This window comes from Venturia canescens, chromosome 6, assembly GCF_019457755.1.
Source record: "Venturia canescens isolate UGA chromosome 6, ASM1945775v1, whole genome shotgun sequence".
NCBI lineage: Eukaryota > Metazoa > Arthropoda > Insecta > Hymenoptera > Ichneumonidae > Venturia > Venturia canescens.
The window spans coordinates 7,353,860-7,455,006 of NC_057426.1; the positions used below are offsets into that span (position 1 = coordinate 7,353,860).

The 101,147-nt window shown below is 42.4% G+C and overlaps 1 protein-coding gene across 3 annotated transcripts; it reads right to left on the reverse strand.

Annotated features, from left to right (window-relative positions):
• Positions 1 to 13,998: 13,998 nt before the first annotated feature.
• On the reverse strand, positions 13,999 to 84,808 carry LOC122412085 (nucleolar protein 4-like). Of its 3 annotated transcripts, none has more exons than XM_043421373.1 (9): positions 83,414 to 84,808; positions 39,512 to 39,566; positions 36,737 to 36,964; positions 28,797 to 29,125; positions 27,788 to 27,991; positions 27,380 to 27,526; positions 20,718 to 20,938; positions 20,369 to 20,550; positions 13,999 to 20,054 (listed from the first exon to the last, which is right to left on the reverse strand). In XM_043421373.1, the coding sequence occupies exons 1-9, from the start codon at positions 83,456 to 83,458 to the stop codon at positions 19,888 to 19,890; spliced, it is 1,578 nt and encodes a 525-aa protein (XP_043277308.1). In that variant the 5' UTR covers positions 83,459 to 84,808; the 3' UTR covers positions 13,999 to 19,887. The 3 variants fall into 3 exon arrangements, with proteins under 3 accessions (XP_043277308.1, XP_043277307.1, XP_043277309.1); XM_043421372.1 differs by having other exon boundaries at positions 20,360 to 20,550; XM_043421374.1 differs by lacking the exon at positions 36,737 to 36,964 and having other exon boundaries at positions 20,360 to 20,550.
• Positions 84,809 to 101,147: the final 16,339 nt, after the last annotated feature.

Below are 101,147 nucleotides of genomic sequence, written 5' to 3' on the forward strand. Positions count from 1 at the left end.
TCTTACGGGCTGATCCAACTAGGTGAAGGCTGATCATAAAAGAATATTTTTCGTCTTGACACTCGTCATTGAACGCCATTTCACATTCAATTCCCCGGCTAGGATAAAGAAAATAATGGCTCTTGGAAAAAATACAGTGGAAAAATTACAGTGGGTTAATGCAGCGAATCTCTCTAAACTGCAAATTTCCAAAGTGCACATAGTTTTTATCACTTCGCCAACGAGTAGGTCGAAGTTCCACAGCTCTGAGAAGTACTCTTTCGACTATCCCGCCAGCAATCATAAAACTGCTCCACGTAGTTTATAATTTATGGATCGCTAGAAAAAATTATTCAATCGTTCGGCCCGGGAGATTTTAACCACCTACTTGAAATGGGACCATTGCATTATTCTTCGCAACTAATGAATTCGCCACTACGGTCATTGGAAGCTCGCTCTTCATATGCGGTATTTATTAGAAAAAATGAGGAGGTGAAATTCCCATGGTCGAAGAGGTTACGTTGATGCATAATTGCAGAACATCGCTTTCTCTCCCCCGCTCTCTCTCTCTCTCTCTCTTCCCATCTCTTTCCATTTATTCTCGTGGTCCATTGGTTTAAGATGCCAGTGAGCTTACTGACCAGGACTGCCTTGCGGTGAATAACCACGTGTATCCACTCCTTCGCACTGGCGAGCACGGGCCAAGCCTTTATGCTCCGAGTATGCCACTGTTACGTAAAAAATGGGGAGTGTACTGTTACAGCCTCGCGTGCCGACGCCAGCAGCTGAATAGCTTATACAGCCTGTTGTTAATACCAGCACGTAAACGAAGCGGTGTATATGCATCGATGTGTATAATATCTATATAATAATAAAGTATATGTGTGCGCGTGTGTGTGTGTGAAGGAGACTGCGTGTAACGTAGAACGTTAATAAACGTTAGTATCCGCCTCGAATCAACCTGAGAGTTGCTCCTTCACCTCAATCGTTTTTCGCGACTCTTCTCTCTGTGCCCCGAGACCGCGAGCCTTTCGCATCTCTTCCGCGTGCGTTACTCTGCGATCTGTCTCTATACATTCGTACGCGCGTTCTCATCGGAGGAATCCCGCGACTCCCTCCTCTCTATTTTCCTCTTTTTATTCAGTTTTCAATGTTGCCCTGTATCTCTCTCACTCTCTCCAAGAGATTCGCCCTCTAACGACGACTATGATTGGTCTCTCGCAGCAGCACACATGGAGAAAAATCCTCATCGCGCTTACCGCGTGTGTGTATACACGCTATAAGTGCTCGTTACCGGAACGAGAGCTATACATACCATCAGAGCCGACAATTATCTACGGGCATGTATCGGAGAAAGAAGTGCTCGCCGTATAGGTTCGCGTGACTTTTTCCTTACCTGGCGCATACTCGCCTGTATAACCAACTCTCTCGTTAAGCTATGGGAATCCTTATAAATCCACGGTAGCACTAACCGGAGACGCGCCCGCCAAGTCTCCGGACTGGAGTTACTTCGGTACGGGAAATTCTTCATTTTCATCAACGACGACGGATACGAATGGCTTTAATTAATTGCCTCATAAATGCTTTCTTTCGGTCTTTCTTTTTATTCAAGAGCGTTACAATGTTTCGTTGGATTGTTCGTTTATTGCAGTTTAGGCTATAATCACGCTCGCACTTTTTTTCTATCGAACAAATCAATTTGGGGCTCGCACTCTGTTTTAAGGATTCGGATGACTGGATTGCTGAGTATCGGCGTGATTCATCCAGCATCCGGATAATTTTTCTTAAACATATTGCATAACAGTAAGCACATTTTTCAATTTCCATCAAAGGTTCAACGCTCAGTTGCGAAGTCGATAGAATTACGCCTGGTCAATTTGCACTTTGATACAAAAACATTTTAATGCTTAATAGCTCTCATAAAGTACTGCTCGAATAATGAGAGTTTAGCTCATTAGGAAAGCCGGTTAAATGCTTTAATAATATTCTAATCGCTCGAAAAGATCGAAGATAAAACACTGTGTGAGCTATCGAGTAAAGCTCAATACATGGTCAAATAATTCGGCATGTTTTTTTCATTCAATAAAAACTTAATCATCACATTAAGATCCTGATCTGCTGACTGTGTTCGAGGTTGATTCAAAAAGATTTCGCGAGTTAAACTTTTTGTATTTTCCATCGAAAGTTACGGTTAAACGCACGACTCACTCCACCAGTGTCTTTCCATATCGAATGAAGTCTTTTGCCGTCGAGCCGAGACACTCTAATCGCAGCAGGAAAACTCAAACGACCGGTACAAGAGACACGAACACACTTGGATATTTGCGTACATTCAAAGGCTGAAATGCATACGTACAGAAAGATATTTTCATGCATAGAACTCAGTAAGTCTTTGGTCCAGGCCATTCTGTACCAAGAGCGCAGTTAGAACATGCGTGTGTACGTTTGTACTGGCGCATATCGAGTATCGGGTATTTATTTAGTACGACGCTATCGTACGTTCAAGTCCAAGGCACACTTATGCATAGCCTTTAAATCTTACAACGCAATGTACACACGTCTCCACCACACATACAAACGAACGTGATGTCTCTTTGAGATTGGGCGAGGCTCTTAAATTTACAGGAACGAGGCTTAAATCAATCACCGTAATTAACGCTTGCCTTTGTACTTCTATAGAATGGAGATTAGAACGTTCTTGTTGGCAGCTCTTGCTCTCTCTCTCTCTCTCTCTCTCTCTCTCTCTCTCTCTCTCTCTCTCTCTCTCTCTCTCTCTCTCTCTACTTCTGACTCCTTCGTTTTCTCTCTTTCTCCCTCCTCTTGGTTATTCTCTTTGTATAGATACTCGACAAACTAAATACACGTACCAGACTTACCGGTATGTCCTCTGTTGCTTATTCACTCCTTCGCATGCGAAGTGAGCACGTTGCGTTCCTGTATAACGAGTGATTGATTCCAGAAAGGCGTAACTCGGCTTACTCAAGGAGGAGAATGACGCTTGTTACGCTTTCTCGACCGTACAGCTCACCGCGAGTAAATAAATGTGGTGTTAAAGTTGACACACTTTGGCTGATGCTTCGTGCGGAAGGATGTGTATATGTACTTTGGCTGCGTCTTATCACTGCTCGTCTTCAAGTCGCTACTGCGCGTGGACCTCTTCAAATAATCCTCTCGACACACTTGCTCACTCATTGGATAAATATGGGGGGATCGTGCGATCCTTCGTTTAGTTATCGAATTCTCGGTCCGTTACGTACCCACTTTTTTGCCGAAAGCTTCAAAAAATCGCTGCAACTCGATCGATATTTGGGAATTATTTAGCTTTGAGAACACGTCAGTTACTGTGACTTCAGTCGTTGTAAGCGAGCGTTTGAAATTTCGATATTTCGCGGGTCTTTCGATACGCACAAAATGGCGACCTATAGCTGATCTACATTTCGTATTACATATGAGAAGAGTAGGGAAGCAGAGGATCTCACGAAAGCATAGACCATCTCGATCGTCGTCGAATTACCATCGAGAAATCCTCGCCACGAGTAAAGCCTGGAAACCTCGCCAAGATACTCAACATCGTCGGTATAAATCTCTCTCTCTCTCTCGTTATTTCTCCATGTCAAAATCGTAAGTCGATAACAAAATTCAAATTTTTCTTCGTTGTACGTCTGTTTATGTGTGCGCCTGTGTATGCATTGCGCGGATGCGTGAAACTTAGTGAAAGCAGATTAGACGAATTTATACTCAATTTAATGAACATTCCTCCATCGTTTTTAATACTCTCGTAATACTAGATCGTTTTTGTAACTCCTTGAATACTTGGTTCCGGTTCAAAGTAGTAATTTTTTTAGTACGATTTTACTCCATTTTGTGTTGAGCATAAGAATACTTTGAAGATTATTTATTTAGTAACTTTTAAACTGCACTTACATTGTATTTTGTTGCTATTAAAATGACAATAGTGGTTCATTTGTATCGGCTAATAGTCAATAACGGTTCAGTGCACCTTTTCGTGCATACGCAAGGATAAATGTTTCTGCGGAAATGTATGAGTATTCATTTGTATGCAGGAATATATGTGATGCTGGGAGATAACTGTAATCTTTCTATTCTCTGAGGGCACGAGCCGTGAAGCCCGTTGACAAGCCTATCAAATTGCTCGGCCATTTGCGATCAGGCTCGTTACACGCGTTACAATGATACCGCACGATATCCCGTCATATCTGTCACTTGTACAAATGTTATGCGTGCTTTTCAGACTCAACGTTGCACGATCTTCGCTCGCACGCGGATGGCACATTTGACGTTTTAGAGAAATCGTCCCATAAGTATATTGAGCCCACGCTAATCGCTTTTCTGTTTATCGGATTCCATTGAAATCGAAAACTTTGTAAGGAAAATCAATAAAATAGGATTGTAATCAAACCCTATCTCGTTGGCTCGCAGTCTTATGTATCTGGCTAGAGTACAAAATATGCAGTTTTGTTCGAAACTGCCCGATCGCTTTTCAGTGTCTGGCCTCATTGGATCCACCAATCCGATTTTCAATGTCGTTTGCATCTAAAATTTATGCAGTCAAGTCCAACGTAGTTGCTTGCGAAAAAATGTCAGGTTTTTATATTGAATTCGCGGGCCATTATAGGTCTCAAACGAATCGATTATTTCGAGGCCAGTTCTTTTTAAAGGATACTTCGAATTGCTAACATTTTTTGCGTAGAGATAAGAACTTTTGTCATCATTCTTGACTTTGAGTGCAACAATGGTGCCAACATTCCTTGGCTCGTTTCAAGGCGAATGCTCCAGCAGAGGGTAGAAGCAGTACCCAAACGGGAAAACAACACGCTGCGGGCTTTTTCCAAAATAATCGTATCTCTAGGCGACATGAATTGATAACGTTACGAGCTGAGGTATCAAAAGAGTGATTCACACTGTCTCGTGCTGAAGTATGCGTAAAGAATAGTAGTTCAATAAAATTACCAATACTTCACCGCGGTAGGATGGATGCACAAATGCATTTCTATTTCTATGACAACTGCTGCAAGTATGCGAAGGCCAACTGATATTTCTCCACTCGATCGGGACCAGGAGAACGATGCGAAATGCTGAGAAAGCGAAAATGACCGGAAAGCATCATCGTTTGCCTACTTGCATGTGGCACTTTACCTCGAACAGAGTACCAAGTACGCCGTTCCTTTTGACCGAGAAACTAAATGCAGAAATGTGTAGCTTTAAACTAGGATGCATCGTTTAGTATTATAATGAATGGTCAGGGCTCGAGGTGTGGAAGGGAAAAAAATGGGAAAAAATCATTTTCACTCGTTTTTGAGTCAACGGTTCTTCTCCAACTTTCTCCTCAAACGTAAAAATTTAACGTGCACATCGTTTTCCAGAGACTCGTTGAATACCGTGAAATAATCGCAGAACATGCGCCACCATTTGACTTTTCTACGAATTTTGAATCAACCCGGTGCACGTGGAAATAAATTTACGTAGTGGATCGTCTCAGTTTTATATTCATTTCCCACGATATCGATCGATCCCAACGACGAGATGCTTGTACACGGACGTGTATGCACGTGAATGTATAAAATTGTTAGGGCTGTGTAGAACGAGCGATTTACATCGCTCAGATAAGCATTCTCTTGCTCCGTTCGATCTCTCCACTTCGTAGCGATCCCGAGGGAGGTCAAGGAGAAAACTCATGCGATCTGAACCAGATTACACCGTAGAAACATCGCATCGTAGTTGGCTTGATCGCAGAGAGTACACATCACGACATTCACAAACAGAGCACTGATAAGGATTCAAATCTATCTCGAAACATAAATGGGGAAGCACGATGCATAAAATGGTCCTTGTCGATGTATTGAAAAACGTTTGGAATGATTTTACTGCTGGTGATAGTAAAGATCTAATCATTAATTTGATTTATTTGCCCATTGGTTGTTTTTCCATTTGGAAAGTGGAGTCGCTAAGATTGATGATGTACTTGAACTTGTGGATTTTGTATAGGAAATATTTCAAGGCTGATCCTCACTGTATGATTACAACTGGCATCGGTTCCTGCTTCTGAGAAGGCGAATACAAAATGAGTTCAATTTTAATAGAGTTGCTCGAGCAATTAATCACGATTAACCATCAAAAGAATCGAGAAAAACTTTTCATCGTTTTTTCTCTCGTTGTTTCTTGACGTCTCCTTGTTTGTTCATGGAAACTGGATGGATTTACTACGTAAATGGAATCCCAGGGTACTCTCGTGGATGATCGAGAAAAAGGTTGTTCATGGGCAAAGGTCACCAACCGCGAGATTCTCGCGTAAGACAGTGGTACAGGCGATCTGTGCTTCTTGCCATTGGTGAGGTGCTTACTCGTGGTTTTGTGCAGCATCATCTTGTCACGAGAGGAAGAGAGAAAGCGATAAAAATAGAGAGATAGAGCAGCGCGAGAGAGGACTTTCATGAAGGGGCCTAGGTCGTTGACGGTGCGGTCGTTACACGAGGTAAGTGCTGAGTCGTTACTCCGATCAGTGCAACGGAGAAGGGGGATTATGTGCTCCATATATTTCACGGATTGTACCTTTGGAATATGCTGTCTGTGCGGATATTCACGTTGCTTTAAGTATCGTAAACGGTATCTTGGTCACGTGCTCAAATAGGCGAAATATTCGAACATTAGACGAGAAAAACGGTCTCCATTATCGATTCCTAAATCGACTGCAGTGAAATTCCCAATGGAAAACGTCGCCATTATGCCATTTGCCATTTTCTTACCTACCCTTCATACGTATTTCGTAATATTACAAATCTAATCCGAATACTAAACCTACAAACATCCGGCTGGGGACGTGAACGTCCTTGAGGGCCAGGATCTCACTCCGATTTTCGGAGCTTAAAAATTGAGTGGAAATGTATAACAATACGCATAGTAATTAAAGTACATTACTAAGAAGAGGCTACGACAGCTTTCGAACCTATTGGAATGCATTTGACGAGCTTGAATTCTCGGAGGTGTCCAGACAATCGGACGGAGCTCAGTGCTTCGGTATCGCATTGTTGCAGCCACCGAAATAACTAAAATTTGGTTCGGACTGCATTAATTAAACATTAATGACAGAGGCAGAGCGAGTGTCAGGTACGAATGACAGTCACGTCAGAACCTCGTTCCTCGACTCAGCGACGAGTGTTTCGAGAAGATGTGGGAAATTTTCGAAAGTATTTCACGCGGAAGCCAGTCGTAGTTGTGATCTGAGAAAAGGCATCAAGCACTGAAATCGTAGTGAGAGCGTCTCATTGAAAATCCGCAGAAAGATTTAATCTACAAATTCTTTCAAACGTTGTTTATGCGATTGAGAAAAGTTCATAAATGCACACAGCGAGAGGCATACTTCCAAGAAATGTATATTCTTCGACGTTAAATAAATTTTTGTTGCAAATAAAAAGACGTGCTTTCGAAAAAAATTTCAAATTATGGGCCCGATCTACCGTGATTTGCAATTCCAGCAGAAATTCCTCATCATCACGAATAATCTGCACATCGAAAAATGACCCCCAGAGAGCGATATTATCACAGTACACCATCGACATTCGTCAGTGAGCTTATTTACTTCTGAATCAGGGCAGATCTGTTGGGACACCAATTTTTCTCGCAATGCGTCAGAATTTTTATTGAGCCTTGTTTTCATTGTAGTAGCCATTCCGCTGGTTAAGAACTGGTTGCCGCGTCGAAACAATAATCGCCGTTGCGTTGTCTGGAGTTGAGGAATTTCATAATTGTCGTACGCGTTGTAAAACCCGCTACTATTTTAACTGACGTGGTAGTTTTTACGAGTACATTGTCATGGTGGAGAGAATAGAGAAGAATTAGTATACAATAGCGTTCATAATGGTACAATAGTAGCAGTCGCTCACAAGTCAGTCAGTAAGGGAGTCGGTCATTGAGCCGTGGGATTAACTTTCGTCCTCGGTTATATGGTGGCACTCGACACTCGACACAAAACATCCACGCAGCCATGTATTTATATATAAATGAAACATATGATTGTAATGTAGTATTACGCGTGCTTGTGAGACCGTTTTCAGCGCATCCTTTTGCCTTCTCCGCCCGTCATTACGTACCTCCTTATCTTAAGCCTAGATTTACGACGACGAGAATAGTAAGACTTTAGCGCGCTATGCTCTGGCAAAACTTTCGCAATCTCGAGCTACTCACTCATGCTCATTCTCAAAGTTTCGAACAAGAATCTTTCGCCTCCTTAACTGGGACTCGCATGAAGAATTTTTCTTCGTCTCATTTACCATTACAAAAATGATCACGTAACTCGCAATATGAAATATTTATTTCGTTTTTTTCGTTAATATTATCGATCGCACCGTCTCGACAGATATCGAGATTGGGAAATGCAAAATTACAATTTTCGCTGAATGAAGATAAACGATGCACCATCATCCTCCCCAACTTTCCGTCCTACTTGCCGCTTGAACTGAACCCTAAAAACGATTCCACACGAATATAACGTTTAGAGAAAATTGTTATCTCAATCAGGAATAAAGAACAAAACTGTGTTGCTGCCCGCGTGCATTTCTGACAGCTGCATATAAAAAAGATCGACGCTATGATTGGCAGTCAGATTGCAACAAAGTTTTGAGATATCTCGTTGCCTGTACATGATGTTGCATCAGTGCGCGGTGTTCACTGCAGGGATATTCTCAAAGGGTATATATTCTCTGTGAGAGACACATGGAGAAAAGACCTCGAGCCCCCACCAGTGCAGATTGAAGGCCAGAGGCCAGCACGTTCCTCTCATTATGCTCTTCGCCTTTTCTCTTTGGAAATTCTAACTGTACAATGCCTGGTGAGCTTGGATCACCCCGCCCAAGGGTCCACGTTTAGCTTCTTCATGTACGCGCTCATCTCTGTACATACACGTATATAAATACGAATATATGTATAGTGGGGTACTGACTGTAACACTCCGCGAGCTTAACATCGTGCCCCAACATTCTGTACACCATATTCCATACGAGAAAGAGTCTCTCGGAGTGCCCGAGAAAATAAAAGACACGATGACAAGCTCTTGTACAGGCATCTCGCGGTTATTTTGTTGCGTCTAGTCTGTTGAGCTCCTTGCGGTCAGAAACATGCTCGAACTTATTCGAGAAGGTCGAGAGACCGACATCGCAGGTGAGGAATCCCTAGGTTTAGCCTTCGGTACACGTTTCGTGTTACTGAGAGTACACAGTATAAATATATAAAGTTGGGTAAACGAGAGAGTTTGCCACTTTTTATTCACCTGATCCGGTCGGTGCACCGATTTTATATCGTGGAGCAAAGATACAGGGGATCCCGGGTAATGAGGCTCGATTTAACAACGAATATACGCTCAGCATTGCGCACTATTTTATTCGAGATCATTTGACCCTGAAAGCAAGTGAGAATTGTTGCTCGAACATGGAAGGACGAAGGCTTCGTTTGCGTGGCAAATTATGAGTTTTTTAAAATGGTGATATTCAAGCGTGAAATGGGAAAGGATTATTCGAGTTTTTTTTCGAAATTGGCCCCGTCCGAGGACCAAAGTGCTTGCTACACATCGACGCTCTTCTAGAACGAGTGAAGCAGCCCGGTTCGCATGGGCTCCGGAGGATGCGCGTGTCCCCTGGATGCGATTGCAAAAGTGTCCGTGGCTCGTGCTCACACATTCGATGTACATTTATTTGTGCCTGTGTGTCCGAGGATGAGCCAAGGAACACGAGAGCGAGAAGGGTCTGGGGGGAAATAAGATACTGCAACGGATGGAGACCATCGGTCCCGTGGCCGGCGCACTCGGACTGAAGAGCGCACGATCCACGAATGCTCCAGCGTCGAGATGCACTCCAGAGTGCAGATGTATAGAAGCAGAGGGTATAAAATGAAAAAGAGAAAAGAAAGAGAAAGAGAGAGAGAGAGAGGGAGAGAAAAGAGTATAAGTACATAACCCCGAGGTCCTTTCCTAGAACGTAGGGCTTAATAAGCGACGATAATTCACCCGGAGGTGGCACGCCGATAGGAGGAACGTCACGCCATGGCTTAAGAGGTCTTGTGCTCTTTTTATTATATATATACCTATAAGAGCCTGCCTTTTCCCCTCTCTTTTATCTTATTTTTTTTTTTTTATTGCATGCTCCAGACCGTTCGTCGCCCGCAGGGTCAAACTTCTCGCATGGCTGACCAAGCTCAACTTTTTCTACTGAAAATTCACGTCATACGTTACAAAATTCGCTTCCTACTATTACGACTCTGTCAAGTTTGACGTTGACGCGTGCTATCTTGAGTTTTTAAATTGCCCACTCACTCACCATAATCGCAATCGCTGGGATTGATGGGGAACGATGCGATCTCAACGCTTAAGAAATTAGACGAATGTCGTTTTATGAACGAACGGGACTCGTTCATCGTACAACGTATCGATGATTTACAATCAGCGTCGTCTTAATTGAGACAAACTTTGAAGTCACAGATTCAACGGAAAGCTACGAAACATTATTTCTTCGTGACTTTGTCAATGACCCTCACGTTTTTAACAAATGGAATAACAGTTGCAAACGCTCATTACCCCGACACTTACTCGATGAACTGCAACTTATTTTCGAAACTTTATTTTCTCGTATCTCACAAGTTTTTACGATCGCGTTCTTGCCGATTTTTTTCATTTTTTTTGGCTTGGAAATTCTCTCTTTTATCGCTCGAAAATCGCAGTTATTTTTGCCATCATCCATCCCTTAACCGCGTTTGCGGAAATTCTCGAAATTTCATGTGATTGCTTTTCTCGTTAAAACAAACATAGCTACACCTCCGGTATAGCTGCTGCGTTCTGTAATAACGGATTGATATATAGCTTCGTGTCTTCCCAGATGCTCTCTTGTGAAAAACGCACCGAAACCGCTTGAGTAATTTTCGAGTTTATCGCAGTCTAACAAACGTAGATAAGACTCTTACGTTGCACTCGTATGCTAAGAAATTCGGAGTTTGTGTGTGTAATATGCTAAGTAGCGGTGGAACATTGACAAAGAATTGAGTAACGAGCGAGCACGATCTTTCGGAGGTAAAAATCCATCCCCGATAAAATACACAAATCGCAGCGGTCTTGCAATTTTTTCACGAAAGTATAGTCGCCACAATGATTTCTCAATTCTTTACCAACCGCGTTCCTTTTTCCACCTTTGCTGCTATACGATTTTCTTGCGTGAGCGCCAGCACCACGCTGTTCTACATTCGCTTCTGGTTTCGGATTCAGTTTATCAGCGTTTGTGTTTTTCTTGTTTTTTCTCGTTTTATCAACGCCGTGCAGTCACGTCCAAGCGAAACGCGGCACTTCAAACCGACCTCGGGTGCGGTGTGACTGATTCGGGTACAGCAGAACAGTGATTTTTAGTAAATTTTGTCAAGTTTTTAATGAGCCCAGTCTCGTTCGGAGGAAAAATGAGCTCAACGATTCGAAGCAGTGTTTTTGAAAAGGTGCAAAACTTTGTTTAAACGCTTTTTTTGCCAAGTGCTGTTTTCCAATCGGACCGTTCACGTTTAGCTACCAATCAGAAAACAGTGTTTCGCGTTGCACTCCGATGAAGTCTGATAGCAGAAGCTGAACCCGTTGAAAACACTCCGACCGAAGCTTTTCCGACTCACCGAAGTTTTGTTTTTCCTTCTAAAGAGATTCATCGAACTTTTCCATATTCGTTCGTTGAAAAATAGCGTTGCACGAAGAATTTGGTGATTCAATGTTTTTCTAACAACTTTTCGAATTATCCGAGAGAATCGAATTTCGTGTCACGGCTCAGTTTGACACGCAACGTTTTTATTGACCGCTTAGAATGAAAGAAAAATGATCGGTGTCACGGAAATGCGGAAATACTTAAGAAAAAAGTTAGCGCGAGAATTGCAAACTCGTTCGGTCGTTATCGTGTGTTCGCAACTTCCATCTTTTCACAGTTTATTATACGAACACGTATACTTACACTTCCTGTATCGGATATCATCCACCCATCGCGAGGATCGTTCGACCACAGAAAAGTATATAGATATATATCTATATGGCTTCGGGAAAATAAATCACTTTGCTTTTCACTTGGCAATAATCATTCGATCGCTCGAAGATTCCACAGCGCGCATTGCTGCGGCATCAGATCTCGTCATGGTACCCTCATTTGTGGTCTCTTCCCCCATCGGCCGCTCTCTAACGAGATCTCTTCTCCGCCTGTACAGATTTAATACAAGTGATAGAAAAGTATCGACTTTATCAATGTTCAATCGAGCCCATGATGCACATTACGGAGTGAGCGATCCCATCGCGAAGTGCATATCCACGTCTATATTAAGTCCGAGGCAACATTTTATTTCGTGGTTACAAATCTTTTGTCTTGCATCATAGTCATCGAAATAGGAGCTTCGCTCTTTTTAATTTAACTGGAAAAACACGATTCTTTGCTCGTTTCCTTCTTCTGCTTCAGCATTATAAAAAATGTCTCTTTCTCTTGCTTTCTCTTCTGCATCTGTGTACTCTGTTTTGCCTTTTCTCTCTCTGACTCTGTCTCGTCTGTCCCTGCATCTGTCTTTGGCTCTACCTCGACTTCCCTCCCACGTTTTGATCTCTTGCGCTCCTATCAATTGTGCCCGGGGCCATTCGTCCTGCACCTGTTCTTCCTTCACTGTTTTTTTAAATCTTTACATTTTTCGCTCTGGCTCCTTCTACATCTGACTCTGCTTCTGCTTCCTGTTTCTCTATTTCCGTCTATTTTGTTTCTGCTTCTAAAGAAGCCGAGTTATTAGCAATCGACGTTCATCGAAAATCGCAAACCACTTTGATAGGCTTGGGAATTTGGAGTATAATTTAAAAAACGTCCAATTGACTCACCATTCTAAACTTTTTTCGATGTTACTCATTGACTATTGAAGAAACGCGGGTGACAGTTAGCCTCGCGTGTAGAGCCCCGATAGCTCGCAAGAGCTTTCGCAATCGCAGCAAGATCGTGATCTCCCGCCAGAACACTCGAACTTTCCTTTTCGTTCGGTACGATTACTGATTTATACACGAAATACGAACACCGCGTTTTGTTTGATTTTCTTTCCGGTCGCCAAGTAACTTTTAAAAATAGACAATGATAATACCGTTGGCATTTGAAAACATATTACAAAGAAAATATCAATTCTGTTCTTCACAGATTTTCAAATAACGCCGAACGCGATGGTCAAGACGAAATCTATCTCGACTATCTCATCACGTTCGTACAGCCTCACAGAAATGAATGTTAAGAGTATGGGTCAGTCAGCTAACCTTACTTGGAATTTTCAAAATCGAAATTTTTTGACGCAGTTTGACCGATTAAAAAAAGGCTCTGCCAGCCCACGCAGAACCATAGCAAAAATGGACTGACATTTTTATTATTTTTATCGGGCAAACGTGTGTGGAAAAATTTCACTTTCAAAATTTGCTGCTATTTCTCTACACTCACGGTTGCGATATACCGACTGATCTGTGCTCTTAAGATCGACGAAATTGGAAGTACACACATGCGTCGTGATAAATGAAAATTATTATTTTTACGGAGTTCCAACAGAAATGATGGTTTGTCTTCCCCCTCGTCGATTGTTGGTCGGTTATGTCATTTGTCAACTGATTGAATGATCGGGCCCATCAAATTTCATATTCACAGAATAATTATTTAGAATTGAAAACTTTATTTTATTTTCACAAAAATTTAAAAATTCCACGATCTTGCATATTGCATTATTAACTAGGTCTCAATCTGTAATATCGACTATAGAACAATTGAAAATATGGAAGTTACCAATGAAACCAATAAAGTGGACTGCAGTATCGATCCATGAAAGGGAAATCTGCCGGATCGATCAGGCAAATCTGTAATCTTCGGAAAAACTGAATGAGATGAGTAAAGTGAAACACGAATGAAAACGGCACTGCGAAATAAATTAATGAAAAGCCCCAGTTGAATAAGGATCAGGAAAGTGTGTATTCAGAAAGGACTTCTAATGAGATTCAAATGAGACTCATTTTTTTTTATTAAGTTGAATAATCGATTATATTTGGTAAAACATTTACAAGGTAATAAGATTTGTTTGTTTGTTTGTTTCATTCAACGCGTGTTACATTTACAGGCAAGGCATCCTCATAGACTGTACCAACTCTACGATAATCGTCGTAAATAATGTGTAGTGTTTACTTATAAGAAAGTATTTACCATCGATTGATCGTTATTATCAATGTCTCAATAAACATTTTTTCTTCCTGTTATTATTATTATTTATTTTTTTCGTTTCTTTTCATTTTTTTCCCACTACGAACATTTTTTTTTCTCAGGAACAAATACATATTCATCAATATTATTAGTATTATTATAATTGATTTACCTTTTTTTTCCTTCGTTTATTAATATACATCAATTCGCGATTATATGAACTGTAGAACTGTAACCCGTATGGATTAAGGAACGGACACTTTCATGAGGTCTAAAATTTGTTCAGGATACCTAGAAGTTCGCCGATTTGACTCTCTCGCACGTAATTGTTTTTTTTTTTTTTTTCCTTTTTTTCGTTCATTCTTTCTTGTCTCACAGATTTTTCTTCCCTATACCGTAAAGTCACTTTTATTTGTTTCTTTTAATTTATTACAATCTCTTCGTAATGGAAAGTTGACGTGATTTTCATTCTCGAACGTCGAGTGCACTGGCACATTTTCGTGTACGTAAGACCGATATATATATATATCTATATATTATTAAATTTGTATACATATGTATACATATCCGTCGCAGTTTTCAAAAGGGTATACCTACCTCGGTTTCATAAAAGAAAAGAAAATGAAAAATCGAGGAACTTGAAGGTAGTTTGTTCGAGGCTAAATTTCTTTTCAATATGGCACAGTGTGTGCGCGCGCGCCCGTGTGTGTGTGTGTGTGTGTGTGTGTGTGTGTGTGTGTGTGTGTGTGTGTGTGTGTGTGTGTGTGTGTGTGCGTGTGATATCATCGAATCGTAGGCCACGATTCGGGTATACGTGACAATTCATTTGTCCACTCTCCAAAATGCCTAGAGTCTTTTTTGCATTTTCATTATTTTTCTTTTAAAGACTTTGAGCTAGATATACCCCTTCAATTCATCGGTTATATCACAGAGAAAATCTCCAGCAGCCAGTGACGAACAATGTCCAATTGTTTTTCTAATTAATGTGACTGAATACCATCAAATGAATTTTCGAATAACTTCAAAATTAAGTTGAAAAAAAGAATTGTTGATCGATGGTGAAAGCTGTTTCGATAAGCTGATATTCTCGATGATTAATTAGAAAAAAAATTCGATGCTGCTCATCAATGTCATCGGCTGGCCACTAATGGCCTCGTTATTATTATTATTATTATTGTTTTTTTCAATAACACTTATACGTCGAAACTCGAGTCCGTGAGAATTAAATCTCTTCCTCATCGGTTACGACTTATGAGAGTTTTCGTTTGTCTTTTTCTTTTTTTATTTTTTTTTTAATTTTATTTTTATTTTCAAATTTATTTTTCTTGTAAATTCGTCCGTGTCGCTAATCCGTACTCACTATTGGCTGTTTCTATCAGCAGAGATCGTTAAACGGGGGGCGGGGGAACGGAGGGGGGAGCGGAAGGAATTGAAGCTTTGTGGCTGTTGTGTGTGTTGCGCGAAAAATTGCAATGACTTTTATTATTCGTTATGTTTATTCGGATTAAAAAGTATCGACTATAGAGGCTGTTGTTGGATAATATCGATGGACCGGTCAATCAATCTGAGACGATAATAATTGGGATTGTTCTTTTTTCTTTCGCCTTTTCTCCTATCTTTTCATCCTTGTTTACACAAATTATCGTTTCATCGATACAATTGACTAGCTCGGTATTTTTTTCTCTTTTTTTATTAATTTACCTATTAAGCCTGGAAGCTGTTCGGTTATTGGAAACGTAAGCGGAGTTTTCGGTTATATTGATCGTTGCATTTGACGTACGAGACGATGAAAAACATTTGAGAATGAAAAATGTTCGACGTGCTCGCAGCATCGGAGAGTCTCTCTCGTGTTTATCTTGTTCGCGTTCGTCTCAGTGTGTTCTGTGTGTATATGTGTGTGGGTGTGCGTGTTCCTTTCGAATTTTCTTATCTTTTAAAATCGTTATATACGAATTTTTTATAACAAAGAGGTACGGAAATAGAAAAAAAAAAAAATAACCATCCACGAAATTTTTCTGATCGTGAATTAATCTTTTGTTTAATTATATCATACAGAAAGAAAAGTAATCGTAAATGACTTAAATAAATGGCTAGATCGGATGGACGCGTTAAAAATAATATAATTATAATCTTTTTAACACGGTTTTTTGCTTTTATTCGCGTTGCACCCTGTGCGAATGCGATAATATTAGTAGCTTTTCTTTTTTTTTTTTTTTATTTTACGTTTTTTTACGTATGTCAGTAAACAATACGGAGCTTTCGTGCCCATTGTAAAAAAAAAGAAACAAGAGTTGACGATTTTTCGAATTCATTACAAAATAACGAAGTACAGTCGCGTTTTAAGTTGCGTCTTAACAGAAGAAAGATAATTAATTTAAAAAAAAAAAATTTTTTTAAAAAAACACAAAACATGGAAACAATCGTTCTCATAATTTTCCAAATGGTGGAATGTGTGCCAACTGCATTCAGAGTCTGAAATATAATTATTACCATCATTTTCGTAAATATACACTTTACAATATACTCTCTCTTCATGTGCCTCGCAAAGAGCAACAATAATCATATCGAATGTAACATATACTTATATATATATAACATATATTTTATTATTCATATATACGTCGAATTCCAAGTAAACTCATTCGCTGAATTGTGAAAAAATTATTTTTTGTGAAAGTTGTTCGATCTGTTCCAACATAAGAGTAAGTCCATTCTCTATTTTCCAAGGGTTTGCAACGCGATTAGTTTATTTAATATTATTAAAGTCATTGGCATAACAAAAAACGCACTCACAAATTATCGACTGTACGATGCTTTTGTACTTTTTGTTGGATTCGTCATAGAAATAAGAGATGTAAACCTGAATTTTTCATATCATCTCATCGGATTGTATTATACAGCGTTGTTGATGGGAAAAATTTGATACAGGGAAAACCAAATTTCACGAACTTTAGAAAGTTTATCAAAGTTTTGATAAAAAGCAACGATCAGATGTTTGAATTGACATGGAATATCTCATATATACACATTATATATTTATATATATATACCTATAATTATTATATGCACTCCTCCGACGAAAGAACTATTTACAAAAAAAATAAACGAACTAAAGAATAAAATCAACATGTGAATCAGTGTACAATACTCGTTCGACGATACCTCGAAAATTTTGGCGGGTTCGACATCGAGCGACGAAATAATAATGAAATAAAATCAATTAAAATGAAAAATTTTCCACACTGTACATCACGTCATCGCTCGTTTCCGTGTCACATCGAATGAAAATTGTGAAACACTTCGACATTGCATCAATAATATTTTAAAAAATAATGAAATTAAAAAAAGAAATATTTGAAAAAGATAATATTTTCAATTCGACCATTCAATCTACCAACTACGCTTTTTCATATCTTTCTCCTTCGTTTTTTTGTTTTTATTCATTTAGTATTTTGTGTTCTTTGGTAGCACGGTGTATCTGTGTATGTGTCATATACGCGAATCCATACGAGCATGTATAAATTCGCGTACGTATTGTCCGATCGTGACAGATGGTCCCAATCGCCCAAAAATTAATTCGTTTTGTTTTTAAACTTTTATCGATTAATATTTTCCGTCATCGACTCGTTGACGTTTTCTTTCAATTATTATTATTATTATTCTTAAACAACTCTCGCCCCTTTTTTCCGCGATGTTGCAGTCGTTTATTCACTTTTTTCACTTTATTTATAATATATTCTCGTATTTATAGATGTGGCTGTATGTACATATCGTGAGTTGAAAATAAAAGATACTTTTAGCATGCAGTCCCGCACAGAGACTGGAGTGGGATCCCGCGAGAATTTTATTGATTCTCAACGTTCAGACACGACCCCGGTGAAGATGCTAAGGAAATTCAAAGTCAATAGTAACGTTTAATGAAACGACGATTGTAAAAAAATAAAGTTGCTTAGGAAAGACTTCTGAATCATCGGAAACTTTAGATTTTTACTACACGTGAGTCGAATTCGTTGTTTTATTTTTACATTTATTTATCCTTAGCATCTGCAGCATGGCTGACGTTTTTTTCATTATTGCCCTCATACGAGGATATATTCTGATCGAATCGAACTTTTCGTTAGGTATTTGCACCTGAAGCATCCTTACAGAGTCATTTTATGTTGAAGTTACGAAAATGGAACTGAGGTATAGATCACAATGAGGAATTTCTTCTCCTCGTTGAATCTTAAGGTCGATACTGATCGAGAAACAGTGACGGAACGGTAAATATTCGTTATTGAAATAAAGTTTTCAGCACCTCAGTTCGTCAGAACTAATACCGTTCATTTTTTCTACTGTTAGAGTTTTATCAAGTACCTTCATCAATGTTGGCTCCCAACACGGATGCAGGTCACGAATAAACGGGACATTTTATTTAACGAACATGGAAAATGTTTTTCCAAAAAGATTGATTTTTAATCAGATGATTTAAAAGGGTCAAATATTTACAGGAATAAGTTAAAAAGCGATGAAGAAAAAATAGAAAAGATATTCGATTTTTCCAATTTTCTTTGAGCAGTTCTCAGGAAACGGGAATTCCTAATAACAATTTACCTCTCAGTTTCATTTTCGTATTTTGCAAGTGAGTCTATCGCCTTTCGGCGATAGAAAATTTGAAGGGAGAGATGAGGAGAGAACGAGAGAGAGAGAAAGAGAGAGAAAAAATCTCCACGCTGTACGAGCGATCGATATAAACATTATCAGAGTGGTCCGTCATGTACATATCGGTATATTACAACACATTACGCACGGAATACGCTTATTACACATACGCATATGACATATTTCAATATTATATTATAGATATATACACACGGAAATTTAACAGCAATTTAATTATATATATATATATTTTTTTTTAAATATTCATTCTTGTGCACTGAATTACCGATCGAGCACGGAGCTGCAAATAGGTTGTAACATCAAAGAAAAACAAAAACATAATGAACCAGAAAACATTTTGTAAAAGTCTGAATATTCATATAAAATAAAAAACTCGAGGTTATCTCAAATAAAATGAATTCCTTCTATGTAAGATTTGTGTGTTTTCAGTCGTCGAGGCATTCGTACTTTTGCAAAAATTCTCGTCAACACACGTTCAACTCGTTGAAACATTTAAAAACGTATTCATTTCGCTCATTTATCTCGTCTGCGTGTGTCTTAACGATAATTAAGTAAATATTTGTAATTCCTCTCTATGTACACCCTGTTACAATATTTTTTTCTTCTTTTTCGTTTTTCTTTTCTCGCTTCTTTTCTCTTAAATCGAAATTCGCTTATAAGTAAATTATAATCGCGCTGCGTAAAGCGAGGTCGCACCATTTTATTTTCTTTATTCAATATTTTACGTCGCTGACTACACGCGATCTTTTTTTCTCCAAATTGTTTATGTTTTTCCGTAAATTTTTCTCGGCTCTTCGGCGACGTTTATATTCATTTTGAGATTCGTATAATATTTGTCCTTCTCCGATGAATATTTACGACGTTTCTCACGCTCAAATACGTTTTTTTTTCCTCGTTTGAAACTCGCCTCCAGTTTTCTACTCGTTTCGTTAACTTTTATCTTCGTGTTGTCGAGAACGCGAATTTACTGATGCTCCGACAGGAACGAGCCCGATGGGGATTCCATCGGTAGGGCGTAACAATTGGTCTATGGCTGCTGAAGCAACAGTTGCTCAAGCTCATCGGCTGACCTCAGCAGAAAAGCCGCAGATTCCCGATATCCGGTTATAAGTTGCCTAACCGCTGTCATTTCCGTCGCGTTTAACTTGTGGCTCAACAACGGCTTCGTATTTTTCATGCTGAGATCTGTCGGTCCTGCAATCAATTGTATACATTTTTAAAATACCTTTTCAACTAAAAAATGTCAATTTTACGTTTCCAACAAAGAATGCATGCGTTCAGAAAATTTGATCGGAGGAACGGTCGGATAAAAAATTAAAAAAGGCAAAAAAATGAAATTTTCTCCAAATATTTGACTCAAAGATTTCTACAATTTGTGATTTTTCGTGAGCGTATCGTTGAACGTACCAAAATGACAAGTTTAAAGAAAAAATGATAGGAATTGAAGTGAAAATAACAGGAATAAAAATAAAATAAAAAACACCAATAATCAGTATTACTTTGTGTACCGTTGCTCAGAAGTCCTGAGGTGAAACTTTGGGTCGGATAAAGCCCGGCTGATAAAGTCGGTGGTACCGTCGTTGGTCCAGCGCGCTGAAAAGCTTGACTGAAATTCGGTCGGTACATCGCGGTTGGCGCGCCGCCACTTGCAACTCCGTTTACCGCAGATGAGCTGACTATCGTTGCTTGGCTACGATCATTCCAAAATTTACAATTATTTTTCTGCTCCTCGGTCGTTCTCCCTTCGTGTTTATTGGCATTGTTTCAAATATTGCGCGTTCAGATTTTTTATTGAAGCATTCGGTAGTTAACGAACTTTGAAAAAGAGCCGAAATCCGGCATTTTTTTTCAACTCACCTCATAAGATTTTTATTGTCTGAAGGTGAGTGGGCCATCAATTTCGATGACGGTGCGAGCGACAGAGGCGTCGAGGTAAGTGTGCTGCTCGGCAAACTAGCCAAACTCGTCAACGGTGTCATCGACGTTAGCGACGTTGGTGGTGTGTCTTCTCTCTTTCCCGGAAGTGATTTTACCGGTGTACTGGAGAAATGGTCCAAACTCGATCGTACGTCTGTTTGCTGTAAGAAGAAAAACCGATAAAAAATTAAACCAAATAAAATTAACCTCGAGCAGTGTCAACCGTTGCATTTTATATTCGAATCCATAATTTTCCTCCTTTAAGTTTGAAACAATTGTGACAAATCATTATTGTGACGATTACCAAAAACGAAATATTTTCGTTTAGTTGCTTCCCTTCAAAGTATTTTCATTTACTTGACAAGTTCGAGGAAGTAAGTTCGCTTTTAAATGTGAAAATAACGAACATTTACGCATCGCTGAAAGGACTATTCTTCATTAGAATTTGCGAAACTCATCGAAATAATCTTTCACTAATAGTGTTCTGCGACTACTGATATATTAAGGAGTGACACTGTCGCAATTATTCATCCTACATTTATACTCGTGCTTTATATCGTTACGAACGTGACGATGACCGAGAATATTATCTGTTATTCCCAATTTTTTTATGGCCCGCTCTAGTTTACGACAGCATTGGCTGTACGTATGCCCAACGACTCTGAAACCATGAACGATAGAAACGTAGTTCCAGCACAGTTTTTGTGCTTTTGAATGGAAGATCGATTCTCGAAAAACTTATCCGGCAAGAAAATTGAGAATCGAAAGGGTACTTTATGAATCTTCCACTCAAATTTAAATCAAAGCTCGCGCATCGAATTTCATGAGGAAATAAAGAATTCGATATACCGAATTCATTCATTTCCATTCCAATATTCAGTTCATTCAATTAAAATATTCGAGGACTTTCATTCAAAATTCCAGTGTCTGTCAAAAACATTCTCTCGCACCAGGAAAGTTTCTACCGTTCAGTACTTTCTTTGTTTTTGTTATTTAAGTGAAGAATATTCGCGCATCATTCAGGAAGCACGTGTTGAAGAAAATACCTGTCGATTAGTGGGGCATTCGTACACCTGTTGTTTATGGACAACCCTCAAATTTTTCTTCCTCATGATTGAACTCGTATTTACTGGCTCGCACGCACATATATCCGGTGTAAAATCAGTGAAGAAAAAACACTCAGACTCGAAACCCTTTCGTTTCAACACTCAATTTCCTGACGCCAAAATGTCTGAATCTTTACATCCTTTTTCCACACATTGACTCAGTACACGCGGAAGCAAGTGCGAAAAAGAGATCTCAGACCACAAAAATGGAGCGATGAAAAATATTGAGGCGCGGACGCAGTCTCGCCGAGCTTTTCGAAACATCCGCAAACACGCGCGTCTCGCTGCGTACTCCTACTAGTATTTCTCACGCCGTTTCATACTATAGATCGTTTTCTTTATCGCTCACACTCACGTCCATTTCTCCTCGATGTTATACTCCCAGTAATGTAAGTTTCCCCCCGTTCGACACTCGCGCACATAAATGCAATATATATTTATAAATCGTTGTGTATTTTTTTGCCAGCGTGCTCGTTTCGCCTCTCTTGACAAATTCTCCTCAGCTCTCATTTATTATTCACTCTTCCAACGGTCCTGCTCGTGTCGACGACTCGCAAAATCCAGTGACAGTGTGTGTTTTTCCGCTCGCTATTTAGGGGATGAAAAATTCTTGCGGGAAGAGGTTTTAGTTATAACGCGAGAAGTACAAAGATGCGATTAGGCTCGTGAAATCGATCTGGCAGATGCGGAGGATCGTGTACCGGACGATGTGCATCGTACAGTGTCTTGTAGAACGGGGATGAGTGAATAAGTTCTCGAGGAATTTGGAAAAAAACGAAAGCATCTCGCGTCGGGTAACGCGAGGAGCTTTATCCTCGTTTTTCTGCCGTTCTCTTCTTCGTGTTTCCTTTATTTTATTTCTTTCTCTGAGTAACTCGAGGCCAGAATAAAATGTGGAGGCTGCACCGTGAAAGAGCATTTAATTGCTCGCGAGCCGCTCCTTCAAATGGGCCGGAGAGGTGAAAGAATTATGCGTGACAGTTGCCGATTTTTTCGTAAAGAAAATCTATTGAGAGGGAGCGCGAGCTCCGGGTATCTTGTGCGAACAGAATAGTGTTTAATATTTTAACAATAATTCCAGAAAATTCGAGAAATTTTTAAAAAAGATTTTAGACCAGGAAAGGCCAACTAGGTTCATGAGAAAGTGAAAGAGTTCAGTCGCTTTTCAAACTCAATGAAATTTTCGGTACCGGTGAGCGAGGCAATTTTATTATCTATAAATTAATAAAATAACGATCGAACTGATCGTTTAACAGAAAGAATTGACCCGAGCAGAAAACTCTTGACCAAAAACTTGAGCTGCGATGCTAATTACAGACACATAAAAATGTTAACCGTTAACCGTTAACACCACACTCCCCTCGAGGTCACATACTCACCACACTGGTGCAAATTAACACTTTTCAAAACTTTTCATTTCATCCATGAATGTATGAAATTAATCTTAGGAACTTCTTAGGAGTAACAATACCTCAGTAATCGAATACAATCATTACAAAAAAATTGAAAAACAAAGTTTTATTGTAGAAAAATGGCCAAATTGATGAAAACAATTGTAAAACCTGTTATTTATGATTATTTTCGTGGGTGCAAATTTACACCAGTGTGGCGTCTACGGGGGTCAATATTAATTATATTAAGTTATACGAATAATTTCGATCATTAGTCACACGCGCACGTGTCCCTAGTAGTTTATATCGTGATGATCTCATCATTATTCTCCTCCTCCTCCTCCTCATCATCACCATCATCATCATTATCATCTAAAGATGGTAGTATCAGACACGTGAGACCCAGAAAATGCGAGGAAAAAAGAGCGAGAGATTAAGAGAGACGAGAAGCAAGAAAAAAAGGAGAGAGAAAGAGAGAGAAAAAGAGTGAAATCTTGGGGCGGATGTAGGGAGGTGTTTTTATGAAAGGCGAGCACACATAGCGTGTGTAGCGTTGACGTCAAGTATACAGAGGTGGCACGGGAGATAGCCACAATGGACGACCAACAGTTCTTGGTGTACAGACACGGACGTTACACAAAGTCCATATAGCTATATGTGGAAATACACATGTGTGCTTTATAAATGAATATATTTCTGTATACATGCATAGCATATATATGTAACGAGCATCGTGAGGTTTAATGGGTTAGGCTTTAGGTCGCCAAGGGGTTATCGTCTCCCAGAGGGATTTTCAGTAGAGATAGCGAGCACGGTCCGACGTGAACGGCGCAGCGATGCCACTGCTAGTGTTTTTCTGTCTCGTTCACCAGCGTGTGTCGCGTAACATCGAGCCTATGTACCCTCATATCTGTATAACGTGCCACGTGTATGCAAATTAACGAGCCGTAAACAAAATGCATTTTTCCTGCGATGGATAAATTTCAGGCTGGAATCTAGTCTCGGTACTCATTTGAGGCCCTTAAACCTTTCGATAGAAGATGAGTTTATTGAATTACGAGAACATTGGGACTGGAAGCGGTGACAGGCTTAAACCGAGGGCTCCCGACAGCTTTGCTTCGTTGTCACTGTTTTGAATTAGAAACGCAGATGAACCGTTGGTGTTGGGCTTTTCTATTCTTCAGGGTTTTTGCAACGAGAGTACGACTTTGAGTCGAGGGTTTATTTTGAACAATCAGCGATTCGCAACAATTGATCTTCAACATTGTAACTGCGGACAATGAGAAATGATTTGTGTCGAAAGTTCATTTTTCGTTTTCGTCGATAAAACGTTTGAGAGAATTTGTAGCTTCTGAGATAAAGGAATTCTTGTGGCACGTTGAATTCATAGCCCAAACCATCGTAACGTTCACGTCCTTGGTTGGTCGAGAGCGCTAAAGACGGTGAAATAACCAAGACGTCGCGAGTAAAGGCCAAAGGTTTGGTCTACACGTCGAATGGACGCTTGAACACTCGCGTTTTGTACCATAAATACAGTGGAATATAATTCTCATTTAGCCACGACTAGCGACGGCTCGGACAAGTAGTAATCGCCTCTTGTCTGCATCGCGGCGAGCGGCCAGACAACCCACGCCGAATAATAAACCAGATTGTGTAGTTATTGACCGTTGGATGCCCCGACGTACACATTTCTCGTGAATCTTTTACTTTTTCTCATTTACTTATGACGCAAGATGATAACCATGACGATTCAACATTTCCGATATTCTTTTCGCATATGCGCAGGGGTGAAGTAATCATTCCTTTCACCTCAAACACCTTCGGGACTGGAGAAGCTCGCATAGGCGATAAATAGTTAAATTATTCGTCATCGTCATTTACTTAATGCGGCATAATGGTTTTCTTCGCACGCTGCTATAAGAACAGGCGTCACGATGTGTCTTCACGGCTCACCGTTTCATTGTCTTTTTAATCTGCTTCAATAATTAAACACATTTCACCGAAATGTCTTTTCAATAAGAACCGCGTGTCCTGTCACAGATTACCCCCAAATTCCTCGAAAATCTTTCAATTTTAAGGTAGGGATTTCAGCAATCATGTTTTCAAATTCCGCATCCAACGTTCTCTGATTTGTATATGTAACGGACAACAAAATATCATTTGGATGGATGAAAATAAATTTTGAATGTTTCTTCGTCAGATTACACGAAAAAACGTCAAGATTGTTCGCTATAAGCGAATGTGGGGCATCGAGAAGCGTGCTTAAATTCTGAACGGTTGATGGCTCTAGAGGGATCAAAAAACTTGGCAATTATTATTTCTCTGCACGAAAAGGTATCTAACCGAGCCGGAAGTCACGTGCTGAGTTATCTGCAAGGTTTGAATGTCCAGCGAATCAAACCCCCGTGCCATGTGCCCTTCGAAGGAATAAAATATTGCGTCATACCTGTGAGTTACCAAAACGGTAAATCGAATTTAAAAATTAGTTTTGTATGCAAAAGAAGTTTTGCAATGGTGGAAAATGTCAGAAGAAATTGAATTTATAATAATTTCATCGGTTTTCCCTGGTCTCAGACGGCTTGAAAAATTCCGATCGATTTTCAACCGTCGCATTCCGGTTCGATAAAATTGTAACGAGTACCTCGACGTTCTGTACACGATCACAACTGATGTCGGATCGTTTTTTAAATGCTGGCGTGAATTTCAAATCGTAAACGTACTTTCATGTTATAAACAGGGTAGAGTGCAGTCTCTGTTTACTTTGTGCGTGTGCGAGCATTCTGGCGCTGCTGCCATTTAGTCGCACGATAGTGGGAGAGGTGCGTGACCCATGGGTTATCATCACTAGTGCGATGGAGCATTCGAACCGTGCGTTTTCCTCTTTCTTGCATGCACGAGTCTTCGGCTCTTTCAAACTTATTTCCTTTTCTTCGCGATTCATTCTTTCCGTTAAAAGATATCGAACGATCTTTAGTTCACCAAAAAGCCAGGTCGCAGTCTACTGGTTTAAAAACCGTTGGGAGTCGATGAAATCTGCTCGAAAATTATGGTAAATATGGTAGTTAAGAACGATCCTCGTTAAATTTACTCCTGCACATCCAAATTTGTAAACTCATTTCTCTCGTAATAGAATTTTTATCAAACGTGGTTATTGCCAATAAAAAGGTGTTTCATTCGCTGTACAAATTCAATGTAACAAAATTTCATGAGAATATCTTCGTTCCCAGGTACAAAAATTTGCCCCACCTTCCAGTCGCCCCAGTCCCAAATTCTCCTTTAATTGAATAAAAACTTTTTCAACTCTGATTTAAATGAACCGGGGAAGCTAAACGACCGAGACATTCGTTCGTTGATGGACTCTGTTTTGTTAACACAAAAAAAGTAGAAACGTCGATTTGAAGGTAAAAACGTTTAATCGGCTGTAAGGGTAGGGAATTTTTCATCCCTCTTCATTGATCGCATCATTTTCTGCTGATGATGTTCAGCTAACACTGTAAACCGTGATGAAGCGTTCTCATAGAATCGTTAAAATATCAGGAGATGACAGTGCACGAAAGGAGAAGTTTTGACAGAAAAATACAAAGGGAGACTTTGATACACGTACACCCACATACAAAGAGGGTCGTCCGATTATTCGGGGGCTGTGGTTGCTCGACAGAAGACGAGTCGCGTCGCGAGTGTCTAGCCGCAGCAATTTTTCATCAGACGAAATTAGAACGAGACGCTCGTGTCCGTTTGTGCATTTCTCTCACACTCTCACACGGCAAAATATCTGTGAGGGTGGTACGTGAAGAACCGAAAACGCGTCAGCCCTTTCTCCTCATCGTAAAATTATTATTAGCTTATGGAGGAAATGTTAAATCGAAAATTCACGAGGACACTCATCTTGCGAAGCTTAGAGTGTGCGAGCTTTTTCAACTTCTTTTAACACAATTTCTGCCTTACGTTTCTGACCACCACTATTGATAATTGAAAAACAAAAAACGCGACGGCCACATTTCCAAATGAAAATCTGCCTCGGTCCCCCCATTCGGTTCCCATTTTATTGCATCTCCCCTCTGCATACATCGAGAGTGTATTTCAACTTATTTTCAGGATTACTCACCGTCGCTGCCGGGAGTGTGGGCATAGGCTGTGAAACTGGCTCCAGTCCGAGCCTCATGCGTTTCGCATTGTCGCTCTCGTTCTCGCAGGCAGTTGCCAAAATCTGTTCTGCCTGTACCGAGGTCAAGTGGGCTGGTGTTGGTCTCGCCTTTAGAAACAACAAAAAAATAATGTCGCACACACAATTATACCCTGAAAATCATAGGAAACTATTTATTTTAAAACCATTGCAGAGTTATTTTCAAACATTATTTCGGCGCTCAGGACATTTTTAGAAACATCAACAAAATGATTGCCGAATCGAGCTTCGCAAATGGCTTGCGGGAAAAACAGTTGCAAACTTGAAATATTGACTTTGGGGTTTAAACATGGAATTGGGAAGTTGAGAAGTGTAAAAATGAATATTTACCGCGTCCCAAGGTGCGCCCTCTCGGCCACGCTTGTTCCTTCTGCAGCTCTTGAGATACGTCCTGATCCGTTTTCTCGCTCTTTCAGCGAATTCCGGAAATTGTCTTGTACAGCTGTCGATTATTGCTTGTATCTTTTCCTTAGGTTGTTTGGAGATTGGTACGATGCGGTCTAGGTTCTCGTCGACGAAGAGTCTCACGAACATCTGCCGGTTGGAGTAACGGGGCACGTTAGAAAAAAAAGCCGTCAGAACAGATAAGAAGGGGAAAAGATTTTTGTCATAATTGCTAACTGGGAAGGGAGATCCAGCATGGTCTTGCAATAGATTAATTAAGAATTCAGCTCGGTAGATAAAGGGTAAAGAAAAAGTGAGAGCGGGGGAAAGGCGGCGAGGGATTATTTGTGTCGTGGCTTCTTTTCGTTCGTAGTCCTCATCGCGTCTTCTTCCATTAAACTAATTGTAATTAATTAAGAAGCCACGGCCACTGCCGGCAGTACCAAAGCAACAAAGGAAACGAAACCAGTTGAGCCAAGCGCTCTCGCGCTTTCGTCAAATAGATGCGAATAAAAAAGAAACCAACGCACGTTGAAAGGAATAACGCGAATTTATGGTCCGGGGCGCATCAACTCTCCCTCAAATTCGATCATTCGATGAAGAATTTTGTCTCAAAAAACGCCAAGTATTCGTGACAGTTTTTATCGGAGCTTGCAACGTTGGGGTCCGACGAAATGATCAAAAATTTCCAAAAATTGCAGTAATTCTCTAATTCTGTTACCTGCCGCATTTGCAATTCGTTGTTTTTCAGTCTGCATCAGTGATCCGTGAAATAAAGAAATGGTGAATTACAAATTTCGTTAATTTCGTTGGACTCCAACGTTGCAGACATAAACGTCGTTGGAAAATCATGTTTTGATTTTGAGTTTGAATTTAGCAGCACTTTGGAATGAGTTCTTATCAGTCGAAGCTTCGGATACGCGGAAGAAACTTCGATAAACAAATTCTGACTCACGTTGAATGCTTTTAGACGTTCAGGATCGTGGTGTCTTGGATCTAGTCTCTCGTCAGCATCCTCGTCATCGTCATCCTCGTCCTCTTTGTTACCGCTGCTGCTCGTTTCGTCATGAGCACTTCCGGTGCCTTCGCCGCCCGTGGGACTCGATTCTCTGTCGCGATCGGAACGCGACGGTGTGCACGATGATGGCGGTGGGGGTGTCTTTTTCAGTCCCATTGCATAAGATGCCCAAAGTGTTGCCATGTCCTCGCTGCCAGCGACTGAAGCCAAACTTTGTACTCCACTCGTCGAAAGGTCCGCCATGTCTGATGTTCCGTTTCGGGAATCTGTCAAGAAAATTCATTCAAAATCAATAAGCGTCGCACAACTTTTTCATTCAGAGCTTTCACTGAGATTCGTTCCAACGGGATCGTGTACGAAAACGCGATAAATAACGTGCGCGTTGAAAATTCATTTAATTTTTATTTATTTTTTTATTAATCTCGTTTATCCTAATCAACTTTTTATTCACCAATCGATCGGTGAATTTTATATTTGTTTAAATACTCTGAACAATTAGCAATTTTATGGACATAATATTCCGGAGTGGCATGCTGAAGTGACTCGAAAATTTATAATGCAACAGCACCCCAATGCTAGCACGATATAATACCAAATATGGAGGGAATGAAAGTCGAGGACAAAGATGAAAAATCGAACAAAAAAAAATTCTTCATCTCCCACGACTTGAAATTTTTCGGCTGAGTACTCGAGAGGCTCGTGAATCCTGCAATATCGTCGTTCTCGTTTGGCTACAATTAGTTAAGTGGGAATAAATAAGGGGGCGACCCAAAAAAAATACGTCTGTTTCACTAGACTAATTAATCCATGAGAAAATTATGGATATACGATTGCATAATTATGTTTACTCGTCGACCGTACGAATACTGAGTAAATTATATTTTCGACGGATCGAGTATATACAGTGGAGTATAAAAGGTTCAATAAGCTGCAATAAAGGGATGAGGGTCAGATAAGCTCCGGTGTAGAGTAAACGTACGTGGTATATTTATTGTCAAATGAATAATGAATAAGGGATGAGGGCGAGCAACGAGTGCCAGGAGGCTCACGCGCGGAGGGATCTCGCGTGACGAGTGACTCTTTTGCGAGAGCTGATTAAGGGGATGAAAAGTGGTCAAGCATTCGCGTATTATTATATTAATTTTGTACATTTGTATTAATTTCAACTTCCGGTTTCATTGTAATTCCCTTAAGAAGTGAGCCCACTTCTAATCCCCGTGTAATTTAAAAAAGTTTGAAAATTGGCATGAAAAAGCTCGAGACGAGTCGTTTAGTTGAAAACTGATGTAGGAACGTTTGATTTTGCTGCGTTTTCTCAGAATCTTCAATCGAATTGGATAAACGAAACTTTGGATTGGAGTCCGTGCCCAGTGACAATTCTTATCGAAGATGAACCCAAATTCAGGGCTCGCTCGCCGACGTTCAATACTTTTATTTATACCCACCGAAAGATTGCGTGATGAGCACTACATTCGCTCACTTATTTTCACATGCAATGCATAGTTCTCGTATACATGCTTGTATACAAGGAGCTTTCGTATACGAACTTTAAAAAAGTGCTTTCTCTGTCAGCACAGAAACGGAAGTACTGCGTACCAAGACGGTTCGAGAATTGAGAGCTTACGATTTCAAAAATGGATGGAAGCTCCTCGAAGGTGCACGTGCGGAACGTGCCAGCACATCCGATATAGCATATCATGCTCTTTGCATTGATACACATGTGAATGCCCAAGTGCAAAAGCTACTGCCTAAAGAGATTCAGCTACTGTAGTACATGGAGAGTGGATTTTTAGAGAAATAAACGAATTCGATGAGAGCGAAGAGTAAAAACTGCAAATAAAAGGATGAACGAATCTCAGAATATTTCATCGATCTTAGGCACTGATTTGCTGCCAAACGTTTCATATTTTCTCACCAAACTTTTGTGCCGGTGGATGCTCGAACGGAAGTATAAAATAAATGTTAAGCCCTCTGGTCTGATCGATTTTTTCTTCATAACGATTTTCTAAAGCCCCCTGCGACGTTTGCGTAATTGAGAGGTCCTCAAGTCTGAGCTAATGAGCGCCTGAAATTTGTCGGTTGCTCATCCCTCAATTTTCTGTGTATCCTGTACCGCGGGAACGTGCACTCGAATTCCCCTTCCGAGGCTCTTTCAACTTAATGCTCGCTTCCAAGGAGAACGTTATTTCGCGATTTTTTTGCGACTGCGAGCGATGCTTTCACGGAGGAGGGAATAAATCGTCGACGACCAGCACGTCGACCATGGACCTAGGTGTGCGGTCGTGGTTCTCGATGGGCTAGATCTCGCAGCAGCTCTCAACGTATACTCTGCGTAGCCTTTAATTACGTATATGTATGTATATAAAGAGGGACGCTCTATTCGCGATTCGGTATCCTCGACACGAGAGAGAGAGAAGAGAAAGATAGTAAAACAGGCTTGCGACGTGGCGAAACCATAAAGGGGGTCTCTCCACGTACATCCCAGCCTCTGAAGAAACGACGCTCCTTTTTCTAGGTCGTGTACCTGACGAGGCTGTGTATCGTTCCACCGGCATTCGCAGCGAAAGAAAATCTAAGCGCAGTTTTCTTTTATTTTGTTATATTGAAAGTCTCGATGATTTTTTTTCTCGCTCGATTATTCTCCGATCTTGAACGTGAGTGTATGGATGGAAGGAGAAGAAGCCACGGGATGCTGGTTGGAATCTGTGCGGGGCCGTTGACAATTTAACCATCCTTTGAATCTCGTCGTCGCGAATGAGCGTCTTTCTGCGATGTGGTCCAACTGACGGTATATTTTGAGCTGGAGGTAACTGGAGGACTCGCAAAAACCGAATTCCTCGGCTCGTTTTATCAGCTTCGATGCCCCGTACGCGCATGGAGAAACAGGATATTTATATATTTCTATGAATAAGCATTTTCGGAGTGGATTCTCCAAGTCGCGAGAGAAGTTGGCGATCCAAGAGAGAAGTCAGTGAACCCTTGGCAAGAGTCCTGCCTGCGTTGCTGGTTTCAATGATCCTGCAAGCTAGACCGGACAGGGCTCGATCTGCCGAGGCAAGTTCTGCATGAAGAGGCGCGTCCAGTTTCCTCGTGGTCACCATGAGGTCCACCGAAGGTTGTTCGCGCCCGACGATATGCGACTTCTTTATTTCTTTCGTAGAGAGCCGCAGTCTCGGTACGATCGTAGCTGCTTTTGCACGCACGCAACGGACTGAGTTACCCGATGGCTCTGTGCATGCGGGCATACAGGGTGGGGCAAAAATTTTGGACAAACCCCGCGAGGTGAAATGCACGCTCTCAAGATTTTTATTCTCCCAGGACTTTGCTGACGAGGTTTTTCAGCGGGGGGCAGCCAACGGGTTGATCCTCCAGGAAATTATGGTCCGGGCGTGCTCCAAGCAGCTCTCTTCGCCCTCCAGATCTCAAGTTTTTCCATCAGTGAATCAGATTCGTGGATTCAAATAGTCGAGCTTTCATCGAGGGTCGTTCGTTGGAGTGAGATGACCAATTTTCTCGTTTAAATTTGACGGACTGCGTCACAGCCAGGACTTTTGGGTCACCCGGTATGTTCAATACTCGAACGTGTACCACCCGGGGCAACCGGCTTCACGATATGCGCTCGGACGAAACCGAGAGATAGAGAGAAGGCGAACGAGCGTATCTTGTCGTTCTCCTCGTCGATGTCTCGCTCAAACGGGGTCCGGGAGCGGAGGAGGACGAGCACACGCACCAGTACGTATAAGTATGCGTGCACACGCGTGCAAAAAACGCACGATTCGTGTACGTGTAGAGACAGAGAGAATCCTACAGTACACCACGTCGAATCGAGCGAGTACAAGGAGCCTGAATAGTTGTGGCTAGAAAGCCAGCTACCAAGCTCGACGAGTTAAGGAAGCCACAACCTTTACAGTTGGGTCACTGTTCAATCAGGCAATTACTTTCCGAACGTTGAAAATTACCGGTAAAAATGAGTCTATCGTAGTGATTGAGGCAAGTTAAGCTCGGCGAGTTCCGATATGTAGGGCGGAGATAAGAATGCAAAAACGGAAGTAGCATTTTGGATTCTCACCAATGTCTTCTGTGCAATTTGAAAAATTTTTTTAAAACCGACACGAATATCTGGGCATGGGGACGGATACATATGCTGAGATCAAGGACCTTGAGCTCTGGTATTTCTGCAGCAAGAAATATTTCTATAATTCTCGCAGCAAAATAAAATAATCTTTGGACTCGCGTCCTCTCGGTCCCTTATTGTAGCTTGGAATAGTTGCAGCACCCAGGTTCAATACCAAGAAAAATTAAGACCGTTGATTTCACGCGATTTCTGAAGCCTAATCACATCATGAGCAAGGAGAGCGATGGTTCGATAAATGAATTCGATTTCCCATAGGGTCGTGACGCTGATGGAACTTAGAGTGGGCAGCAGCAACTAGAAATAACAGGTGCCGAGTTTGAGGATCCGAAGGAGAGCGAGAAGGCGTAAAACCACTTTGAGAGCTGGAGATCATTGAGGACCTGAGGAGTTTTTCTCGTCGTGGAAAAGAGGTAACAAGAACAACAAAAAAGAAGGTTCGGAAAGGGATAGGTGTCGATGAAGCGAAACTCGCGAGTCTTCGAGAGGCTCTCGGTGCAGAAAAGTGCATTCCCTTCTGCCAACGGTGTCCTCCATACGAGATTACTTCTCTCTCCGTCTCTCTTGCTCGCTCGCTCGTGCTTCGGCTCGCCCTTAGAAGGTTCAATCGATTCCCGAGACGTTCCGGAACGGGTCCTGGCACAAAAGTGTTCGAGCTTGTGCTCTGCGCTTCTCCTCTTTCTCGCCCTCTCTTTATACGACTACCAGCAGTGGGAGCCGGGTTGTACGTGGATGGGCAGTGCGAGAGTACGCAGGAGGACGTTAAGAGTGCTCATGGACGAAGGGTGCGGCGCAAAAGAAGTGCACCACCACATCAAAAAAGGAAGAAAATGGAGATGATGAAGAACGAGGAGAAGAAGAAGAAGAAGAAGAAGAAGGCGAAGCAGCAGCAGCAGCTTCGGCGGAAGAGAAATCTAGCGAAGCCGAAGTACCCGAGTAAAAAAAAAAAGTATGAAAAACCCGACAAAAGAGAAGACGATGAAGAGATATGAGGAAAGCGAATGAAAGAAAAAAATGTTGAAATAAAAACAGTTTATAAAAACAAAACCAACTTGCAGAGAGGACGATGAAGAGTAATGAAAAAAAAAAAAAAAAAATAATGAAAAAATGAAAAAATAAAAAAAACATAGTTGCAGACTGGACGAGGAAGAAAAAGAACGCAAAAGGACGGGAGTGGATGGAGCTGAAGAAGACAAAAAAAATGGCATCGAGTTCGACGAGTCTCATCTTTTACCCTCTGTCACCCTCTCTTCCCCACGATACGACACCAAAAGCTGGTTATATAGTTACGCAATCTTGCTTTAGCCTGCTTCTTGCTTTCTCTCTCCACTTTGCTCTTTTTTTCTCTCGGTCTTTCTCGCGCGTAAATATCCACCAGGACGTATGCGTCGTGTACGTCCAAAGAGATAAAGACAGGGAAAGAGAGTGAGACAGATGGAGAAGTGACCCACGGAACCAGTTTAACTCGCACCGTAGCCGCACGAGGATCGAGGAAAAGGAAGGCCGATCCGCGGTTTTGCGATGTGCGAGCCATCAGGGCAAGTTCGGGGGGAAAGCGAGAGGGAAGAGTCTCGCGAGCGCAGAAACGCCGACGCCGCACCGCACTCCGCGACGAGAGTTAGTGAATTATCCTTCCGCAACCTCGTTCTCGAGACTCGCCAGAATTTATATACATATATAATGCACGGGGCGATACTAGAGAAAGAAAATCAGGGAGAAAGAGAGCCAGAGAGAGAAAGACGTAGAAACGAGACAAACACACAAAACACCGATGCTAATGACGCTACAGAGTCCGCACTCATCCGCCACTGTCTCGTCTCACCGCGCGTAGACGGTCCAAAGCTCTAAAACGCCTATCTCCTTTTTCATCCATTCCAGAAATCGTATTAAACGCTCCGAACGAAATACTACGAGGTTTGCTCAATCTTTGGGATTAAATAAATATTAATATTATTTTTATTTTTTCTTTTTTTCGAGTTCAAGTGGTCGTCTCAATTTGGTCTTGGGGAATGAGACTTCAGGATTGCGCCAATGAAGATTCACTAAGATTTCTATCTCTTCCTATTGCGGAAATCGCATTCCTTGTTGCAATACATTTTTTTTTTTTGGTTTAACACATTTCTCGAAATTCTAGCATCCAATGTTTTAATCCATTGGAAAAAGTGATTTTCAGGCCATAAGGGAAATCATTCCATAACTACTCAGCGGTTTTTTTCAATTATGTGGCCTCGAGAACGAATTTAATTGTAGATTATGTTTCATTCTGTAACGCTCAGGAAATGTAATTGCTCGCATACGCATGATAGCGATGAGGAATTTATTTTGACGAAGCGGAAAAATGTGCTCGCTCAGTATCGCACGTCAACGTACAAACGTATTTTTGTGATCGTAGAAACTTACATCGAGTTAAAGGCAGTTTGAAAAATTCTAAAAAATGCGTGGTTATCTTCGAGGCAAACTGGCTGAGCGATTATTATCGGATAAGACGTACTCGAGCGATGTATGCAGTCGAGAAAGCGTTGTCAAACTAATCGATGAAGCCGTGCACCCGTCACCCCTCAGTAAGCATCGATTCGATCGAATAAAGTATTTTCTAACGATCGAGATATGAGGGAGAAGGAAAAGAAACAACATGAAATTAAGCGAGTTGGGAAAGGAGGTTGAGAAAAGATCGTAGCAGAAAGAAGAAATGGAGATGGAGCTTCGAGATTACGAAAATGGTCAGGGTGACCAACTCGAGGTCGTGGGACCGAGGGGAGCAAGAAAATATTCGAGGTGCGTGCCGCAGGACACGCTCCCGGTGTCCCCTTATTTTCGTTTCGTCGGGGAAAAAAGTTACCAGGTGTAAAATCTCGAACCTGTTGGATGGCCGTCGTGTTCAACCGCCTGTTTTCTCTCGAGTTTTTTCAACGCGAATACAAACTTAGGTAACTTGACGGTGAATGACGTCGAGCAGGGTGGAAAAGAAAACGAAAAAGCTGATGCTTAGGCACGAAAGGTGCGAGAGAAAAGGATCACAAAAACGGTTGAGTAACCACCGAGCGTATGACGAGTCTCATCGCAAAGTAATAAACCAATTTTTTCAAAGTCCAATCGATAAAATATCCGAAATAAATCACTCTCCTATCAACGATATTTCCCATCCGAGATATCGATATTGCGGACTACCTGAACACACCGCCGACTGTGATAATTGAAATGTTCAGTATGACCACCCATCGACCCCATGCATTCTATTATAAAGTATACAAAAAATTTGTAACGCGATTTTCAATCGAATGCTGCAAAAGAACTACTAAATTTTCTCTTTCGGCATGCCCCGGACTCTTAATACCTTAAACCCTAATTCCCACTTGAGAATTCGTGGTTCCATACCACGAAAATTCACGACAATATGTTACAACTAATGATAATAAATAAAATTTCGACAATGGATTATTCGATCAGTCAAAAAAAACTTGACAAATTCGATCACTCACGAGAGTACTCTGAAGCTCCAGTGGCAATGAAAGTTTTTCAAGCCTAAAACCGAAAGTCTAGCGATAGGACCAGGCAGCTTTTGTCATGCTAAGTTAATTAAGGTATTGGTGGGATTTTCATAGTCGAATGAAGTTACGTTGGCAATTTTTCCCCACTACTGGCACTCGGATTCGGGTTATACATTCCGGGAAAAAAGGGAGTAAGAAAGCAGTAAATGATAATCTGGTGCATGAGCAATACATCCCGTGCAAATAAAATGTGTTACCTGTAAGTGTGGAGTTGTTAATGGTGTTGTTTGCCGTAGAAGTAACACATTGGCTGGTGACAGTTGTGCCAATTGTGGTTGCCGTGGTCGATGTAGACGAATTATTGGGCGATAGCGCAGCCGTGGCAGCCTGCGCCTGTGCTTGTTGTGCTTGTGCCTGCTGCTGAAGATTATAATTCCACGCTAGCAGCATCAGCTTCAGTTTATCCGCGTCTTTCATGAGCGCGCCTGCCGAAATTAAAACGTGCCAATTCATTTTTCTTTCCTCATTTCAATTTTCTACTGCATAATGCCTTTCTTAAAATCATTAAGTCCATTATGGATTACAGGGAATGTCGTTGGAGTGATTAACGAATAACAAACAAAATTGAGCGAATTTTTTTTCCCCAATTATATTGGTATCAACAAACATTTGTTTGTTGATTCATTTCGCCAACGTTTGCTAATTTACGAGAGAGCTTCAATGAAATAATATTTTTCGAGATATAACGGAAGAAAGGAATAAAAAAAAGGGTTAATGCAATGAGATCTCATCGGACTACGAAACACACGAAAAAAAAGAGGGAAGAAGAATAAAACCGTGTGACACCCAATAAATTTACATTTCACAAAGTTCTGTACAAAATATTCGAAATGAATTTCGTTGTAAATAAATAATCATCGTAAAAAGAAAAATTTATTCTTTTTCTCCTCTTTTACTTTATTGAGGTACATCGTCGAGCTGTGAACGATATTAATACGGAAAATCTATCGAATTTCGATGCAGGCAAGCTCATTGAGATTCGGCACTCGGTGCTGAAGGCTTTTCGAGCGAGAGGCTGATGTGCACAGGCCGCCATTCGTACGTGTTTTACGCAATGGTGTGTGTATATGTGTGGACCAGATTACGATTTTTGAGAGCGTTAGTATGCGAACGGCAGAGACAGAAAAAATAGCTACATGAAGAGAAAGAGAGAAAGAGAGAGAGAGAGAGAAAGATCGAGAGTAGAACGTTCAAATTAATTCGGCTCGCGATATCGTCCAACTGCGTGAGCTTTGCCAACGATACATTTTCACATTTGGAGAATGAAATTGCGTATTGCTAACTGATTAAAATTGAATTAACTGAAATTATAGTTCCTCCGTAGAATGCACGGCCATGCCATTTTGCGTCTCCGAGCTGTGACGTGATGATAATTAATTACTAACAATTAATTACCCTGTCCCATTTGCAGCCACAGAACTACGCTGCCGAGCGGGGACAGCTATTTATTTTCTTTTATTCTCCCACGTTATTGAAAATAAATCGAATTTATTGAAAATAAACACTGCATTATTATCCTACTTTTAAAGCATTGCGACAAATAATGTTTACACATTCAAAAGAGCATTTAATATTATTTCAGTATTTACATTAACAGCGCAGTACTCTCAAAAAGAGTTCGTCTCGTTTGTAAGATTGGGCTCATCCCTAAAGTGGTCCTTGGAAAATTGATTATCGATTTCCATTCATACTTCGAAAATCCTCATCACGATAATCGAGCTTCAAAACCTTTTATGTGATCATAATAACTAGTCCCGATTCCTTACAGATTGTAGAACACTGTCGAATATTTTTGCTCGTTTAAATAAATCTCGTCAATGTTGAGATTTGAAGATTTTCAGAAATTCTACAGCTCGACCGCGAAGCAGAAAAAATAGACCGTCCGCGCGACCGAAGGCTGAATGATAAATTGGTTCATTTCTAAAGGGCTGAAAATGCGTTATCCGAGAATCGACTGCACAGACTACTTTTGAATGATTGAGGATACGCTCGATAATACTCCCCCAGTGACGGCCCCGCGTTTTAGTAATGGACAATCACGAATCCGCGTTACAATTGAATTTGGGTCATCCCAGAAAATGGAATAGAAAAGAAAAAATGATGATTTTATAATTATTGGAAATTCTTGGTTCATGTATGGTTCCGCTTGGTGAACTCCGTTTCAATCCTCATTCTGACACAGATTCCTGAGACTATATTTTCTATCAACGAACAGCCAGAATTATTGGTTTAAAGCGATAAAATTTGTGAACAATTAGGACTCGTTAGCGATGAATTCCTTCGGTGATCATCTCGTACTAAAAACAAGTTTTTCCAAATCCTTTACTCGATTCTCATATTCAGCAATGCATTCGAAGGAAATTAAAAAAAGTTACGAGTGAAACTTTATCGTGGATATCACAATGTAAAATTCCAACTTCACGAATAATATGAATTTCAACGCACACCCAATTTTTATTAAACCAAAACTAACGATTGCTGCGCGATGGGAACCACGCCGCAGCTATTCACCAGCAACCTTCGAATATTTCTCATTGTTCATAAACTATCGAGTGCTTTGAGGTTCTAAAAAATCATAATCCCAAAAAACAAAATAATTCTCGTCTCCCACACCTTTCAGTGTGTCCCGGTAATTTCCCATCACGGATTTGTATTTATTGCTCCGGTTAGAAATGCTAAAATTCCCCTCGAAATAGATCGATCCCACAGTTCCCGAAAGAACTGTTTGAAAATAATCCTCGCGAATGAGAGGCGGTAAAAAACGCCATTCCCCCATGAACGCAAAAGTCTCTGGTAAAAAAGTGGATAAAAATTGGACGAAATAAAAGAAAAATGTGTTCAAATGGCAAAGCAGTAGCCCGATGAAACGAACAAGAGTAACTCAGTGCCGCACGGGTAGCGTTTTTTCTCTTTTGAATATGTAAAACACAGGGGAGATTAGGTGTACGCCTTTTGATGATTTTTTTGCTCACTCGAGTAGTGGTCGTCCTCTGAAATGTCGGCGGGCTCCGGGGTCGAAATGTTCTCCTGCAACAGATCCAAGAAGCAAAACCGTTATCCAATGGTACGATGGCAAAGAGCGCGCGCGGCGGGCGAGCAGCGCGAGCCCGTTCGACATTCAGTTTAAGTTTCTCATCTCTACGTACACATACCGTAGTATATAGTAGGTACGAGATAAGCGAGACCAAAGCACGCGTCCCGACCGTGACGATCTCGAGCTATTCACATGCAAATCCCTAGTCCTCGGCTTTAAGCATCCGCCTCTTTGCTTATACAGATATGTAACGTGTATGCACACACTTTTGTCAACGTCCTCGCAATGTATCCATACATATTTACGTTTAAGAATACAGGGAGTCGCAGAAATGGGGATCAGTAGCGTGGCGGACTGTTCGAAACAGAAATCAGTCGAAAGTTTCTTCAAACTTTCCTGACCGATAGAAAATTAGCTGGGTTTAAATCGTTAGGAAATCCCTCAGGATTCAGGATTTCAAATTTTTCAATACTTTTCTCAGAGTTTCGTCCTGTACGTAGAGCGGAGTGTAGATTTTTTATTGCTCTCCGATTCCATGTCCAATAAATACAGCAACGAGGATCGCAGTACACACGAGTCGCGTCCGCAGGTCGATGGACCCACCACGTGAATTTTTACACTTGCATCCGCCGATGCCCTTTTTGCAGTGGAGCAAAAAGTCTGTCAAGAAGTTTCTCTTATTCTGGCTTACCGAAAATCGAATATGTTGAGTGTACAACGCGAAATGTGCATTGACAAAAAATCATGCCGAGTTCAATGTATAAGAATCGTTGATTATCAAAGTAAGATATTCGATTACTAATTGATCGGTTTAACCGATACCAGATGGAGAAAATTAAATTTGAAAAATTATGGTGAGCAACGACAGTGCAGTGACGAGCTGCAATTCATGATATTGAATTTTCCTATAAATTAATCTATCTGAAATATTTACTGCGTCATAAAACTGAAGATTCTGCAAAATCTTCGAAACTTAACAGTGCGTTACAGGAATGAATACTTTCCCTTAATTTGTCCCTGCATTAAAATATATCGCGGTAAATTTAACAGTGAATTTCACGCTAAATTTTACCGTTTTATTTTCTGCGTGCATGAGAGTGTGAGTTTGATTGAAATAATAAAGAATTATGGGATCGTGGCATGCAGTAAGATTCAGTGAGGTAATAAACTTTCGAAGCACAAATCGAATAAGAAAAACTTCTGTGTTGACGTTAAGGTAGAACGAAGAGTTCGAAATTGAAGCAAAAACAGCAAAACAACGGCGATGGACCAGTTTTTGGAAGATGCGCCGAGAGAACAAGTCATAAATCTGAAGAGTTGCACGTGGTTATATAGTATTACACAACGATGGGGTTTGGAGGTATGTTGATACCGCGAGACGGAGGATGGGATCATTTTTCAAGCTAACGGGGCCGAGCAGCTAACATCCCTGAGGGGACTTTACGTTCTCGCACTCTATGTTCGCCAAATATACATGTATCTACAGCAAGAAAAAAGGGAGATAGAAAGAGAGAGAGAGAGAACGAAAAGATAAAACAGAGTCGCGCGACCTCACGGCGCGTGATTCTCTCGTGTGATAATCGATTCCGAACGAGCGAGGTCTCTCCCTGAACGACGCTGATTGATTCCGCGCGCTATAAAATTAACGGGTCTCTCTCTCTCTCTTTTTCTCTTTTTTATCTTCCCGTCCTCCTCCTCCTGTCCGTCCCCGAGCGGCGTTCTCTTTCTACCGCATTAAAAAACTACGAGCGCGATCTCAAGCCCGCGGCTTTGCTTCGCGTTTTGTTCATGCCGCAGGGACGCGCGCATGCCGGTTTCGTAAGCTCCTCTACTCTATCGTGGCCTGCAGCATGTGTTCGTTGGCAAAATCCATGACAAGAGGAGGGAACGAAGCAAGTTTCCAACGTGTACGTATACTTTTGAGAATCGGCGTACGAGGCGAGAAGGGGGCGGGGGAGGGGGAGAGTCTCTTGCGCTCTTGCACGTGTATATAAATATAGAAGATACGGAGCCCAGCCTCTCTCGTTTTATCTGTGCCAGGTCTCTCTCCGAGAGTTGCAACATCCAGAAGGTCGACCGGTATCCCCGTCGCGCTGCGCGATTCGCGCCCGTTCTCGTGCAAGAACCTCCGCGAGGAGGAGGAGGGAGACGCAGGAGGGGGCTTTTATATGCATTTCGCTCTGGCCCCGCGGCCTTATACACCGCAACCCGTTGTCCAATCTGGGATATCCCGCAACTTTACCTCCCCGTTCAAAGGCTCGCGTCAACCGGCAATATTCGAGCAGCGCCGCTCTCGCCCAGCATCGGCTCTAATAAGTAGCGTGTCTGTTCAAATTTTTAGAGGAAAAACAACGAAACAGAGAATCGCGCTGGTTCTAGCTCTGGAGAACATTCTTGCTCGCGTCTCGAACGACCCAAAAAACGGACTGGAGAGGCACGCTGCGAACAACCAAGTCCGGCTTTCCTACCGTGACCCCCTTCTCTCCTTTTTATTCTCCCTCTCTCGAGTTTTCGGCTCATGCCATTTTCTCTTTCTTCTTTCATCTCTACCACTTCTGTCATGATTCTTTTCCGATACTTATTGACCTAGGATAGCTCCTAATTCGCAGGCTACTTTTTCAGCACCGACATTCTTCATGAGGACACTTGTTCCTTGGTCCTCTACATAAACCCGGATTTTACTTGTTGAAGTTTGTAATGTGTAGAATCGCTGGAAATTCACTCGCGTAAAGCCACTCTGCGAATTACATTGGATACTTTGACCAAGATTATTGAGATTATTGAGATTCAATTTGAATATCTTTCTCGTAAAATTTTTGTGACGAAATCAAGGATCTTAAGTTTCCCAAAATGCAGAACAAAATCGATTTTGCTGTGAATGAAATTCATCGAACCCGGCGACCTCTCAATTCATGCGACAATCGGCCACTTCCGTTTCCAAAGAAAGTATCGCCCCAACGCACGGGGCTCGTCGCGAAACACATCATTTTTCTGATCATTTGGAAAAATCAGTTTTTTGGGAATCGACGAATAGTGGATTCCACAACCAAATCGATCAACAATAGTCGATTTTTTTTCCACACAATAAACACGTTTATGCATTACGTCATTGAATGACTAAAGCATTTTTTCGTTGGGGTCCAATAACTTCAGAGTATAAATATCCCCAAGCAATATTCCCAACTGGACAATCAATTGCACAGGAAATTTAAAGATAGGTGTCGAACTTTAATCTCCCCTTTCTTCCGGTATTATCTCCCGGAGCTCTTTACGCATAAAGAATTTCTCCGACGTTCCTATGCAAGAGAATTTCCCAATATAGCTTCGGTAAAAAATGATTTAAGCCCATTCTTACAATGATTTAATAACGGTGTATATATCTATAAATAAAATGGACGAGCATTCGACTGCAAGAAAACTTGATTATTCAATAACGGAAAAGTTGTATAGAAGGGTCGCCCTCGAGGCAGACAACAAGTAAGAAAACCGAGAGGTAAGTATTTTGTATGTACGCGTACAACGGGGATGTAGTCGATGGGAGATCTTTTCTCTCTGCTTAATAAACGTTAGAATTTATTGGCTAAATTCTCTGCAAAGCCGCGTACGATGGAAGTGAGCCTCGAATGGAGTGATCCGTCAGTGAACTGAGGGAAGGAGGAGAAAAGGCGAAAGAACGTGGGAGAAGGAGAGAGAGAGAGAGGAGAAAGCAAAGCGACTATACACGGCAAAGATTCGAAGCAAAACCTCCGCAGAAGGTTATTTTAAGAATCTTTCATTAAGAATTCAATATAACCCGATTTGCCTTCATTTTACTCGTACCTGCCCTAGCACCTCTTTCGATGTTTCCGCAAAGATTTCCACCGAGGAATGAGACGGGATGGAGCGAAAAAACGAAGGCAGATAATTTCACGTGACCTCTTGCCGTGGCAAGTATAGTAGCTCCGATATTGCAGAATTTAGTAGAACAGAAGTAAAAATAAAGAGGGTATTGCCAGAGGAGAAGACCCATGCTTGCATTCAAACCTTAAAACTCCATGACGATCTTTACACTGACAAACCCAATTTAATGGAAGTATCAAAATATTTATTCGGACGTATGCGCACCAATAAAGTTCAATTTTCAGGATACTCAAGGACTTTGATCATTGATCTAATTACTCGATCGTTTCAACCATTTTGTAAAAAGATAAAAATTTACGATTTGGCCATTCGAGAAATAGAATTTTCCCTCGAATTTTCCAGGAAAAATTCCATTGATTCTCTTCCATAAATAGAGAATTCGATAACTTTGATTACGTAAGCTCCAATTTCTTTTTTAGTATCAATTTCTAAAAAAAAACTTCTGTGAATACGATCTGTAAATTCCAAATGTCCTCGATGAGAGAAAAATTCATCGTCGGTCACGCTTTTCATGATTCTTTTTTAAAACTGATTATACACGGCGAACCTGCCGGGCGAATATTCACCTACTCGTCTCAATCCGTCGCTCTGTCTCTTTCCTGTAGCAGCGTTAACACGCGAAGGGTCAGAGAGTTTCTGTTTATAGATCCGGCGTTAAATGTTAAACGTTTGCTCGAGACTGCTGTGTGTCCTACCGTTTTATGCAGTAGCAACGCTATATACAAGCTTGGCGATTCTCTCACCTACGCGGACGCGCGGGGGCCGCCCCACTTCCGCCGGATGCGCCCTCATATTAATGAGAATCCCAGTCGGAGCCGGACTGGACGATCCGGGGTCACACTCCTACGGAGCGAAACCTTGCCGGCAAATAAAACATTTATAATTCTAATTGATTATCTGATATGAAGACGGTGAAAAAAATTGCGAGAGTTTACCCATTGGCCGCTCTCGTTGTTGCTTGTATTAGCTTCAAATTCAGGCGATTTTTTCTACGCTGCGCGATCACACGAATCGGACGCATAATCAGGCTCCGGCCTCCGTATTAATTGGGAGTATCATACAAGAAAAGAATCAAGTGGCTCGGAGAGCAGACATGCATAGAGTTTGTGGGAACGGTTGTATCGATCAGAAGCAACGAGTGTGCCAAGTTCAAAAGCAAAAGCGTCTCGGGAATCCTTTGACGCGAAACTAAATAATCGATATATAAATGTCCACGTGCGTGATACAAATATAGATACATAGATCTGCATACGTGGGCCGTCACGGCGCGTTGGCGAGTGAAGAAGCTTGGTTTTCTTGGCAGACTAGCTTCGGAGGAGGCGCGCATGCACAAACACATCGAAGCCACATATTTTTCTACGGATAAGTGAGAGACAGAGATCTAAAAGATCCCATTGCCAGAAGGGAATCCCATGATGGCGTGGAGCCAACGTACTTATCCGAGTCGTGTATAGCGTTGCTTATACATAGATGTGCGGGTAATACGTACACGTATGTATATCTCGAACCGAGTGAAAAGGAACATCTTCCATGTGACTCTCAAGCTCGACGAGGGACCAAGAGATTCTCTCGGAACCTTTCAATGTGCTATCCAAAAGAAGAAGAAGAAGAAGAAGAAGAAGAAGAAGAGGAGGAGGAGGAGGAGGCGAGGAGGAGGAGCAAAAGGGGTGTTGGGGAAGAAACTCACGCGGAGAAGCTATCCCAAGAGGAGAAGTCACGTGGTTTTTTCACACGAGAGCTTATATGTGCCGTTGAGAGAAGCCCAAGAGAGAAGTGACAAGAGGGGCCAAGGGGGAGGGGGAGAGGGATGGAGAGTGAGTTTATGCGGTGTGTGTGGGAACCGGGCGGTAGAGAAGAGTGGCCGACTCTCGCGCTCTCTGCTTTTTTTTTTCTTCGGGACCAGAGCATCGGCATCAGGAGCTGCGGAGCATATAGACTCGCTCGCATACTCACACTGTTGCAGTATATGATCGTGGTCTAAAGGGGACACGAGAAGACATACGTTCGAGAGAAGTTCTCTCGTGGCAAAATATATGGAGAAGAAGAGAAAAAGCGAGAGAGACGGGGCGAGAGAAAAAAGTAGGATCGGCGAGTGCGACACTGCGCGCGAGTGAAGAGAGCGCGGCGAGGGGCGGGGAACGGGCGAGGGGGATTGAACGAGGTTCGCGAGGAGCCACAGCCAGGGCCACGGGAATGATAATGACGATGACGATATTCGCTGGCGTGGACCTGTCCAACCGGGGCTCTCCCATTCCTCCCCTCAACCTTCCACCCCTCCCCTCTCTCTCTCCCCTCCTCCAGATACTCTCTGACAGATACGTAGCGGGACGACAGTTTGTCCTGCAATGGAGAGAGAAGAAGAAAGATAATGGTGAAGAGGAGTGAAAAGAGAAGCTTCAAAAGGGAAGACGCGAAGAATGAGGAAGATGAAACAAGGAAGAAACGAAACAGGGAGCGGGGGGGTCGGTGGGCATGAGGCTCGACAGTTTATTACCGTATACTCAGTTTCATACTTGAACATATCAATATCCACGCACACACATATCGTACCTCTACATACAGTCATATGAAGTGAGAAAGAGAGCGAGAAAATGTGTGGAGAACATTTGTTTAGTTGGCTGTAATTAAGCCACTTGGCGGCAATTGTTTGTCGCTCAGCACAGAATTCCGCTCCCATCGCTTTGTCGTCGTCGTCGTCGCCGATGTCCACGACGACGACGACGACGGTGGGCATCGTGTGTCGTTGGCACGATTCTCTCTCAAGGGGCACGAAGAGGGCTTGCCGAGGACACGTAGCCTCGCTCCGGACAAGGGTATATAAGAGCGCCTCTGTAGAGGGGAATTTCATAAGCGTCGAAGCTGCTTACCCGCCGCGCGCGATCCATACATGCACGCTAACGCGACGCAAACTAAAATGCGTTTTACACGCGCTCGCTCTCGTACACAGATTGCCCCTATAGCCATGTTATATTACGAGGAAAAGAGGGAGGTTTACATGTATATGCGCATATATACGTTAAGAGCAACGTACCAGAGCGATAAAGGCGAACGAGTTGGCGAGGGGTCAACGGGTCAAGCGGCTCCAGGAGCCGCGGGTGCTTATGCCCAGCCTCTTCTACACGTATATAAAACCGTAACGTACCGCGAAAGCCTCCATTACTATATTCGTACTCGTACGTATCTCTGCGTGTAGGGTGAACTATATTTCATCCGTGTACGTTATGCAGATGCGTGTATACAGCGACAACGTCACCGCACGAATCACCACTAGTTTCAGTGTTTTGCAACCGACCGTGATGATACGATGGTGCGATGGAACCAGACGGAAGAGCGGATCGATGACATCAGTAATCTATGATTGTACTTTCTCATGAGGATAATCGAGGCGCTTTTTTACGATTTACTTTGGATCGATGAACATTTGGGGCTTGAGTTGGGAGTTCTGTTATTTGTAAAGTCTCAAGTATTTATGCCATTTCTGTGAGTTTGTGGCAGTCATCGAGCGTGCGTGACATCGCGAAAATGAGGCATCGTTTGATCGATTTAATCATGATGGGCGATGGTGTGAAAAACGTTTATTCGAGAGGATTTAATTCGTTACGATTTCCACTAAATTTAGTCAAGTTTTGGGAAATAATTTGTTAGTAGTTTCATTAGATGAGTCGTTGAAGGGGAGCCTCGTGCTATACCTTCTGACGGAGTGTCTACGAAATGAGTTTTCAGTAACGCAGAGATAAATTGAGTGTGATATATCAATCCAGATGATTTACGATGATTGTGATAAAAATTTAAGACTCCGGTATCTCTCGCCCAGTGAATCGAATGCTACAGAGGACAGTTCGCCCGATCTTTTTGGTCTACGTTCGAGAAGGATAAAAAAAGAGCTGCTCCGAGGAGGAAAAAAAATAGGAATTATCGCTCGAGCCTAACGCCGTCGAAGAGGGGCGACGCTATGGGTGATCCGAGATGGGAAAACGGGAGAAAGAGCTCTTGGATACTGTGGGATACGGGTCTGTGTCCCAGTCCTCTATCTTCGAAGTGAGAGGCGTATTACAGTGACGTGCAAAGGCAAAAGGGGAGAGAAACGCGTAGAGAGAACGAAGGCGGCGGCGGTTTCTCGACGGAGGGATAAAAAAAAAGAAAAAAAAACGAAGCAGCAGGGGGAGGAGGAGGAGGAGGAGGATGATGGGGTCACCGTCAGCGGGATAACCTCACACGTGTGCGGCCAAAAAAAAAAGCAGTGGCGTCGGTGGTTCGCTCGGCTCTTCTTTTCCTCCTTCTCCTCCTCCTCCTTCTTCTTCTTCTTCTTCTTCTTCTTCTTTCTCGTATGTGCGACAGGGGAGAGATACACAGAAGAAGAGCGTAAACTACGGACGTTCAGGCTCTCTCTCCCCTTTTTTCTCTCCTCTTTCCTCTGGCGGTTCTCCCCTCGTCAGTCTCGGGACAAGCGTCGCATATCGACCTCGGACCCGCTTATTTTGCCCCTCGCCAAGACGTGTATCATTCCAATTCTCTCTACCACCCCGAATTAGAACGATGAAGCATCGTTTAATAAAAAACCGAAGGAGAAAAACCTTTCTTTCAGGAAAGGTCAACACACACGCGCGCGTGCATGCAGATACAGATTATACGAGCCATATTTTTACAACTCGCTGAGGAGTACGGAATACCACGAGTTCGGAGCATATCCGGTCGCTGAAACGTCGATGCAGCGCGGTCAAAGATTCAGCAAAAGTTTCCACGAATCACGTATGAAGACTGGACGAAGCCAACAAACTACGGGTAGGAAAAAACATCTCTTAATGAAGACGGAAGACAATTTTGAATATCAATCACTCTATCGATGACTTATAGTCGCATCCTTTGCTCGATATCGAAGGGGATCAGAATGCTATGGCACAGAATATGATAATACTCGATTGACGACCACGATACTCATCCGATTTAGCGTGTACACATTCGTATCTATATCTAGGCGAAGTAACTATATAAATTTGTGCTTCAAAATAACAATCATATCATGAGCGTGAAACTCTTCTCACGCATTTTGGAGCAGGCGAGTCCGTACAACGTTCGCTGTCTCTACTCGCTCATTATTTATATGTATATGTGTATAAACGAGTCGTTACATTGAATGCGGTGGCTTGGGGCACGAGGTACGAGTGACGGTGTCTGCCGTGCTTGCCTCGGCTATCCGCTCCTGCTCCCCCTCTCTCTCAGGCTCTCGCGCTACCTTACTTGACCCCTGAGCAACGAGGGACAATTGGGTGTAACAGTCTCCCATTCGTCTGTCCATTCTGTCTCTCCCTCTCCGCGTTCCTCTGCTGAATCTCCGGTTATACGTCACTCGCTGTGTCGCGATTCGAAAAAGGAATAAATCCTCGCGGAAAAATCTCTCGTGTTACCGGATACACTCGATTTTTATGGGAAATTCGTCGCTGATCATAAATACGTCAACGCACAAGAAGTTTGAGTATAAAATGAGGTTTGAGAATAGGTGCGACGCGTTCGCAACTCGTGCCGCATATCCCGAGATATTTTCATACAAAGTTTCATTCGAACGTAATAAAAAGTCGCCTCGTTTTCATACCGGTCAGTCTTGTATGGGTGTACGTGCGTTTTTTTCTTTCCTCATAACGTCCAAAGTTTTTTTTTTTTTTGCGACTGTTTCTTATCGGGGGCTCTTATGATGTTCTTTATCAGGCCACCAAAGGGGAATCATTTCCAGAGACGATGCGTAACATTATTTCTCGTCCTCTCTTCCTCTGTCTTCCCTTTGCTCTTTCTTTTCCTTCTCCACTTTAACTAATACCTCTCGAAGACCGTTTCGTTCGTTATGCCTTCCTGGAAATGAAAGGAGGCCTCAGATGAGAGAGGAGAGATCGCGCTTCAGAAATGCCCGGCAAGGAGGAACAGGGGGGTTCTCTCAACGGCTTGGCCTCGCCGACCAAGAGGCTAGTTTATACTATACGTATATACAATAAACAGCGACGTGAACAGTATATTCTCTCCCTCCCCCTTCACCGCCCTCTCTCTTCTTCCTTTATCTTTCTCTCTCTCTCTCTCTCTCTCTCTATTCGTCTCGGTGGTTACAGCCCCGCACGTTTTACATCGATCAACCAGTAATTGACGAGATACGCGGTGCGAGGTCGCTGAAGGGAATTCTTTCGTGAGTCACACACTCGCCCGCTGAGAAGAAAGAGTGGAAACGAAAGACGAGAGGGAGGGCTCAAGTGTTGTTGAAATTCGAAGGAGAGACGAAGAGTAAGAGCGATAAAGTAAAGGATAAAAAAGCCCGATATATGCGGAGAGGAAATAAAAAATAAAAATAAAAAGAGTGCTATTGATATGGGGCACTCATCTCTACAGACGCACCGGCAGCTTTTTTTCGTCCTCATGTTTCTTCTTCATCTCTCTCTCTCATCTTCTCAGTCCTCTCACTCTTTCGCGCCACGGGTCCTTTCGGTCTCCGTTTTCATATGATTTTCTCTCCTCTGCTTTAATTTTTCACAATCGTTTTGTTTCTTTTGCGCATCTTCTTTCGTAGCAACTCTCCCTCTGGAGGTCGAGAGGATGAGAGCGAGGCTCGCTCTGGTCTTAGATCTGTCGCTCTCAACGTTACTCATATTTTCCGTTCGTCCGTCTCGCCTCCTTCTATCTTCCTACGAATCTTTCTTTCCTTCTGTATCAAGCAAGATTGAGCGCATACGAACGAGCAGATCTACAGCAGAGAGCTCTTCACGTAGAGTTGTGCCAGCAGGGAATATTATACTTGGCGATGACGCGGGCGCGTAATACAACGGGGGGCGGCGTCCGGGCGCAAGAACAAGGAGAGCGAAAGAGACGAAGGAAAAAGGAGCTTGTGGTACGCCGCTGCTGCTGGTGCTGCTCTGGCTGTTAGTCTCGTCGAGAACTCACGGATATCCCGAGCTCCCGGAGAGACTCTGCACTCTCTTGTACAAGAGAGAGAGAGGCAACGAACGTATCGAGAAAAAGAGAGGCAGCGTGGCAGAAAACCCTGGGAGCTCTAAAAGAGCACACGCAGAGACGCGCGAGAGCAACGAGAGAGAAAAGAAAGAAAAAAATCGTGAGTGCCTGAAGAGCGCAGCAACGCCAAATACGTAACCGTCGAGTGAGAGAAAATAAGCCATGGAGGAGAAAATGAGAATAAACAAAAAAAACAGAAACTTGGAAAGATCGGGGGGATCGAAAAGAGCATTGGCGTCGAAGGCTTAATCAGCTTCGATCATCTGGCTTTGAACTTTTGTGTAGACCGTTATATATACGTGCTCACTCTTTGCAATATCGACTCATGAAATCATCTATGAATTCTTCCTCTTTTTTTCCACGACGAAACAAAACTCACGCTCGTTTCCATTCGAAGAAATCTCTTCGTCAAATATCTGTACGCGTATTTCGGCAGCACGATTATTTGAACTGAAAAAAAAATCGACGCGAATCGACACAACAGCTTGATTCTAGGGGCGAGAAATTCTCGAGGGTATTTCAGAATGTTCAGGCGAAAATACCTCATCGAATGAAGCACTTGCATTCTCCGTTCAATCTCATGCACCACCAAATCGTTACGAGCTCCTCAATATAATAGATTGGCCATTGATAACGCCTTTTTCAACACAATGACCAGACACAAAGAGTTACAACGCGTTTATCGCGAAGAACCTGTTGATGAGCTCAGACGGAGTTAAGGAACGTGCGCGTCCTTCGAAAAATGATTACTCCGGGAGATTCGAACGGTACTGCTTGGGCATTTCTACAGACAAGGCCGCGTGCGCGAGAGTCCCGCGATCCGCTATATTCCGATGCAACATGACGATCAAGATGATGATGATGATGATGATGATGCCGATGATGATGATACTCGTAATGCTAGCTGGACTTCTATCCCCGCTGACTCTCCTCCTTTCTCATTTCGTTGCACAGCACATTGGCAAAGTTCACCAATGTCGCCTTATATACAAGAGATCTCGTCTTGGGACCTCGACGCAAAATATCCTGCGGAATTTCACAGTACCAGCGCGTCCACAGAGCTTTTACCGTTAGCCGCGATACATAGCGGTTTCGAATGTACGTGTGTACGAGCATTTATATTTATCTACATTCACAGCTTTATCTTCCTCGATTGTGTATACACATGCAGCCGGCCTTGACTACAGTTAACAAAAATAATGAAGCGATTTTGTAACAAGAATATCCGGAGTGCATATTCGTTTCGAAAATATCTCAGCTCCGTGAGGATTCCAAAAAACAAAAAGTTCCAGGTGATTGGAAATATGTACTGAGAAAATTCACATTTTTAGATTTTCCCGCACTCGTTATCCCTGGAGTTCGTACATGGCCGATGAAAATGTTGCTAAAAGTCTATTCCCAAAAGAATTCCAGCAACGTAACATTTTTCGAGATCGAGAAAGTCGAGAGGGTTCGGATGTATGGTAGGAAACGAGCCCACCTTCCCGGACTATTCCGGTGCTTCATCAGAATCTTTTCTTTTTTGTAACACCCTCGCGTACGCACAAGAACGTATACGAATCGAAGGAGAGAAAGAGGAAGAGTGGAAGATTTCCTCATCGTCCTACTTTCCGTGTCCTCCTAATTGCTCCCGGGGGATATCGGTTTCGCAGAGGGTCTAACGAAGCCTCTCAGCGGTCCACTGCATACACACACAAGCCATGTATGTACAGCGGTATATAGGGATTTTATATAGACAGTACCGTGAGTTTTCGTTTTCGTTTTTTCGTATTTCTCTCTCTTTTTTTTTTTCTTCTTCTTTTTTTTCGTCCAAGTTTCTTTTTATCTGCCAGTTCCTCGGAGCCTGCTCTCCTCGTATCCTTTTTCCCCAATGGCAAGTGTACACGGTGCTAGAGGGTATGGAATTGGAGGACAAGGACGAGGGAGCACGTAGGACCGTTTTACGTTGAGAAGGACTCGAGAAAAGAAGCAAGAAAGCAACCGTTTTTCCATTTCCCTCATTCTCATGGGTTTTCCTCGAGGCTCGTTTCCCCTTGCTGGTCGTTCGAACGAATATATATATTCTCCATGGGATATTCGTGCTGATGCTGGTACGTACGTACGTACACTCGTACGCGCGTATATAGATTCGCATATACGTGTGCCCCACGGTTCCTGGGGGCCTGAAGGACGCAACCCACATCAAGTGCGATGTGTTGAATTCGGAGGGTTACGCCTTTTTCTCTAGTAGCGATCGATATGTTCCAGGAATAGAGAATTTATATATAGGAAAGTTAGAGGTGCTCTGAGAAAACGGCAGCCAACGGGCACGGAGCTATATGGGCCAGACAGGCAAGCCGAAGTACCGCCGTGGGCGAAAAGGAAGAACAGTTCTGGCTATAGAGTGAGGAGAGTCGTTGATGTTGGTGAGCTGCTAGCCAGAAGGAGAAATTCACCGGAGTGCAGCCATCCGCAGGGAGAAAAGAGAGAGAGAGAGAGAGAGAGAGAGAGAGAGAGAGAGAGAAAGAAAAAGTCGGAGGTAGAAAAGAGGGCACCAGAAAAACGAAGCAGCATAGAGGGAAAAAGAAGAAGAAGAAGAAGAAGAAGAAGATGAAGAAGAAGAAGACGAAGAAGAAGAAAGGTGGGATAAAGAAGAAGGCGAAAAAAGAGGGTCGGAGAGGTAAATGTGTATAAAAGTGTATATAATACGTATACATATATACATATCAATCGCTATGTAGAGAAAGGAAAACCTGAGGGTGGATGTAGGAGCAAAAAAACGTCGACAAGTGTGGGTGAAGTATAAGAGATGGGCGGTGGATGCTGTGGGGCTTACTTCTTTCCCCTTTTATATTTTTCTTCTCTTTTCCCTTCTCTTTCTGCTCGTACTCTTTTGCCGTTTTTTTTTTTTTGTTTTTTTTTTCTTCCGTCCCAGGGTGAAGGCGAGAGACCCTTTTTCTCACTTTTCTCGGGCTTCAAGCTTCTCTCTCATCATCCGTAGGAGAGAGGAGTCACAGCGCCATTTCTGGCCCCGTTTTCTCTGACATTGGTAGAGGGATCTCAACGGTAGCGCGCTCTCTCTTTATGCTCTTTTTCTTTCCCTTTTTTTTGAACGCTCGAAGCTCCACCAGAGGCGGCTCGACGACGCCAGCAAAGAGGGACGCTTGGGGTAGAAACGTCGACGCTCACTATTTTCATCCCCTGCCCCCCCCCCCCCCCCCCCCACCCACCGAGCGCTCATCAAATATACCCATATCTCACTGTTGCCGCTTTTGACCAACGCCAACTCTAACTCGAACCCAACCGGCCTCTTGGAATTCGTCTGCTCGTTTATTCTTCTCTTTATCTCTCTCGTATCCTCATACTTCCCCCCCCCCCCTCCCCGCCCCTCCTGCATACAACACTCTTCCATTCAGATGAATATAGAACTATTATATTCTGAGTCTTCGACCCACACGTCTTGCATTGAAATTCTTACATCCAACGACATTCCAATTTCATCTACTGTCGTCATATTGGACAAAAGGAAGCGCTACCTTAATTCGGATTGCGATCTTTCTATAAATGTATGCTTCGTTTCACATATTTAATCGAATACGGACCTAGAAAAAGAGAAATCGGCCATGGCTGATGTGTATATAAATGGTCGAAGAGGAAGAATAAGAAAAAACGTTTTATCATGCAAGTAATGTCAGTGCATGTCGAGGATAAGAGCTAGAAGCTCTGGAAAGAATTTTAAGATTATTCGGTTTGGTACAAAAAGTAGAATATTTTTCAGCAGCATTTTTCCAGTGCTAAGAATAACGTGAAACTCTCGTCACATTTCGAGGACTTATTATTTACTTTGTAGATTATTATTTCCTCTCCCCCACTTGTATTTCTCTCACTCCGATTATATACACGTTTTCTAACCCCCTTTGTAGCAGACTTTCGTGTCTCCGTGTCTCAGACGTCCGACTGAGGACACCCCGGGGAATCTTTGGAATACCAATCAAGCGGACTAATTCGCTGTGGCCATGCGGGTACCAAATTACCTCGACGGATGACGGGATGTCACACTCATCAGGGTTCTCATTTTACCGATCATTTGGGATTATTTATTGTCACGAATTATACGATATTTTTGTATTTATAAAAATATCCTCTGATAGTATTCTCCCTGGAAAAATATTTTTTGGGTGAATAATTTCTAGTGGTGTTTTTTCGTAATAATTCTCATCATACAATTGCAAAATCTCCATCGCTTGCTGCACGTTTTCAATATGGGAGATTCGAAATGTGAGAAGCATTCGTAAAGCGTGTTGACAGACCGAATGAACTTTTCAATCACACAATCAAAAGGTCATTGTATAAATTTTTAACGCACCCTGCGAAGACCATTTTGTTTCCATACGGCTGACATCGTTTCTGATGAGAGACGCCGGAAGAGAGAGAGAGTTACACTCAGAAGTAGTGTGCGAGCTCTAGTGAACGAGAAAACTACCAGGGGACCCTTCAACCCTGTTCACGAGAGAGTATCTTTGGAGGACCGGAGTACAAGCAAGGTTTTCCATATCCGAAGCTCTCACAGAACCTTGACAAGGCCGAGAGAGGGCTGCCCAAAGTAACTGACGCATAAAGACGCGAGCTCCGACAGTTTGCGAGAGGGATGATCAGTGTCGCGGAAGTATAACAGCGAGAGGCTGGGGAGGAGGACGGGGGATGGGAAAGGGGGAGTAAAAGGGAGACGAGAAGAGTAGAGAATTGGTTAGAGAAGTGAGAGAAAGAGAGGAGTTACGACAGAGGCTTAAACTTTTACTGGTTCAGGAGCGCGTCAGCGTCTGGCTCGTTTTTGCCTTGGCCGTAGCCAAAGAGCAACCTTCCAACTCTCATCCGCTCTCGTCCAACAAACTCATCCCCCAGCTTCATTTTCCCTCTTCTTCTCCTCCTCTATGGCCCCCAACGACCTCCTCGTCGTTTCAGCTTGCAAGGATCCATCCTATACATAACGAACCAACCTCGTTTCCCAGCACACTACCATACCCTCGGACGAGGAGGTTCTCTCTCGCCCAACCACCCTTATTCGTCTTTCCCTCTTTTTCTTGCCAGAGACCAGATTCCAACCTCTCGGCACATATATATATAGAACAACCTCTTTCTCATCTGCCTCACCCTCTTTCTATCTCTCTTTTAGTCCTCCCCTTCATTCCCTTTTCTCTTCCCTTCTCTATCCGCCTCGTTCTTCTCTTTGGCTGGTCCCGACTCAGGTCTGGGGTTGGCTGCACAGCCGTAATCTTTCCACAGGATATATCTCTCTATAGCACACAGCTCCGAGAAAACCTAGTCGTGACGGCGATGGAGATAGGAGGAGCGTTTAGATGAGGAAACAGGACGACGGACAAAGGGTTGGGGTGGCTTTTCGGGTTCGAGTCTTCCTCCTGAAACTACCGACCTGTGCTTCCTCCCCTTTCAGCCCCTTTTCCTAAAAGGGATTGTATACTACGCTGTATACGTACTGTATAGTTTAGTACTTTTGACGTTGACCGGGCTGAAGCTGAAAGACGATGTTCCGAAGAGGGCTCTTAAAACCGTCCAGAACACCCAGATTTTATAGGAGTTCATCTCCCAGCGATGGGAAACTCTACACTCGATGGATCAACGGGTATGTTCAGGAAGGTTAAAATACTCTCTCTTCTTTCCGGGAGAAAAAGCGTCGGAACATCCGGCTGATGAATATTCAAGCTTAGAGGAAAAGATACAGAAATTCACTCTTATCCGAAAATGAAATTATCGATTATTCCGTAGCTACGAGCAATGTTTTTTTAAATAATATTTCAAAAAGAAAAAAGGTCTACTGTCGACCGCAATAATTATTGAACCAGCAATAAATTCGTGTTCTTTGCACTTCTCTTTGTCAAGATTTGTGGTAACCTGTTGAACAGCATTATATTTTATGAGACGCATTGCATCGTAAACTTCAATGACTGAAACGTTGAAAAGTAACAGTTCGAAAATGAATCATGGATGTAAAATATTTTTGGTTATGTCTGAGCAACTCCACGAGTGAAGTGAACAAATTAGTCTCAATGATGAATTTTGTAAAGAACTGACAACTCATTTTGGATGATGTTAGTTGTGAAATTCGAGTGAGTTCGTAACGTAGGGTCGCCAAACAAAAAATTCTCAATTTCGCAAGAGTTTCTCGCAGCCGGATCGACTGGATTGCGAATCCTTTTTTCCCCTCTGCTTTGATTCTTCAGTAATGATATTGCCAAAGCACACATCGAAGCTTTGAAGAATAAAGCATATTTCGGTAACTAGATAATAATATAATATCGAATTTGCGAGAAAGGGGTTAGGAAAAAAAAAGAAATTAAAACACAGTGAAAAATGAACGCAACTTGTGGTCGGTCCGACGAAAACTGGAACGGAAACGACAGGGCTCAGTGAGCCCGTAAAATAAACTACGTATCGATCGTAATATTCAATAACGCGGCGACCCCTTTCACCAACCTTCCTAGCACTATGTATCTTTCTTTGCTGTCTAGCTCTCACAGCTACTGGATTTTAGAGCTCATTAACGGTTCACGAACCTCGTAGCCTGGTCGCTTATATGGATTGAGCTCGACGACAACGTCGGGATCGACGACGTGCATTGTTTAGCCCTATACATCCGACGCGTCTGCCTCCTGAATCGCGTCACGATATTGGACAGTCATATTCTAACTCTCAGAGCTACCACAAAACCCAAATACAAATTATACATGCTTCCATACGTATCGAAAACAGATACTTGCATACAAAAAGTTCATCCCACAAAATGAACAGCTGCCTCCTCCGATGAAATTAAACTTTTTGCATAAATTTTCTCCATAAAAATTCGCACGTTTTCGCTTTTCGTGAGCTTTTTTACCATCATTTTGACAGCCAAGAATTTCATCGAGTTTTTTCAGTGATACACCACACGATCTTGGGATATGTTTTTGTTTGAAAAATCTTGATCATCGTCAATGTTCATTAGCCTGTTCCCTAGTCGACCTACGTCATCCTGATCCACCATTTCAGGTTGGCTTGAAATCGTTCGATTATTTATACACACAATATCGTGTTACGCTTAAGGCTGCTCGGACGTGCCGCTATGACGCGATTACGTGTCATGCAGTACGTCTCGGTATAATGTGAAACATTTAGCAGTTCACGGGTAGGATGCGCACGTGTGTCAAGCTCTGGTCTCGTACGTACATCCACGAAGGTTGGCTAACTCCCGTGTTCGTAGTTGGCGTCGTTTTTCGAGCATTTGACACTACAACGTCACAGACGTCATCCTTGTAACGTAGGAAAATCTGACGTTGGCGCGACGAACGAGAAGATCGAGACGAAGATGATCACTCGGTACGCGCGTACTTCAACGTGGGTCGTCAGAAAAAAGCTCAGGGAAAACGACAAAGTCGTCCACGATCACGATCGACCGAAATGCCATTTTGAGAAAATTCTTCAAGATCGAGTTCGATCAAGCGAATGCTAAATTCCTCTAGGACTTCAGTGCTGCAGTGTTTGGTATCGATTATGACACGAAAATTTCTACATTTTGGATGACGTGCCAGGAGCGCCGAGCCGGTACTCGCACGTTCGAATGTACCCGGAAATCGATCAGTTTCCATTAACCGCCGTTAATTTATTTTCGTTATCAAAAGCAAACGATAAAATTTGAATGATGAAAGCATACACGTGCAATGGAGAGCCTGGATGGTGAGTGGATGGCGAAATTCCGATGAGATGTTTCATCGTTGTTGGCTATTTATCAAGGGCGAGGGTTAGTAACTCACTTTTGTAAGGCGCCTTATTATATTCACCTGTTGAATATGTGGCCAACGATGCACACTCGGACGAACACGTGCATCGGTAGATTCGTTGCGAAAATCCGTGCACCCAATGAACACGAATTCCTTATGAGACTAATTTTCAAATTAGCCGAGCCTAAACTGACGACGACATGCGAAAAGTTGATCGAAAAAAATCGATTTTCTTACGCGAGACGAGAAGCAGCGAGTGCCAGGGCGCTTAATTAACTGCCTTCATTTCCTCGTTTGCCTTGCGATTCCCGCGAAATCTATTCGATCACACAGTTAAATGGAGCGCTACTAACACGCACTAGTTTATTTGCTTTAATTCGATAAAAACAGTGTCAGATTGAAACCCACATTTTTTGTTTTTCCCTTTTTTTCTTCTCTTTTTCATCGCAACGAGCGACTCGTACTGGGTGAGTCGAATAAATCAATTCTGCTCCGCGGGTATACGAGAACCAGAACCCAAACCTCACTCAATTCTGGATGATATCGATTAGCTCGGTTTATTCGCACAAGCTGCACGTGCTCAACGGGGCTATTCAGCTCCGTCGTTTATTCTCGCATTCACCCTCGTCGCGCGCTCTTTCCACCCGCATCCCTCTTTACTCGTTTCTATACGCGCAAATATATGTATGGATTTTTGTTTCCCTGTTTGGTCGGGCACTCGCTCGCCAATTTTTCTACGCATTCATGAGAGAGACCGCGAGACTCCCTCTCTCCCTCGTCACGGATAAATCCCTGAAGTGATGAAAAGTTGTCCATTTACTCGCCGCCGCACATGTATTTTTTAGTACATAGCCATTACTTTATATTTCTACACGCATGCGTGTACAGTGGAACGGTCTCTTGGTCACAGGAGTACTGGGTCAGTCGTGAGAATTTGTCATGCATACGAGCCAAGAAAATAAAAAGAGAGAATCGTCGGAAGATGCTTTGCGGGGGGGAGGCTCGGGAGGAATCGTGTGAGCCTTGAGAATGACCATCGCGTATATAATAAAACCGCGTTAAATCGTTTCTCGTAAGAAGAATAGGCGAGACGGCCTCAGCCGCGCGAAGGAATTCACTCACCGACGCGATAATCTCTCGACGCGGCGCGCAACATGGGAACTTACTTTATTTTGGGATCTCTTCATTGCGCGGTCAAATAACGAACGTGCGAAAACTCCTGCAACGATCGCGAAAGCTTGACTCTGCCGAGACTGAGGAATTCCAGGGGCGTTCGTCGAGAGCCTTCGCAAAGCCCTAAATTACTGTAAATCTTTCGAAAAAAGAGGCTACGAGGAAGATTAAAAGAACGATGCCTTTATTAAAATTTTTTTCGCAAGTGCTGTCAGATTGGACGGAAAATCAAATTAACACCGACACCTTCCGGACCACCGAGTTGAGAAAATCTACGAACGCTCGTGCCTCGTGACACGTGTATACGCGTGACAAAAAGGGCGCGCATCAGAAGGGGATTTCCCTAATTCAATGCTCGATTTAACGAACAGTTTGTCGATTTGGCAGGGTGCCAATAATTCTCAAGCTCTTAAGACACGTTGAAATCGTAGACACGTATGCATACGTACACGCTCTACCATTCCAATTCGTAATGCTTCCTCGACAAAAGAATTTTCGCAGGTAGCACAAATTAGCGGGGATAAAAAAAAAATTATTTAATCTCAGATTACAAAAAATTTTGTTTTTTTTCTCCAACATTTTTTTTCCATATGCAAAAGACTTTGAAGTTCTTATAAATTTGTATCGACGTACGTACCCGCGCGCAGGCTATAACACGAGAGGGTAATCCGCGAACGACAGGTGGAGCAGGAGTTTTTAGACTCTCGAGTTCAGCGATGGCGATGAAGAAAAAGCAAGAGTTGACTTTAGCCCCGTTTGGAGCGCGTCGAAAGGTACGTTGTACTCAAACAAAGTAAGATATAATTAGAAAGGCACGAAGAACTTGTGTGGGTATTTGCGCGTGTGTTGCTTACAGAGGGGTCGAGAGAGAAAACTTCTCCTGGCACTCTGCTTCGAAATTTCAAAACGCCTCTGCCGAAAAAAACGAAGACGTGTGTGCGAAAATTTCCTCGTGCACGACTCCGTTATCTTCTCCGGTTTCAATTGTTTTTTACGCTCGAATCTCATTTTATTTTTGTTTCATTACGAATGAGAAAATTTTGGAATGAACATCGAGACGCGAGCGGAAGTCGAGAATGTCCGCGATCGAAAGTCGACGATCATTCGAGAATGGAATAGAAATAATCCGTTCTCTGGCTCAACATGAATGTTCCTACAACACTGACGAAAAAGAGAGAATTTTATTCCAAGCGAATTAGTACTCGGATCTCTCCGAAGCTCAATATAAAAGCGTTCAAGTCCATGAAAAATAAAGGACCGCATCCGCGTGATGAATTTGACGAAAAAATCAAAGACTCGATGTAATTACCGGCGAGCAGGATGCGCCAATAAAAATCGGAAGGATTCCCGTCATACCTTAAACTACGCGATAAGAATCGACAAAATCATAACAACTACAAGCTTTAATCAAACGATCTGATTATCAACGAGAGACCCATTACGCACGTGCTTCGAAATTACTGAAGATCTTTTCCTTCAGTCTGGCCGGATAAAGACAGAATCGCGAGAGAAAGAGAGACAGAAAAAGAGAGAGAAGGAGAGGGAGAAATCGTGTCACCTCGATCGGACTCTCGTTCGCGATCTTATCGTCTGGAGCGTTTATCACATATATAATACACGTAGAGAAACTCGACGTCGAGAGGGCCAAACGAGGCTTTTGCGCCAGAGCAAGTATTATATATCACGCGACAGGCTCGTGTGTTGAACGCGGGAACGTCATGTATGCGATACAGAAAGATGAACGGGCATCGAGAGAGTCTCGCGAGAATCTCGCGTAGATACATGAAATTACAACGCGGAAGCGAGGACACATGTGTAAGTACATTGTGATGTTGCACGACTTTTACCTATTCTTATGCGTGTACTTTGGTGTAATTTGGCAAAAATCCCGATTCCCACTTTATACCGTATTTCTTTGTTTTCTTTTCGTTTTTATCTTCGCCTTTACCCTTTTCGTATTCGGAGTTGAGAACCCTCGCTTATTCGCGAAGAGACTCATTGTCAGTCGCGAGTTTTGGCAATCTCGGTGCAAGAGTGGGCGTTTCACTGGCACCAGAATATGTACTTGCGTGCGTGTATTTTCTTCGGTATTACAAGACGCGAAGAGAGGACTCCCGCGTACTCAACGAATTTATATCGCTCACGAACAAAACCTACGCCTCTTTGTACGCGAATTTTATGACGGGAGCCTATCCGAATGGGGACAGGAGTGAATGGAAGTCATCCAAGGGAAACCTCGTGTATTTTCGTCACGAGCTACGCTTTATCAGAGGGACGAAAAGAACCGAGCTCACTTATTTTTTTCTTACTAGTGACAATGTTTTATCGATATTGAATTCAAATCGAGCTGGGAGGGTAGTTTCTCTCTCTGCATGCTTTTCTCGTAATTTCTGGTATACTTCGTGCATAGAACTTCACCTCGAAATCTACCAAATTTGTTTCAGTATATCATCGTCTAATGAAGTCGATTAACAATTCAGAAGCTCCAATTTTGGGCTTCAATCATAAAATTTCTTAATCAGGTGATTGGTGTTGAATCCGTCAAATCGACCGTGCTCTTCGATTTTCTGAGAAAGACCAATCGTAATGACGCCGCTCACTCCTTCATGACGAATCTCAGTCTCCGAGCCGGAATTTGCTGCAAAGATGCCTTGAGCGACGCTTTAAAATACTGTAAATCGAGGACGAAATTAGATTATCCTCGGTATCGTAATAAAAATACGCCACATTGAGAAAATGTCGGAATTGCGGGGAATTGACGGAATGGACGTCGTCGTCGTTGTTACGCGTGTGTGTCACGTCGACCAGGCGTCGACTCTCCTCTGTTTGGCTTCCCTCGCTCACTCTCCGTGTCATTTCGCCGCATCGCTCTTCCTTGCTCGTACCACCTCAACCTCGATCGTTCACGTATATGCTCCTTGGCCAGACATTCACTCATACATACATTCAAACGCTTGCACATACATTCAATACGAATGTTTTTCTCTAAATACATGTTCAAAGAGCGGAGTTGTTATCGAGTAGAGCTCTGATGAGCATAGTCATACGTAGCTGCTAGTTAACGACCCTATCGGTAGCCATTATCGATAACAATTCCGCTCCTTAATATCTGCGGACCTACGTAGAGAACGTCTACCCTCCTTAACATATCTACTCCGGTGAGATATTGAAGATCATGGATTACGCATGAGCAGACGTCGAGTTGTTATGAATTTCGGAGTAAAGATTTTAGAAGCAGAGTTATTTTCGAGAGGAGGCCTAAAGAGGATGGTTGCTATTCTGCCCCATCAACGATCCCCATTTGTTCTTTCATTTTTCTAGTTAATTATTGCATCGTTAAGTATCGCATCGAACTTCGAAGGCGATAAATTTGGAAGCAAAGGAGACCTGACCCTCGACATGGACGAATCAGAGTATTTTTCATTGGATGATAACGAAAGTACGGTAAACTCATGTACGAATGTGTCGATAGTCGTTTTTAAAAATCGCAGTAGGTCGAAGGAACTTTGGAATAAGAAGTTCTAGGGTAGAGTTCGTTTAAACTTTCGAAGATCAATTTCATGAGGTCATAACTGTAAAAGTGCTATTTTGCGGAGGGATCCAAGAAGATGGCGTGTGGTGGTCAGGCGTACCTCGACACGAACGTGTATTATTGGAGGTGTAGTATATATCCACGTGTGAATAAGTGGTATGTCGTGTCTTCTGTCATAGCATCGTTTTATATACAGTATATTTAAAGGTTATACATGTAGATATGGAATATGCATAAAATATTGAAGGCACTGGAACGCCAATTTAGTCGTAACATAAAAATATTTCGCTAAAAATGTTCAACAAAATGACTTCGTCCTATGCGAAGTTTTCGTTATTCCAGCTAAGTTTCGTTGCGATAAAAGAAAAAGTTTAGTGGCCAAATGTTTCAAATAGTGGCCGCGAATAATGTCGTATGCATAACTTCAAGGTTTTTATGATTCGAGGAAGAGGCTTGCGAGAGTACAAAATTGAGGAAATGCGCCGTTTTTAATGTTAGCTAAGACGAACAAATGTGTGCGCACGTATGCCATTTTGAAGAGCGATGATGGTTTGGCTTTCGGCTTCTTGCAGCGGCCGATATGAGCCCCCCACCCCCCGTATATCGATCCCTCCCTCTCTTGGTCTGTTCCTCTCCCCAACATATTCTGTCTTGCTCTTTTTCCTCTCCCTTTTTCACTGTGGCACGTGTGCTTTCGAGTATTATAATGCCAACACACATCGTCACGTATTCTCGCTTCTCCCTCGGGCTCACATGTGGTCGGGAAAGCTTGATGAAAAAATCATGTACAGGTTGTTTCACGCAGAGTAAAAGGTAAAGTTGAATCCGTGTATAGCTCCGAGAGAGAAAAAAGGGAGCACAGGAAAGGGGCAAAGTCGAGACTCCTGGCAGTCATAAAAAAGGATGAAAAAGGGAATTCTCATCCATCCGGTGGACGTGACACACCGGTGTTTCGCAAAATTCATATGCTCGCGAGCTCTTTCTCCCTCTCTCGCTCTCTCTTTTGTATATCTCCTGTCCACATATAATGTCTCTTCTCTCGAGTGCCTCGACGTTCTCCGCTTACAACAGCACCCACGCCCAATCCAAACCCCAACACGAGGAGAGAATCAACGCTGAATGATGACAGGCAGCCATTGCTGTGTGTTGCACCCACTGACTACCCACACCGTGTATCGGTGCTATGGGCACTCGCGAGACATTTTACGAGAGAGCGAGAAAGAGAGGAAGGAAAAGGGGAAAAGAGAGAAGGGCTGGACGGGCAAGGTACCGTCGACACAAAAATTTTGCTAAATCTCGTATCTGGCGATGACAGTTTTGGGGTCTCATGGCACACACGATGAATTCCATCCGATCGAAACTTTTCGACTTTGCACTTCTAACGTTTTTTCATCAAAACACTGGTGCCCCTCTATCAAGAGTTGCACGCTGCTGCCTCGCGATATTCCCCATGAAATCGATCGCTACCATTTCTCCCCGCATGAATTATTTGCTCCCCTAAACCGAACCATGTCGCCGAACTACGAGCACTCAACTTCCATGGATTCATTGAGTTTTGAGTCCTCATATTATCGAACGAGATCAGAAATTCCCCGCATCTCAGAGCGCGTATCAATGAGTATTTGAATTTCACGACTAATAAAGTCATTCGCGCGAGCCGTAAAATATGCGTTAAGAAAACAAAATGGATGCGGGGTTATCGAGCGAACGATCGCGATGGGGTTATGCGCGGATCGACAGAGCCAAATCAGCACCTCAATCTCCCGAGTGTATGCGTATTCGTGTGTTTTAATGAAAAGTGCGTGCGCGCGCGATCATTCGCGCAGAGGCATATACGCCACGCACTTTATTTCTCTCGTTTATTCCTCTCTTTCTTTCCCTTCCACTCTCCCAATGCATCAGCTCGCGCTCGAAATCGTAGATTTCAATTAGGCGATTCTCGCGTTGTAGACACACGAGCGATCCACACTCGACGTCCGTGGATGCACACTGGCTTGTACATACCAACATTTGTACACATATAAACGTGCATTTTTACGGTGATGAGCGCGACCGCCGGCGGCGTAGAGTGCAACGCACACGCGAGTGCATCTGCAATGTGCATCAACAAGAGAGGCGAGCCTGCGGCTTGTATGGAAGTATCGCGGATGCATTTGCGATCTCGCACCAACGTATTTGACCATACGGACTCTGCGATAACGCTTTAACGCGCCAGCACACTTTTCAGAATTCACCACGATATTATAACCCTCTCTTCCCCTTTCTCACTCACTTTTTCTCTTTAACGAGCATCAAGCATTGCGCTCCCGGTTTTTAAAGTTTCAGCCATCGCGTATCGAGTACGTGGGTGGAACTTCTGAAAGCCCAAAGCTCTTTCAGCCTTTGCAAACAATACAAAAAAAAAAAGAAGAAGAAAAAGAACAATAAAAAATTAATGTGGACTTGAAAACGTTGAGTTTAATGATCAATTCTTCGCAGCTCATCAAGCTTTACTATCGCATTTTTTTTTATAATGAATTACGATAATTTGATAAGAAAATCTACAGCAAAAATATCTACAGAATATCGTCAATGAAACTTCCTGTTCCCGGTTCTTTTATGGGCACTTCGAATCCGGAGTGTATTATTAGAAGGATTTGGAGGATTTTTCAGTGCCCACGTTTGTAGCACGATCGATGAAAAACATTGGAAATGTCGGTGTGGTTGAACCCGTCTCTCTTCAACACAGGCCAAGTGTGGAGAACTCGAGTACGGTTGAGTACGCAGTTGTAACTCGATAACGCCGAGAGATACGAGAAGAACGACGACAGCAGAGCGGCAGCGACGAGAGGGCCTTCGAGTTAAGAGCCCCGACGAGAGAGAGAGAGAAGCGGCTTCACAGGCACAAAGATTCCACTGTGCTCGCGCGACACGAACGCCACGAGAGAGTTGGAGCAAGAGGAAAACGCACGAAGAAATAACACGGCAGTGAAGGTGTTTGTTGGAACGAGACGCACGTATTTCGGAGCAGTTGTAAACTTAAATTATATTTATCGATGAATAATATTGATAAGCAGTTTGAAACGAGAGAGAAATCATTCCAGTAAGTTTCTCATTCTTTTGTGAAAATGTGCATATTTATTTTTCAAGAAACTGAAATGAAACTCGCGTGTAAAAAAGTCTCGCGTGACCGAGGCGAAACGCGGATGGAAGTCCTCAAAAAATCGATGCAACGTGATTTTGTCCTCGTGCATATTTACCAACGATAATTTTGCAACTACAGGATGGAAAAATGACTTTGAACGAAGAGGTCAAAAGGGCTCGAGCTTTAGCAACTTTCGAGAGATCGATATTGTTTTTCGTCAAGTTATTTTGTGGGTAAATATGCGTGCAAATGCGTGGGAAATAGGTCGGTGCGTCCAGCAACCGAAACGAGGAGAGAATCTTGCTCGTTCTTACAAACTATCACAGTTTTCCACATCTGTGATTATGCCGAAGCTTTTGATAATTGAGCCATTTGTCTATACCGCGTGTGCCCACATATTTATCTATTAAGGAAGTTTCGAGCCCCAAGTGCCATCGCGGTAGTAGCAGAATCCTCACTTGGACGAGTGCCACTAAGAATTTCAATTAACCGTAATTACGTTGCGAGAGGCCACGCAATGTCTATACACTTTTTCTAGACAATAAGAGGGAGGAAGAAAAGACGAAGAGTGAGACTAAGATTCCTTGGGGGCGCTGGCTGTGATCGCGCGAGCGAGACTACGAAATTCAGGGGAAGATCCTGGTATCCTTCGTCGCAGCTGCAGAGCTTTTCTCATCTGTACGCTTCCGCTCGCTTCGCCTTTCTGTTCGACTCCCCCCCTTTTCCGAACTCCCTCGTTCCTTCTCATTCTTGTCCCAGGTACTTCGCAGGACTTCTGAGACTTTGGCTCAAAGTAAGAAGCTACACGTACACGTGCAAGGCTTTGGACGTTATATACACCTTCAATTTTCTCGAAGAAGCACAGACACATGGCGAAAGGTCTTGTTCTTCTCGTGGTGGAAGTACCTCAACTTCTCAATCTCCCGAAAACAGTTTCTCGAAACCTTTCTCTCCCTCAAGCTCGCGCGAGCAGAGGAGAAAAAGCTTTGGAAGACACGGTATAGGACAGCTCGAGCTTCCAGAAAAGTACACCGTAAGACGCAGGCTCGCGTCGCGACATCGTTCCAGAGACGCCGTGTAGATGAGTGTGCCAGAAAGTTTCGACAAAGTCCCATTTGGAAGCTAAAACCGACGAACCTCGGACTTTCGTCTTTTTGTACCGAGAACCTGGGTGAAACCGCTTTCAAAAATGTCCGCGGGGAGATGCCGCGTGGCGGATGGGGATTGCCGATGTATTTTAGCGTCAAACAACCTTCTGACGAAAGAAAGATGGTGCAAGGTATCTACTTAGGAAATTTTTCAAGACTAATTTTAAAATCGATAGGATTCAGTCTGCGCTCGGGATTTTTGATAAAGAAGTTTAAACCTTTGTGGGCTTGTGGAATTTGTCGATTTATTCCATGGGATCGACTACCTTTCGACAACACTTTTCATAACTTTTCACATTAATCCTGGGTTGTAGAATGCGTCTGGATCACAACTTGAACGTTTTTATTGAAACGAATTTTGCTTGAGGTTTAAATGAATCTGATTCACTTCAAAGGAAATATGTCTGAAAGGAGGTGCGAACCCTTCTTTTCAAAAACAGTATAACCAAGCCTTTTGGTCAAATAGTTTAGCAGTGGCGGGCCGAAAAAAAAAGCAAGGCCAAAAAAGCCATAAAGCGAGGAAGGAAAATTTTGTTTTATGATAGGGGCGTGCGTAGAAGCGTACCTCACTCGAAGCATGTGGCTGCTCCCAAAAATTAAAAGTGTCTCCGCTGTTAGATCGTTAAGAATAAAAAGATATTTTTCGAGGTAAGCCGCTTATGGGAACGTTCCGGATTGAGAGGAGCTCGAGATACTATAAAATTGGAAGAATTTTTTTTTCCACGAAAATCCTTAAAGCGCTGAATATCCCACTGCACTATGACCGAAAATTGCGATAAAATGATTCAAGAAATGATTGAGGCGTGTTGTAACACACTGCCTTTATCCTTTCCCCGCGGTAAATGAGCGTTGAACGTCCAGCGAGAATGAGGCTTTCGCGTTTCTTCAGTTCATTCGTGAGTTTAACTTTAGTTTTTTAAGGTATTGAGGTCAAAAATCAGCTAGGAATTGCCAGAACTGTTGTGAGTCCATTATGTCGAGCTGTATTTAAATTACGGTTATCAACTTTAGCACTGAAAATCCTGTGTTCGTATCAAGTATTTGAGAGCCCATTCTGGAGGAGTCGCGTTTACTACCGAAACCGGAAACTTCTTAAGAATTGGCAGACTCTTCTGGCTGGTGGCGCAGGCCTCTTGTAATACTCCGAGATTTTTCTCTCCCCCTTTCCCCGCTCGTATGCCATTTCTCGCACGAAAATGTGGTGCGAGGGTTTTTTTTTTTTCATTCTGGTACGGTCCAACTCTGGGATTCCTGCCAAATCTGGGGTTAAGATGCTTCTAGAAATCGAGCTAGCTGCGAGTTTTTCGTCAGGATTTAGCGGGAAAGATGGTGACCGCTTGTTCGAGGGAGACAGTTGGGGAAAGAGCAGGCATATGAAAAAAAAATCGAACTAATTAATATAAAAAAACCGATGAAAAAAGCAAATTTCGAATTCCAGTAAACTATTTCCGTAAATTTCATGAAATCGTTTCCATTTTCATTCTGTCAAAAGCTCTCCTCAAGCTTGGAAGCTTTCTCGCGATTTTTTCATTCCCTTTGTATTAAGACCATGAGAAGTAGCCTTGGTGAAAGCAAACACGTGTTATAAGATGCCGAGTGACTTAGAACAGGGTACAAAAACCGGTTGGTTACTGCAACAATCCTGATGAGATTGATTGCGATGAGAAGTAATTGATTAAAGCAATTTAGACGAACGAAAAGAAGAAAAAGCAAAGCACTTGCGCTCGAGGCTTGAAACAATTATTATTCTGACGACAAAGGTCACGTGCAGGGAATCAACTGGTTGACGAAGGGGCGGAATTTTCGTGAGTGTAATAGCGAATAAAAGTCGATGTTGAATAATTTTGTCGAATGGTTAGGAAAGAGTATAATCGACGAGGGGGATCTCTGCCTCTGGGTGTGTGTGTGTGTGCGAGCGTCTGTTACGAATATATAGCCGTATAGCATAAATGAAATCACATTATATACGTGTATACAAATGTATGCATCATCTATATTATGTTTGTGTATATAGTTGTTTGGCTCTCAGTTGTGCGGAAAGTGAAGAGAGAGAGAGAGAACGAAAGAGAAGAAGGACAGAAAGCGTTTCATGGCCCGTGGCGAATCGTCCCGTTTAAAGCTCAACGGTGGCAACGTCGTAGATAAGTGTTAGGTATCAACTTGTTGCATTAATTACAGCAGGGAGGCTATTAGCCATCGATTTGCTTCTATGTGCTTGCGCCTCACTCCCCTTTTTCGCTTTCTCGCTTCTCGCTCTCTCCGTCTTTCACTCTTTCCACTCCTCCTATTCCTATCTTCTTTCTCCACATTCTATCTCGTATTCCGGATACATATATTTCAGCTGTTTCTTTTTCTCTACGATTCTTCGTCGCGTATCGAGACATTTCGAGCTACTTGTCGCTCTATAGCATTAAATGCTGAGCCGAATGAGTTTATCTCATCGCAATAAAAATTCGTGGACACATACACGGAATACGATGATGAGCTCGAGTAATTTTGGGAACGTCCATCGATTTTGTGCGAGAAGCATTCGCAGCAAACTCACGAGCTATACGAATGCTCCGATTTTTTTTTCATTTCCTTCCCTTGATGTTTTCCTAAAATAAAATTACTGGTGACCCTCGAACGATAAAATCATGCCTAAGTATATTTTTCAAACGCCATAAGACGGAGTTTGAACTTCCGAAAAAGATTTCGGAGCGTCCCATTTGAAACGTATCTTATGAAGCAGGTTACATTGGAGTAACGAAAAATGGAAATCATACGAACTACCCAAATGCTGTAAATTGTCGAGGTGTCGTGAAAATTTATTAGATGAGAGTTAATGCTGCATTTGTTCTCGCTTTATTTTAACTCGGATCCAGCATATGCACCGAAGAGTGTTAAATACACGGAGGGCGGAGCATGTAAATTAAGCGTTCTAGCGGGTACTTATGTTTCTTGCACGTTAGCTAATTGGAATTTAACGAGTAACCACGTATTTTTTACTCTCGTTTTCTGTGTACCAAAATGCTAGGGATTTTATGCACGCGGGCGGTGACCCACACCAGCCGAACCGGCGAGTGTGCGAGTTTTTTTCATCCCTCTCTCATATTCCACTCGTTCGCACGGCATTCGCTATCCTCGTTTGCCGAACGAGCTTGCAAAACGCATTCACGAATCCCATCATAATTTATAACAGAGAGGGAAGAATCGTTGGGATGAGATGGAAAACGGAAAGAGGGAGGAAAAAGAGAGGAAAAAAGGGACAAATATTTTTCGACAACGCCTGAATAAAATGTCACAAATAAAACACGTCGTTAGAGCTTGTCCCATGAGCAAGTCTGCAACCGCGTAGATAATTCATTATTATCTCCCACTTATCTTTAAGCAAGACAATTTCTATACACTCGTAAATATGTACAAGCTCATTATTTGATATAGCAATCGAAATTCTACTGAATTTTTTTCTTCTTTAGCTACGTGAGACATCGACTGTAAACGATCGCCATGTATTAATAAATAATGAGCAAAGTATTTTAGGAAAAAAACGTCACGCGAAACGGTTTTTCACTCTCGCGGGTGAAGTTTCGCGACACCGAAGCGTTAAAGCTTTTAAAATCGTTTCTCGATGTTTCCGCAAACGGTAGAAACTTTTCAACATACGACATGCACTCGTGCAAAATTTTGAGCTTTCGCAGCTTCTGCTTTAATTCAACGAGGAATAAGAAGCTCCATTATCAACGAATCCGTGTCGTTTTGTCGATTTTCCATGCGCCCGTCTACTCCGACATTTCTAAAATGGGGTTTCCGATATCGTGGAATCGATCAAGAAGGAAAAATACCTGCCAGAGAAAGAGAATACAATGGAGGAAGAAAAATCGTGAGACACAAGTGAAGGATTGTTTTGCAATGTAGAAATTCGAGAATGTATCCGAGTTAGTTATGTCGCACTCGTGTTATTCCCACTCCCAAATACTGAACCGCGATTTTCCAGTTGATTTTGAAGACTTACAATTTTTATAAAACCCCCATAGCTGTTAATCGCTTCTCACGTCAATACTTTTTCGTAGTTCATCGCTCAAAGCAAATGGTAAAAAAACGTTTGCGTGCATGCCTATGTTCAGTGTCTGTATATGCATGGCTGTGTGTATACGTGGTTGAACGTTATACGGCAAGCGCGCAGGATGCGGATACGCGAACCGGAAGCGGTCGTCTGTACTGGCTCTGACTTGGCGCGCGGGTACACCGCACCTCTTTGCTGCCAGCAATTACGCTTCGTATGTATATGTATATATATGGCAAACGCCCGCGATGTTGGAACTGCGGCTGCCGCACCATTGCGGCTCGTTCCACTATCAACTTGGAAGGAATCTTTTGCTGCTCTGTTGGAACACTGTATGCGGGACTTTTGTGTACAGGAAAACCTAAACTCAAGTTTGGATTTGATTTTACAAGTCAATTTACATATCTTGGAGATGAGAAGAGGGAAAATTATTCCAACGGAATTCCGAGTGGAGCTTGATGAAAAATGCATCATATGAAAAGGATTAGTTTGTGGGATAATTTGTCTTCATCATGAATACGCGAATCACGTGGTACGAAAGAGGAGCGGAGCGGGGGGACTTGGAGCACAATTAAAACAATGCTTGAAAGAAATAACAAAAATACAGGATTAAAAAATCCGCTGGAAATAACGGTTATGCCAAAACTTCAAATGAAATTCTGTATTTGAAAACTTCTCATTTGCTCAACATTTTAGTTTTTTTATACTAAGATTAATGAAAATGCTCGTCACGACATGTTCGAGATTGACGAGTAAAAAGTGGGGAATTCGTTCAGCTTGGTGTCTGCGGTTCTGCTATTTTTTATCTTTAGTTACAAAGTCCTCAGGGCAGGGACTTTAATCCTCGATCGGAGAAAGTTTTTTAAGAACCCTAATTCCGTAAGCGGAGTCTTCGCGCTAGGACACCAGTAACTATCGATGAAAAAATATGAAAAAATTCATGATCAGTCTTCAGACTCTACTTTCGAAGGGAGAATAGAAATTTTTTATTTTTCCTTATATTTAATAATGTTTCTTTTCATCAAATATCGAGCAATGTGCCACACTTGCCGGATCAGGAGGAGTCAAGAAAAGTGATTGTGACAGACGCACAGTCGATGGGAGTGAGCCTGCTCTAACAAATTCGGATTAATCACTATCCGGATAACACAAAATCATGAATACAGAGCCCACGTGAATAGAGAGAAAACCGCAGAAGGGAATGCGAATAGGATAAACCAGAGACTATCGAATTTCCCGAAAACATGCAGCCGCTCGCTTCATATGTATTTCGAAAGCAAAAGCTCTGTTGGTTTAGAATGTATGCGCTACGGACGTCGTGGTTGAAAAAAAAGTCCTGAATTTTCGAGGCACAGTATTCAGGGCATATGTATTATACGTTCTGTAAAAAGCACATGGATGTGTACGGGGTGTCTCAGTCGTTGCATTTTCCCCATGGGAGGAGTGACATTGTTATCGATTTTCCTTCTTTATTTCCCGAATCGAACAATTGAGCGTATTCAAGAGCTTCCCACAAACCCTTCCACATTAGCATTCGGCTGTTTCTTTATCAAAGGTTGAAAAAAATCTTGAACCGAAGCGTAGTCGTTTTGGCGAAAGTGAAATCCTCGCGAGTGCAGTGGATCGTGATGAATTTTCAAAGCCCCGGAATTCAGAATCAACTGGACGTTAGATTTGGTTTCGAGCTTGCGAAGGTTGCATGATTCATGCCAGACTAAAAAAAAAGACTGGACATTTTTACGATATTTTTGAGATACTTCGTTCAAACGACAATGGAAGCACGAATACGAGGGACGATCGCCAGAACGAGCAACACCATCAACTATTTTGGGTACACGCTTGCCCTGCACTTCAAAAGCTCCAGGTGCAAAAGAAAAAGATAGCACGAGAGGATATCGGAATACACGCCACTCGTCAATAATCCACTGAATAAACAATCGCTCAGGAACCACCCACGCAGCCACCCACTCTCCGTCCACTGAGACACTACTTCACCCCTTGATTCTCCACGCTCTTTCGCCGCCAGCACAAAATATAGGATGTATGTGAATGGTATTGATGCGCACAGGAGAACGAATGCATTCGGTAATTTCGTGTCCACGCTTTTCCCCAAAGCTTTTTCGTCATTTTTAGCACACAAAAATTTTTATCATTTCTGAGGCAAATGCAAGGATTTTTTCTGATGTACGTAAAATTATTGGATATGGTATTCAAAGAATTTTGTTAATGAGTTATCAGTCATCGAAGGGCAATATATTTTCTTTGTAAATTTGAGCTTTAATTTGGAAAAAAACGAGGTTGTAAAAACTTCGAAATCTCACTATTTGTCAATGCAACTACTGAAAAAATATGATTGTGTTTCTCGAAATATGGACTACGAAAAAAAGCATGTAGACACTGAGAAAAAAAAATTATTGATTTAGTAGTAATTGATGTTGTTGGAAGAGTTTTCTTCATTGAACTGCAACATTTTCGGAGAGAATGGATCTGCAGTTTGATCTAAAAACTATTTTATTCGTTTAATCACGTTTAACCTCGTGATGATCATATATTTCATTGACACCTCGCAATGCCTCATTTCGTTTTTCCCATGACTTTATTTTCTCAGTGCTCAGGTACGTCGAATATAAATGGAAAGGTTGTGCAACAAATGTGAATTTTTCGAACGAATCTCAATATAACACACCACGAGAAACCAGCAACATATGCGAAGCACAATGTTTTTGTGCATCGAGTACTTTTCACCGTTGCACACAAAGCATTGGTCGTTGATGGGAGCAGACCGAGTGGCACGCCAAAACTATACGTATCGCGCGCTTCTTCACCGTCGTCGTCGTCGTTTGCTTTTCTTTTACAAACATTCCCGCCACGGAGGCAACCCATCTTGCTTGGAAAATCCAACAACATTTTTCCACATTCATTTTTCATTCTTCGTCCTAACTTCTCCTTTGCTTTCTCCATTTGGCTCCGGTGAAATGATGCTTCAACCCCTTTGGCGAACTCTTCGTTTCAATCCCCAATGCTCTCACTCACTCTTCCCTCCCCACTTTTGCCAGAGCTCTTGCTCCTTCCTCGGTGCTCGTTCTCTCTCACTCTTCCGATCTCCGCGGATCTCCACAGATCTGTACATCTTTTTCCCTCTTTATTATCGTCCTTTTTTCGATTCCTCTTCGCACTCTCATAGAAACCACCCTTCCGCAACGACCCTATATTCCCACAAGTATCGTGAGCTCGTGGGCGATTACGTCCATCGGGGAAAGAGTGAACGCGAACGCGGGCACGAGAACGAAAGGAATTTCAGGTGCATAACGACCAATAAAAGCGAAATTGCAGACGGCGCCCCTGATGCCCAGCACGACCCCCGTCCCTTTTCTTCCCATACTTTTCTTCCTCGAACTCATATCTCTGTGTACGCGAGAATATACCTCTCCGATACTTCTTCTTGGCTCTACTTCTTCGTCTTATTCCATGATTCTCTCGGCCGCGTCTTATTTTTCTTTCCATCTATCGGGCGAATGCATCGCTGTCTTTCTCTCTCTGCCGTCGTTCCTTCGTTCAACCCACGTTCGGCCTTGCAGTTTCACGAGCAATTCAGCGCCTTCGGGCGTCGCGACGACCGACCATTTCCATCCAACGTACTTACGCTCTTGTATACACACGATCCATACATATGTATAAAGAGACATGAATGTAAGCTCGCGAGGATAGAGCGCGAGTGAGCTAGAAAGCCCGAAGGAAAGAAAAGGAGTGAAAGAGGAGAAAAGTAATCGAGAGTACGCTGAGCGAGAGAGACCACGCTGTTAATTCTTAAGGTGCGACTGACCTCGGCTTCGTACTTACGCATATATCCATATACACACACATATATATATTCCTACGTAATTAAGTTCCACGGTCTCGTATAATTACCCACCTACCGAGCGTTGCATCCGGCCTCACCGCGCGGTGTAGCCCCTACTCTCATTGTCTCGTGCCCTCTTATTTTTATTTCGTTTTTTTCGCCTTAGACCCTCCAATGAAGAGCCTCAATTTTCGCGTGCACCAGCGTCACACGTCGGCCAATGTTGTCTCGAAAAAATGAGTCTCTTTTAATCATACATGGATTCGAATCGAGTTAAATTTCTCTTTAAGAGGCGGAAAACGCGAAACTAACAGAAGTCATGAAGGCAAATTCAAAAGAATCAATTATCAGTGTAGCCAAATTTGTGTTGGTGTTGAGCGCGACGTCTTGATTGAAAAAACCACGTCGATGGTCGTTACGTTGATGAAAAAAATGAAAGATGTTCGAATAAGATTTTTTTGCCTCTCATCTGACATTTCTCGATATAAATGTTCATGGAAAATTGACTCATGGGGAGAGGTTGCAGGGAACAATTCGATCAAGGAAATGTAATGTATGCGATCGAGTCGCAGGAGGAGCAAGGGAGCAATAGCGAAAAGGGTATCAGTGACTATGGAACGAGTATCTAGTGGCTCTACGTTTAGAGCCAGTTGTTCGGTCGGAAGGTGGTGCACGCAGAAAGCGACGAGGGAGTCTGCCTAATTGTGGATTCATCCCGAGAGAGCTTCTATGTCGATTAGGCTGAATTAAGGAACGCGAGAAGGAGACACGAGAGGGAGAGGGAGATTGGCCGAGGGAGAGCGAGCACACAAAGACTGAGCTTTAGAGATAGTGAAGCGAAGCGAAAGAGAGATATGCGTAGGCGGATTAGTCGGTAGAAGAAGCGCTGAGATCGACGTAGTCGTAGGTCCGGGTTGACGTCACATGTACCGTTGCTGAGAATTTGAAAATAATTTGATTACCAGGTTTGAAGTATTAAGCCAATCGATCATCCTACCATTTCACAAAATTAACTTACATCCCGGTCATACATCCACAGACACAGAGGAAAATCAATTTGAAGCAAGACCCCCCGAATGATCGGCTAATGCGATTTATCAACTGGGTAAATTCCTCGGTTTCCAAGACATTTCTCTCGAAATTTCGGAAATCTTGATAATCACGTGGTCACATCGACGGGGGAATTGATACGGGGGCGAGAGAACGAAGAAAATTCGGTCGCTTGACGTAGGTCGGGTGTCGTTATTCTTGCATAGTTATATCCGAGCGCACATGTATAAAGTTGAAGACTACTCAGCAATGCACGTCTCTTTATAATTCGATTATTCTCGAGCGTGAATTACTCCGTGGTTTATAATTCCCGGTGAAATTTGACGGCACCCTCAAATCATTCATGGCTCGAGGGATTGTTCCTCCGAAAATGTGCTTGTTCGGTATTCCCAAGAATTTCTGTTTGCGCACACTACGACCGAGGTCGATAGCGCTAATGCAAATATCGTGGACGAACATATTGAAAAAGCCTCAAGTTCAACGATCGAATGGCATCGCGACATCGATTGCGCCCTTTTGTCATTCAATCCTATTTTTTTGCAGAAACAAAATTTTAAGCATAAATCTTCCTGGTACCGCATACGATGCATTTATCGACGCATCTGTACTCTCAACTCTTACTAATAATAAAATAAAATCCCATTATTATTATTACCAACGAGACCGAGCACACCCATTGAGAAATTATAATAATTTCATAGGAGCACGAACAAAATACTGACGCGTTATTCCCGAGCCCCCTTAATCGTTAATTCGTGACGAATCTTTGAAAACTCTAACATTAAGTTCCGCTCGGACCAGGCTAAGATCTCGCAATAAGCGACGCTGAACTTTGCAACGTTGGAGTCCAAGGAAAAGAGCGAAAAAACATTTGTAATCGACCAATTTTTTATTTCACATTGGCGTATAGGTTGAAAAACTACGAATTGCAAATTCGACAGGGAACAGAATTGGAGATTTGCTCCAATTATTCCATTTTTTATATCATTTCGTTGGACCCCAACGTTGCAAACTTCAGCATCCAGCATTGATGCCGAGTCTATATTCCATACAACTTCACCGAGCTCCCACAGAGGTGTTTTCTTGCGGTTATATTATTTCCTCCAAAAACTTGAGAGAGTCGTTTTCCGGAGTGTAAGCATTGAGCGAAAAAGAAAGCTTAACTGGAACTGTGGGAGTGCATAAGTAACGAAAACGCGAGGTAAGGGGCGTTGAATGGATGATGGAAGTAGCTACATATATATCTTGTATGTAGTATGGTTGCAGACGCGAGTGTCAAGTCTCCCGATGCGGTGTACCTTGACACGGATGGCTCCCTGAATCACCCGGGACAGGCTAGTAACTAACGTACACATATGAGCGCATATATGCGTATGTGAGCCATGCAGAATATACAATATGATCGTCTCGCTATCAACACACGCCTACTCCGGACAAATACGCGAGTGCGTTTCGCGTGTTGGACATCGGACGGTCGAGAGAGTGCGTCACATCTATACGTTCTCGTATCTCCGTGGTACATAAGGGGTGTCCGAGCATCGTAGGTTATCACGGTAAATTTGTATTCGGTATCGAATCGGTGGTCGAAATTTTCGATGCCGTTTGTCCGTATGTAATTTGAGCTATTCGGTACACTGATAGAAACAATTGTCGATCCAACAGCAAAATTGATGTTATTGAAAGAGTTTTCTTCATTCAACTGTGACGATTTCGGAGAGAAAGAATCTGCAGTTTTATCTAAAACTATTTATTCGTTCAATTATGTTTAACCTTGTGATCGTCGTATATTTCATTGGCATCCCTCAATGCCACATATTGTTGTTCCAATGACTTTTTTTCCCAGCGTATCGGAATGAATGTAAGCACTGATTAGCTCGCTGAAAACTGACATTGCGTGATTTCACGAGTTTTTCCAATCGAACGAGATTTCTGAGGAAAGGCAGAAAAGTGCTTGTGTAGGAGAAATATACCAAGTCGGAGTTAGACCGTTTTCGCGATATCTTGAATCGTATAGCTACTGTGGGCGTGGGTAAGAGTCATCAGCGATGACGGATAAGGTTCAAAGACGGTACGAAACGTTTAGGCTCGGAAGTCAGACGGAAAGGCGGCTGGGCGTTGGTAGCGATTGGTGGCAGACACCCTGTATGTGCACACATAGGTGCTGGGTGCTATCGGGTGCATGATGACTCGGGGGATCGGTGTGCGATGCACGATTCGTCGTCGTGGCATCGCACGGTTGTCGACCGTCCAGGCACTCTCTCGCAGACATACGGACAAAGCAGCTAGATATAGGCAGGCATACAGAGGGTGTGTATAGTGTAGGTTTGAATAGTCATGTGTGTACGTATGTAAAGGAGAGGAATGAAGCACAAGCGTGTCGATAAGCCGAGCCGAATCAGAGAGTCATAGTCAGAGAGTGGCATTGGGATCGTGGCAAAAGCCTCTTTCTTTGGGGGCTGTGCACATACATATTTTATAGGTATTTGTATCTTCATACGTTTTGTAACATCACGTTTCTCTCAGTATACGAGAGACGAGGGTATGCGATACGAAACATTTGCAGAAAATTTCCGTACCGTGTGTTTTCAATCCTCCGACCGTTGCCGAGTTTTTCGTACAGGGATAGAGGTTACATCAAATGGAAAAGATAACATTGTCTTTTTGAAATGATGCGCGTGATTTGATGGGAAGTGTAAAAAGGCGGCGAGGAAACAATCGATATTTGTTGTACAGTTCATATTGACGAGACATATTTTAAGGTCTCCGATTCGTCATTCGGGGACTTTACAAAGTTTCAATATGTTGGACAAATAACCGTTGGAAGTCCATCGAAGAAAGATTAGCTGGGAAAAGAAAAATTTCATTGGTCCAAAATGAGAATTGAGATTGGTTTGAAATGGCAGAGGGTGAAACGTTAATTTTGAAAGAGGGGGATGCGGAACGCCGGAACACCAGGTGCACAGAGAGGTGAAGAAAGGGTGCTTCACTCCCGTTACCTCCACCAGTCCACCCTCGTTCCCCGAGAGGGTGGTCGACACGCTACGTTATATATTTAGGTACATTTATATACGCGTACACAATACCTGTATATGTACGTTAAGCTTTCAACCAGCTTTCCATTTCGTGCTCTCCATCCTGTTCGTAACTCTCTACCTACACAGGGATTGTACGCTCGCAGCCCCTTTCCACTCCCCAGTTCTATGCCTGCGATCCTCTCCTCCCCCGCATCCACCTCCCTAATGGCTGTTTCTCCCCCTAGTACGCGCGCAGGGGTAGCGCGTATGCTGTGCGGTTGCGAAATGTCGACCCTTCGCACAGACATACACAGGCGTACACAATTTTGCAAAAACACACATGGACGTGTACGCAGGATGAAATAATATGGTGCAGTCATTGGCTGCTCGTCGTGGCAGTTGTTGTCATGGCTTCGCCGCTCTCTGTTGCAGCCAATGTCCTATGCGGAGGGTGTCAAACGCTGGGGAATGAGCCAATGACTGCGTTCTTTATCGTTTATTCTGAGGGCGCAGATTTATTTGGCGCGCTTCAACCGAACACACGTACGCATCCACTCGCGTTTCCATTTCTATATGTAATATGTGTGTGTAGTCCCTGGTTGTGTGAGAGTACATCGCGGTCAAACGCGCTTGGAACGATCGCCGGTGGGTAGTTTGCACATCCATAGAACTACACTTTCATCCCTCGCACTGTCCTTATTCATTGCTGCGTACACGTTGCACCGCATCTCTCTGCGTATTGATTGCTATCGCGAGAACCAAAAACCTTATTCGCCTATTGGCTTCTACAGAGATTCAAACCCTTCTCCCTCCTGCAACAATGGACAGAGAGAAGCCTCCGAAACGAGAGTGCGATTGCCGATCAAAGCTGACAAAGAAAACAGCCATTGGCATTACTTTGTCTCTTTAGATTCGAGAGGAATTACCTGCTTGCATTCCACTCACCACGAGGCAGACAATATAGTTCAGCCCCGCTTGTAGATGCTGGCATTGTGAAACTGTGGGGACTAAATAGAGAAAAATCAAGAAACGAAAGAGAGAGAGAGAGAGAGAGAGAGAGAGAGAGAGAGAGAGAGAGATTGATTGATTCATTGATATTTTATTTTTGTCCTGGGAAAGATTCATGGAGCATTCATTACAAAATCTTGTCATTATCAGTGATAAGAAGTATGAAAACAAAGACAGATAAAAATAATAAAATAAAGTGGTGTATAAATATATGAAGTGTACTAGCTTAAGACTTAAATTAACTAAAAAGTAATGCGGTAACAAAAAAATTAGATTGAGCATATTTAATAGTAATTAACACAATAGCATGGGCCATTTATTTGGATCCTCACACTCAAGAGAGAGAGAGAGAGAGAGAGAGTCAATGATAGTTTTCCTTGACTTTATCCGGTACTTCCAGAGATTCTATGCATTACACTCGTTTTGTTAAAAACCCGTACTTCATATTCTCTCTATGTTCCTGATCAAGGAGATGTTTGGATGGCGAAGTGCGCTCGGGAAATATCAGCGTAAGAACCCTCTCCACGTACATCTACGTTGGTTCGTATAATTGTGTACGTGTGTGCGTGCGTCTCTGTGCGGGCACAAAGTCGGGGCGCACCCTTATTACGATGAGGGTTTCCATGCAGTCCCCGATGCCTACCTGATCTTATGGGAAATCCATACTGAAGAGGTAATTCTGTGTTATATATGTATATACAAATGAATGGTGTTAAGACTCTCCCTTTATTGCGTTCCATTCAGTCCTGGGAGAAACAGCTTTTCATATTCAGCATTTCAACACAAATTATTATAATTAATTGTGCACTTAGCAATAAATTTTCGTCGGCTGTTTGTACCTATTTTCTAAATATGAATGTCTACGAAACCGATCGACTAATGGAATAAATAAAATTTGATTTTTGTTCGCTATTTTATTATGTGAAGCCATTTTTTTCATCACTTTAAATTCGAATTTAAGTGACGTTCATTATATTTTTCAATATGTAGGAACCAATTATAAATTTTTAAGCAGTGACATTGACCCACAATTGTAAAAATAACGTCCAATGGTCGGGACATTGACCTCTGTGTAAATGAGTACGAGCGGAAGCGAATAAAGTATAAAAGCTGGTGGAGGAAAATGAGAAAGAGAAAAGAAGGTGAGGGGAAGAGAGATGGTGAAGAAGAGAAAGAGGAAGAGAAACCGGGCGAATGAGAATGGCGAACGAGGAGGAGGCTGAAGGGGAGAAGAGGGAGAAACTCGTTGGAAAAATATAACCTGTTGGACCGCCAAAGAGGCAAGTACCACGAGCGCAGCCGAGAGATTTTGTATGATAGAGGAAGAATGAAAGAAAGATAGAAGGGGCGAGCGCGCGGATGCACGAAAGAGGAAGGAAAAGAGATGAGCCGAGAAAAGGGGAAAAAGCGAGAGCGAGAGGGAGCCCGAGAGATCGACAAAGATGGACGACGGAGATGCGAAAGAGCCAGGAAAAGAGAAAGAACTAGCCGGAGAGAGAAAGAGAACAAGAGACGAGGCCAGATTACCCCGAGCCACGAGGATCGACGCGAACGCGCGCGCGTGTGCATGGAGAAAGAAGAGAAGAGAGAGAAAGAGGAAGAGCGAGAGAGAACGATGCAGACGACCAGAACCTACCTCAACTCTAACTCAACTTCCGCGGTTCAATTCTGATGTGATCGATTTAAACGGCCACACCAACGCACCCGAGACTCCATCTAATACTTATAACATGATATCCGTACATGTTATGTGTTCCGTCAATAAAAACGGAATGCTCACGTAAGTGTATTTACTAAAACGGATCGAGCATCGAATGCACTCCGCAGATTTTCATAATCGAGCGATTCTTTCAGTTCTGATAATTTCGATATCACTAGAACTGCAGTGAACGTGCTTCTATGAAAATCGATCTCATAAAACGATGGACCGATGATCGTGATCCTTTTTTCTAAACGGCTTCACACTCCGTCATTATTGTCAAGGAGCAGTCGCGCACCCTTCCAGCTAAGAGACAGGAAATAAAAATAATTTCGACTCCGAGATAAAAAAGTTGTTTACTCTTACTTTTTATAACCTTTTTCGTTTGAGAAAATTGAGAAAACTCAAACTTCTGGATTCCGATTCGGGCTCACGATGTTCTAAAAATAATTTCATTTTCATCCCCATTTAAATTTAACGTAGAATGACAAATATTATTTTATGCAGTGGCCGTAGCGCCCACTGCAAACCGCTCGATTCTTTCTCGTTTTATTACACAAATTTCTATTACTTTGTTTTCGATTGATGATATCGAGAACGTTCCGATTCCCCCCGGTTTTTCTCTCTCTCTCTCTATGCATCCAATTTTTTTTCGAGTTATCTTCCCACGGATGTTATAACTTTTTTTCCATGCCCAGCATCCCCTATTAAAGAGGGAAAGTGTCGAAAAAAAAAAAAAAAAAAAAAAAAACAATTAACAAACGCGTCACCTACTCCGGGTTAATGTCGATCTGTATACACGTATACGCGCCAGGAGGGTATGGAATAAAAAAAATAAAAACCTCCCTCCTGGGGCATGTGCTCTCGTAGGGCGGGTGGGAGGCAGTTGCGCGTGCGATTCGTGGGCAGGAAAAAATAGGGTCGACAACAGCGCAGCACGTGCCGACAATATTGGGCCAATGGACGCTACACGTATATTTATACAAAGTTTTCCTCTGTCACGCCACAGACAAAGGAGATAATGTTGGACAAAAAAGATTAATTGTTATCAAATTATTATCGGAATTCAAATTCCAGTGAATTTGAAAAGCCAATAATGCTAAACTGCTGCTCGCCGATCGATGAGTTTATTCGTAATTGCATTTTTATATTGATCAATTATATATAAAAAAAAATTAAAAAAAAAAAACATGTAGTGAAATTATATTTTTTTACACATTTCATTGTCGTGCCAAAAAATTGACTGAATAATATTTCATATTGGAAGTAACTCGTTGATTCAACCGTCTTGTTTTCGTTTAAAATCATTAAGGGATTAGATCCAAAATTGGTGTGTCTTTCGAATGCTTCGTAGTATCTCTCGATGACAGTAAATTTTCATAGATTCGAGCGTTTTTTTAAATGGGAAATTGTCGAACTTTTTTGGCCAAATGCAAGACGAACGCAGCGAGTTGCAAAATTCGGAGTAAAATGGACGAATTTTTTGAGCGAACAATGAGAAAGAGTTGACTGTTATTTTATAAATTACGAGAAAAAAATCGACGCAATGGTCTTTCAAAGAGACTCACCTTGTGGTGCTGCATGATGGCAGTGGCCTTTCGCTTTCCAGACATATTTGCCTTTAGTGTGTTTGGTCCCTCGTGGAAAACGCTTCTTCTTCAGCCCTCGACGTTTCTTTCTCGAAAATGTTTGTAACGCTTAGATGAGCGCTGGCTTATCTTTTCACTGATGAAAAGTCCAAACGGTATAGTTCGAAAAGCAGTAAATATCGTTATACACAGAGGTATTTCAAATGATTTATAAATGTACGAGGAAGATGAATATATATTGGATGAATTCTGTCAGCGTCAATGAAGGACCAGGGAAACGGATGACAGCGGGCTCTTCGGAGTTTCCGGAGCTTAATACATGGCGCAAGGATGATAACGAGATCCTCCTGCTCTATATATATTTTTCAAGATTTTCATAGAGATATATATACACCAAGTTCGAACGTCAGTTGAATTCGTACAGCACGTTGTCGTGCAAAGTTTCTCAGACTTTGGCGAGCACCGGCTTGAGCGTTCGGCGGTTTTGCTCACTCTCTCTCTCTCTCTCTCTTTCTCTCCCGCACTGACTTCCGGTTCACGCTCTGTCCCACTTCCGTTCTCCAGCGACTCGAGTAAGTCTCGTCGCGGCAAACTTCGATGCCTACACGCGGTGTGGCCAACTTTTCGGTTCTAACAACGAAATTTCTTAGTCTATTGCGTTTATCTGTGTGTATTTCGCTCGATTATTTTGAAGATATTGTCATTGGTTCGATGAAACTTTTTCGCACTCGGGAAAATCCGGTTAACCGGTAAATCACGAACTTAAATGTGAGAGCGAAGAAGCCACTTTTAAAAAGTATCTCTCTCAGAGTTCCGCACGTATTCGAAACTGACACACGCGCAATTCTCGATGACGATCGTAGTAGTGGTATCTCAGATGGTGGGGAGGTCAAAGATCAAGGTAGATCGTCGTCGCCGCAGGTTGGCGTATTTAAAAATACGTCGGGCACGACGATATTCGATCACTCGAATGTTTTTGCACAATATTCCTGCAAAGTATCGTGTTCTCCTCGCAAAGAAAACTCGACGACCCTCGATGCGTCTGTGGGAGTTGAAATTCGCGCGGGATTCGTCAATCTCTGTACAGAAGACAAAAAGAGATCGCGAAAAATTCGGAAGAAAACTGACAGTTGTTCGGTGAAGATTTACTTTTAGGCTGCAGGGTGTTGAGTGACGATTTTATTTATTTCCTCTCCGAAAGAATCGCGCGGCTTCGTTATTCCGTATTATACTCAGTCGCGATAAGTACGTACGTAAATAAGTATGAGAAATGATGGGAATATAGAAAAAAAATTCAAGTGTTTATGCCCCTTTATTCGCAATTGAAAGAGCAAGATTCTACTCGCCGCGACTAAAGCAGAGTGTCCTCGCGTCACGAGCGCTCACGGCGAACTGGCGACTGGCGACGCAAAGGCGAAAGCCCCCCTCCCTTTGGCGCGATCCTCCTCCTCCTCTTCTTCTGCCTCTCGCCCCTTTGTCCCTCGTCGCACTCCCCCAACCCATCGGGTGTATGTACAAGCGCGTTCCACTTCCCCTCTCGGCCTCCACACCGCTGCGCGTCCTGTGGTGCACCCCGTTCCCCCTCCGCCGATGCCCCTCGCCAGTAGTAGTCATCGTCGTTCACCAAGAGCGAGAGAACGAGGGAGAGACCGATACAGAAAAGAGAGAAGGAGAGAGAGAGAGAAGAGGCAAGGTAGGGTCTGTCACCGTCAGAACGGAACGAGGCAGAGGGGTCGTGTGTGGGGTGAGTTAACCCAGCATAGGAACGAGATAGAAGGGAGAAGGGAATCGTTGGGACAGAGAAAGAGACGGAAAGCGGTAAAGATAGAACGAGCATGAGAGAGAAAGAGGGAGAGCCGAACGCACGAAACGAGAACGACAGGGAGACGTGAAAAGGGATCGGGTAAAGCGACGTTGGTGTGAGAGTAAGGATGACAGAGTTACACACTCAAGTGCGCGCACACACGCACACACACACACACACACATTTATAGGTATATAGCTATAATAGCTCGTGAAGTGCTAGGAGCGTAGAGAGATAGAGAGAAAGAGGCAGAGAGCACCCGCAACGACGACAACGACGACGACGACGTCGAGGGCGACGAGGGTCTGAAAAGGGGAGTGGAAGAAGAAGGGGGCACGTCTCCTTGTACCACGGCATACACTCTAAGGACGGTATTTCAAAGGGGCTGAGGCAGAAGGGCGGGATTCCTCGGTGGAACCTCGCAAGGGGGCCAAGGGGCGCCTAGAAGCACTCATCGGCCAAAGGGGGACTACTCTTGCACACCAGCGTGTCTGCTCTTTGGTAACTTACTGCTCGGAGGACTTGCGTTCATACGTATACGTGCGGCGGTACGAAAGTGTGTAGGTGGACGACTGCCTCTCGCGCGCGCTCAACGAGTCCGAGAGTTAGGCTTGCTTAGAGCAAGTACTCTCTATGCGTTTAAAACGAGCAGCAAGTATAATGCGATACGGGAATGCGATCGCGGAAACTTCTCTGGTGCTTTCTTTATTACACATTCTTCGTACGACGCTCCGTCGTCTCCTCCTCCACCACATCCATTTACTCTTATTTTCTCCAACGTTGACTTAACACCCAACACGTATACACCAAAGATTATCCATGCTCCCGGACGATCTTTCGCTCTCGCTTTGCTTTCGGGATACCAATTTGGGAGTGCTGATTCACCAGGAGCTAAATTTAATGACGCCTCGAGCAATAAACTTGATACGTTACTCCCGAAAAACCCCTTGGGATATGGCGACACTTCAGGTGGCCACCACCGCGCTCGTAACGTCAAGTATTTATGTAAGAAATTCGGGTACACCTTCGATGTACCCGATGAGATCATCTCGACAAAAGATTCATAAACTCACCGCGGTCGTCACACTCCTTGATGCGCGAGCTTCTTCGAAATCCTTCAACGACGAGCTGATCTCTGGAAAATTGTTGAATTTCGAGTTAAACGTCCCGAAACCGATCGATCGGGATTTTATGACGTAAACACAACGGGGTCAAGTCACCGGCTGTCGACGTTCGGGTTATACCTGCGCTATTTCGGTGCTTGAAGAATGATCAATGACTCTCCTGCACATAGTCATTCTCAACTCTGAATCCTCGACACTTCAATCGTCCTTCACTGGGTACAATTCTGTCGAGAGAATCTGGCAGAACTAGAATAGTTTGTAACGAAAGAATCAATCAATTCATCATTTTTGCGATACTTCAATTGAGGTTGTCGCTTTACATTTTCGAGGTTAATAGACGTCTATAAAAATGTTTCTACACGCGAACGAATATCTTCTGAATGTACTGTTTCAAGGAAAGCTGAGATTACCGAACTTATTTTGAAAAAATTAAATGTCGAAGTTGAGTAAAAATATCATTTCATTGCATCGCTTGAACGGGACGAAGTCGTTACCGTCGTCGAATTCAACGCTTCTAACCATTCAGGAGACTCGATACCTTTTTTTGTCCTCTTGAAGCGTGTTTCATCGCATATCCGAGGGGTTACGTATTGGTTATTTGTATTGTGGGGTGTTGGCTCAGGTATAATCTCTCCGTAGTTCTGCAACTGATTGATATCGCACAAAAGTCAAATTCGACGATTGAAAAACACAGGAACGACGTTGCTAATTGGCTGAATCGGCAAAACGAATGAATAGCACGGCAGTCCGTACAACAAGAGCGGGGAGAAAATCGACAAATACAATGAATTGTATAACAGAGCGCAACCGCACGCGAAGGGATTGAATGAAATATGTTGCGTAATTCGGTAATGGAGCGAGAGATAAAGAGAGGGAGAGATAAAAGGAAAGAGAAATGGGAGCGCGAGAGAACGAGAATTCTGCAAATGGCGGGAGATATTCCAAACCCCAGCTCCAATTTGCCCCTTCATTTCAGTTCTGTCAACAATAGTAAACACAAAACAACTGCGAGTGGGATGAGAATTTGAGTGACCCGAAAGTTTTAGCTTTGTTACCTTCAACAAAATTGCGCCTATTGTGTGCAGATGTCGATGCCAAAAAATCTAACTATTTCGAGAATGAATGAGTATCATGGCTCTTTGAACGTGTGAAAATAAACATAAAAAAAGTGAGCAACCTTGTGCTTGATCGACGGTCTTATGATTATAATCGAGTTCGTGATAAAATTTTTTTTGTACATTTTTGCAGAATTTACCGAAGATACAAATTTCTCGTAACTGAAGAAAAGTGTTATATATCTTACAATTGGACGCGAAAAGCGTTCAACGGATTTTGAACTCTATTGAACTCTGGTCAAGAGTTCAAGAATGAAATTATTTTGGCATACGCCAGAATTTCTATTGCGGAGTCGAACTTTTCCTTCCGTAAGTTTATTTTTTTATACTCACAGTAGTACGGGAATAATTGCGTGACTTGGGGAAAAGAAAGGAAGAATAAGGAAGTCTCAGATGGTTTACGTGATATAGCAATGAAGGGGGGGGGGGGGGTAGGGAGAAAATTATTTCTACCGCCCTCCTCCCCTTCATCTCTCGCGACTTTGTGTGGGGGGAGGGGGTTCGCGCGAACTTTATCGCGCTCTCGACTTAACGCGACAACGATCTGAGCAACAGTTTGCTACCGCGTGTTCTCCGCCGTTGTATGCACGTTTTAATCAATATATATACGAGTCTACGAGAGAATGGTGTATAAGAAATAGTAATTAGGTTTGGCCGCAATGCCTTGTCATTAAATCGAGCATGTAGAACGATGAAAAGAGGATAAATAGTATGATCATTGACGCTCCATTAGGTAATAAGTCAATTACCGCAATGCTGAATAAATTGAGGCTCGAAAAGATTGGAGCTGCCAGAGGCACGATTCTTTTTTGTCACCCGGCCCACATTATGCATTTATTCCGCCCCTCGCAAAGAAATATATTTGCTCGATACACATGGCACCTACTAAGCCTGAAGTTGGCCACGATTGTGGCTGAGAACCGGCTACCAACGAGCAGCTACTTGACGATTTTACTATAACAATGAAAATCGATTACTTTGTCCTAATTGAAGATCCAATTATAATTGTTGTGTATATCATACCGACTGTATTTATAGTTAATGATTGAGCATGAGTTGGATTTCCACGCTTACAATGATTTAGATTATTACTGAAAATAAAGCTTGCAGTGTTTCGGTGCTACAGTTAAACCTTCCATTGATAAATTTTGAAATTCATTATGCCGACTCATGTCGAATAAAAAACGTGGTTATCAGGTTCAATGAAATTTTGTTGCATTAAGGAAGATCACGGGAATCTAATGGAAATCAAAAATTCCAATATTAAGAGTTGAAATTTGGAAATATGCTAGAAATATACAGCGTGCATCTATTCCCGGAATTATGATAGGATCTAGCGTCCAGTTGTCGAGAAAATCATTATCGAAAATCAAATTTTTTGAAGGGTTATACATGGGCTCTTATGGCAGGCACACTTCCTGTGCGACGATTTGGATTTAATGAAATAGAATCCTGCCAACTTTAAAGAGCCGAAAATGAGAATAAGAAAATAGAATGTTTTTAGATGTCAATGATGTCTTGAGAAAGCATTGTTACCGGTGAAAACGACTTGGGAATGGAAAAAGAAAAACACTTATTTGAGGTTATCGAGTAATAACGACATGAAAGGTGAAAGGTTTGACAACACCAGAGCCAGCTGGCTTAAAATATAGATATGCATACGCATATAAATAGAAAATGGCTGTTGTTATATTCTGCTTGACGATTTTACTAAAGGACGATTGTATTAAAAATGTATTAAAAATCTCAACAACCAAGTTACACATAATTTTAATAATTGCGAGAATAAATTGTAATCGTTTCTTTGATCATCAGAAGAGCAGAAAAGTTCAGTTGTTTTTTTGAATTACAAGTAAAGCATGATCTTCGTTAACGAGTAGTACAAAAAAAAGGTGTGTGTATGAAGCAAAATGTTAGAAGATTCTATACCGAGTGTGTCATCTCTGGTTACTGGAACGAAGTCCACTCTCTCCCAGCACATTAGAAAACCCCTGGGCTTTTCCAAAGGTTCTTTTCTCTATACGGTGTTCTCGTATCTCTTTTGCTCTCTCCTCGTTCTTTGTCCCTCTTTCTGCTGCTGCTAGCTGGGTGATGGTGCGTCGTTTTGCCCTCCCCTATATCCTTTGCCCGTTGGCACCCCTATATATACGGATCTCTCCGCACCGTGGCACCGGAGCTCTTCTCCCTCGGCCCGCGTTTCCCTCTCCGCGTCGGCCCATGTTCCAACCCTTCACTCCTTCGACCCCCCTGACTTGCGTCTCTCCTCTCGCCGCTCTATGTTTCTCTCGTCGTTCCACACGGAACACACCATCCAAGCACAGCAAAACCGCCCCCTTGTGCCACCCTATTCCCTTTTCTACCACCCTATCCTCGTCTATCTCTGAGGCTCACAAAAAAAAGTCAAGTCCAGTGCGGACGAAAAGGGGTGGCGAAGCGGGGGTGCGGGCTGCTCTCTCTCTCCCTTGCTTTCCTTCCACCCTCTTTTCCTCCCTGCGTCCACTCGTTCTCTCCCTTTTTCTTTTTCCCTCACTCGCCTTCTCTCTTTTCCTTTTGCCCTCTCCCCTCTTTCTCATTCTCTCTTCCTCTCATCCGAGTCTGTACGATGCCAAGAGAACTCCAACGCTTTCTCTTGCCTTACCACCCCCATCCCCCAACTCTGCTGCTATCCCGTCTTTTCCTACCCTCTATGTGCCGGTCGTCTCTCGTCTCATCGCGATGAGGAGCTCTATAGCCCCCGTATATACCTTTGCTCGAGACCGTTCGTTCGCTCGCTCGTTCGTTCCTTCCATCGTTCCCCTTAGCTCCGGTTTCTCAGCACAGTGAAGCTCAACCTCCACTCTCAGATACCAACCAACCAACATTTTCCTCGGGGTGGATCTCGTGCTGGGCTACCGATCGATTATTTCAACGAAATTGCGATTGCGCGATCTACTAAAATCCTAATACGTTACATCGGGCACTTCAAAAGCGCACTGAATTTATTATGTTTATAAATGCACATTCGAATACCGAGGAATAGCATGCGCGATAGAATCACGTGTTCATGAGGTTTACAGTTACCAGAGGGCGCCGCGGATTCTTCATCCAATTTCTCGTTGCTTGTAATTTTTCGGTGGTGTTTGGTGCAATCATTGTATATCCTGGATTTCGTTTTTTCAATCCACTATTCTCTCTAATTCACTATGAAGGATACTAACAACCTTTGCCTTTCGACAGCCAGGGTGGTTTTGAGCTGTCACTCCGGCACGTGATATGATACTCGAATTTTGGCATGTGTCTGTCACTCAGTCATGAATATCAACCGATAGGCTGCTCTCATTCGTAAAAGCCATGGGAAGCTGTGCACGAACTGAAACTCACCTGCATGAGAAGTGAATCACTGCCGCGAAGAAAAGACGAAAATCAAAATCTCGAAATTTGATATTCCGCACGATCATTTTTTGAGTTAGGACAATCGAAATCTTGTTTTTCAGTACGGGAGATAAAATGAAGGCGTTAATTGGTAAGATTATCCGTAAGGTTTCGATTTAATTCACGAAACGTTGTGGGACAAGAAATGTTGAATTTGAAACGCTCTGTTTTGAGAGCGTAAGAAAAAGACACACGAAACAATTTGCCTCAAGAATTTTCAATTTTCATTTTTTTAAAGATTACTTTTTTATGACGATTAAAAAGAAGCGATGAAAAGCAGGAGCGATTTTGAAGACCTTTAATTCCTCGAGAAGCATTATGAGCTATTGTAAGTTTTACTGGGACAACGTAGATGAAACTTCTGAATGTAACACTCAAAAACAATGCACTGATAAACTTTTATTTCCTGAAAAAAAACTAGTGCACAAAACACACTTTCGGGACGTGCTTTTGCACGGTTGTTCGTCATCTTTTTTGTCAAAAAAAAGCTCTTTGAATAACCAGCTACATAACAGGAATCATCGTAATTAGCATAGAAAAACGTGCAAAGCGGTACTTCAATATTGTAAATCGTAAAAACAAAAGATTTCTGGTTTAATCTAGAAAATTTCTACCAATTTCAAATGACCTCTGAACTTTACAGAAAGTAAATGATGGTTAAATAATTTCTGACATCGTAACGGTTCTCTGGACCTGCAGCATCAATATTTCAGAGAGATGATTCTAGCCATTTCTCTTGTATACAAACATACACCTCTGACCTGTAGTTATCAAGCATAGAGGAAGGGGGATATGATTTTTGCAGTAAAAAAATAAATAATCTGTTAATAAATAATCTTAACTAACACCACTACAAATTCTTACCTTGATATCATGAGTATTACTCCTCGAGGTCGTATGCAATGCATCAAAATTGAATTCGTCGAAACGCAACTCGCCAACCCCCCTGGAACGCGATATGACTTCTTGCTGTCTGTGAGTATGGAAAAAGTAAACGCCTAATATACGTTTTGGCTTGAAATACGAGTCTATTTTTAGAACAAATACGTCCTTGCAGTCCCAGGTAAAGAGCTAACGGTAACTGAGAAATGCGCACGAGATGTGTTCTCGAATTTTCTGTCACTGCCTTCTAAAGTTTTCTTCATAAAAATTGAATCCTGAATCGGATAATTAACCCGTAGACACCACACTTCCTTTGAGGTCACACACTCACCACACCGGTACAAATTTGCACTTGGACTTTCCAAAACTTTTTATTTCATCCATGAGTGTATGGAATTAATCTTACAACGAGACTTTTTAGGAGTAAAAATTCCTCAGTAATCGATTACGATCATTTAAAAAATTAAAAAATCAAGTTTTATTAGAGAAAGTTGGTCAAATTGAAGAAAGGAATCCCGAAGTTCTCTAAGTTTTCTCTAAATTTTTAGTCAGTCCACATAAATAATGATTTATTCTACAGATTAGAAAATTTAACCTCAAAATACAAATATCCATTCGAGCCCCCAGAGTCCTTCAACTTTTGCAAACTAACTTTTGTCTCAGTTTGCACAGAATTCGTTGTGGATGAATTTCTTAGCGTCTGAATGTACGGTTGTCCAGTACCAATGGTCTTTTCTTCATTTCCTACCTCTCTGCTACCGTTGTCACTGAACTACGAAGAAAACGCCAGAAAACAGACGTCTACGTGTATATATATTAATGCTCTTTATAGCTATATACTTACACAGATACATAGTATATAAGCAAAGAAGCGTAAGACACAAACACAGAGATCACGTTTTCTCTCACAGCTTACACCCTTCCTGTCCTTTCTACGACGAATTGGCGCTAAGTCCTTTTCCTTTGTCGTTTTCTAATAAACCCTCCGTTTCCTTCACCCCATTCCTCTTCAGCCTCCTAGTCTTTTCGCTTAATCTTTTATGTGTCCGAGACAACAGAGTGAAGCTTTACAAACCAACGGTCGACTGACTCAAACCTTAAATTTCTTCATCACGATATTGCACAAATAGCGCGTATAATTTTATTATTTTTCTTTCAATATTTTTTCTACAATAGTCGAATTATTGGCTTCTAATTAACGATCATTTGGTACTTCGTACAGCAAGACGAGATCGGAAGTCTTTAAAAAAATTTTGTACGTCGTTTTTGGATACAATTATTTCTGACCTAAATGTCACAGTGATAACGTTTTGTCAAAAAAAATGCAACTAAGCTTTGATAATTTTACGTACTTGCTCCATAATTTGAAACTGATGATTTCTCGTATGATCTAAACATAAAGTTGAAAACACCAATTGATCGAATCACAGAGTCCGATTCCGAACTACCTCAAACATAGAAAATTCAGAAAAAATCTTAGTGACCGAAGGAGACTGGCATCCAAAATTTCCATCTCTCCCTTGGTCTCGTCGTTGATGCCCGAGTTCTCTTGTCTTTTTCACTGTCATAAAATTTCTCCGAGCGCCCCCCTGTCCAATAGCCACACATGGTGGCCACGTTGCCACCTCCTCTTTCATCTGTCACGCTACCTCAACGTCTCGTGCATTCCCATCCTCGCTTCTGGCTAATACGAGCATGGAAAAGGTTCCATTGGAGCCTGTACCCGTGGAGCTAGTCTGGGATTCGAGAGGTGTATTATAAGAACACGAAGAAAAAAAAGTGCGGAGAGCACGGAAAGAGACGAAATCTCCCCCGCGACGTTCTTCATCTTACGTTTCTCTTTTGCATAGCATCGTTTCACGAGCACATACATACAACGCCATCACGACTATTCCTACATATATATTCCCTGTATTCTGACGTATATGCATATAAATGTTTTATTTTATCCTATATTGTACCGTGTATAGATAGAATGTAAAGGCTTTCCCAGTCTTCATGGCTACGATGGCCTCAGGGGTGGCAACTGCATGCAGTGGATCTTCCTCTGGCTCGTAGCACGCAGCGATAGAACTTCTCAACTCACGCTTATCCCAAGTTCCCAGTGTGTGCGTTGATCTTTCTTTCTCTCTTCGTTCGTCGCTCCGCCTGTGTTATTTCCCTATCTATTTCTTTGTGGTATGACTAGCGACTCGTACGAGCGCCGAGGTCAGTCTTCGGTTAGACGCTTTGTGATTTTTCGTCCCCTCCGCAGCTTTTGATGAAGAGTGCCTCTGCCGAATTCACTAGACCTCAATTCGTATTACCGAGACATTAATATTTTGCTGAATTTTAGATATATTTAGACACGTCCTTGGCTGGCTAAAAGACTCATCTCCGTACAAACAGTGACAAAATATCTAGCGGCTCCCAGGATCGGGAGAAAACCGTACTCGAACATGATCGTTTTCATGCCTTCTAAATGATTACCGCAATCATAGAAATCCTCCCACTTCAACGTAACTGCCAAGCGGTTGACAATAAACGCCAAAATTTAAACGTGTCATTTGCATGTGCGTATTTTCCGTACGTGGGCCCTGCACCAGCGATAATATAAGTACGTATTTCCGGACATGTTCCCGTTTAATTAACAGCCAAGAGCTGATTGGAGCCAGTTTCTGGAAGGGGAAGTCGGAATAGCCTTGATACGTTGAATTCGTTGAGGACTGGAGAAACTTGGATGTGGCATTACATATGTACGCATATATACAATTGTATGTATATCCACCTATATATCGAGCATACACATTCGATACTTGAAATGAGAACGCGCGCGAGTCCTTTGGTAAACGGCCAAACTCTCGTACCGTTTCTATATCGGTGGTGTAATAGACCCAAGAGATCCCAAGTTTCTCAACCAAACTCCGTAGCCAACGTCGTCGGTTTGCCTCGGCGCTTCGCACCTCGAGGACGATTTTACGTACATCCGACTCTGGGATGCGACACTGGTATGGATCAGTTTTTCAACGTAATACACAACTTAACAATATGCGTTTACCTGCACATGCGAAAGATGACGAATAGCGAAGTTGTTCGCTCGGAAACGTGGCTAGTAAGAGACCCTAGAAACTGTGCGTCTTGAACACTGCTGTACGACCGGTCAATACAGCTTCTCAGTCTTGCGAATGCGGAGCTCGGTACAGAAGCTACGTCGCGTTACCGGATCGATCCAGATCAATCTCAGATCTTTTGCGCATTTCAATGAATTTCTTTCCTACGTAATGCTAATGCAATTGAGCGTGGGTGAAAAAAATGTCGTCCGGATAAAAGGAAAGTTACGGTGCACCAGTTTAGAGATTTTTAGAGCAATCGCATGGTCCAATTTATTATCTCGGTTGCTCCGTGTTTGGTAGTCGAGGGACAGTATCGTCAGGCATAATGAAGTTCAAGAAAGTCGATTGTTAAACGATTTACTTTCAAAAATTGAAAAATGAGCTCCCTGATTTTTATTGTTTCAGGGATTTTTTCAAATCACCACAAAAAACTCCATCAACAGAATTTCCTGACACTATTAATTTCTTAGCAAATATCATTCACCCGTTTAGACTCACTTTAGATTGGAAGTCGAATGTTCAAGCCCAAGGATTATCCAATTGGAGCATCGTCAATTTTATATGACAAAAAATGTTTAGAATCATCCAAAAATTACGTGTGATTCTTTTCAAAATAACTTTCTAGTTTCTTCTCGAAAATTTGTAGGTTAAGGGAAATCCTGAAGTGGGCTGCTCATTAATTTTTTATTGAGCCAAAAAAAATAGTTGAAATTATTTTTCTACGAATATTGAATAAGCATACCGGATTGGTACTTTTGGTATGAATTTGCACATGCCATGACTCCGATGCGACCTCTCCCAAGTTAACACGCTCCACTGTAATGACGATTTCTCTATCCTCTTACGTTTCGCTCGTTCTTATCTTTTTTGCTATTTTCAGAGCCTCACTCTCGTCGTCGCTCCACTGATGTGGCTCTCGGTCCACGGGGAATCCTGCTTATCGCACGCTATCCTTGTTACGCATATTTATATATGTATCAATGTATGTGTATGAACATGGAAGATTGCTTCCTTTGTACGACCAGTGAGAGCAGAATTGTTTAAGCGACGAATTGTACTATATTCGCTTTTCCAATGTCACAGTTTTTCATAAAACCGTTACATTCGAAATTTATAAATTCAATTGTTTGAAAGCTGATACTTTGGAACCTGCGCTTAGAAACAAATGATTTTCTGAATTTAAAGAAGATCAAAGAAATGTGATCATACACTGACTATACATTCATTGTAGTGAAAAAGACATTTTTGTCTTGAGGTACCATTTACTTGGCAAAAACTCTTAAATTCCAAGACCCTGAAAGCAACGATTTTCATCTACACTCATTAATTCAACAAGCAACTGTTTCTGTTGCCAGCAGCACCTGCTGCATTTGACACTCGGCAGCATCGAGAGGGAGCGTGAACACTTTATCCAATCTCGAGGTAATCCGGACGATATGAAAGACCGATGGCTTTTCATGGATATTTCCCATGGGAGAGTGTGCATTAATCGACATTTCATTTGAATTCTAATCTTTGGAGTTCTTCAAATTAAATACTTGCTAAGGGAAGTATGAGGTCAATCCTAATGGAAAAAGTTAATTTTTTTCATGAGCTGTGAGGATGGAACTTGAATTTGTTGTTTTTCGTTCATATTTTGAGAATCAGTGGATGCTACTTATGTTCATGGTCCCAAGTCTTCTGAATATTCTATCGATAACTTTGTGAATTTCACACTCCATAAATAGTGACATTGCAAACTTTTGCTTGTGATTTCTCCTACGTGATTTCTTTGGATATCGAGTTCTTGGCAGTTTTATTCAGAATTGGAAATAAATGAGTGATAAAATTCCGTCTTTAAATATTATTTCAAGTGAATATTTTGTTTTCTATCCAGTAACCTTCAGCTGTAACGACCATTAAATTTGACAGAGCAAGTTTCATCGATGAAGAGGTCAAAATGGATGACACTTCCATTATTTGAATATTCCAGTAAGAAAAATGTACTAACCCAGAATGCATACATCGCACGTATGTGGGTAACAATGTTCCTCAAAACGATTCACCCCTTGTTTCGTATCTCAGGTGCGTTTCGTGTTTCCAGCACGAGAAAAACAAGTGTGCCAAAGGTTTGCACACGAAGTACAGAGCACACGTATTTCGAGACCAGCGAGAGTGTACCGTAGCCTCCAGCTACGTATCTCATAGAGAACTCTCGTTGCTATTAGATCCTCGTTGGCCTGGCTTCTCTGCTATATACGCGACAGACTCACCTTTTGTTGAGAACACCTCGCATTTCCACCCCTGCATCAGCCCCTTTTGCCTCCCACACGATGAACCTTCTCGACGCGAAACTTGTACTTTCCTTTCAAAATAGAGGAATCGGTACGAGTGCAGTTTCCCTCTCGTATTTGGTTCGTTCAACGGAGTTAACACTCTCGCCCTCTTCATCCCACGTTTCTTGTTACTTTTCCTCTCTTTCTCCACCCCCCTATTCCATCACTTTTTTCCTGCTTTATGTCCCCCTTTCTAGTTTTCTCTGCTTCTATTTCTCGTTCTTTATATCTCTATCACCTGTTTACTCCGAAAGAATCGAATGTACCATGCGACGTGTTATTTTAACGTGCGTCACAAAATGCCTTTTGCAGTAGCACAGCGCAGTCAATGCATCTCTCGTCGCCTTGGAATCTCTCTTGAGTCATTTAACAGGACTAATATTTACCGGATTTCTAAAACATCTTATTTCATTTGAATTAGTCATCCTCACGATTTCGTTTGTAACAGTTTCGTTTGTAACGGTTGCCTAGAAAGCTCACTTTAGTGACGTGATTTTCAATCTCTTTGTAAACCATTCTCGGCTCAGAAACACGAAACCCCAAGGACTTTGGCTCTCGCGTCGTCAATGCGGATATGGAAACACCGGGTAAGAATAGTCGGCATTTGAAGCATAATATTAGGGGACCCATGAAGAAAAATTTGCTCATACGAAAATGAGTTTTTTAGCCACTGGAAATCGCGTTTTTCCTATCATCCTATTATGCATTGATGGAGAAATGGAAAAATGAAACGAAAAGAAAACGTAAAAAGACTGAAATAAAAAAAGGTTGGAAAACACAAATATTTGTTTCACAAAGTTCGCGTGTCTGCGCAAATAAAAGGATATGAACAATGATTCAGAGGAACGTTCTTGAAAGCATTATTTTTTGAAAGTTTTGTAATCGCAACCAGAAAAAGTAGCGATGGTGCGACTTGTTTTTCGAACAAATAATTCAATAATCAGACTGTTTCGTTTTCCTACATTTTATCTCTATTAGCCATTGTTTCTTTTCCAATACCACATAAGAAAGATTCACGATAGGTTTTAAGGTGATTAGATTGTACCGAATGGAACAGAAAATGTACGAGATTTCGAGTTCGTCCATTACTTTACCAAACAAACATACTTTTTTAATCTCTTGTATTTTAGCAAGTTTTTCATCGATCTCGGCGAGAATAATCCCACTCTGCGGAAGCACCCCAAGTCAAGTGAACTATCACAAACATTCCTAAATTGTTATTGGTTTAAGTGAAATGCCGGAAAACTATGCCGATTACAGGTGGTCATTTCAAGTCACAATATAACCTGCAAATACGTACAAAGAACACGAACAAGAGCGAACGATAACTCCATGTTGTATGCCTTGCCGCACATCTTGTCGGATCCACGAGTACGGTCCAGGTCACGCACCGTTGCCAGCGCGATAAAACCAATCACCAAAATAACCGCAGACCACCTCAGCCAGCTTCCCGTCATGAATAGCACGTGGCCTCGACTCCACCGCATACACCCACGTTCGTATGAGCTCCGAGCATAGTACATTTCAAACCCGTGCTTATATCTTTGCGTTTGCGTGTGGTTATCGTTTGTATATACGAGTCCTATATACCGAGGTGTAATTGATAAAATAGATGTACGACTGAGAACATGCGAGCCTTGAAGGCTCCGAAATATGGTAAAAATTGGTCGTAAAGTGAAGAACAATTATTTACTATGAGCGATGATTAAGTTTGGTATGTTGCTTTGGAAGATCAAAGGTAAACGCAAATAATTCATTTTCTATAAGCGATAAGATCGATTGATAAGCAGATGTCGTCGAACGGCCATTTTGCACAGATTTTTAACGAAAGGTGAATGTGCTCTAAACTTTTGAATGGGAATCGCAACAATTTTTATTTCCTGATCCCGATTATTCCTGATGGAATATTATTATTTTCTGTTGGGAATTTCACATTGGGTCAGACGACTACTGCATGATTTTAGGGTTCACAAATACTTTAGCGAGTAATAGTGTGAGTCACCGTTTTGCCCTTTTGCCCGTATCGTTATCAGCTGCAGGATATCGACAGAGCTCCATTGTTTTGAGAAATCCCCTCCGAGCAAGGTCATGGCGTAACGTGTTCCACTCGTTTGGACGTCAACTCTCTCTCTCTCTCTCTCTCTGCGACATCCGTCGCTTCTTATTGTAATTAAATTGATTTTCCCGAAATTAAAAAAATCAAGTTCACAAATAACACATGAAATAAGGTTCTAAAAGTTCGAAAGATTTTCACTGTCTATTGACAAGTTTCCATATGTCTTTAGGGCTCAAAAAATTTGGCACTTCACTTTCTAAATTGATGTACTTTCATTCAGAAAAAAACTATCAGGAAAATCGTATCTCAATTCAAGATTCTAAAGTAATACAAAGTTTATTGGATTCTAACTTCTTTGGAAAAAGGAACGAAGAAGAGTGAGCTATGAAGATTTTGAAATATCCATGTTAACAGTGACCTAAAAATATAACCGGAAATCGACATGAAGAAATCGATTCAATATTGTGTTTGGGTATTTGCTTCGAATAAGTCTCCCACATCAAACTTTATTGGACCTCATTCTGTTTAGATTAAAATAAACGTTACAAGAGTGACATTGATCGATTTTCTTAATACGTGTATTGTACACGTTTGGTTTCGTGAACGGTTCGAGGAGATCTCCCAAAGCCCGCAGTAGGACAACAGTAATTAGAGACCACCGAGAGAGGATTGTCTAGTCTCGTGACCGCTGAGATATTCCCGCGGTTCAGCGGCGGTCACCGAGCACAATCCACACACCCCCGATATCGGTGGCGAACCCTATGCTCCGGAATTAAGGTCGAAGGTTGTTGCTGATAAGGGTGAGATTGGACGATCAGAAATTCGTGCTCGTTGAACACTATTCTACACAGACATATTATTATAATAGCATCGAAGGGAGACGATTTTTATTAATCTTTTATAAGCAGGTAAGCAAATGCTGTTGGAAAAAACCATTCGATCGCATACAGAAAAATGATAATTAAAATTAGCAGAGGCAGCAAAAGGTTGGTTCACTTTTTATGTCATTTTCTCTCAGGCATAAATAAATTCTCATTGTTTCTCGATCCAATATAAGAGAATATCTTTAAATCAATAAAATCGACAACTGTGAGATATTGTTGAGATACCAAACATAGGCAGTGAATAAGAGTTGCTGAAAAGAATCATCGTTGATAATCCCATCGGGAAAAGACCCTTAATCATTATTCCATTTTTCCATCCCCGTTGGTTCTCCTCCATAAAAATGATATCTGAAGATTAATTGAACAAGAAGTCACTGCGATGTGTATTGCTGCAGTAAATGAGCAGAGCTCGGGATCTTAAGTTGCGGCAAAGTTTTTGGCAATTTTTTAAGCCCAAGGCTGGTATTTAAGATGTAAAGTAGACTTGGAAGTCGTGGCCACTCTTGACTGCAACAATTTATATCACCCCTGCTATCCGCCATTCCCCTTTCCCTTTGCTCCCTCCGTTGCCTTATACCCTTCGTTTTTCTTGGCGCGTTTATGGCCTGCTCCAGCTACCCGTACACATACAAATGCGCACCCATACATAGGCCATGGAGGCAAAAGAAAATAAGAAAAAGGCTAACATAGTAGCGGCAAAGAAAAAGAAATCGTTGGGCCACGGCAGAGAGCCTTGCCCTGACGATACGTACTCGCGCCCTGGCAACCTAATGGCTTGCATAAACTGGCCCTAAAATCTTAAAATAGTCCTGCACAATTTATACATCCTGCTGTTGCACCTTCCCTTCGAGCTTCTCAATGTATATTATATATACAAACGTGCCTTTTTATACACAAATACACATACAAGCACTCATTTACACGTAGGCATTTTGTACGCATATCAGGAAAAGATAACACACTCGCACACGTCGTTAGGCAGGCTGGTCGCACCCGTTATTGAGGATGTTTTGTCTTAAGGCTGCTTCTC

Coding starts and splice junctions, on each gene's coding strand:
- LOC122412085 (XM_043421372.1), bottom strand. CDS start 83,458: ATGTCTGGAAAGCGAAAGGCCACTGCCATCATGCAGCACCACAAG. Junction 39,567..83,413: donor CCATCATGCAGCACCACAAG/GTGAGTCTCTTT, acceptor GATCTGTTGCAG/GAGAACATTTCGACCCCGGA. Junction 29,126..36,736: donor TAACAACTCCACACTTACAG/GTAACACATTTT, acceptor TTTTCTTGACAG/ATTCCCGAAACGGAACATCA.